We start from the raw sequence: 144,179 nt of genomic DNA on the forward strand, positions 1-144,179 counted from the left end.
GATTACCAGCGTCTGGGGAAATGAATTGCAGGTGACCAAAGTGGTGGCTTGATGACAGAAACTATAGAGAAAATTATCATTGGTAAGTAGAAAGCATAAACATGAAGCAATGAGGCCTGGTTACCACCATGAGGTAGCTGACGAACTGGTCTTAAATACAGCCTTGCTGACTGTTGTTGATGGATATTAGGTTAGTAGGGCAAGGTGAGGAAGCAGGGTTCTGTCCAGAAGGCGGACAAAGTTGAACATAGAAAGCCTGTGGAGAAACACCAGACACTCGCACTCACTCAGATCCTAACAGTTTTATGGTCAGCTCGAAAAACAGGACCTTATTCTCTGCCTTGGACCACATGACAATGTCTGGCTTGAGAGTAATTATCAAGACCTCTCTCTGGAAGGTCTGTTGTTTCCTGAGGTCTACCAACATCTGCCACTCTTTGAATGGTGTGAAAAGACTCATCTGTTTCAGAGGAGGTTGACTCGTGCTGCAAGGCTTCAAAAATCCTGCTTGCGTATGATTGGCTGCTTCTGGCATGCAGTTTGGTATTACCTTACAGCTCTCCAGGATCTCAGTTAGATTTGTCAGCATTTGATCATGGCACCACCTGAAACAGGTCTGGAGTGTGGTGTCCTCCACATATCTGCCTAGGTGATGTTAATAGTATCATCCCATCTTGTCCAGGCTCCTGGGTTGCCCTGAGATATAACCTTAACATGGAAGCAGGCCAGGTCCCGTCTGGTTATCCCATCCACCACCATAGCCTACTGCTTTCTCGTGGTGGTTTTAGACCAGAACGTTGGTCCTAAGTTGAGTGACTTATGTATGTATGTATGTATGTATATGTATATATTGTACTATTTGTTGTAAAGGCTCACCTTTCAGCACATTCACTTCACCAGATGCACCTTGTTTCTTTTCCTCACCTTTGATTGGGTGTGGTGCTTGGCCTTAATTGCACTCACCTGTCACTCGTTATATAAGGACTGCACTCACCTACCCCTCACTCTTTCTTCACTCCCACATGGGGCGGCAGCTGAGGTGAGTTTCTCTTTGAGTCTCCTGAGTTTATGTATCATTTTGAGTTACTTTAGAACTGGACAGGTCTTTCAGGAACTGTACTAAACTGGTTCAAGACATACTTAGAAAACAGGAAATACTTTGTATCAATAGGTAACTTCACATCTGAGCAGACTAGTATCACATGTGGAATTCCCCAAGGTTCCATCTTGGGACCCCTTCTGTTTAACATCTACATGCTCCCACTGGCACAGATTATAAACAACAACAAAATAAACTATCACAGCTATGCAGATGACACACAAATATATATCACAATGTCATCAGGAGACCGAGGCCCTGTACAGGCTCTTGGTAAATGCATTGAGGAAATCAATGACTGGTTGTGCCACAATTTTCTCCAGCTAAACAAAAACAAAACTGAGGTAATAGTCTTTGGCGCCAAAGAAAAACGATTACAGGTCACCAGAGAACTTCAATCTATACATCTAAAAACCACAAACCAGGCGAGAAATTTGGGTGTAGTGATGGATGCAGACCTAAACTTAGAAAAACACATTAAGACAATAACAAAGTCAGCTTACTATCACCTCAAGAATATATCAAGGATAAAAGATCTGATGTCTCAACAGGACCTGGAAAAACTAGTCCATGCATTCATCTTTAGTAGGCTTGATTACTGTAACAGCATCTTTACAGGTCTACCTAAAAAATCAGTCAGACAGCTACAGCTCATTCAGAACTCTGCTGCTCGAGTCCTCACTAAGACCAAAAAAGTGGACCACATCAGTCCAGCTCTGAGGTCTTTACACTGGCTGCCTGTCCGTCAGAGGATAGACTTTAAAGTTCTGATGCTGGCCTATAAAGCTCTGAATGGTTTAGGACCAAAATACATCAATGACCTCCTGAACCAGTATGAACCATCCAGATCCCTCAGGTCATCTGGATCCGGTCTTTTATCAGTTCCCAGAGTCAGAACCAGACACGGAGAAGCTGCATTCAGCTTTTATGCTCCTTATATCTGGAACAAACTCCCAGAAAGCCTCAGATCAGCTGAAACACTCAGTTTATTTAAATCCAGGTTGAAGACTCACCTGTTCTCAGCTGCATTTGAATAAAGCACCAAATCCACACTTGTAAGTTTTGAAATTTAAGCTTAAATTTAACTACTGATTTTATCTACTGTTCTGATTTTATCTGTTTTGATTTTATATACTGTTTTGTTTGTTTGTTTGTTTGTTTGTTAATTAGTTAGTTAGTTTATTTGCTTGTTTTAATCAATTTTAAATCATGCTTTTTATTTGTTCTTGTTTCTAATGTCTCTGTAAAGCACTTTGAATCACCTTGTTGTTGAATTGTGCTATACAAATAAACTTGCCTTGCCTTACTTAAATCATACTTTGTCCTTTTTAGAGAGAGCAGTCCATGTGTGTCTTTCTTTCCTTTACCCGTTATACAATAAAACGACAAAACCTGCAAATGATGACTGCTTATTCTCATTCTAATCCGATGAGCCCATGATGATGACTACTGAAACCCTGAACCTTCCTTCCTCCAAAACATGGTCCTCCGAGCCGGAGTAGCGTTAGCGTCATGGATTCAAAGCAGCCATTGACTGAAGGTTTGAGAAGATCCAGTCGTGATAGTCGACCTCCTGCCTACCTGCAGCAGTATGACGTTCAGTATCCTGGAGCTAGAAGAGCTACATGTGAGACAGAGAGCCAAACTGAATGCCAGCATAGTGACAAAGACACACATGGGCTGCAGGATCCTGTCGGAGAGTCAGAAAGGCAACCAGAGACATCCCCTGCTCCTTTACCCACCAATCAAGATGAGGTGATGAGGGAACTCCTGATGACAATGAGGGAGATTAGGCAACTCATGATTCAGTTATCTCCTCCCCATTCTCGCAGTTCCTCCAGATCTTCAATTCACACTGTCTCTGATGAAAGCAAATCCTCTGTTTGCGGTTTACAAGCCATTCCCCAAACACATCAGCAACATGAGCAGTTCCCAGTGATTGATCCAGCAACATGTCAATCACCCTCTCAGCCCCCCCAGGTTAACTGTCACTCTGGTGCAGTTCTGGCTGCTAGCCCTCCTTTCCCTAATTCAACAATATTAGATGCTGCGGTTCCTTCAAGTGGTTTGCCTAGACCAGTTTTTCCGACACCAGATGAGACTCCTTTTAATTTCTTGGCCACACCACTGCAAGGTCCCCACCAGATTTCATGTGTTCAACCTGCTGTTCCTCTAGATGAAGACCCCGCTCAACCTCTCGTTTGCATTCCAGAACCAAGGCAGCACCCTCCTGTAAAGCAGCAACCAGCTACATCTGATGGTTTGCATGCACAAAAACCTTCAGTACCCATTACTGCTAGTTCTAGTCACCCTGTTAGCACTAGAACACATGTGTATAAACTTGAGGGTCCTTCTTTCCCAGACCTTACCAGAGAAGATGAAATCCAGTATAGGCTGTTACGAATGGCCCTTACTAACCTGCTTGACCCTCATGAGACGGAGCACTTTAAATATCATGTCCTCCTCGATCATCTGAAAGTAGACCAAGCTAAACGGTTAGCTATTTCCTTTTCCTATGCTCCTGACCCATACACTCAAGCCATCAAAGCTCTTGATGAGCGTTATGGGCAACCAAGACAGCTGGCATTGAAAGAGCTACGGAATATACTGGAGCTTCCTCCTAACAGAGCAGGTGATGGTCGGACTCTGGATAACTTTGCTCTTCATGTGCAAGCTTTAGTTGGTTTGCTTAGCACTATGGGTGATCAAGGACAGACAGAACTAAATTGTGGCTCCCATGTCGATCGCCTACTTGAAAAGTTGCCCGCAGAGCATTCCAGTCACTTCAAACGGCACATTTACAGGGAACAAGGAGATATGATGTATGACTTACCTTTGTTCTCATCCTGGTTGCAAATAGAGTGCAAGTGTCAACCAAGAAAGGACAGTCCTGTTTCATCCTTTAACCAGCCACGACCTGCCCATAAGTACACCTCTCCACTCACAACAATATTACATGAAGCAAATACATCTGACGATCCTGTACAGGCAGCACAACCGATCATAATAACTAAGGCAAGATGTGCATATTGCTGCTCACCTGAACACCACATTAGCAAGTGCCCTGAGTTCATTAACAAGACAAAGGATGAGAAAATAAACTGGATAAAGAGAAACAATCGGTGTTGGCGTTGTGCTAGGACTCATCAGGCCGCAAAGTGTGACCTGAGGAAAGCATGTGCCACCTGTATGGGACTACATCTACAGATCCTATGTGAGGTGAATCAGAGACCTAAAACTGAAACTAATCCTGTAGTGAGGACACTACACTTTGATAGACCTAGTGATTGTCCCAGTGTCCTTTTAAAGGTTGTGAAAGTGCTCCTGCGAAATGGCAAAAGAACTCTTGAAACATATGCAGTACTTGACGATGGCTCCCAGCGTACCATTCTTCTAACATCAGCTGCACAGCATCTCAACCTAACTGGGGAAGCAGAGATTATCACTTAGAACGGTCCATCAAGAAGTTGAAACCATTCAAGGTTCTTGTGTAAGTTTCCAGATTTCTCCCATCGCACATCCAGAGAAAACTTACACAATTAATAATGCCTTCACTGCAAGTCGCTTAGCACTTTCAGACCACACCTACCCCGTATCCTAGGGCTGCTCAATTAATCGAATTTTAATCACGATTACGATCTGGGCTTTCAACGATCATTAAAAATGACTGAGCCGATTATTAGCCCCTCCCTCATTTATCCGCGACACCTTAAAGGCCGGTCCGTGAAAATATTGTCGGGCATAAACCGGTCCGTGGCGCAAAAAAGGTTGGAGACGCTGATTAAGAGGACCCGAGGGAAGCTCGGAAAGCTAAGCAGAAGTTATTTGGAGAGTGACTGCCGTTGGTTGAAAAGAGAGTTTAAAAAAAAAAAACTTCAGTGGTGTTGCACACTATTTTATATTATTTTTTTAAAGTCATTGTTAACCCTTTAAAGCCGGTCAGAGCAGCACGCTCCGTTTTGCGTAACTATTGTTAAATCCCTGTAGAACCTGAACCGTGGAAGCTAGCGCAATAATTTGTTTTGCATATGAAACCGGAGGAGTTGTACTTACATCTGATGCCATCAGCTTGTCCTCGGTCACGGTTTCGTTCCACATATAGCTTTGCAAAAATTGCATAAAAAGCGCTTGCAGGAACAAAAACATAATATTCCAGAAACACGTTTTGCCGTTCCTATCAGCTGTTCGTAACACTTCCCACAGTGAAATGATGCACATGCTGTTTTCTTTGCAAATTTGCATCATAGGATTGTTTTTTGTTTTTCCTGCAGTATATAAAAATTGCTGTATCTCCAAAATAAAACTATGAAGACACTCAAAATAAATTTCCTGTTGTTGTAAACTATTTTTTGCAACTTTATTGTATTTAAAGTTTTGAGGGATAAACCTCTTAAATTTCTCCAAGTAGAAATATATGTAAACAAAACAAAAGCGATTTTCAATTTTTTTTGTAGTTTATTGCACTTTTTTGCAATTTATGTAATTACTATGGACTTAATGCATACATATTATTAAAATATGGGCTATAACAGTTGTATTGATGTATAGCAACTTGAAATGCTCCCACAAATGGCACTACAGCATGTAAAAAAATAATATAAGCTCTGGTGGACTTGGTTCTATAGTAGGTCTTAAAGGGTTAAATAAATATCGTCAAATAATCGTGATCTCAATTTCAGTGAAAATAATCGTGATTATCATTTTTGCCATAATCGAGCAGCCCTACCGTATCCTCTCTTCAACGGAGATACAAGCATCTTCAAGGTATCCCATTAACCTTCATTAACAAAGCAGCTCCACTACTGCTCATAGGCTCTGATCATACCCACCTTATTACGCCTATTGCACCAGTTAGACATGGACCATTTGGATCTCCTGCAGCAGTCAAAACCCGCTTAGGATGGACACTCCAAGGTCCAATCACAGACTTCCAACCCCAGAGCAGTTCCACGCATGCCCAATGTTTATTCACATCTTCCAGTTCAGGTTCAGGAGAACCGCTCCAGCACATCCTTGTGTCCGCTGATGGCTCTGAATTCATTCAGCCACCTCATACTCTACCATCAGCAGTACCTACGTCGTCACTGGCAGTGCCACTATCACCAGTTCCACCGCCTGTGGCTGCCATTCCGCCAGTGGTCAGGGCGCTGCCTGCTCCTGCATCACCTGGTCCTGCCTCTGCCAAGCCCCGTACATTGCCCCCAGCACCTGCAAAACTGCCCAACGGTCTGCAGGTCTGGGCCTGCCGCTGCATCCCATGCGGTTGGCATTTGGACCTGCTTTGCCGCCACCGCTGGCTACATGGTCGGCCCCCTGAACTGTCTAGCCTGCATTGTCGACCTCTAGGTCGACCCCCTGAACCTATAGTAGACCTGTAGCATGTCTGACTCCTCTGCCCCCGCTTTGTGAAAAGGAGCATCTCTGATCCTTTGAACATATTTCTCAGTAGAAATATGGGGGCAGCTGTTGTAAAGGCTCACCTTTCAGCACATTCACTTCACCAGATGCACCTTGTTTCTTTTCCTCACCTTTGATTGGGTGTGGTGCTTGGCCTTAATTGCACTCACCTGTCACACATTATATGTCACACAGTATATAAGGACTGCACTCACCTACCCCTCACTCTTTCTTCACTCCCACATGGGGCGGCAGCTGAGGTGAGTTTCTCTTTGAGTCTCCTGAGTTTATGTATCATTTTGAGTTACTTAAATCATACTTTGTCCTTTTTAGAGAGAGCAGTCCATGTGTGTCTTTCTTTCCTTTATCCGTTATACAATAAAACGACAAAACCTGCAAATGATGACTGCTTATTCTCATTCTAATCCGATGAGCCCATGATGATGACTACTGAAACCCTGAACCTTCCTGTTAGGTTTGTAGCATAAACCTATTCGCTGGAACGTTAAGACAATATAATTACACTGCTAAGCAAGACACAAATAGGCAAAGTTCTTCATGTTACTCGTGCACGGGAGAGAACTGGACAACCGCTTGACCCCAGTAGCTCTCGTCCGTTCTCCCATACACTGTCCTTTTATTGAGGTTACATGAATATGCATAAGTTCATTAACATATGACGTCTACATACAAACAAAGAGTACCTTGCCTGTGTGTGTGTGTGTGTGTGTGTGTGTGGACTGCTGATCAAAGGGTCAAACATCCTTGGTCAGGAAGAGGGTAGCCTCCCCCTCACCCTAGATGGTTCATCCTAGATAACACGGTGAGGAAGTCCTGCAGTTCATCTAAACAAAGAGCACTTAGACTAGAACAGACGCAACTACGTTAATCCTACCATAAAATAATAAGACACGGTATGACCTCTCATGCTCCCAAAGTGCTGTCTAATACACACAAAGTTTGCAGACTATCAAGGATCAAAACCTCTACCAATCTACAACTAATTACAAAACTCTAAGCATATATAAGTAAATATTTCTAAGCATAAATGACAATCAACAATACAAATCTAACATTTCCCCCCTTTTTGACCTTTATGCCTGAAAAGTTCCCAGGTATGAATACCTCATGTCTGACAGTTTCAATGCAAACATTTTTATACTCAACATATGTCAAATCACCCTAAATTACTGAAAAGGTACACAGTTCAACAAATGTATTAGCAGTTATCCCATTCCTCATTGAGCTCATCTCATGGCAAACTGCATCTTACGAGCAAACAAAGAAATTGTTAATTTAATAGTGAAAATAAAAAAGTAACATTTTCAAAAACATCTCAGCTTGGTAATGCTTCCTCCAGGTGTGCACATCACATGTCTCTCTGCAGAGTGGTTTGAGTTCTGCAGGGCGTCATGAATGTCTCTTCCAGTTGTTTCCATCGTTGTCCATAGGACCAGAGTCCAAACGTATGTAGAATAAACATTCAAACATACCAGTTAGTTTTGTTGTTTGTCAACATGGTTCTCAGCTATTTCCAGAGCTGCAGACCTCTCAGCACTCTAGTTTTATGGCCTCCCATTACCTCACTTCAGGCCTTCATCCTGCGAGGGGGATATTTATGACTCCTTCATTGTCCACGCTCTGCAGAGAAACACCTCTGTGGAAAGGGTGCAGGGTTCTCTTGTCTTACTGCTGTTATGATCCCAGCAGCCTTCAGAGTGTCATCGTATGCACAGTATAGTGGCACAGCATTAGGTGATGTTCATAGGAAACTGCTGTCATCACCACCATAGCTTCTGGTTCCTGTGCTTTCACAGAATCATGATGTCATCCTCGAACTCCTTCTGCGCTGTCGATGGAGCTTGGCACGCTCCCCTCATCCCACGAGTTTTCATGTTCCAACGCTGCTGAAGGTTTAAGGCAGAGCACGTCGTACACCTTAGTTGTCTTCCTCAGCGTCAATATTGAATCTTTCATTTTATTTAAAATCTTGCTGTGGGAAGTCTCCTCTTGATTTCCTGGAAGCTTAGTAGCACAGCTCTCTGTGTGATGTCTGCTGTGCTGAAGATGATCTCTGATCCTCCTGAAGCCTCTCTCCCATCTTGTGGACGATCCTCTCCTCTATTTTGCAGGCAGTTTCATGGTCCTTGCTGTGGCTCCAAGGTCTGATTTCATGATGGGCCCCAACCAGCTTGATCTTTGACCTCAACCACTGCCTGGTCCTGTCAGCTATGCGCTTCTCACTGGGCCTCTGAAGATTTCTCAGGAGATTACTGCTGCACCTGTATTTCCTTGCTAGGAAGACAAACTATTTGGAGAGTATGTCAACAATCATCAAACCACATTCTTTAGTTCAGTGAACTTCACTTATAGGCCATCAAAGCCTCATCTGAACATGGGTGCACCACTTGCATAGGTTTAATATTTGTAAATAAAACGGCTAATCACACAAATCACTGCAACAATAATAAAAAACATTGTTTAATGTTAATCCTTGGACCCCTCCTCTTGACGCATGGACACACCCATGAGTCAACTCATCAAACCTGGATTCCTGTCTTAAAGAAAAAGATTAGCTAGATCATATCCCAGGCAACATCAGGGCATCTCCTCCCCTGGAGTAGCACCACCCTGGACCTATAATCCTGCAATGAAAATGTTAGTGTGCTTTGCATATTAAGTTTGCTTAACACCTGGCTCTCCCAGGAGCCTGCATACACACCATCATGGCCTGGAAAACAAAATCTGGAAGTAAAATCAAACTCCATACCTGTAAACAATTGTATCATAAGGACAAGAAGCATTCAACATCAGCAAGACAAGTGTCATGTGCAGGTTTTCTCAAATCAGCAAACTACAATTATTTTCATAAGTCACCTCAGACATGGATCATCCCATGTACTCAGGCAACATTAATGTAATCGGTGACTGCTCTTAAGCAAAGTCACTCCACTTATATATGACTATGGGCTCAAAAGTGGCCAGCTAATGAGCCCATATCAAACTACCCCAGAAACACTGTATCTCTTATTTGTTTTACTCATGTCACTTGTCCGTTTCAGCTGAATCTTCCACAGCATTCTCAAAGAAACTAACATTAGCAATACACATTGACTGTAGTCAGACAGAGGTCAGACACAGGTCAACAGGTTCCAGAGGTGCCATAAAAACACCATAAAGTCAACCCTAGCTGTGGAAAGAAGTAACACCAGTTCTCAACACAGGAAATTTCACACATGTTATTCACATTATCAAAGTAACCTTCACATTTTCCCATCAACACAATGCAACAGCATCACCACTCATAACCTGTAAACACAGTTTTCCTCACACATAAACCCAGAAATCCTGTAGTAGGAAAAAACATCAACCAGTTGTCCTGGTATAAATCGCATCATCAATTCACATGAAGAACTGGCATGCTGTAAGAAAAGAAAATGCAAATATTAACGCTTGCGCAGGCGTATGCATACTTTGTCACAGATATCTCTGTGAGCAACTCAAGCCTATGAATAACACACCTGATAAATGCACAGACACAGAAAATGGCATTTAAAAGGTTAAATCATCATGCAACCTCGAGTGTTGCTGTCATCTTTCTGCTCCTGTAAAGGGAAGCACACACAGACTCATCTGCACCCCTGCCAGGCGGGGGTCAACTTCACACAGTCGTGTTACATCAGTAAAGTCTTGTCAGCTTTTGTCAGCTTTTACCAGTCAGTCAGTTTGTTTTCCTTTCACTCACTCATTCATGCATTCATTCTTTCTTTCTTTGCTGATAGTGGAACCTATCGTCGCATTTAGTTTCCACTCTCAGCAAAATGACGTCATTTCAAAAAGAAAAAGAAGAACTTTAGTTTGGATTACATCGCTGAATCCTTTTGGACTGGGACTGTCATTTAATAATTGTCCCAAATAAGTGGCTTTCTCCAGAGTCCATTTAAATGTGGAGAACTCACTTGGCACAATTTTCTCGACGACGTGTAGCATTTTTAATTCCCGACGTGCAGATCTGCTTAAAGAAAAGAAAATAGACAAACAAAATCAGTGCCTGTTCAAAAGATAAAAATGAAAAATAACAGAGATTATCAAACAAAACTTTCAGTGCACTGTGAAAGTATCAAAATAAAAAGGCCTTGTTAAGTCATGACACAAACTCCTCATCTCAGGTAAATCATACCATTAGCATGGTTCATCATACCATCATACTAATCGGCAGGCTCAACTTCACAACAAAAGAAAAATCATCAGCTAGATTCACTCCAAATCAACCATCAGCTGCACAACACACAACATAATCCTAATGTCTTATTAGCTATGAGTTTAATTACCAGGTCTGTGCTCTTCACTCATTTAGGCCACAGATCTATTTTATTCAATTTTCCTTTTTTTCCCTTCATCATAAAACATGTGACATGCTGTCATGCACTTCACAAAACAGTCTGTTCTGACGTATTCAGAGTTGTGTATCTAAATACAGGATTCACTCGCACATCAAAGCAGGAAACTCAGTGTTTTAGAGTCTCCACTCAACACACAACAACTCCAACACATCTCATTCACTCGTGCTAGAATTCAATCACCTTTCATTAATCTAAAACCGATCACTAATTTGCATATCAACTATTAACCCACTAAGTTGACAGGACGACAGAAAAGCATGTTCAAAATAGTATCACAAAAGACAATTTCCCTCATACAGTAAATTACATGTGCTGCCTCAATCAAGCAGGAAGCTTCTCCCAATTTACCATTTTAACAACTAAATTTATTGTCTGATCACTGGTTGGTCAAACCAGGATCTTTTTTCCCACAAAAGTTAAACTGTTGTCCTGCAACCTGGAGAGTCAATTTTTTGCATTAGATAAATTCAGTATTTAATAACAAGTGTCTGCTAAATTGACACTATTTTAACACTGATGAAAGATAACAAGCTAATTTTCATTACATGTGTTTGTGTTATTAGGCAGGTCTAATGCATGTCTGTGGAGCTGCATCTCCAGCAGAGCATGTTCTTAAAGCTGCCTTTCCTACACACTTCTCTGCTATTATTTAATCATTTCTTAACTAATGTGCTATGAGTCTTCATGAGTCATTTTGTGTTTGGAATTGTTAGTAGGGTTAATGCATGTTCTGCTTGTGTGTGTGTGATTTTGTATATGTTTCTATTTTCGCAATGTTTCAGACTCCGTCTCAATTTTCCAACTTAAGCAGTCAGTTTTGTTTTTCCCCAGGTTTGCTAACCCAAATTTTGATTTCCCACATTAAATAATTCCTATGTGTTCTCACCTAGTCTTCTCACTCTATTGTCCTCTCCCACTTCAACAGTCCAACAGCCGGCAGTTCTCCTTCAGCTTTGTCCTGTGTCCCACTGTCTCTTCTTGCCATTTTACTCCACAGGTGGCAAATGTCAAACTCCAACTGTTCAGTTCTCCTCAAACGTTTTCTTCACATGCACAGTGAAGTCACAGCCACTCTCACTATTGTCCTCTGATGCGGTTGACTTCGTGCTAGTGGCTGAAGTGCTGCTGCTGCTGCCTTCCTGGGCGACTTCTTAGCAGCTGCTGCCGGTTTCTTGGCTTTGGCCGCGGCGGGCGTCTTAGCTTTGGTCTCAGTAACCCTGTTCATCTTGAAGGATCCGGAGGCCCCGGTGCCCTTGGTCTGCACCAGAGTGCCCTTCGCCACCAGACTCTTGATGGCGGTCTTGACACGGGCCTTGTTCTTGTCCACATCGTAGCCTCCGGCAGCCAGAGCCTTCTTGAGAGCGGCCACGGCTTTCACAATCAGCTCGCCCACGCTGAGGCCGACCTTCTTGGGCTTGGAAGTCATCGTCTTCTTCTTCTTGGCCTGAACCTCGGCGCAGGGCGTGTTTATGATGGAGCCTTTCCCACCACAGCGCTGGCACGTTGAACGCATCACGAAGGGTCCATTTCTTTCATGTCGCTAGCCAGCATGCTAGCTGCATGTGGCTTGCCCGAGTCACTCAGTCCTTTTTGAGCATTTCAACATGCTGCCACCGCCATCTTGCTCGCCCCTCCGTGGAATTCATCCAATCAGACAGGAAGATGGGTTTGCTTTCTTCTGCTGCTGTTTATCCACATTGCTGCTGCTTTGCTGGGACTTTTTGTGCTCAGGACTTGCTGCTGTCTCTTTATCATGGAGCTGCATTCCTTATCTTCAGGGAGGAGTGAGATCGCTTGTGAGGTTGAGAAACACATGGCACTGTAAATAAGTCAGCCAGAAACTTGGCCTGCATGTTTCCAATGATGTTAAACTATAACTTTCTTCCGACCGCTGCATGTGGAAAATTGATTCAGGTCTGCTTTTCACCTGAAAGTGACAAACTAAGACATTTCATTATTATCATCACTGCTTAATCAACACATATCTCTCTCTCTCTCTCGCTCTGTGTTTTTGTGAACAGTCCTTTCTTAAAAGCAGAAAATGAAATTATAGTTGTTTTTTTTGGTTGATCAACACAAAACCTTTTTCCTATGATTATTTTTTCCTATTATTTTTTCCTACAATATAAATTCTCCCTCTTATTCACTCTTTTTTTTTTTTTTTTTTTTTTATTTACAATAGCTGGTGACCTGCAAAATCACCGCTGTCACTCACAATCAAAGGCAATTACTCTTGCACAGTGCACAAAAACACTGTGATGTCAGACACATTCACACTCACTTTGTCATCTGCAAAAATAAATCACATGGCTGATGATATGTGCCATGGTGATCCGTAAATATGATCACCAGTTTATTTAACTATTTTTCAACCCAACAAAACAAATAATCAAAAACATGATGCTGATGTTATGAACACTCTACACACAAGTCAAGATGCAGGAAAACTGCTCATGGAAACGTTGCACACTCCAGTTATCACAGTTATCATAGCGCTGTTTCCCTCTCTTAGAGTAGTTCTCAGACAGCTCTCGATCTGATAATGTGTAGCCTGCTCATCAGCTCAGAAGAAAAAAAAAAACTGCAACGCAACATCACACAGTAGTTGCTCTGCCCACAGTGGCAAAGTCTTACACTTTCATATTCAACTCAGCTTCTCCATCATGTACTTTTAGATGTTTCATACAGGGTTCAGCATATTAGTTGTTTTCACAGGTGTGCTGTATATCTCAACAATGGTTCATAATAAGACGACAGTCTTCCACACAGGTCAAGTGCCTCTATGCACTTCAGTAGTTTAAATATTTATCTATATCACTTCACCTCACATGTCATCGTACTGAATTTAAGCAACCACAAGCGTAATGTAGATGACTTTTAACAACTATCCACCTCAATTACGTCTATGGTCTGGCACACAGGCTGAAGAGTTAACGTTTTGTGTCAGCAAGGGGTGGGGGGACAGCCACCCACCAGAGCATAGCTGCTGATGTGGGCTGGCCTTCTCCACACGCTCTTCAAGGCTGGTGTGTTTTCTGAAAACTTCTAACATTTTAATCTCTTCCATTTTTAAGCCTGCGATTAACCGCACGGCTCAGGTCCGCGTGAAACCCGCGTGACCGCGCTCGCGTGAACCCGCGCAGCTGTGGAGCCGTCGCTCCCTCTCTTTTTTACATAAATACTTTGTGCTGCCAGGAGCAAAGTCCAGCACAAACGTCTGTCTCCCTCCGACTCACTCTTGGTTGCTTAGAAACCCATGATAACAACAACAGTCGGTGTCACAGACCACATGTTCTGCTCCGCACACACTCACACAACAACAACAACAACAACAACAACAACACAAAATAGGCCTATCGTCCAGCACAATCTGGACCCCGCGGAACTTCTCAACGCCCCACAAAGCGGCGGAGAACTCACCTCTAGCCACACAAAGTAGCGAGGAACCTCTTGCTCCACAAAGTAGCAAGGAACCCGGGTATCGCTACACAAAGTAGCGAACTTCTCAACGCCTCACACAGTGGCGGAGACTGCACAACGACACGGTTATAGAGTCGGCCTCTTCTCAACGCCTCACACAGTGGCGGAGACTGCACAACGACACGGTTATAGAGTCGGCCTCTTCTCAACGCCTCACACAGTGGCGGAGACTGCACAACGACACGGTTATAGAGTCGGCCTCTTCTCAACGCCTCACACAGTGGCGGAGACTGCACAACGACACGGTTATAGAGTCGGCCTCTTTAAACTTACTTGGCGTTGCTTAGAGTGTAATATCAGCCCGAATCCCGCCGACCGTCATTCATCGAGGAGAAAAGACAGACCGCGAATCCACAGGAACTTCCCGGCTGACGTCAGGCTTTCAGCGTGCCTCTCCTCCCCTCGGTGAATGCGATTCCAGGGCTCCGGCATCGAAGGACCAATTAATGTTAGGTTTGTAGCATAAACCTATTCGCTGGAACGTTAAGACAATATAATTACACTGCTAAGCAAGACACAAATAGGCAAAGTTCTTCATGTTACTCGTGCACGGGAGAGAACTGGACAACCGCTTGACTCCAGTTGGTCTCGTCCGTTCTCCCATACACTGTCCTTTTATTGAGGTTACATGAATATGCATAAGTTCATTAACATATGACGTCTACATACAAACAAAGAGTACCTTGCCTGTGTGTGTGTGTGTGTGTGTGTGTGTGTGTGTGTGTGTGTGTGTGTGTGTGTGTGTGTGTGTGTGTGTGTGTGTGGACTGCTGATCAAAGGGTCAAACATCCTTGGTCAGGAAGAGGGTAGCCTCCCCCTCACCCTAGATGGTTCATCCTAGATAACACGGTGAGGAAGTCCTGCAGTTCATCTAAACAAAGAGCACTTAGACTAGAACAGACGCAACTACGTTAATCCTACCATAAAATAATAAGACACGGTATGACCTCTCATGCTCCCAAAGTGCTGTCTAATACACACAAAGTTTGCAGACTATCAAGGATCAAAACCTCTACCAATCTACAACTAATTACAAAACTCTAAGCATATATAAGTAAATATTTCTAAGCATAAATGACAATCAACAATACAAATCTAACACTTCCTTCCTCCAAAACACTATTCTTAGTTAGTGTCTTGTCTGTCTTGTCTTAATGTTGGTTTAAAATGGAGCACTGTAACAAAAAATAATTTCCCCCAGGGATCAATAAAGTATTCTGATTCTAAGCCCAGGGCAGTGGTTGTGACTGGTTTAAATGGCCCTAACAAGTCTTCATGCCGTAGATCGAAAATGGCATGACCTAACTCTTCCTGTGGCTTCCATTTATGACCTGTACAAATGGGAACTTTGGCACTCCCGATGAGCGGGTCTCCTGAATTCTTCAGTTCCAGCACCAGGTGGGCCTTTTCCTGCCTGTACCCTAAAGTGATGGATTTAAGAAGGAGCTGCAACAGCTTGGGGGTGATCGTGGCTCAAGAGTTGGGAGTTCGCCTTGTTATCAGAAGGTTGCCGGTTTGACCCCAGCTTGGACAGTCTCGGTCGTTGTGTCCTTGGGCAAGACACTTCACCTACTGGTGGTGGTAAGAGGGCCCGGTGGCGCCAGTGTCTGGCAGCCTCGCCTCTGTCAGTGCGCCCCAGGGCAGCTGTGGCTACAATGTAGCTTGCCATCACAAGTGTGTGAAAAGGTGTGTGAATGGGTGGATGACTGGATGTGTAAAGCTCTTTGGGCTAGCCCCCTGGCAAGTTGCTGTTTGGCTAGTCAGCCTGGGGAGACCAAAAGATACACAACAAGAGGAACATCAAAACAGCTAAGGGGACGAGACAGACATAACAAAAAAATCATACAGATAGAACAGAATACGACACATAAACAAGGGAGCTTGGACGAAACTTTAAACAAAACCTAACTAAGACATACTAATAATCAGAGGTGGGACCAAGTCATTGTTTTGCAAGTCTCAAGTAAGTCTCAAGTCTTTATCCTCAAGTCTCAAGTCAAGTCTCAAGTAATGTCAGGCAAGTCAGAGTCGAGTCTCAAGTCACTGGTGTAAAAGTCCGAGTCAAGTCACAAGTCTGAAACTTTGAATTTCAAGTCCTTTCGAGTCTTTAAAAAAAAAAATAATAATAATGTTGCAGTTATGCTAAATGTAAATATTAGACCATGTAATTTTAAAATCTGTGTTTTTCTCAACACATGACAAAATAGTGAACTTAGAAAATATACACAAATTGTGAAATTGCACCTCTTTAAAATGCAGCTCAATTAAACCTAGCTCCAAGAATAATTTTCACCGACAGTTCTGAGATAAGCTGCATGTTATTCTTGGATGTAGGACCAGCTTTAAAATCGCATGACAAAAATATCATACATATTAAAAAAAACTGCATCACCAACGTAGCCTGGACAACATTTGCTAGTTAGATGAAGTCAGCTATCTCATCTTAGCATATTTATATGCATATTTATAATCATACGGTTCTTGGAGTGAGTGCATACACTCATGAAGTTTAGTAACTTCAGGTCACTGCAACAAGCCCAGGTACAGTTTACCGACGGATGGGTGCAGGACCTTGAAATGCACCGTGTAGAACGAAAGACCATCGTACGTATCATAAGTTTACCAGTCTCACAAATTGTCTTCATAAATACACATTCCTTAACAGTTTATTAATAGGACCTTTGAGCTCAACGGTAATTAATTAGTAGTGGAAATAATTTCTGGTAGCATCACAGAAATGTAGCAGTGACAACAATATTGTATGCTGTAATCGCACAGGGCAATTAGTGATACAAAAAACCTGTTTTATCCTGTGAATAAAAGTATATGTTTTTGTCAATGTACCATAATAACAGAAGCGAAACGCAATATTGTGTCAGGACAATTCACTATTTATGCACAATAAACACAATAAATAAAGGAGCATAGCGCGACAATTTCTGTTCAGCGCCAGACTTGCTTGTAACCTATATCACCAATTATGTTAAGAAAAATGACGCATTAACTACTAAAAAACACTGACCTTCGTGTAAATGCTTGGAGCAGACTAACCTGTGAGCTGGAGTGTTCTGGGACGTTATATTTGGTCTTTGAATGGCTGCAATCCAGGCCATCCGTCGCGTCTTTGTTACTTCGGAAACATGGCTCAAAACAATTTCTCTTCAACGACGTAATCCGATAACAACCGATCTCTTTATCCGTCGGCTTCCCGTGGCTGTCATGCGACCGGCTGTTGCAGTTAATAATACAACAGCTTCTTGACATTTTTGTGTTTCTTTTTATCGCTGTATAACTGATTTTAATTGAAAGTCTGCGTGCGCTAGTACCGCTTGCCACGAGTTCCCAGAATCCTTTGCGGTTCTACCCGTGAATGATGTCACATTTTCAATCTCTATATAATATGCATGTTAAATTTTATATTTGGGGTAAAATATCAAGTCTTTTCAAGTAAACCGGTTCAAGTCCAATTCAAGTCCCAAGTCATTGGTGTAAAAGTCCAAGTCAAGTCACAAGTCTTAGAACATTTTTTCAAGTCAAGTCTAAAGTCATAAAATTAATGACTCGAGTCTGACTCGAGTCCAAGTCATGTGACTCGAGTCCACACCTCTGCTAATAATACACTTGAACTTAACATTACAAGGAATCAAAAAATACAAAATGCAGACCCAGCCCCCTGACATTCACAAAAACCCGAGGCGACTGTGAAATGCAGCAACAAACAAGAAACCTCGCCTACCACAGACCAAGCTCTTTCACTTGAGCGAAATTATTGTTGCCACCTCATGCACCACCTTATGCACCACCTTATGCATGCACTTTCTTATGAAGACAAGAGACCACTGAGTTGTCTAGTGGCACTGGTTTTAGAGATATGCATAATTCTATTCATTTTTATTTATATACACAATATATATAGTGTGTTGTTAGTTGCCTCAAGTACAACAGTACAAAGAAAACAGAGACTATCCCAACAGCCTTATGACCCCTTATGAGCAAGCAGTTTGGTAACAGTGGAAAAGAAAAACTCCCTTTTGACATGAAGAAACCTCCAGCAGAATCAGGTTCAGGGAGGGGCAGCCTGATTGGTTGTATATGAATTTATGAATAAAGAAGTACTGAATTATATTTATATTTTCTCTTAATTGTATTCTTTATAACTTTCCACAAAGAAAAGAAGTCAGTCCCACACCAGTGCCCCACAAATGAACCAATAAAGGAAGGTCCACTACATGGAAAGGAAATAGTTCTCACCTCTGTGTTTGAACCAATAGAAAGCTGGTGCTCAGAGGAAGAGGGCGGGCTTTACTTGGTGTCAGTGACAGAAATGAAAAAAAGCTCAAATGAGTGAGAAGGACGATGAAGGAAACATCTGTGCTGTGTCTGCTCTGTAAGTAGAATCTCTGTGTTTGTTTGAATTCTTGTACTTTGACTGTCTGCTCTCCTGATAACTGATGATGGAGGAGAAGACATGAAAAACAAATCAGGCTGAATTCAAGTTCAAACACCACGAGGACCAACTGCAGGTCTGAACTGACTCTTTATCTTTGCTCAGGAGTCGAGGAAACACAGCAGGCAGTGAAAAGATCAAATCATTCACTCATTATATCAACACAGCTGCACAGTGGACACATGACTTTATTGTGTTATTTAAATGTCGTGGAGAGTTTGTATATAATCACACTGTAATTTTTGCTCATAATTATAATAGTCACTTTAATAGCTGTTTTTTTATATAAAAAGCATGATGGGTTCAAACTATGGATACATTTATGTCACTAACAAATATAAAATAAAAGCTTGAATGCTATTAAATGATAATAAAAAGAAAAGGTTACTAAATTATATCTAACAGTACAGGTGTCAAAGAGATGTAGTGGTTAGCATCCGTGGAGGTTTCCTCTCACAGTTCAAAGACATGTTTGGTTAGCTGGTGATTGTAAATTGACTGTAGGTGTGAATGTTAGTCTTTTGTTGTCCAAACTCTACTTGAAAGCTGTTGCTGACATCTAATAGAAAATGAGCAGATATATAAGAGAGAGACGTGTTTGTGTGTTTGTCAGCGGTTTGTGTGGAGTTGTTCTTTATGTTCACCTCAAATCAACCTGAGTGTCATTTCTCTTTAGTTCTGATCTCACTGCTGAGCTGCACAACAAACCAAGGTCAGTAACCTTCTTCTGTCACAGTTTAAACCTGAGAAATGCTCACTGATATGACCTGATTGGGTTCATGTTTCACAATGTAAAGTATAACACATCATCAGTTTTTCATTTTAACCCTCACAGCTCGTCTGACTGTGAGTCCCAGCAGCTCTCAGTTCTTTGAAGGAGACTTTGTGTCTCTGAGCTGTGAGGAGGACGACAGCTCTGCTGGATGGACTCTGAGGAGAAACACAAGCACACGACAGAGGACTCAGTGTGGAGTTGAGTGGGGAACAACAGTTGGTTCAGCGAATTGTTCTTGTAACATCACCGATACCTACAAATCAGACAGTGGAGTTTACTGGTGTGAGTCCAGAGAGGGTCCCATCAGTAACATGGTTAACCTGACAGTCACTGGTAAGCTGAGTGTGTGGAGTTAGTGTTGATGAAGCTGTGTGTAAATGGATGAAATGCTGTAGTTTGTCTCTGTGTTGAGGTGGATCAGTGATCCTGCAGAGTCCTGTCCTCCCTGTGATGGAGGGAGATGACGTCACTCTGCTCTGTAAAACAAAGACCACTCCCTCCAACCTCCCAGCTGCTTTCTATAAAGATGGCTCCCTCATCAGGAAGCAGCCTACAGGTCACATGACCATCCAGCATGTTTCCAGGTCTGATGAAGGCCTCTACAAGTGTGACATCAGCGGTCATGGAGAGTCTCCATCCAGCTGGATCACTGTCACAGGTGACACACTCACCTGTCTGTGTTTCTGCAGCTTTCAACATTCACAATGTGACGACAACTTAATGACTGTGTTTGCTTTATTTTAGGGGAACACACCACCACACCTCCACCTGGATCCAACTCCCCTCCTGGTTTCACCTCCATCACTCTTCCTCTATCGCCTTCTCCTCCTGTTCTCTCTGTGTTGGCATCCGTTGGATCGGTGTGTATTGTGGTTCTACTGGTGTTACTGGTTTTGCTGGTGAGAAGATATGTTCACAGGAAACCTCAAGGTGAGACTCAGACCTGTCAGACTAATCTACACATTAATTATGATTTACATCATGTGTGTGTGTAATTGCAAGGAGATTTTCTGTGGGTGAATCACAGGTACCTGGTAACGTCCAAACAACATCGTAGAATTTCAGTCACCAAATCTAGAGCAGACTTCTTGGACAGTGTGATAGCACAATGAACTAAAGAGAAATCCAAAGTTATTGTGAGATAATAAATTTTAAATGCTTTAAAAATCTCCACAGCACAGAGTCTGTCTAGAGGTCCAGTTCAGCTACAGCTGCCTGTGTCACCATCAGTGTTAATACAATTTAAGATGGTGGAATATTTACTGTAGATCGAGTCATTCCTCTCTGTCCCATGGTTACAGTGTCTTTGTGTTCCTTTTTCATGTTTCTTAGGTAATAGTTTCTTATATAATAGTTCACCATGTTTGCATTGGCTAGTACACACGTACAGTAGTTAAGCTCTACTAAATATTGATGGAACAACTAAAAATGCACTCCTGAAGAGCTTTGGGGCCAGGGACTACTTCACAAGTCTACCACTAGAATGACCTGTAGTGCTGGTGCCCATCTAAAAATGAGAGTCTCTAAGTGGCGTGGGAAAAACTAGAAAACAATAAGCATGTAGACATGGAAATCAGGAGTCTGTCTTTAAAGTTTAACTCTGTGCTTACTGAGTCTACACTATGCTTGAGTGTCTGTTTGTGGTCTGTGGTCGATTTTACAGCTCTGCAGTCGTATAGTTTCCTGTTTGTCTTTTTAAAAAGTCACCTGTAGGTGTTGCTCCACAGAGCTCTTAGTATTAAAACAATATAAGAGAAACTGTAATTACTAATAATTTTTCTAACTGACATTTAATCACTGAACTAAACTATTAAAGTTTATCTTTAAACTTTCCATTAAATGCATTATATGGCTCCTTTAGAAACGTTTATAATTACTTGTATTCCATTAGTTGGGGCTACCGTGGCTCAGGAGGTTGGGAAGCGTATCTGTAACTGGAAGGTCACCGGTTCGATCCCCGTACTTTCTGTCCTGGTCGTTGTGTCATTGGGCAAGACACTTTACCCTACCGCCTACTGGTGTTGGCCAGAGGGGCCGATGGTGCGATATGGCAGCCTCGCTTCTGTCAGTCTGCCCCAGGGCAGCTGTGGCTACAACTGTAGCCTCCACCAGAGAGTGAATGAATAGTGACATTGTAAAGCGCTTTGGGTGCCTTGAAAAGCGCTATATAAATCCATTATTATTAGTCCCCTTCTGAATCTATATTTTATGTTTGTTATTTTCTAGTTTTGTGACTTTCTGAAATGTTGACTAAATGCAGTCCCCTGATGATAATCAATCATGTTTTCAGTGTAAACTTTATTCATCTAGACACTAAATGTAAATTAAAATTAAAATCAATGATCCACATGCTTTTGGTTTGAAGAGTTCTACAGTAGCAGAAGTGTACGACCAGTTGCGATTACGACTTCTGTGTGTGCTTTGTGTACAGGGAGGGTTTCAATTGCAGTGGATTCAACGGTGAGAACAGAAGATGTCAGTTATGAAGAAATCATCATCGTCAAAGAAACTGAAAAAAAGTCAAAGACGAGAGGTACAGCTGCTCTTTCTCGCCATCACGGTTCTTCACAGCTTTAACACAGGGTTTAGTTCAGGCTACACGCTAACATTAGAATGCTAACACGCTGTGATAGGCTCAAAAATAATCTTTTAAAGAAAAACATGGCTGAGTGTTTGATCGTTTCTATCAGAGGCAGCGGAAGTGTATTACTTGAAATTAAAGGACACAGCGATATTGAGAAATCACATGTTTAGTGTGATTCATAACTTTGCAATTTAAAATCTCAAGTTATAATCTATCAGTTTGTCCACTTTAATAATGGAGGTCAAATATTTAAAACCTCAGTTAAAAACAATCCTGTTGAGTCAGGAAGTGTATAGATTTAAACACAATAAAACAGCCAATCAACATCCGGCAATTCTGTGTTAGCAAACTCTCAGGTAAACTCTATAATTTAGCTAAGATCTCTCACAGCCTGAAACGTGAGGAATATTGATATATCCGTGACCTACAACGCACACTTCATTTGAATGGATACTTTTGATTTTCCATTGCCAGATGTCAGTGAGGAGTTTCTACTTGTAAACAGCTCATTTAGTAGTTGTGTCTATTTTGCCTTGTGCATACATTTATCAGGCAATTCTTTATGTTTTTCTAACTCTGGTGAAAAAATTATAAAAATGTACTCAAAGGTAAAGAAGTGAATTAATACAATATAGGCCAAATGTATTGAAAGACCAAACCCATATCTGAGCAGTCGCTACAGTCTTACATGCCTCTCTGCAGCTTTCACGCCCATAGTGCACACCGAAACCCCACCTCCACAAACACTGTCCCACACCACCTGAAATTAAGGAATAAAAAAGAGACACAAAATATTTCTGTTTTGTTTGGCTCAAATATGACACATTAGGAGTCATCTTTAGGGCCACACGTACACCTTAAATAGGTCAGCCCCCTGATGTGTTGTGACTTTTGGCAGTGTGATAGCTGAGCTACAAATCTAGAGGTAGTCCAGATAAGGCTCAGATGGGTGTTCTGTCTGGAGTTGATACACAAACAACTTTCAGGGTGAATAAATATGATATGTTTAAAGAGACAGACTAAAGACACCAAGCAGCCTTTTATACAACGCATTAATCTGGCTTCAAGTTGTTCATGTAAAACCACAGCTGCTACTTCCCGTTCCTGTTTAGTTCTAGTCTGAAGCTGATGAAACCCTTCACCACAGAAAGTTCTGGTTTGGCCGTTGACAGTGTTCATGTTGTGAAAATGAGTTGTGCGCTTATGTGAGGTGTGTCAGACGACACTGACAGAAACTGGCTGCTCTGTGGTCACTGCTTTCACACAGACGAGGTCTCTGTACTCACATATTTTTCATCAGAGACTTTAAGAAGTGAAAATAGAAAACAGTGAGAACCTGCCGCTAATTATAAATGTTGTAACTTCCGTATTAACAAAGCCCTCTGAAGGGCAAAGGCTATACTAACACTTTAATGTTTTCTGATTTTTTATAACAATATGCTGACATCAGCCTGTTTTTGTAACCACACATTGATTTTTGACCTTTGCATACTAGAGTTGTATAGTTTTTTTTCTTTACCCATATGATTGGAACAGAATTGGTTGAAACCTTTGGCTTCTATTATCTATTATCTATAAAAACTAAAGGAACTTGCAGTTGTTGTATTTAAAGAATAAACAATGTGTTGTGCAGCTCTATTAAGGTCCTTTCATATGATTTATTATTTAATATTTTTTCTTGAAATGTATTTTCAAAGTCAAGACACTAATAATGAAGGTTAAGGTCAAATACTTAGCCAACTCACAGCCTCATGTTCTCCAAGGCCTGGCATCGTTTTAAAGTTTGAAGAACTCTTCTCCTTTGTGTGAGAAAGAACAGGACGAGCACTGTCAGAACTACAAACGGACCTCCAGCAGGCAACTGGTTTGAATATCTCTGACCAAACAATCAGAAACAGACATTATAAGGGTGAGCCTTGGGCCTGACCTCCTCCAGTTTAGCAATACTGGTTTGGAGGTGTGTCAGTGATGGTCTGGGAAGGCGTATCCATGGGAACACACAGATGTTTACAGGCTAGGCAACAGCACTCTGATTGCCATTATGTATTGGTATTTGGTTGCATTTGTGGGTTTTAGGCCATTGTTATTGTAAATCCTTTCAAGGTGACTCAGGTTGGATGGTGATTATCTGGGGAAAACCATATTTAAATTGTTCCAAGTCTAGGCTCTGGCTAGAATGCCCTATAACATAGAGTTGACCTTTAGCCACCACAGTGTTGTCTTTGCAGCGTGCTTAGGGTCATTCTCGTGTTGGAATATTTTCTCTTACTGCACTGTTAGCCAGCAACCAGTTTATCTCAGACTTTAACTAAAATTAATTTGAAACTAAATAAAAAGATAATAAAACCAACTACTAACTATCAATCCTCCTATCCTTTTGAGCTAGAGGCAGGGTACACTCTGGACAGGTCGCCAGTCTGTCTGATTTAGAGCTTTCAATTAACCTATCCCCAACAAGTGCATGTTTTTAAACTTCCACACAGGAAGACCACAGTCGGACGGTGGAATTGAACTTAGAATCTGCCTGCTGTGAGGTAACAGTGCTAAACATCCTGCCACCAACCCTCAAATGCAGTGTGTATTATGGCAATTTAACAAACATAACTTGTTTAAATAAATCTGCTCCTGTTGCTGCTTTATTGGGGCATGGGTGCTTTCTTTTACACAAAACTGTAGCATTTCACGCAGCAGATCACAACAATTTTATTGATTATCTTAAAAATGGATGGGAAATGGAAAACACTGTGTATCCTTTGTATCATTTCATCAACTACAGCTTACACTAACTGTGATGTAACAGTTTAACTTTAGGTTTTTGTGTTCATTTTGCAAGGTGTGAAAAATGGTTAAGAGTTGGGCATGCTCAAAGACTGCAGAGTTGGTTTCAAGTCTGAGACAAACATTTCTGTGTGTCCTTCAGCCTTAGCTTTACCTTAAAAAAGCTCCGTGATATGTATCTGAGCTGGTTCCCAGTAAAGTCTGAACTGGGACTGTGTGTGATGCAGAGAGGTGGAGATTGGAGGTCTTGATTGAACTACAAAGCTTGTAATCATGTTTCCTGTTGTTTGAACTGTGTTTGTGTTCAGACTTTAAACCAGAGCCAGACGTCGTCTACTCTTCACTGAAGTAGTCCACCAGTCCAACCATTGACATCCAGCTGCTGGTCTCTAACTGGTCCCCCCAGCACCTCAGACCGGAGGACATCAACAGATTTTTATGTTTTATGTCTTTTGTCTCTATCTAAATATGTATTTTACAGTAAAATCAACAATAAGAAAATAAGTATGTTTATATATTTGCGGTCATCACCATTTCCACTTATATTTATTTTATCTTTTTTGTCTTTTTGTATAAACAAAGTTCTCGATTGTTTTCCTCGTGTGGTTCTGTGGGTTTCACCAAGGTGTCAGATGGAACATTTGAGTTGTTCCTGTCTGATTGTGGTTAACTGCTACACTCCTCTCTTCAGTGGGGAAAACAAACAGAAAACATTACACCACAACCGCAGACTTAAAGCAATAGGAGCATTGTTCAGTGGTTTAAAACTGCAGTGGGAATATCTGTAAAGTATCTGTGAGATGTAGATTCTTCTTTAACACTTTGTTTGCTGCTTAAAACACTGGAAAGTTTGGAGTCACTGTGTCTGACCTTGTTCTCAAAAGATTATTTAAGTGTTTTAGTACGGTTGAGTATTGGAACTCAATGATGCCTCTATGGAGACTAACTTTATGTATAGTGAATTAAAAAACAAAAACATCTGAATTTTTGTTACTCAGAAAAAACAAAACTGAAGAAATATCATTGCGAGGCATTTAAAGTCCAACATCTCCCTCTAGTGGTCACATATAAACATGTGTGAGGATGGTGTTAATGTAAAATGTGAATCATAGTGTTCCAGTCAGTCATCAGTGTGTCTCTGCACAGCTGTAATTAAAATGTGTTCAGAGGGCCTCAGTGTCTGAATGGTTCCAGTTCAGCTCCATAACAGCAGCGTCCCTGGTTTGATTCCTGTGTTTCAGCTCATATCTGCCTCTCTCACTGAGGGGGACGTAACTACATGGAAAATAAATAGTTCTCACCTCTGCGTTTGTCGGCTGTTTGTGTGGAGTTGTTCTTTATGTTCACCTCTAATCAACCTGAGTGTCATTTCTCTTTAGTTCTGATCTCACTGCTGAGCTGCACAACAAACCAAGGTCAGTAACCTTCTTCTGTCACAGTTTAAACCTGAGAAACGCTCACTGATATGACCTGGTTGGGTTCATGTTTCACAATGTAAAGCCTAACAGATTTTAACCCTCACAGCTCGTCTGACTGTGAGTCCCAGCAGCTCTCAGATCTTTGAAGGAGACTTTGTGTCTCTGAGCTGTGAGGAGGACGACAGCTCTGCTGGATGGACTCTGAGGAGAAACACAAGTACAAGACTCGTTGTGGAAGTACATGGGGAAAACCAGCTGGTTCTTCCTTTAACACCTCTATGATGCTTCATGACAGTGGAGTTTACTGGTGTGAGTCCAGAGAGGGTCCCATCAGTAACATGGTTAACCTGACAGTCACTGGTAAGCTGAGTGTGTGGAGTTAGTGTTGATGAAGCTGTGTGTAAATGGATGAAATGCTGTAGTTTGTCTCTGTGTTGAGGTGGATCAGTGATCAGCGGCAAATCTAGAGAAATTCTCTTAGAGGGGCATGGAAGCAATTTCTTTACACAGGTTTTATATAAAGCATATTACAAAAGGAATAAATAAAATGCAGTAAGTATACATGTTTCATATAAATATAGTCTATAACTTTATTTTCTTCAGCCCACATAATTTCAACATTTGGGTTACATAAAACATGTTTATTTTGATTTTATGTACTGTATAGTCTATATAAGAAATAAGTATGTAGGAAAGATACACAACATGAAGTGGTTCATATACAAACACGTTTTTTTTTTTGCCTACTTTTCATTTTACCTTTGTATTTCACCTTCAGATATTTTGCCGTGTTTGGTATCATTCTTTTCAGCTCAACCTCACATGTCTGAATTAACAGTTATTTTTTGTAGTAACATAACTGATCTAAAAATCACATAATATTAAAACCAAGTGGGGAAAAAACAAGCATTTTTACTGAAAAAACCACAGACATGCTTAGTGAATGATTTCCATAATGTGAAATGCAAATAGAAATTTTATATTTTAAAAAAAGAACTATGCACAAATTTTGTAAACAATAAAGTTATATACAACTATGATCCTAAAACTGCATCTGGAGTTTTTTGTATTTTGTTAAAAATACAAAAACTAAAATGAAAGAACAATCACGTGTCACAATAAGAAGGCACACAAATTGTTTGTGCCAGTGCAAAAAATAGCTTGTCTGCAGCAACACAGAGGAGAACACCGCAGTGATAGACCCTGCAGGCCTGACAGCAGGAGGTGTATCACTCCTCCCGTTTTCCACCTGGAGACAGTGTTGCACTGCAGTCTGCCTTTGGTGTACTCCCTGCCGCTGCAGTCAAAATCTGAGTGCAATCCAACAATGACAGTTTACTGTCATTTAAAGACAGACACAAAGATCAGGGATAATCAAGGATGATCAAGAATGATCGTTGTGTATAACAGTGGGGCTGTTAGAGCAGTTCAATCGGGAGCAATGACAGTGATCTGCACTTCTTCTCATTTCTGTGTCAGACACTGCTGGATGAAGCTCTCTTCTCCACTCAGTAGCATGCCCCAGTCACAGACTGCTCTGTTTAATCACTTAGTTTCCACCTGCAGAGAGGAAAAGACAGACGGGAGATAAATGTGTTTTCTCATCAGTTGTTAGTCAGATTCAGCATATCTAGTATAACAGTGGGGATTTCAATCCCATTCAGAGCAACAGCAGAGCAACTGTGCAGCACTGCTCCTCTTAGTTCTAGTCCTTTTCAGCTCTAGTGTTAATCTTTTGACGTGGACACCCTGTCCTGTATTTGAGTCCAACCAGTCTCGGTGGGATTGACACACTGAGCTTACATTTTGCACATTCCTAGACAGTTAGCATCAGCCCCATTTGCTCTATAGATTTCACTCAAGGTACAGTAGTAATACGATCATTAGACCTGCAATATTTGTATTTGTTTAGAGTAGTTAGTCTGCATATTAACTGTAACAATTACAGTACTGCTGAAAGCAGAATGGAGCGATTCCAACCCTCTGCTGACCTCAGAGTCTCCAGTCTAAAATCTGGGCTGTTCACAAGATCACACAGCTGCTTCATTCCTGAATCCATCAGGTTGTTGTCACAGAGATCCAGTAACCTCAAATGAGTGGGGCTGGACCTCAAAGCAGAGTCCAGAGAAGCACAACTCACAGCTGACAACCTGCACTCCCTCAATCTGGAAAACAAATAAAACATGCAAATTAAATCTCACCACCTGAAAACATTCAGCACTTCACAATATGTTAACATATGAAGAAGGTTCAGAATGTAGACGTTTAGGAAGAGTGAAGCACCAAATGGCTAAAGATAAAAGGTAAACATGATCTAAGGGGGGGGGTTGGGAAGCGCATCTGTAACCGGAAGGTCACCGGTTCGTTCTTTATTATTTGTCACATGCATAGTTATACAAGTATAACACACAGAGGAAGAACATATATATATATATATATATATATATATATATATATATATATATATACACACACACACAACTAATACATAGTGACTGACCTCAGAGTCTCCAGTTTACAGCGTGAGCTCTCCAGGAAACCACACAACTCCATCACTCCTGAATCCTGCAGGTTGTTCCCACTTAGGTCTAGATGCTTCAGATGAGAGGGGTTGGACTTCAGTGCTAAGCCCAAAGACACACAGTTGATCTTGGACAAGCTGCACCAACTCAGCCTGAAAAGGAGAATGAATTTTGCTTGACAAAAAATAGTTTTTAGTTCTTATGTGGGTCTTTGCGCACAAAGTTCAGGTGTTAAAGCTAAACCTCCCAAACATACTTTCAAAAGCACATTATTTCATACAAATTAATTTGAGCATTCACAGTAAACAGAACGTGCTGTATCTAGAAGCACTGATCAGGTTGAAACTAAAGTTAACCTCAAACACAGCTGTTTGCAACATATAGAAAAGTTGAATAATATACTGCATTAACCTCAGAGTCTTCAGTCTACAGTCTGGGTTCTCCAGGAAACCACACAGCTGCATCACTCCTGAATCCTGTAGCTTGTGATTGTAACTAAGGTCCAGCTCTATCAGATGTGATGGACGGGACTTCAGAGTAGAAATCAGGGAAGCACAGCTGATTTCTGATAACCTACAGAAAACTAACCTTAAAAAGAAAGAAAAAAAAAGAAATTCAGTCTTCACTTAAAGGAAATGTGTATTACACTAGAAACAGTGTCCAGTGTAATAGTGTTTACAATCTTGTCCTTTGATGATTAAATCACTGTAGAAAACAAACAATTTAAAAGTCTTTGTAAAGCATAGCAGTCACCTTTGTTAATTGTACACTGTGGTCAAAAGTTTACATGCACTTTATTACAATTACACTTAAACACCACCCTAATTTACAAATAAATTCTTTACAAATCCTACCATGTGAATTCATGGATTTTTTTTTCACATTCTGTCTCTCACAGTTGAAGTGTACCTCTGGTGCAAATTACTGACCTCTGTCATCATTTTAAGTGGGGGAACTTGCACAATCGGTGGCTGACTAAATACTTTTTTGCCCCACTGTAATTCCTCCTCACTGTAACACTTCCATGCTATTTTTCCTGGCTGCTCGAGACTATCTGCTGAGGGAGCGACACTACCTTTGGCTGTCACGGATCGGATCAATTTTTGGATCAGCAAAAAAAGAAAAAAAAAAAAAAAGAAGAAAAAATTTTAACATTTACTTATTTAAGTATTTTTTCCCTATTTAAAAACATTCAACTCAAGACTCAGTCCACGCAATTACATGAAAACAAATTAAGGAGTGTTTATGTCATTCGCTGAAATAACCGAAAAATATGGTTTGATAAGAGAAAATAATTTTTGGAAATATTTACAAATAAGGGATTGTATTACCAAAGGAAAATTACTCTAAGCTCAAATATGGTGGTGGAGTTTTTAGAATTGTCCAGTACAGCACATAGAGCAGCTGTTTTCTACAAACTGTTTAAGAATCCAAAAAAAGAGATATGTGAAAACTTGAGGATTATATGGCAGAGAGATTTGGGTTGTGCAACTTCTAAAGAAGACTGGTGTAGAATTTTGTCATTCTCTGATAAATATATAAAAGAGGCCAGGGGTAAATTTACTCAGTACAAATTAATACACAGATGGTACTTCACTCCGTCCAAACTAGAATGGGAATCAGTCCAGTAATATATGCTGGAAATGTAGTTCAGATCCAGGGACATTTATGCATGCTATTTGGGAATGTGGGAAAGTTTATCCCTTTTGGCAAAAGTATTGGACAAAATAGGAAGGTGGATTGGTTTGATAATACCCTTGTCACCAAGACTGTGCTATTAGGGGATCGGTCGGTGTTACCTGGGGTTTCAAAATATGACTTTGTGGGGGTGATTGCAGCGGCCCGAGTTATTCTCAGTGTATGGAAGGAACCATCTCCTCCAGAACATAATAGGTGGAAAGAAAAAAATGCTGAAAATGGTGTCGTATGAAAAATTCTTGGCTAGGATTAATGATAATAGGGAGGGTTTTGACAAATCATGGGGACGTGATTTTGGCTGGGATGGTTGGAATTTATTTGGTCAGGGGAATTATCTTTAGTTACATTTTATGCTTGCTGCGTTGTATGTTTGTGTAGGCACTCAGTAATGGAATAACTTAATAATGAGATTTTATTGTCCTTTTTTTGTGGGTGTACCGATAGTTAGTAAGTAGACCCAAAATACAAAGGTGAATTAACCATGGGATTGGAAGCTGTCTTTTCTTTTTTCTTTCTGTTGTTGTTTTGTTTTTTGTTTTCATGTGATTAAATGTTAAAAAACAAATAAAGACTTTAATTACAAAAAAAAAACAAAAAACAAATTAAGGTGCAATATATGACAGTATAGGGCTTCGTATCTACCACTCTGCTGTGATATAATGAGCGATCACGTCACGTAGCTTTCCATTGACCTGGAGGTCCACCCATTTGTAGTTGGGCAACAGAAGATGCCGGGAACAGCTCAGCCATAACTTTAAACTTTTCCTGCTCATACATGCCTGGGTACAATCTTGTCACTGAAGTGGACGCGTAACGGGATATCATAGCGTGGCTCAAGCACGTTCATCACAGTTTAAACCCCTTGTTTTGCACAAGGGAATACGGCCTCCGGTCTGCAGCAAAACACCCCAATAGCTTTTGTAACAGCTTTAGCCCGGTCGGATTGGCGAGCAAAGGGCTGCTTAAATGCCGCAAACTCCTCTGCTCCTCTACTTGGACCGCTAGCGCTTGCCATAACTATCGCTTGCCATAACTTGCCATAACTATCGCTTGCCATAACAGACAGACTGACCATGTGCACCATACACATACTTTTTTTCCCATCTTTTTCGAATCTTCGGATCACGTGCGTGCCGAACCGTGGAGTGGGATTGGTTCAGATTACGGATCAACCGTGATCCGTTGCACCACTGACCAATATTCTGAACAATGGAAAAGTCCAAGAAACTTGGAACTGTAGATTTACACAAGTTGGGAAGGTCTTTTGGAGACATTTTTAAACAACAGCCCATTCCAAGACCATCGGTTCAAACAATAATATGCAAGTTATTTGGATGTCTCACTACTTTGCAAAGGTATGGAAGAAGGCCCAAACTGTTACCCTCAGACAACAGTAGGAAATTGGTTAGAATATTCAGAAATAATAATCCAGGAACCACCAAGGCTCAAGCCTTTCCATTAACTGGAAACAACTGGAACACCCATGTCAATGTCCACAATCAAGCCAATTTTATTTTTGGTATGGACTGAGAGGGTACTGAAAAAGGAAGAAGCCCCTGGTCCAAAATTGACAGTTTCAACATCGACTGAAATTTGCATAGGACTACATGGAAAAACCAAATGGTCAGACAAGACAAAGATTGAACTATAGAGCTAAGAAGAGAAGATGATCCCAACACATTCAACTAGACTTTTGTTGGAATGGATAACGCGGGCTAACATTACGCTAATATTTCTGCCATGCAGAGTGGTCAAATATCCATTCAGAATTATACCATATACATGTTTTCAGCTACCAAAGCATCTGGTCAAAATGTACCTTGCTAATGGACATTTAACCAAATATTAGTGGGGTGTGTACCTATTTAAGCCTATAAAGTAGATACACTCTTGAACCTGTGTGGATTTGAGAAAATCCAAATCTCAAACTGCTACACTGAGTACTCAAGCCATTAAAGCCATGGTGGAGAGTGCCAGATATAAACCTAGTGGGAGGAACCCCCCACAGAGGGACAAAAGGACCCCCTGATGATCCTCTAAACGCCCAGTTTCACACCTTGGCTCAGGCGATTAGAGGATCATCAGGGGGTCCTTTTGTCCCTCTGTGGGGGGTTACTCCCACTAGGTTTATATCTGGCACTCTCCACCATTTGACCTTAGAACTGAAGAAGCTTCTCGGATGAGAGGTGAAACGTCTTCAAGCAACTTAAAGAAGTCCAGACGCTTTTCTTTGCAAGCTCCTTTGAAAATGGACAAAAGTAATTTATAAGAGCAAGTTCTATGGAGTCAATGACCTCACCTCAGAGTCTTCAGTCTACAGTTTGGACTGTCCAGACCAGTTGATAGTAACGTCACTCCTGAATCATTCAGATGGTTGTTGCTCAGGTCCAGTACTGTCAAATGTGAGGGTTCGGACTTGAGAGCTGAAGCCACAACTTCAAAATGAGGGTCTAAGAGTCCACAGTTATGAAGTCTGTGAATACATATTAATGTAGTTTAATATTAAATTTATTACAGTGGGCTTTCTAATACCCGAATTGAGATGTTGGGCTAATATCTTAATACAACAAATGTAAAAATGCAACAATATAGATTAACTGTCATCTGCTGCCATTTATGAAAAAAAAAGTAATGAAAAAAGTAATTAATAATGAATCTTTTTTTAAATTGAATTATCTCACATGTTTGATGCTTAGAAGATGACCTTAAGGTAATTGCAGAGGTGGGACCAAGTCATTGTTTTGCAAGTCTCAAGTAAGTCTCAAGTCTTTATCCTCAAGTCTCAAGTCAAGTCTCAAGTAATGTCAGGCAAGTCAGAGTCGAGTCTCAAGTCACTGGTGTAAAAGTCCGAGTCAAGTCACAAGTCTGAAATTTTGAATTTCAAGTTCTTTCGAGTCTTTAAAAAAAAAAATGAAAAAAGCATGTTGCAGTTATGCTAAATGTAAATATTAGACCATGTAATTTTAAAATCTGTGTTTTTCTCAACACATGACAAAATAGTGAACTTAGAAAATATACACAAATTGTGAAATTGCACCTCTTTAAAATGCAGCTCAATTAAACCTAGCTCCAAGAATAATTTTCACCGGCAGTTCTGAGATAAGCTGCATGTTATTCTTGGATGCGGTTGTAGGACCGGCTTTAAAATCGCATGACAAAAATATCATACACATTAAAAAAAACTGTATCACCAACGTAGCCTGGACAACATTTGCTAGTTAGATGAAGTCAGCTATCTCATCGTAGCATATTTATATGCATATTTATAATTATACGGTTCTTGGAGTGAGTGCATACACTCATGAAGTTTAGTAACTTCAGGTCACTGCAACAAGCCCAGGTACAGTTTACCGCCGGTGTTCCAGATCTACTGGCGTTTAGATCAACTGGCGTTGGTCGAACAGATGTGTGGCAGTCTTGCGTTTCAGGAGCTCCTACCGACAAACCAGCAAAAAAACGCCAAATGTGTCATCTGTGACACTTGTGAGGTTATCTCAAACACACTCCGTCAGTCTTGATGCTGTTGAACAACAAAATGTTTAAAAATGTGGCGAGTTTACCTGGTGATATCCTCATGCGCAACGCGATCGCGAAAACAGCAAACAAGTAACACCACGCCGATGTTGTTCACGGGATAGCAAGAGTAAACGATCGGGAGACTGTTGTCGTTGTTATCGTTCCCCTTGAACGGTTTGTTTCTCCGAATTCAGCGTTTTTGCTTCACAACTACAGCGAGCAGTTTACTTTGTGCACTAACATGGAGTCGAGTCAACCAGCGCCACCTCTGGCCAAGTGCCACAGCCTACAGCCAGATCAACCTGTGACACACATCTGCACCACGTTTGATTTCGTTTCATGCACATTTGTACCTTTCAATTGTGTCTGTTTGTGCGTCATGCAAATAAACCTTTGAAAAGAATGAAATGACACTAACATTTCACTAGTGTTGTAACATCACATGTCGTTAGCATAGTCTGCCTGTGTCTTCCCTCTGCAAACGAACATTTCAGAGTTGGTTGTTATATACAGTCTGTATAAGTGTGGTCAATCTAATAAACATTTGTAAGGAGATGGCAGTTACTGTGAATGTACAGCAGGTGATTAGTAACAAACAGTCAGACAATGACTCTGACAATCTCATTCAATCTTGCAGACTGAATGCACCTTCTGTGGAAAGTGGTACCACACAGTGTGTGTGGACTTCCCCTGTGCAGAAGGCGACTACAATTGTTGTGGGTGCTAAATAAACAGAAACAAATGATCCCTGTTGTCTTTGCTTACTGATTGTTTTTAGTGTTGACAATCCACATTGCTGCCATTGCATCTTTCAACATGTTTGTGGGTAGATTTGGATGTACCAGGGGTAAGTGCAGCCACTCAGCCTCTACTCACTGTGATCATAGCAGCAGGTGCAGATGTGTCACAAGTTAATCTAGTAGTAGGCTATGGCAGCAGTGGACTGACCTCCATTGGAGACTGCTCCAGCTGCTGTGTGATAGTGGATCTGCTACAAATTGAAGATCATATGGAAGTTTTGGAAATTAACCCTTGTATTATGTTGAAAAACAAAAAAGTGACATTGATTTTGTTGCGGGTCATTTAGATCCGTACTGTGTAAATCCACTCAGAATTATCAAAAAACTGCACTGAAACAATAGCAACTTTATTTCCCATCAGATAAACATGTAGAACACAAACATACAACAGTTAGACTTTCCATAACTATTTTAGGAACAATTTGGTTTTTCGTTCTTACAAACACATTTCTTTTGAACTTGCCCAACGTTCTCAGTTTTTCAATGCTCAACATTTTCAGTTTTGTCCACATGATGGACAGAATGTAACTGTGTGCTTTCTGTAGATGTGCTTCTTGCATTTCTCACAAAAAGTGCTTGTTTTCAAACAGGAATCTTCCTAACTAAGGTTTACAACAAAATATTTCTACTTCTCCTCCAGTCTCACAAACAGATGACAAACCAAGCGACACACCTGAATCACTGACTTTCTTAAATCCACTCACTCTCACTGGCTGTTTATTACTAATCACTGTGTAACTGCTGTGAATTCAAAGTAACTGCCATCTCCTTACAAATCTTCATTGGATTAACCACACTTATACAGACTGTATATAACTACCAACTCTCCAGCCATGTTGATGGATTGCCTATATTGGCTGGAAATATTAATTTCCAGAGAAAGGACACAGACAAACGATGCTTACAGGATGTGATGTGACAACACTAATGAAATATTGACGTGTCATATTTGTCCAAGGCGTATTTCATTGTTATGGAAAAAGAGAACATCAAAATCATGATGACCAATTGGAGTGGTGATTTCTATGACTTTGTGTATATAATTTGGGATTTTGAACAAATGTAGGCCAATAAGGAATATATGATATCATTTCATTCTTTTCAAAGGTTTATTTGCATGATGCACAAACAGACACAATTGAAAGGTACAAATGTGCATGTAACGAATTCAAACGTGCTGCAGATGTGTGTCACAGGTTGATCTGGCTGTAGGCTGTGGCACTTGGCCAGAGGTGGCGCTGGTTGACTCGAGTCCATGTTAGTGCACAAAGTAAACTGCTCGCTTTAGTTGTGAAGCAAAAACGCTGAATTCGGAGAAACAAACCGTGCGAGGGGAACGATAATGACGACAAGAGTCTCCCGATCGTTTACTCTTGCTGTCCTGTGAACAACATCGGCGTGGTATTACTTGTTTGCTGTTTTCGCGATCGCGTTGCGCATGAGGATATCACCAGGTAAACTCGCCACATTTTTAAACATTTTGTTGTTCAACAGCATCAAGACTGACGGAGTGTGTTTGAGATAACCTCACAAGTGTCACAGATGACACATTTGGCGTTTTTTTTGCTGGTTTGTCGGTAGCAGCTCCTGAAACGCAAGACTGCCACACATCTGTTCGACCAACGCCAGTTGATCTAAACGCCAGTAGATCTGGAACACCGGATGGGTACAGGACCTTGAAATGCACCGTGTAGAACGAAAGACCATCGTACGTATCATAAGTTTACCAGTCTCACAAATTGTCTTCATAAATACACATTCCTTAACCGTTTATTAATAGGACCTTTGAGCTCAACGGTAATTAATTAGTAGTGGAAATAATTTCTGGTTCGCGTTACAGAAATGTAGCAGTGACAATAACACTGTATGCTGTAATCGTACTGGGCAATTAGTGATACAAAAAACCTGTTTTATCCTGTGAATAAAAGTATGTTTTTGTCAATGTACCATAATAACAGAGGAGAAACGCAATATTGTGTCAGGACAATTCACTATTTATGCACAATAAACAAAGGAGCATAGCGCGACAATTTCTGTTCAGCGTCAGACTTGCTTGTAACCTATATCACCAATTATGTTAAGAAAAATGACGCATTAACTACTTAAAAACACTGACCTTCGTGTAAATGCTTGGAGCAGACTAACCTGTGAGCTGGAGTGTTCTGGGACGTTATATTTGATCTTTGAATGGCTGCAATCCAGGCCATCCGTCGCCTCTTTGTTACTTCGGAAACATGGCTTGAACAATTTCTCTTCAACGACGTAATCCGATAACAACCGATCTCTTTACCCGTCGGCTTCCCGTGGCTGTCATGCGACCGGCTATTGCAGTTAATAATACAACGGCTTCTTGACATTTTTGTGTTTCTTTTTATCGCTGTGTGACTGATTTCAATTGAAAGCCTGCGTGCGCTAGTACCTCTTGCCACGAGTTCCCAGAATCCTTTGCGGTTTACCCCTGAATGACGTCACATTTTCAATCTCTATATAATATGCATGTTAAATTTTATATTTGGGGTGAAATATCAAGTCTTTTCAAGTAAACCGGTTCAAGTCCAATTCAAGTCCCTGGTCACTGGTGTAAAAGTCCAAGTCAAGTCACAAGTCTTAGAACATTTTTTCAAGTCAAGTCTAAAGTCACGAGTCTGACTCGAGTCCAAGTCATGTGACTCGAGTCCACACCTCTGGGTAATTGGGTGCTAGTATAGAAAAGGGTATGGTACCAGCTAGATAAAGTTGGGCTTAATGAACAACTCAGATTCTGGAACCAGTCTACCGGAGAAGGGCTGGGCTCTGTTCCACTCTGAAGTTGCCCTGATTATAAGACAACTGGCTTATAATCAGTTAGCTACTTGGCTAACTGATGCAGTGAATGAAAGGGAGAACACCAATTAGTGTGTCTTGACGCATGCTTAATCATCCGAATGAACAAAATCATTTTCAGTAGGAGAACCATTTCATCCCTCAGCCAAGGGACTTCTTCAGACGTTTCTCCCACTGACAATGTTAAATCCAAATGAATGAAATAAACTTTTTGAGATGATTCACTGGATTATTGAACGGATTAGTGTGGCCCAGATAGAAAAACAAGAGGCGCAGAGCTGTATTTATACACTCTGGGGGTGGTAATCTGCTACACTGTTATCTAAACAGTTCACTCTTGGAGAAACAAGAAACTTATATGATGGCCTTCATTTATAGAAACATAGATACGTGCATAACCATCCACTTTCAGTAACTGGAGCATATGTAATCACTATGTATAATAACTGCACACTCACTTCTTTTGACAAAGATGGTGATCTAACTTACATAGCCTTTCTGCAGTTCCTCACTGCTGGGAACAGCCTCAGTCTTCCCTCCTCTGATGTGTTATACTTCCTCAAGTCTAACTCATCCAGAACCTGCTCTGACATCTGCAGCATGTAGGCCAGAGCAGAGCAGTGGATCTCAGATAGCTCCTTCTCTGATCTGTTATCTGACTTGAGGAACATTTGAATGTCCTGATGGACTGAGAGGTCATTAATTTCCATCAGACAGTGGAAAATGTTGATGCTTCTGTCAGGAGAGATTTCCTCACTACTCATTTTCTTCAGGTTGTCGATGATACTCTGGATGGATTTTGAACTGTTGTCCGTCTGACCCAGCAGGCCTCCTAAGAGTCTGTGATTGGAGTCCAGACAGAGGCCATGAAGGAAGCGAACAAACAGGTCCAGGTGGCCATTTTTACTTTGGAGGGATTTTTCCATAACTCTGCCTAGGAAAACTTTCAGTGAACTCTTATCTTCACTGCTGTCATCGTCCCTTTCTTTTTCGAAGTAATCATCATTTGTTAATTTATCTTCATCATCGCTATCATCATAAACATCTCCATAATCATCTATATTATAATCATCATGACGATCGTCATCATCATCATCATCTATATTAAAATCATCATGACTATCATCGTCATCATCATCATCTATATTAAAATCATCATGACTATCGTCGTCATCATCATCATCATCATCATCATCATCATCTATATTAAAATCATCATGACTATCGTCGTCATCATCATCATCATCTATATTAAAATCATCATGACTATCGTCGTCATCATCATCATCATCATCATCATGACGATCGTAATCATCATCTCTATCATCGTCATAATCGTCATAATCATCTCTATCATCGTCATAATCGTCATAATCATCATTATCATCGTCATCATAAGCATCATGACGATCTCGAACATCATCATAATCTGATTCTTCATGATTTTCATCTTCATCACTATCATATTTGTTATCACGTCCATTAGTATTTTTCTGCAAATTCTCACTGTTTTCTTTTCCTAGGAAGTCCTGCAGCACCTCTGTCTTCTTATTGGTGTAACAGTGGAACATGTAGACTGCAGCCAGAAACTCCTGGATGCTCAGATGAACAAAGCAGTAAACTGGTTTCTGGAAGATTCCAAACTCCTTTTTGAAGATCTCTGTACAAACTCCTGAGTACACCGAGGCCTCTGAAACATCCAGACCACACTGCTTCAAGTCTTCTTGGTAGAACATGATATTTCCTTTCTCCAGATGTTCAAATGCCAGCCTCCCCAGCTTCAGAAGAACTTCCCTGTCGGCCTCCGTCAGCACCTGTGGACTTGTCTCAACAAACAACTTCTCATGTCCCTCATGGTATTTGTTTTTCTTCCTCTTTGTCTGAACCAGCAGGAAGTGTGAGTACATGTCAGTCAGGGTCTTGGGCAGCTCTGCTTTCTCCTCTGTAGTCAACATGTGCTCCAGAACTGTAGCAGTGATCCAGCAGAACACTGGGATTCTACACATGATGTGGAGGCTCCTGGATGTCTTCATGTGGGAGATGATTCTGCTGGACAGATCTTCATCACTGAATCTCCTCCTGAAGTACTCCTCCTTCTGGGCATCAGTGAAGCCTCGTACTTCTGTTACCCTGTCAACACATTTAGGAGGAATCTGATTGGCTGCTGCAGGTCGGGAAGTTATCCAGATGAGAGCAGAGGGAAGCAGATTTCCCTCGATGAGATTTGTCAGCAGCTCACTGACTGATGACTTCTGTGTGACATCAGACACCAGCTTCATGTTGGTAAAATCCAACAAAAATCTGCTTTCATCCAGGCCATCAAAGATGAACAAAAGATTACACACAGTGAGCTGCTCTGCTGTGACGCTCTGCAATGTTGGATAGAAAACATGGATCAGCTCCAGAAGACTGTACTGCTCATCTCTGACCAAGTTCAGCTCCCTGAATGACAGCACAACCACCGCACTGATGTGTTGGTTCTCCAAGCCTTCTGCCCAGTCCAGACTGAACTTCTGCACTGAGAAGGTTTTTCCAACACCAGCGAAGCCGTTTGTCAGAACCACTCTGATGGGTCTCTGTTTATCAGGCAAGGCTTTAAAGATGTCTTGGCACCTGATTGGAGTGTCATGGTGAGCATCCATTTTGGAAGCCATCTCCAGCTGCCTCACCTCATGTTGGATAGGAACCTCTTCACTCTGTCCCTCTGTTATGTAGAGGTCAGTGTAGATCTTGTTGAGGAGAGTTTTAGTTCCCGTTTCATCAGTTCCTTCAATCACATGTTGACACCGTGTCTTCAGACTGATTTTATGTTCATCTGAAACCTCCTGTAAACCAACATTTGCTGAAAGATAGAAATGTGATACCGTCATCCTTTTCTGGAGCCATAACTCCTCTAAAATGACTTATTTTTTCTTTCCATAATTAAACAATTTTGTTAGAAAACATAAAATAAATACAATTTTCCTATCAGTCTCCAGGAGGTCTGCCAGTGTTTGTGTTACATGAAAACGCAGAAACAGCAGACTGAGCCTCAGCAGATAAGCTGTAGCTGCATGTCCAAACCGATCACTGCTTCAGTTCCTTCATCACTACATTTTTGAAGACTGCATTGTTTAAGAAGCAGAAAATAGCCATCTGTTGTCATGGATTTCTGCTTTTAAAAACTACCAAAATCCTTCAGGAAAATATTCAGAATCTTGGAGTTAAACAGTGTAATAAATATGAAGTTTGACCAGGTACCAAAGCAAATCATTCTTACTGTACAAATAATGTAAATATGATGGTGTATCACAAAAGATTGATGTCAAACTGATCACTTGGCCCATGTTACGCTACTTGTTCTTCAAGTGAATCAACAAATGGCGAAATGAAAAGCCGAACAACAACAATGCTGTTTCTTTAGATTGCTGTTTCTATTTTTTATCACTTTCATCAAATTTAGGAGTACATATACACTAAGTTTATTGTTAATTAATAAGAAAACTGCAGACAATTCTATTCTGAGCTAAAGAAGCTTCTGATAGGTTAGTAGAGTCCACGTGAGTAAATTGGTGGCAGACCTGTGGATGCATACAGTGGGGCAAAAAAGTATTTAGTCAGCCACCGATTGTGCAAGTTCCCCCACTTAAAATGATGACAGAGGTCAAGGTATGGACATTGAGGCTGTGGACAGCTACAGGTACCTTGCTGTTCATCTGAACAATAGACTGGACTGGACTCATAACTCAGACGCCCTCTACAGGAAAGGGCAGAGCAGGCTGTACCTGCTGCGGAGACTCAGGTCGTTTGGAGTGGAGGGCCCACTCCTGAAGACCTTCTATGACTCTGTTGTGGCTTCTGCTATCTTTTATGGCGTGGTCTGCTGGGGCGGCAGCATCTCTGCTGGGGACAGGAAGAGACTGAACAGGGTGATCCGAAGGGCCAGCTCTGTTCTAGGATGCCCTCTGGACCCAGTGGAGGTGGTGAGTGACAGGAGAACGGCGGCTAAGCTGTCATCCCTGATGGACAACATCTCCCACCCCATGCAGCAGACTGTGACAGCACTGAGCAGCTCCTTCAGTGGGAGACTGCGGCACCCACGGTGTGGGACGGAGAGATTTCGCAGGTCTTTCCTCCCCACTGCTGTGAGACTCCACAACAAAGACTTTAACTGATCAAGCACACACATCCATACATATGCAATAATACTAAGTGCAATAATCCTTTCTGTCATCGTTGTATTTTTACTCAGTTGTATATAGTATTTGTATTTGTATTCTATTTTTATCTTATTGTATATTTATTTTATTTTATTCTACTGTATATAGTATTTTATTTTATTCTATTCTGTACAGTTGTGTACTGTATTTATTCTTATTGTATTCTAATTTTTGCCTCATAACTTTTGCACTGTCCACTTCCTGCTGTGACAAAACAAATTTCCCACGTGTGGGACTAATAAAGGTTATCTTATCTTATCTTATCTTATCTTAATTTGCACCAGAGGTACACTTCAACTGTGAGAGACAGAATGTGAAAAAAAAAAATCCATGAATTCACATGGTAGGATTTGTAAAGAATTTATTCGTAAATTAGGGTGGACAATAAGTATTTGGTCACCTCAAACAAGGAAAGTCTCTGGCTTTCACAGACCTGTAACGTCTTCTGTAAGAAGCTTTTCTGTCCCCCACTCGTTACCTGTATGAATGGCACCTGTTTGAACTCATCATCTGTATAAAAGACACCTGTCCACAGCCTCAAACAGTCAGACTCCAAACTCCGCCATGGCCAAGACCAAAGAGCTTTCGAAGGACACCAGGAAAAGTATTGTAGACCTGCACCAGACTGGGAAGAGTGAATCTACAATAGGCAAGCAGCTTGGTGTGAAAAAAAGTCAACTGTGGGAGCAATCATCAGAAAATGGAAGACATACAAGACCACTGATAATCTCCCTGGATCTGGGGCTCCACGCAAGATCTCATCCCGTGGGGTCAAAATGATCATGAGAACGGTGAGCAAAGATCCCAGAACCACACGGGGGGACCTGGTGAATGACCTGCAGAGAGCTGGGACCAAAGTAACAAAGGTCACCATCAGTAACACACTACAACGGCAGGGAATCAAATCCCGCAGTGCCAGACGTGTTCCGCTGCTGAAGCCAGTGCATGTCCAGGCCCGTCTGAAGTTTGCCAGAGAGCACATGGATGATACAGCAGAGGATTGGGAGAATGTCATGTGGTCAGATGAAACCAAAGTAGAACTTTTTGGTATAAACTCAACTCGTCGTGTTTGGAGGAAGAAGAATACTGAGTTGCATCCCAAGAACACCATACCTACTGTGAAGCATGGGGGTGGAAACATCATGCTATGGGGCTGTTTTTCTGCCAAGGGGACAGGACAACTGACCCGTGTTAAGGACAGAATGAATGGGGCCATGTATCGTGAGATTTTGAGCCAAAACCTCCTTCCATCAGTGAGAACTTTGAAGATGAAACGAGGCTGGGTCTTCCAACATGACAATGATCCAAAACACACCGCCCGGGCAACAAAGGAGTGGCTCCGTAAGAAGCATTTGAAAGTCCTGGAGTGGCCTAGCCAGTCTCCAGACCTCAACCCCATAGAAAATCTGTGGCGGGAGTTGAAAGTCCGTGTTGCTCGGCGACAGCCCCAAAACATCACTGCTCTCGAGAAGATCTGCATGGAGGAATGGGCCAAAATACCAGCTACTGTGTGTGCAAACCTGGTAAAGACCTATAGTAAACGTTTGACCTCTGTTATTGCCAACAAAGGTTATGTTACAAAGTATTGAGTTGTATTTTTGTTATTGACCAAATACTTATTTTCCACCCTGATTTACGAATAAATTCTTTACAAATCCTACCATGTGGATTCATGGATTTTTTTTTTTTCACATTCTGTCTCTCACAGTTGAAGTGTACCTCTGGTGCATATTACTGACCTCTGTCATCATTTTAAGTGGGGGAACTTGCACAATCGGTGGCTGACTAAATACTTTTTTGCCCCACTGTATAAGGCAAAACACAGAGCCTGTTTCTTTGAAATGGGAAAATCAAGAGATGTCAACCAAAACACCAGGAAAAGAATTGTGGAGCTCCATAAGTGTGGCTCAATTTGAATAAAATTTGGTGCCATTTACAATTAAGAAATACAGATAGTTTCTCTCTTTACTCTTATGAGAGCCCTTCTCATAATATCAGGGGACTTCAATCATGCCTCATTGGACTCCACACTGCCCACCTTCACCCAGTATGTGACCTGCCCAACCAGAGACAATGAAACACTGGACTTACTGTATGCCAATGCAGAAGAGGCATACAGTTCATCACCTCTCCCTCCACTGGGCAGATCTGACCACAACCTGGTGCACCTTGTCCCTGTGTATGAGCCCTTAGTGCGCAGGGAGCCACCAGCCACCTGCACAGTACAGAGATGGTCGGAGGAGAGCGAGGAGGCTCTTAAGGATTGTTTTGAGTCGACTGTGTGGGAGGTGATCTGTGACGGCCTGTGGGGCCGTCAAATCAAAAGACAAAGAGGAGTTGAAAAGGGTGCAGAGAGAGTTGAGGGGACTGATAAGGAATGAGAAGGACAGCTACAGCAAAACAACGTTGGTGAAGTCTGGAGAGGCCTCAGAACCATCTCGGGCCACAAACATCAGAACTCTCTGCCTGGGAGGGATCTGAGGTGGGCAAATGAACTGAATCATTTCTTCAACAGATTTCATTCAGCCACGAGGCAGTCTCCAACATCGGCTGCAGACTCACCCATCCCCACTGCTGCTGTTCCACCTCTGACACCTCACACCTCCTCTATTCACCCTGCTCACTCCTCCCCACCCCCAACAACAGCATCCAATACACACTCAACACAAGGCTCCAGCCTGTCTCTCAACCACCCAGGTTAGGAGGGAACTGAGGAGGATTAATGGCAAGAAGGCAGCGGGCCCAGATGGCATCAGCTCGAGGGTCGTCAGGTCCTGCGTGGACCAACTGTGTGGGGTGATGGAGCACCTCTTCAACCTGAACCTGAGGCTGGGAAGAGTCCCACAGCTCTGGAAAACCTCCTGTGTTGTACCAGTGCCAAAGACTTCACGCCCCAAGGACCTCAACAGCTACAGGCCGGTGGCTCTGACATCCCACCTGATGAAGACCCTGGAGCGGTTGGTCCTGGCTCAGCTTCGGCGCCTAACAAGCTCATCACTGGACCCACTTCAGTTTGCCTACCAGCCTGGCATTGGAGCGGATGATGCCGTCATTCACCTCCTACATCGTTCCCTCGCTCACCTGGAGACCGCTGGAAGCACTGTGAGAATCATGTTCTTTGATTTCTCCAGTGCCTTCAACACTATTCTTCCCTCGGTTCTGAAGGACAAGCTGGTGAACTCTGGAGTGGACCATCACCTCACTACCTGGATTTTGGACTACCTCACCGACCGACCACAGTATGTGAGGACTCAGGGCTGTGTGTCGGACAGGGTCGTCTGCAGTACGGGGGCCCCACAGGGAACGGTTCTGGCTCCGTTCCTCTTCACCATCTACACTGCAGACTTCTCCCACAACTCCACCCAGTGCTTCCTGCAGAAGTTCTCTGATAACTCTGCAATAGTCGGCCTCATCACTGATGGGGACGACAAGAAGTACAGAGGACTGACTCAGGACTTTGTGGACTGGTGCCAGCTGAACTACCTCCAGATCAATGCCAGTAAAACCAAGGAGCTGGTGGTAGACTTCCACAGGCACAAACATCCTCCACTGCAACCACTGAACATCCAAGGTATGGACATTGAGGCTATGGACAGCTACAGGTACCTTGGTGTTCATCTGAACAACAGACTGGACTGGACTCATAACTCAGACGCCCTCTACAGGAAAGGGTAGAGCAGGCTGTACCTGCTGCAGAGACTCAGGTCGTTTGGACTGGAGGGCCCACTCCTGAGGACCTTCTATGACTCTGTGGTGGCTTCTTCTTTTATGGTGTGGTCTGCTGAGGCGGCAGCATCTCTGCCGGGGACAGGAAGAGACTGAACAGGCTGATCCGAAGGGCCAGCTCTGTTCTAGGATGCCCTCTGGACCTGGTGGAGGTGGTGGGTGACAGGAGAATGGCGGCTAAGCTGTCATCCCTGTTGGACAACATCTCCCACCCCATGCAGCAGACTGTGACAGCACTGAGCAGCTCCTTCAGTGGGAGACTGCGGCACCCACGGTGTGGGACGGAGAGATTTCACAGGTCTTTCCTCCCCACTGCTGTCAGACTCCACAACAAAGACTTTAACTGATCAAACACACACATCCACACATGTGCAATAACACTAAGTGCAATAATCTTTTCTGGCATCGTTGTATTTTTACTGAGTTGTATATAGCATTTGAATTCTATTTTTATCTTATTGTATATTTTATTCTATTTTATTCTACTGTATATAGTATTTTATTCTATTCTGTACAGTTGTGTACTGTATTTATTCTTATTGTATTCTAATTTTTGCTTCATAACTTTGCACTGTCCACTTCCTGCTGCTACAAAACAAATTACCCAAGTGTGGGACTAATAAAGGTTATCTTATCTTACTCTTAAAGTTAACAAATATGTTTTTTATATTTATCAATCTCAAAAAATTAGCATTTAGTCTGATTTGATGTTACAATTAAAAAAAAGTGTTTTGATCTGAAGAGTTTGTAAATATCTGGTTTCAACTGTATATTTGATGATTGTCAGCACAAAGAGGGAGAGAGAGGAACAGAGAGGGAACAAGAGCAGGTGAGACACACATGGTAGTCAAATGGTTGTTTACCAAAAGTATCACCGTATCATAGGTCCTCATGTATCTCGTACCTAGTGTTTCTTTTTAGGTTTGTTATTTTTCAAATTCTATATTTATTAAGTTTTGCAGGCTTGTTTGCACAACAAGGCTAAATAATTATATAAACCTTTCTGAATCTAAATATTGTACTTTGGTAGAATTAAAAAATAAGTGTAGTGCAGGTCTATGATGATTTTTAGTGCTACTATCATCTAGTTCTGATTCTGGTTGGGATTTGGTTTAGTCCTAAGTGGTCCTGACTTTGAACTGTTGTAGTCCTGTTTTAATTCCGGATCAGTTCTGGGTCTGGTTGAATTGGGGTTTAGTCCTCGTGTCTTGATACAGCCCTGATTTTGTTCTGCCTTGCTGCTTAATTAAAAAACTTTTTTTTTTAAAATTAAGCAGCAAGAGAACCCACGCAACCATGGGGAGAACATGCAAACTCCACACAGAAAGACCCTGGCCTGATGGTGGAATTGAACTCAGGACCTCCTTGCTGTGCGCTAACATTGCTAACCACCGTGCTACTGTGCTGCTGTGGAGAAATGTTAATATTTCCATCAGGTTTTTAGAAATGAGTCCATCAGCAGACAAATGTTCAGTCTTACTTTGTACACAGCTGCTCTGATTAGCTGTCTGTAGTCCAGCTCTGGTTCTGGATCTTTTTCCACACTGAGGACAAGAGGAGTCTTCTGATGAAGCCAACTGGTCCCAGTATGCGGAGATGCACTGTCTGCAGAACCAATGTCCACAACTGGTAGAGACTGGATCCTTCAGGACGTCCTGACACACAGCACAGCAGGACAGCTGCTCCTCCTCACATACACCACTCCTTTTACTCTTTCTGTGAACACATTTCTTTATTAGTAAAACTATTTGCTCACTGTTTTTGAAAAAACAAACCATCCAGATTTGACATTATAATGCATTTCTAACAGTCTTTAACTTTTACTTTAACTAACACTTGCCTTTATTCTCACAGCATGGTGAGCTTTAGATGTAAATAAAATTAAAGAATTTTCTCATGGAAACAATATTCAAAACTTCAGATATTCAGCCTGAATTTGTTTAATAAAACATAAAAACATTATCCTGGCTTCTCCCTCTGACACAATTTTCACACACAAACACAGTGGGAAGAAAATAAAATTGTATGTCTGGCATGAACAAATTACAAATCAAATTCTTGTGCAGGATAAGAACATCGTTATGATCCAGAATCATGTCTGCTGTTTTTTTTTGTCTCCTCCCATCAGAGGAGTAGACCAAGTTGTGTGGTTTGTATTGCAAGCCACCATTTTTTTTTGCAAATAGCTAATTGTGAATTTTACATTGTATATAATTGAGCGCCACAACAGTGAAAAGCTTTTTTTTGTTGAACTTTTTTCTCCTTATTGGTTAATGGCTTTGTTTAGAGATTTGTCTCCTGTTTGTTTTTATGTTTGTAACTAGGTAACACTAGGCAATATTAGAGACTTTTGTTACTTGTTTTTCTCACTACTGACCCTGATAAACTGCTGAATGGCCTTTTGATTTGCTGTGTTGCTGCCCTTTTCTTGGGTGTGGTTGGAGTTGGGAGTTGTGCATCATGTTATGTCCAGGTTACCCCTAGGATGGGAACTTAACATTAATGAGGCACATTCCCCGAAAAAGATGACTCATTCTAACACTCTTTCACTGAGGTTTCTTGTGGGAAAGAGAAAAGAGAAAGAGGCAAAGCTGTCAATTTACTGGTCAATCTACTGATCAATTTCCAACTCCAACCTGTGGCCACAAAGCTGAAGGTAGGGACAGAAAGAAGAAGCTTGCAGAAGCATCGCCCAAAAAAGATGAATGCCCTATGGTGTTTCACAGTCTACCCTTATGCCCCCTTTCCACTATCACCTACTTGGCTCAACTTCTCGACTCTACTCCACTGTGCTATGATCGTTTTCCATAACAACAACAACTGAGTAAAACATCAATGTGGGTGGGCTTATTATAGCAAGTCAAAGGAGCTTGCAAAGAAAAGCGTCTGGACTTCTTTTCCAAAGGAACGCTGGATGACTGAGAACCTTCACAGACTTATAGCAATGCAGTCCAAAAGTCCCATGATGTTCTTTGTATGTGACACAAACCTAAGACAACAATGGAGGACATCGAGGTGATGTATACCTGGTGTTAACTGATGCTAAATGTCTGCACCACGTCATTGCACTACCGTGTTGGTTTGTGTGTAACCATTTTCCTTGTTGCTGGGTTTAAAAAAAACTCAAAACAAAAAAAATTGTAGGTTTGCTTGTTGTAAAAGAATCACTCACATGACATCAGGTTCTTACTTTGTGTGTGAAGATCCAAGTTCATTACTGAAGTACGGAGCTTCTTCTTTGGACCAGTCACTCTTCATAGACAAACAGCTGGATACCTGATATGCTTTTCTCTGACCTCTGCAAACGAGATATTTTTATTCATTTCACTTCAAAAACCAATTCATTACCTATTATGGAAGGTGTTTCTGTGAGTAAATATCAATGACTATTAAGGGATGGCTGATTGTTTCACAAGGCTAAAAACATAAGATTTTTCCTCAAAGTTAGATGGACAGGCTAGAGTTCATGGAACAGAAGAGCAGCAGGTAGTGCTGGTACTGCAGTCAAGTTGTTTCTTTTCCTCTTAACTCTTTCTCTGGTGAATAAAAACAGAATTATCTTTGCAAATTTCATCTACTTAATAAAACTGTGAATCACAATGCAGTCAGACATCAGTGGAACACATCATAGATGTTAAGCAATCTAAGCAGTATAGACTGCATATTTCCTGGTGGTGGTGCTCTGACTTGGTGTTGCCTCTCTCTCTTCCTGTCCCAATACACAGCAGAGATGTGAGTAGCTTATCTGTATGTTTCATTTAATTAAAAACTCTTGGAAGACATCTTATTCCATAACGTAATCTTGTGCTTTATCCAAAGACCAAACTCAATTGAATCACCTTCTAATGATATCTTAGTCTTAGCTTAGGTCATAGTCAACTCACTAGCAGCATGGCCTCTTCACATTCCTGCTCTGTGTGTAAAATGCTTGGTTATTCCTCAGCTTCTTTTAGTTAATACTGGTAGTTCTAATAAATGTAGCCCTTTTTCCAGCTCCTGAGGCCAGGACCAATGACTTGGAGACCCAGCTCAGAACCTTTGAAAAACACATGGCCAGCCAGGCCCCTGGGTAAAGGTGAGAAGGGAACATAGGGGCCAGAGTAGGAGACACTAAGAAACCCTCAAAGTGCTAGTTAAGAGTAAATTGTAGATCAGGTAAAATGATTACATCAGGAGTAATGACATCCTGTTACTTCAATTGAAGGTCACTAAAATCAATATTGAATGGGTGTTTAACAATGCCGGACTAGTTTTCTCTGGTCCCCTTCCCAGTTGGATCAGGAGTGACACGTTTAGTTGCATGTTCTCCTTAAATTGCTGGTGGTCTGAGTAGTGTCCAAAAAAACAATGTGAGCTTTGTAGATAATTGGGAAACTTTCTAGGGAAAGCCTCATCTTGTTAGGAGAGACGGCATCCAGAGATAATTCGAAGCCAGCTGAGAGACAAACTCATGAAACGAAGAGGGAAGTCTGGGCTTGGTTATATCCTGCTATAACCAGGTTTCTGTGAGGTGGAATGTGGTGCCAGTGTGTGGGATAGTGCCGGTGTGTATGGCTTGCCATAAGTCACTGTTTGTTTGCCGTTTCTCAAACCTGTCACTCAAAATGTCAAATCTCTGGTTTACAATTGTTAAACTCTCTGTCATGGTCCTGGGTCGAGCGACCCAGTGTTTGAGTTTCATGTATCTTTTGTATTCATTTGTGCCCTAGCTTAGTTCACCTAGTTAATTTCTAGATTGCTGTTTAGTTTTGTTCCTTAGTTGTTTATGTCATCTCCCCCTGTACTAAGTCTCCCTGGTTCATGCGTCATGTCTGCATGGTTATGTTTAGTCCATGTCATGTCTAATCTCCATGTTTCCTGTTTTACTTTGAAAGTCTGTATTCAATGTCAGTGTATTCAGTTTCACCTCTCCTGTCCTGTCGTTAGGTTCATGTGTGTCAGCTGTGCTCCCATGTGTGGCCACTTCCCCTGATCATCCCTCATGTGTATTTACTCTCTGTGTTTCATGTAGTCTGTGTCGCATCGTCTGTGTTCCCACCCTCCATGTCCTCACGGCCAGTCTGTACAATCATCGTCATGGTTTTCTGAGTCTCCTTAGTTTATCAGTATCTGTTTCCCAGTTTAGTTTAGGTTCAGTTTAGTCACAGTGTTTCTGCTTTGTGTTGAGACCTGTCATCAACCACAATAAAGGCTCGCTTTCAGTTTAAGTTTACTCCGGTCTACTCTCTTGTGTTCGCACCTGGGTCCACCACACACACCACCGCACGGTCCGTCCCCTCAGATCGTGACACTCTCCTGTAGCTTCATCTTCCCGCCAGAGTGAAGTGCATTGAAGCCTTTGCCCCAATTTTATACAATTGTCAATAATAATAATAATAATAAAGTACTATCTGCTCAAATCCAGCTAAATGCAGTCAAACTGACTGGGGGGCAGAGCATTAAAAAAAAAGGGGAAACCCCAGCATCTGGTGATGTCCATGAGTTCAAGACTTCAGGCTGTCATTGTTGAAAACTATTTGCTGGCAAAGTATTAGAAATCAACATTTTATTTTCAGTTATTTAATTTGTCCAATTACTTTAGAGCCCCTGAAATGAAGGGATTATGTTAGAAAAATTCCTTCATTTCTCATATTTTCATGCAATCTTTTCGTTAAATCCAATCATATCTATATTCTCTCTTCGTCTCTGCTGCTTTTGACCAGTTTGAATCTTGATTCATTCAAATTAGGCCTATTTCCAGGCTTGCTTTTCTTTCTCCTGGAGAAATTTGTTTAAAGTCAAATGATGTCCTTGAGGTTTAAGTCTGGTTTTAAGTCTCTTCGTAGAACAGAATCTGCCCCACTGACAGTTCTTATGACAACCTCCTGGCTACAGATTCAGGGGTGGGATCTTAGTTCTCTTAGACTAAACAGCTGCTTTTGAATCAGCTGTTTCACAATCAATGAATCATAATATTCTAATATCACTATGTCGGGATTCATGCCACTACTTTGGAGGGGTTCAGATCATACCTGTCTCTGAGAACTTTTTGAGTTCATCTTTAAGATAAGGCCTCCTCCCAGTGGGACATGCCCAGAACACCTCACCCAGGAGGCGCCCAGGGGGCATCCTTGTCAGATGCCCGAACCACCTCAGCTGGCTCCTTTTGATGTGGAGCAGCAGCTGCTCTACTCTGAGCCCCTCCCGGATGGCCGAACTTCTCACCCTATCTCTAAGGGAGAGGCCAGCCACCCTTCGGAGGAAGCTCAATTCCGCTGCTTGTATCCGCGATCTACTTCCCAGTCACTCAGATCAGCTGACTAACTGCTCTTGGATGTGTCATGGCATTACCATACTGGGTTCAGGATTGTGGAATTCATTGCCATTTGAGATTGCCTCTTCACTGCCAATTTTTAAATCCCTCCTTAAAACCTACCTCTTCAGCTTGGTATTTGACTCAGTTTGACAAGCTAATGTTGTTCATTTATTTTACCTGTTTGTACTTTTGTTTTACTCATGTTTAACTGTATCTTGTATTGTATTACTGCATTTTGCATTTTTATTTTACTGATTGTATAGTTTATTTTACATTTGTTTTATTTATTTATTAAAAATATATTTTGATTTCTATTCTTTTTTCTTCCTTCACCACTTTGTTCAGTGGTTATTGCTTTTAAAGTGCTTTAAAATAATCTTGGCTTGGCTCTGCAGAAGATTATTACTCAGTTCTGAAATTAGTTCTTACCCTGTGTCTGAGGGTCCAAGTTCATCACTGAAGTATGGAGATTCTTCTTTAGACTTGTCACTGTTGATAGACACAGAGCTGGATACTTGAGGTGCTATTTCTTGATTTCTGCAAACACAACCATGTTTTCATTCATTTCATGCCAAAAACTCAACAATTACCATTGAAAGGTCTTTCTGTGAGTGAATATCTGATTGTTACTCAGGAAAAGATGGTACACCAAAAGTGACTTAGGGTCACTCTCTAGTAAATGGATTTATTACAAAAACAAAACAAAACCCACAGGCAACAGTTTTTCTGTCATTACAAACAATCAATTGTCCCAAAAGGCATGTCCTTTTCATTAAGACAAAGAAGAAACTGTAAGAAAGGTAATGATGGTGGAAAACTCCATGAGATTTTATAGTTTACTATGCTTCACAGCAACATAAGGACAATAAATGAGATTAATCAAGATCATTAGAAACTCTTGTAATAAAGTAAGTAACGGTGGGCGGTATAAACGGTATGAATTTGGCCAACGGTAGAGATTTTGACTATACCGCTCTACCGTGACAGCGCATGTTGATGGTGTCATCAAACTGCGCCTGTTTTGGACAAAAGCATCACAGCAGCTGCGAGCAATATCATCTGCAAATTATGTTGGGCGACAGTATCACAAAGAGACGAAGCATGTTGCGAAATATGAGGAAAGCCAAAAACTGCGCTTCCTCCACTTCCGTACCATTGATTCATTAATGTTGAATTGGAAATTAGACGACATCCGAAGACAGTAAGAAATAATTTCATAGAGCAGGTAAAATAGTCTTACTATTTCCATATCATTGTATATCACTACATATTCCAGTGCGTGATTTGAGCTATGAGCGTACGTGTTGCTAAATCTGATTGGTCATATGTGTTTATTTGGATATGAAAATTCTGGAAAAGAAATCTAGCTTTAACAAAAAAAAGCTTTGAAATTGAAGCTCTTGGGTTTTTTCGTAACACTGGGAAGTTGTGCTCACTAGTTACAATACAGCTAAAAGGAAAGAGGAATGCATTTCATGCTATTTGGATTGATCTTTCAAATGAAGGCGAGAATTCTGGTAGAAACAGTAAAGCTGTGTTCTTGTCTTTCCATCATTTACCTGTCTTGTGCAGTCAAATTATTGCTTAAATGCTAGGTTAATTCAAATTACATACAACAATAAAAATATTTGTAGGAAATATTTTAACATAAAGTTAACCATTAAGAACAAAAAAAATGAATAGAAATAATGAACATAAATCGTAAAGGAGTTAGCAGTAGTCTTACCTTTTCTCTCCGGATCCAGGTTCAAAACTGAAGATCAGTAAATTTCCTTTGGACTGTTCACTCTTTATGGGCAGACTGCTAGACCCTGCAGACTCTGCTTTGTCTTTCTCTTCATCTACAGGAACACTCATCATGAATCTGAGAAGCAAACCACAAAGACTGACGTGAACTCAGAACAAAGCGCCAGTACAAGCAAGTCTGTTAAGTCAAACAAACAGGAAGAAAATGAAGCGCCACACCCAAAATATATTGCTTTTATTTTGGTACATCTCACTTCTCTTCCTTTTTGTACCTGTATGGTTATGTAGGCTACGGTTCAATATGCGGTTGAGATTCATCATGCCTTTAAGTGAACCTCGTAAATTCAGTAAACTACACTACGCAGCAGCTGGATAGTGTAGTGAGAAGACCACACACCTTTGAAGCGGAAATCACAAATTCAATTCCCTCCCAGTATCCAGTAAGGCCAAACATCCACGCCCTGCAGGCTACGTCCGCAGTCTGCCCGCTTCCCTAACTTAGAGGCTGACAAGACACGCACCTTGATTCAGCTTCACGTTTGCTTCTGTTGTCATGCGTACTTGTGATACTGATCCGATTCAAAGTACGCTCGAAGCTTCGAAGCGTGTGTCGGGTAATCGCAAGGGCGTAGATTTGGCATGGACGGAAGGGACATGTCCCCACCAATATCCAGCGATTATTGAATTGTCCCCACCAATAATTTGATCTCTTCGAGTAAAGAAAAACTAACCCGATAGAAAAAACGATCTGTCAGCGTCTCATTCACCCAGCGGTGCAGAAAGAGTTAAATTACGTCCTCTACTGGAGTCCTACGTCATGTGACAAATATGGCCAACGTGATTGGCTGTGCCTTTCAGGGAGCTCTGTTTAGTTTTAGCAGCGGCAAATCTGCGCTGCAAGGAGGAGACGAGGATGGCAGCAAAGAGGAAGAACCTGGATATAAGAAAGTAATTTTCAAAGAAACCTGTAAGTCACTTAAAGTCAAGTTCACTCATAAAATGTGTCCGTCATAATAACGTTACAGGCTATGCTAGGCTTTGGCCCACATCAGTCTAAAACTATGTAACCATGAATAACGTGTTTTGCAAACTAACTGCACAGCAGGCAGCACTATTAGTTCTCTCAGTCTCAGAGCAGAAATTTCTCATTTTGATTGAAACTGTCAGAGAAAACAGCAGCTTTGAGCAAGCCAGGATATTAGTTTACGTGGTGCAGATGTGTGTCACAAGTTGATCTGGCTGTAGGCTGTGGCACTTGGCCAGAGGTGGCGCTGGTTGACTCGAGTCCATGTTAGTGCACAAAGTAAACTGCTCGCTGTAGTTGTGAAGCAAAAACGCTGAAACCGGAGAAACAAACCGTGCGAGGGGAACGAAGCACTTTTTGTGAGAAATGCAAGAAGTACATCTACAGAAAGCACACAGTTACATTCTGTCCATCATGTGGACAAAATTGAAAATGTTGAACACTGAAAAACTGAGAACGTTGAGCAAGTTCAAAAGAAATGTGTTTGTAAGAACGAAAAACCAAATTGTTCCTAAAATAGTCATGGAAAGTCTAACTGTTGTATGCCTGTGTTCTACATGTTTATCTAATGGAAAATAAAGTTGCTATTGTTTTATTGCAGTTTCTTGACAATTCTGAGTGGATTTACACAGTACGGGTCAAAATGACCTGCAACAAAATCAATGTCACTTTTTTGTTTTTCAACATAATACAAGGGTTCATTTCCAAAACTTGCATATGATCTTCAATTTGTAGCAGATCCACTATCACACAGCAGCTGGAGCAGTTTCAAATGGAGCTCAGTCCACTACTACCATAGCCTACTACTAGATTAACTTGTGACACATCTTCACCTGCTGCTATGATCACAGTGAGTAGAGGCTGAGTGGCTGCACTTACCCCTGGTACATCCAGATCTACCCACAAACATGTTGAAAGATGCAATGCCACCAATGTGGATTGTCAACACTAAAAACAATCAGTAAGCAAAGACAACAGGGATCATTTGTTTCTGTTTATTTAGCACCCACAACAATTGTAGTCGCCTTCTGCACAGGGGAAGTCCACACACATTGTGTGGTACCACTTTCCACAGAAGGTGCAATCTGCAAGATTGAATGAGATTGTCAGAGTCATTGTCTGACTGTTTATTACTAATCACCTGCTGTACATTCACAGTAACTGCCATCTCCTTACAAATGTTTATTAGATTAACCACACTTATACAGACTGTATATAACAACCAACTCTAAAATGTTTGTTCGCAGAGAAAAGACACAGACAGACTATGCTAACGACATGTGATGTTACAACACTAGTGAAATATTAGTGTCATTTCATTCATTTCAAAGGTTTATTTGCATGACGCACAAACAGACACAATTGAAAGGTACAAATGTGCATGAAACGAATTCAAACGTGGTGCAGATGTGTGTCACAGGTTGATCTGGCTGTAGGCTGTGGCACTTGGCCAGAGGTGGCGCTGGTTGACTCGACTCCATGTTAGTGCACAAAGTAAACTGCTCGCTTTAGCTGTGAAGCAAAAACGCTGAAACCGGAGAAATAACCACGATAACGACGACAAGAGTCTCCCGATCGTTTACTCCTGCTGTCCTGTGAACAACATCGGCGTGGTGTTTATTGTTTGCTGTTTTCGCGATCGCGTCGCGCATGAGGATATCACCAGGTAAACTCGCCACATTTTTATACATTTTGTTGTTCAACAGCATCAAGACTGACGGAGTGTGTTTGAGATAACCTCACAAGTGTCACAGATGACACATTTGCCGTTTTTTTGCTGGTTTGTCGGTAGCAGCTCCTGAAACGCAAGACTGCCACACATCTGTTCGACCAACGCCAGTTGATCTAAACGCCAGTAGATCTGGAACACCGGCAGCACTATTAGTTCTCTCAGTCTCAGAGCAGCGTTTCTAATTTTGATTGAAACTGTCAGAGAAAACTGCAGCCTCGAGCGAGCCAGGATATTAGTTTACAGAGGCTGTTAAAATTATATGTCTAACGTTAAAATGTTGGTGACACAATAATTTCATCCCAATGGCACTGACATATTCATAGGTCATAGTCATGAATAGTCATGATTTTGCAAATATCCACCTCCTAGTGCAGTTTGCACAACTTGTTTTAAAAATGCACTCAACCTACAAACATTACTGATGAGTCAAAATCTGCACAAAGTGACAGAAACACTGAAGCAGCTCCACATTTTATTCTTATTGTCATGTTTGTCCTATTTATCAGGTGACAGAAGAACCAACACAGAGCTCAGAGAGTAATGGTGACACAAGATCACAGGTGAAACTGGATGATGACTTGTTGGTTCATGACTGTATTTGAAGCACATGTGTGGCTGCATGTATGTGGAATGTCTCACTGTTATTTATCAGGTGACAGAGGCAGCTCTGCCATGTTGTAGCTCGGACAGAGGTGAAGAGGCGAGGTCACAGATGACTGACTGATGATTTGGTGCTATAGATTAACTAGTATTTATTATCACGACAATTGTTAAGCTGCTGATGTAAATTGATTCATTAGTGTATGTTTGACAAAGAATCTGAATCGACACGTCTCACTTTTATATGGCACGAATCAATGTGTCATTTTATCAGGTGGCAATATGTCCTAGTGCAGTCAGAGGGGAGGAGCCAGGGCCAAAGGTGAGGCACATCAAGCACATAATAATAATTTTAATCTGAGGATAAAACGCATGTACTGAGGCTGAAAGAAGCTTCAGTGCCCTCAGAAGACTAAAAACATGACTAAGGTCAACAATGACTCAAATGAGATTAAACAATGCTGCTGTATGTCCACCAGGAGAGACTGGACAGTATAGATGTAAAACAAATATGTCAGCAGTTTATCTCAGTTAACGAGAGGAGCAGGCATGTGTGTGGCTGCTTCACATTGAGTTGTTGTGTGGGACACCAGTGGTTCATGTCTGTTGCTGTAACAGTAGTTCATGTATAGAATATAAAATCCCAGCTCACTGAGTTGATCGGGGCAGTAGTGCCTAAAATGTTGCATAATTTTGCTGAGAGATCTTTTACTTTGTGGTCATCTTAGACGAGTAGTTTTATGGACATAAACCACCAGGTCATTCAGTGTTCCCTTAGTGCTAATGTGTCAGAGATGTTGGTGTAACTGAAGTAATGTTGTTAAGTCCTTAAAGTCGTTTTCTTTTATTGTCATGACTCTATTTTTATTTTTGTATGATACCTGATTTATATGGAATATGGCTGAAGTAAACTAAAGTTTAAAATACTTAAGTAATTTAACATTATACAATTCACATATAAAATTATGAATTGTAGTTTTAAATGGTTTTAAAGCATGTAGAATAGCACATGTAGGCAAGTATGTTTCTCCTGCAAAAACAAAAAGGGGAAAAAAAAGAAACGGGCAGGGTTTGGTGGTTGAATCATCCATCCCCACCAACGCCAAAACCAAATCTACACCCTTGGAAGCGCGTATCGAGTGCTACATAGTTGAGCATTTCTTCTTCGATACAACTGAATTTTAGTAGATTTTGTCCTTTTTTTTGTTGTATTTTATTTTGAAAACCCAGAAACCGGATCTCACTCTAGCGTTTAGAAGCTGCTAAGGCTTCCGCTCCTTACAGCGCGCGTTTGCACTGTGAGGGCAAGTTCTGTAATGAAAGGCTCTGGCATTTTTATGGTTTCTGGTGTGAATGTTGTTACATAAGTTGTACATGTTGATGTATACAGGTTCATATTGATATTAAAAAGTTTCTGTGTAACCGAAACAAAGGCGGGTTGCTGTTAAACAGTGTTTCTGCCGTATTTATGCTCTTTGGCAGTAAGCTTTTGTCAGCCCCCTAGTGGTTGCTGCGCATAGCAGGAAATGTGTTTGGATTTACTGTTTTTCTGTGCTTTTTCTGATGTTGTTTTACATTGTAGGAGCTACAATTGCTGGTACCATCAGAAGACACCTGTTGAGTGTGTTTTATGTCTTCTGCAGGAATAAACCGTGAAAAGCAAACCTTTCTGAGCGTCTGTGATTTATGAAGAGCTGGAAGCGTTACAGTAATTTAACGTCTCAAATCAAAAACAAAAACAGTTCTTATTTAATTCAGTGACAGCAACAGGGACAAAGCTGTTTTTATAACTCTTTGTATCTTGGAAACAGAAACCTCCGTCATGAGGAAAGAAGCTGAAATTCACCCCCGTAGAGCTGATTTGTTTTTCATGTCTCCTCCATCATCAGTTATCACAGACCTTCCAAAAGTGTGGGGCCCGCCCCCTAAGGGGGCACAGAGCCATTGCAGGGGGGCTGCGTTTTTTTATGTTTTTAAACCAGTTTCCACAGAGAGGCATTTTTTGAAAAATGTATTGATAGCAATGTTGAATATTATTACACAGGAAAAAAACAACTACACATAAAATAATTACACTGTGACTCCTCTGCCTTTCTAAATAGAGGGACAGTAACTGCGTGGCTATATATGGGTGTGTGTGGTTAAAAGACAAACGCACAAAACATTTATCTTGGAAAACAAATAGGGGCCTAGCAAAAAAAAGTTTGGGAACCACTGCCGTAGAGGATTTGTAAGGGTTGATAAAACCATTCTTTGTACCTGTTTAGAGTACAGGTAGGCTAAACAAGACTGTGGCTCACCTATCAGACGACTAGACCATTAAGGCGTCATTTTTGTGCCACTATTCTGAGCGCATGTAAAAAAAAAAATTGAGAGCACGTAAAAAGATTTTGCAGGTGCAAGTGTTGCATTTTGAGGAGAAATTTATTTTGAGCGAAGAAAAGCAAAATTTGAGTGAACAAAATTCATTGCTGCGTGCAAAAAATGTATTTCACTGTTTGCTATTATCCACACACACACAACAGCAGCCCCTCTCGCTCAAGTTTTTGCATTTGCACTCACTCGCAATGTGTTGCTCGCGCGCTCAACATTTCTGCCCGTGCGAGTTCAACTCTTTCTCTTCACTGTTATATTTGTGCCACAAAACCAGCCAATCACAGACTTGGATGCAAAAAAATCTGATTGGCTGTTTTGGTCTCCAATCAGCTCGAAATGACGAAATATGATATCCCAGAATCCATTTCGTCCAAAACTCAAACGAGGCAGTAGTGGAGGAGCACAGAGTGGCGGAGTTTGAATTATTACTCTTTCCGGGGCACATGCAGGAATGGTGCTGTGTAAACTCCAAATATCTGCTCGATTTACACCATCAGAGGTCACTAAAATCAATATTGAATCGGTGTGCAACTTTGCCAAAACAATGTCAGACTCTGTAGTTTTCTCTGGTCCCCTCCCCAATCAGACCAGGAGTGACATGTTTAGCCGCATGTTCTCCTTAAATTGCTGGCTGTCTGAGTGGTGTCCCAGAAACGATGTGGGCTTCATAGATAATTGGCAAACCTTCTGGAGGAAACCTGGTCTTGTTAGGAGAGACGGCATCCATCCCACTTTGGATGGAGCAGCTCTCATTTCTAGAAATATGGACAAATTTATTTAACCCCCCAAAATATGACTATCCAGAGTTGGGACCAGGAAGCAGAGTTGCAGTCTTACACGCTTCTCTGCAGCTTCTCGCAAACAAAACTGGTATCATTCGCATTCACAGCATTGTAAGATGGCAAAAGATGTACCCTTAGGCCCCCCTTCTCGATTCAGAGATAGTCAGCATCCTGACAGCCTGATGGACGAAGCTGTCTCTCAGTCTGTGGGTTCTGGCCCGGAGGCTCTTCAGTATCCTTCCTGATGGCAGCAAACTGAAGAAGCTGTTGAAGGGATGAGTGGAGTCACCTGTAATGGAGAGGACCTTCCGGATGAGGCAGGTGCAGTAGATCTCCTGGGGAGGGAGGCAAGAGAGGTACCCACAATCCTCTCTGCTGCTCTCACTACCCGTTTTCATTTTTTCCTGCAGGACCCAGTGCAGGAGTCATACCACACAGTGATGCAGCTGGTGAGGATACTCTCAATGGTGCTTCTGTAGAAGGTGTTCATAATGGGGGTTATATCTCTTGTCAGGGGTCAGCAGAGTGAAGACAATTATTATTTGATTGATGCAGTAAAGACTGAGAACAAAGCTGAAACCACCCGTACAACACCTGAACAGAATTCAGACTCTGTTGTTGAAAATGTAGTTTTGTGAGTGAAATTATGTGAAATTAATTATCCAAACATGGAACGATGATTTTCTACCATGACGCTTATTTTTCCATTCCTCTATGACAGGCTCCAGTTCGAGGGCTGCTGGGAGCACTGGTTTGATACCAAGCTGTTCTACAGCAGGACCACCTCCAGTCTTAGACTTCCTCTGAGACTATTGGACATCCTTATCATCACTCCCATTACAGCGGCTGACTCTCAGAGGTGTTTCTCCACCTTAACGAGAAGCAGACATTCCTGTGAGATGAAGGACCGGAACGTCTGAAAGCCCTCGCCATCCTTTCATGGAGAGGAACCACCTCCTTCCTACCTCCTTAAAGCCTTTATTTTCTCCTTTACTCAATTATCGTCTCCTCTGTCCTCCCTTTCTTTCTTTTTCTTTTTTTTTACTTCCTGTTCTCCCCTTTCCTTTTATCATTTATTTTCCTTACTCTCACCTCCTTCAATCCTGCTTCCTTCCATCAGTCCCCAGTCCTTCTCTCCTTCCTCATAGTTTTCTTCGATGAGGTTAGCCTATTTTTCATGTTTATTTGAACATAAAATATTAGATTTACGTGTGTTTAGTAAATAATTGTTTTTCACTGACACTTTTTCATCTCCCATTTTTACTACATTTTAAATAAGATCAGAAGAAGCAGCAGGAAGCAACAAAAATGGATCTTTTTCATTGCTTGCTGAACTGGACCTAACCTTATATAACCTATAAAATGCAACTTTTTTGGACATTGGACTTCTTTTGCCTGCATACAAAATATAACCACAGTTCAGCAGTGGCTGAACTTGTTTGATGTTTTGTTTGTCAAAAAAAAGTATAAAGAAGAAAAAAGTTAAAAGACTTTAAGTCATTTCATTCATTAAAATGTAAATTTGGTATTTCTTTGTTTTGACTTTCAAACTAAATTTGACTCTGTTAACATTTTGATTTGACAGATGAAAGGTGAAACAGCCTGAAGGAGGCTACAGAGAGCAGAGCTCACTGGCTGTGAGCTGTTTGTGACACCTCAGCAACTTTTCCAGTTTCCCTGCTCGTTTCAAACGTCTCACTGCCATCAAATTTCAAATGTGTGTTTAAAAACAGGAACGTTTCCAGTTTCAGAGTTTGATCTGTCTTCTCTGTAGGATTTTACCTTGAATGTGAACATAAGTGACTGCAAATCACTGCTTTGTCCGCTTTTTGTGGACATTTTACTAACATCACAGGAAGCCATGAAAGATCAGGGAACTGGCTCTCTGCTGGAGGACATCAGCTGACTGGGAGCAATGAGAAACACACTGAGGCCCCCTACAGGACATATAGGGAACAGCAGGGATGTTTGAAAAAAATGACCCGAGATCAGCTGCAAGTGCTAAACAAAATAAACATCCACGATATTTAACGTTCAGCTTCTTATAAGTTTTTTATTATTTTATTTTGATTTCATGCCAACTAGATGGACAACAGTGATAGACAACATATGCAGTGCTCTGTGCTACACACATATTTACATGTTTCTACGAGTTTTATATCCAAGCTGTTACCAACAGCCTGCACCATGTTGTTGTTCAACATGGGAAAAACATAAGACTAGGATTGAAGCGTTTGCTGCATATTAGATAAGACACAAGCACTTTGATCCCTCAATACAATCATATTCTGGTTATAACTGCAATAAAAAAAAAAACTAAAAAAACAATTGAGCCACTATTTTCAGCTTAAATGGCTGAAACATTTTCAAATGAGTGAAACAGTAAGAGCGCGTGGAGAGTTTGGAAAATCACATTAAGAAAGAAATCAAACATTTGGATTAATTTTAAAGAGCTCAGACTTGTTGAAAATGCAGAGGAGCTGGTTGTGAACAGAGATTCAGAGAAACAAAGAAACACATCTATCTGACTGGTGAAAACTGATGAGAATCATTGTTTTCACTTTATTCTCCCTTTGTTGGTACTTCAGGCTGGTCCCAGCCTCTCAGCACTCAGCTTCATCCAATCCAGGGGAGCAGCACCTACAAAGCGAAGTCTCCTACTCTACTACACATGTACTACATGATTTTTGCTATTCTCTTACCTCTCACCTAATAGCCGGTTGTCTTAATGACTGTTAAATGAAACCCTGATTAAGATGCCAGATATTGTTTTGTCTCAAGTGGTCCTAAGCGCCCATTTTATCATCAGACTTAGTGTTTCTTCACTTTGAAGCTTCTACACTGTCTACACATCTAAAATCTTAAGCTATCATTCACTATTATATATAACAATATTGATATTCACTGTGAAGTTTTAAATGGCAAAAATAGAAAAAAAAAAAAAGTGGATCCTGGAATAATCGTAGCTTCCATCTTTAAAGGACTGAAGAGGAAGTTTACAAGGAATCATTTAAAACATCATCTGACTGAATCCATGAATCTGAAAACACGTTTCTGGGTGAAAGAGACGTACACACTCAACTATCTGTTCAACAGTCAGAGCGTTTCTCTAACAAGAGGAAACTCTTTACACTCAACTCACCACAGACGCACTGAACCATATTGAACTTCTGATCCCTTTAAAGAAGCCTGGAGTGTAAATCCAGGATAAAGAGGTTCAGTGAATTTGGTTTTGAAGGTGTGGAGCTCAATCAGAATGTCAGAGGAGACTCTGTAGAAAGACAGAGTGCCAGCAGGACAGTCCACATACACTGCTACTCTGTTAGAGACGGAGGAGGAGGAGATGATGGAAGCTTCCATGAGATTGTGTTTGGCAATTGGAGGACCATCATCAGAGCAGCACAGACTCCAGGACTGATCATTAAATCCAAACATACAGTCAGTACTGTTTCCTTTCCTTCTGATTCCTCTGTAACTCACTGAAATATCAACCCTTCCTCTCCACTCGACCTCCCAGTAACAGTGGCCAGTCAGACCATTTGTACACAGCAGCTGAGGAAGAACATCAAATCTATCTGGATGATCAGGATATGACTGAACCTCCTCCACACGTGTCACCTTCCTGTTGTTGTCAGACAGTTGGAGGTTTGTGTGTACTGTGTTTGTGTCGATTGTGAGTTGACAGGAATCTGATGGAGAGAACAAACACAATCCAGCTGCAGTTATTGATCCATCACCTGTTCATTGATTGACACTTTGATGATGACTCCTGACACCAGAGATGTGAATGAGTGATGTGACAGTTTGAAGATGGTTGAATGTGTGCTGCTTTGTTTTAATGAATCACATTAAAAACACACTTACACGTCCTCAGACCTGGTCTCAACCATCGGACTCCAGCAGGCCCCTCCCTGAAAGGAGGAGGGGGGTCAGACCAGCACAGTCAGCATGCACACATGGACATTACATAACTCTCATACACATACTAGACTGTTGGAAAGGCTGTCAGCTGTGTGGGGTGGGGGCCCTTGTGGCGAGAGAGCACATTTGCACTATTGAGCACATGTTCCAGTGATCAGAGTTGGAGCTAACACATAGCAAGAGCCGCCTGGCAGACTGACTCTGCAGGGGATGTCTACACACGGTGTGAGTTGTGTGCGTCGCTAAAGAACTGTGAGTAGACGTGGAGCCATGCCTGAAAAGGACAGTTTTAGTCTTTTATGCCAATTAGACATTTAGTGGATGTAGAAGTGCAATGTGTATCGACCTGTTCGCTATGTGGCTAGTTCATGCTACTAATGCTACCTGTTATGCTACATACCTGCTAGCTGTAAGCTAAACGATTTGGTGTTTGTGATATATTGTTGTTGGGTGTATTGGCAATCAATGTCATGTACTGTAAGGGTTTGGGAGTAGTGTATGAAACTCGTGCATGTAGATGTTCATATAGGAATTCCCATTTGTAGTTCTGGTTAGATTCGAAGAACGCTAATGCATCATAATTCATGACTTAGATGTTTATTACATTCAGTATTCTGTATATGTTCTGTTCACAGACCACACACACCCACACCCCTCACCACTCTGTAAGCCTGCGGTTGCATTACTGTGTTGCTGTACTGTGCTGTTAAGCTGAGGAATCACAGTAAAGACGGTATAACCTTTATCTGTGCGTCCTGTGTGTTCTGACCGACACCCCAAGGTGAACACCACTGCTATTCAGCCAACGCCTATACAGTCCTGGGTTCAACCCAAATTAACATTGACACTGATGAGGAAACAGTCCAACATTTTCACAAATACACTTCAATTCATATGTGGATCAAATTGCTGATGATTTAGACTGATCCTGGATCTGTCAGCACACCACTGTATTGAATGAATTATGAGTGATTCAAACTAACCTTCATTATCTTTTTATTCCTCTTCTGTTTAGCTGGAAAGGACACCTCCCTGCCTTTGCTGCCAGCTGTTTTTCTCCAATTGGTGTCAGTTTAGTTACTGCGCATGACCTCTGACCTCTGAGTGAGTGCATTGTTGTTTTCATGTTTTAATGCCACCTGAAACCTGCTCATGTTCTGATTTAACAGCAGATTTCTCCACATGCACACAGAGAAATTTCTGCCTCTGTCACATATAGAGTGGACCATATGTTTGTTTTTGAATATATTTCATGTAGAAACTATTAAAGGATCAATGTATTTCCTCAGCAAACACTCTGATCATCGTGTTAGTGCAATGAAATGTTCTGCTGTCACCTGACTTCACTGAGTCACCTTTCAGTCTCGTTCTGTCCTCTGAAAGTCTGAACATGTATTTGTCATTAAGATTACGTCCATTCTGAGTTACTGTCACATTACTGACAACTCAAAGAGAAACAGGAAATCATTCATTTTACAATATTTATTCTATTCCATCAAAAGAGGACAATAAATATTAAATTGTGAGTGCTGTTGGCTTTCATACAATGTTCAAAAATAACTAGACAGCGAAACTTTCTGAAGAAATTTTAAGTGTGCCATCAGGATGTGGTTGTAGCATGAACTGCAGATGAACAGCTGTGAGGGCCGGTTGCTATAGCAACTCCTGTGAGTGGCAGGCACTCCTCTGCACTTACAGTAGCTCCTTGACCCAATACACGATCCTGCTGCTGTTTCCTGACTCCATTCATTTTCTTATCTGTACTCCACACAATTTGTAGCTCATAAGTTCATAAAGCGCTGCAGTATTCCTGCTAGTATGTCCCTTTAATTTTCTCACCACTGCTAAGCTTTTTTATATTGTGTCTTCTTTTAAGCTGCCCGAATGTTGTTTCTGTCCTTTACTGCTGTGTTGGATTCTTGATCCCACCTTTGTCCTCTGTACTCTTCCTCTAATCCACATCAAATTCTTTTGTACACTAAACCCTAGCAGCTGGAATTATGACTATCAGAACAGGAAAACGCACCAAAAAAAAAGTTCAGTTAATAAAAACCTTTCAGACTGTAATGTACAGGAGACATTAGGATTAAACAGGAGCTCTAAGTCCATGCAATGATAAAGACCCTGTATGCATAATTCTGACTTTGATGAACATAATAAAAACCAAAAAACAAGACAAAAAAAACATTATTTCTGAGTGATTATTTTGGTTTGTAAGTGTGGTACATGACTGGAAGGAGACCATTTATATAGCTGTAGACCACCAGTGTATGTCTGTGGTAGGGTCAAATACAGCAAGTCTTTTTGGACGTTTTTATGTTACATGTTAAATCTTACTAACATGTGTTTGTTTTATCCAGAAGTCTTTGTCGAGGACAAAGCCTGTGTCTCTATCATTATATAAATATGTGTGTCTAGTGTCGGCTTGGGTTGGATAAATCTTTTTACACATACAAATCTTTTTTACAAGTACAAAATATTTATGACCACATTTTGAGCCCATAGTAGTAACCAGACCAAAAAGCAGCGCACATTTCGGTGCTTTTTTTTTTTCCTGAGCTGTGATACACTTTAGATTCTAGCCAATCATTTTACGTTTCCAAGGATAGTAGGCGGGGCCAGGTACGTACGTTCTTTTAGAGCAGAGCTACAGATTAAAAATGCCCAAGGCAAAGCGGTCAAAAGTCTGGCTGTACTTCACAGCAAAATATGCAAACTCAGCAGCCTGCAACAAGTGCTTTAAGCTGATACTGTGATACTGTCAAAGGAGGTAACACCTCAAATCTGATGAAACACCTGGCGACGCATAGCGTTTTTTTTAAAAGCCCAGAAATGCGCTGTATTTGATAGCTTGTTTCGAGACCTCACACCGAGCACATCTACTGCGGGTGGGTTGCCTGTTATCGGACCCGGAGTTAGCAACATCCCCCAAAAACACGAAGAGGAGAGTCCTGGCCCCTAGCCCTGCCAGTGTAGCAGAAATGATGATGGATGATGATGCAGCAGCAGCCGTTCTTCTCTGCGTGAGTAGCTTAATGTTGTTCGTGTGTAATTTACGTTGAGTAGGCTAACCACGTTATTACATTAATGCATGTAAGGTGAACTAGCAAACATCATCATAGCTACATGCGGCTGTCTTCTTGTTTGATGGCAGATACTCCCTTCACCCTGGCCAAAAAGGCTAAAATGACCAAGGAAAAAGAGGGAAACAGTTAAACATGAAAGGTTTTTGGACAAAGTTTGTGTTTTTTTCCATTGTTTAAGCACTGCTTCCAGCCAAGAATGATACCATACATGCCCCATAGCTGCAGAAAAGGCTAACATTGTTATCTTTTTACAAAAAACCAGCTGAACATGAGAGGTTTTTGAACAAAGTTTGTGTTTTTTCCATTGTTTAAGCACTGCTTCCACCGAAGAGTGATACCATATATGTCCCATAGCTGCAGAAAAGGCTAACATTGTTATCTTTTTACAAAAAACCAGCTGAACATGAGAGGTTTTTGGACAAAGTTTGTGTTTTTTTTCCATTGTTTAAGCAGTGCTTCCAGCCAAGAGTGATACCATACACAGGGGCGGAGCGTGGGGGTGGCTTACTGGGCTTAAGCCCGGGTTGTTTTGTCAGAAGCCCGGGGTATTTTGGAGTGTAATTTTTTCATAGTTAGATGCCTGGCTGACAACTGTATAAAACAAAAAGTACACAAAATATTCGAAGCACATAGTGCACACTGTGGGAATTTACGACTGTGCGTGAATCCCCCCTAATATTGGTATGATCCGAGCTCAGGCACTAAGCAACTGAGCGAGGGGGCGGGGCAGCTGCTGCCAGAAGTAAGTGCGCTGTTGGAGAAACGGAGCCAGCCATATTAAGGAGAGCTTAAGTTTGAGCAGGTACCAAAGCAAATCATTCGTACCGTACAAATAATGTAAATATGACGGTGCATCACGAAAGATTGATATCAAACTGATCACTTGACCAATATTACGTTACTTGCTGTTCAAGTGAATCAACAAATGGCGAAATGAAAAGCCGAACAAATGCTATTTTTTTTAGAGAGTCTTAGCTTACGTGTGTTTATTTCATATTTTCAGTTCTTACCCTCCCCGACTAAATCGGTTTCAGTTATGTACTGAAATATAAGAATGGACATTAGAGGGTTCTTTCAAAGAAAAAACTCAGGTAAATGTTATTTTATATATTATGCTTTGTATGTTGTTCAGTATATTTCTATGCAAAACAAGAGGGATTTCAGTACACAGCAGGATGTTCACATTTGTAACCAGATATTTACATACACTTTATGGAGAAAACATAAAACATTTTTACTGTACAAGATCAATTTAGAGTAAACTTTTGTTTTAGATAAATATTGAAATATATTTTGAATTAGTTAAATGTCACAATAAAGAGAGACAGAGCTGTCTATTTTTTATCACTTTCATCAAATTTAGGAGTACATGTACACTAAGTTTATTGTTAATTAATAAGAAAACTCCAGACGATTCCATTCTGAGCTGAAGAAGCTTCTGATAGGTTAGTAGAGTCCATGTGAGTAAACAGGTGGCACAGCTGTGGATGCATATAAGGCAAAACACAGAGCCTGTTTCTGTGACATGGGAAAATCAAGAGATGTCAACCAAAACACCAGGAACAGAACTGTGGAGCTCCATAAGTGTGGCTCAATTTTGAATACAATTTGGTGCCATTTGCAATTAAGAAATACAGACAATTTCTCTCTTTACTCTTAAAGTTAACAAATATGTTTTTTATATTTATCAATCTAAAAAAACAAACATTTAGTCTGATTTGATGTTACAATTAAAAAGTGTTTGTGTTTTGATCTGAAGAGTTTGTAAATATCTGTATATTTGATGATTGTCAGCACAAAGAGAGAGAGAGGAACAGAGAGGGAGAGAGAGGAGAATGAGGACAGAAGAAAAAGAGCAGGTGAGACACACATGTTAGTCAAATGGTTGTTTACCAAAAGTATCACCGTATCATAGGTACTCATGTATCTCGTACCTAGTGTTTCTTTTTAGGTTTGTTATTTTTCAAATTCTATATTTATTAAGTTCTGCAGGCTTGTTTGCACAACAAGGCTAAATAATTATATAAACTTTTCTCAATCTAAATATTGTACTTTGGTAGAATTAAATAAATAAGTGTAGGTGCAGGTCTATGATGATTTTTAGTGCTACTATCATCTAGTTCTGATTCTGGTTCTGTCTTGGTTAAGTCCTCAGTAGTCCTGATTTTGAACTGTTGTAGTCCTGTTTTAATTCTGGATCAGTTCTGGGTCTGGTTGAATTGGGGTTCAGTCCTCGTGTCTTGATGCAACCCCGATTTTGTTCTGCCTTGCTGCTTAATTAAAAAACTAGTTTAAGGTGTCCTGCACATTTGATATATATTTTTCCCTATATGAAGTCATTCTTTTTTGAACAAACTCAAAACAGAGCCTATTAATCTTTCAGTCATTTCTAAACCCCCCCCCCAAAAAAAAAAAAAAAATCCCACATGCATACTACCCTTTAGGGCTAAGCCCCGGGTGTTTCAAATGTCTGGCTCCGCCTCTGGCCATACATGTCCCATAGCTGCAGAAAAGGCAAACATTGTTATCTCTGTGTCTCTGTGTGTGACGGAAGGACTGGTACACGAGGCCATTATAAAACCTGTAGCTGAGGCAAACCCACACCTCTCACCACATGGCAGCTGTGATAGACTCCAGTGTGACCAAGACTTGGATAAGTGGAAGAAGATGGATAGATACACTATATTAAAAAAGACTAGTTTGTTATATGTTCTTTAACTTAATTCTTAATGTTGTGAATTATCAGGTTGCATGTAATTTACATTTGGAAGCAGACTCTAGTTTTTATCTCGTTTTTAGCCAAATTCTTCTTCATAGCCAATGTTTTACTATGAGTAGAGATAACATGAGGACAGTAAAAAAAAGAAAAAGGGGGAAGGTACGTAAGTTATAAAAGTCATGCTTTTCATTCTACAGTCGAAAACATTTAATAAACACACTGTTTTTTTTCTGGTTACTTCCAGTTAACATCTTGCTAACATAAAGTCATTATAATAATATAAAAGCCATATTATTGTGGTTTCCAAACACTGAAAACTAAATAATCAGAGTGTAGTGCTGCTCTAAAATGAGATGATTAATCTCTTTGTTGAAGATGGGCACAGCTGCAAACCCACGTTTGCTGTAGGAACACTGAGCACGATGACTTACAAAGCTCTGCACTCTCTTTGTGCCTCTGGAGCGTGTGAGTGTTGTCTTCAGTGACACATTAGTGAAACGTGTAGCTGTTTATCACAGGAAGCTGTCTAATGTAAATGTTTTCCATTGTTTAAGCACTGCTTCCACCGAAGAGTGATACCATATATGTCCCATAGCTGCAGAAAAGGCTAACATTGTTATCTTTTTACAAAAAACCAGCTGAACATGAGAGGTTTTTGGACAAAGTTTGTGTTTTTTTTCCATTGTTTAAGCAGTGCTTCCAGCCAAGAGTGATACCATACACAGGGGCGGAGCGTGGGGGTGGCTTACTGGGCTTAAGCCCGGGTTGTTTTTTCAGAAGCCCGGGGTATTTTGGAGTGCAATTTTTTCATAGTTAGATGCCTGGCTGACAACTGTATAAAACAAAAAGTACACACAATATTCGAAGCACATAGTGCACACTGTGGGAATTTACGACTGTGCGTGAATCCCCCCTAATATTGGTATGATCCGAGCTCAGGCACTAAGCAACTGAGCGAGGGGGCGGGGCAGCTGCTGCCAGAAGTAAGTGCGCTGTTGGAGAAACGGAGCCAGCCATACTAAGGAGAGCTTAAGTTTGACCAGGTACCAAAGCAAATCATTCGTACCGTACAAATAATGTAAATATGACGGTGCATCACGAAAGATTGATATCAAACTGATCACTTGACCAATATTACGTTACTTGCTGTTCAAGTGAATCAACAAATGGCGAAATGAAAAGCCGAACAAATGCTATTTTTTTTTAGAGAGTCTTAGCTTGTGTGTTTATTTCATATTTTCAGTTCTTACCCTCCCCGACTAAATCGGTTTCAGTTATGTACTGAAATATAAGAATGGACATTAGAGGGTTCTTTCAAAGAAAAAACTCAGGTAAATGTTATTTTATATATTATGCTTTGTATGTTGTTCAGTATATTTCTATGCAAAACAAGAGGGATTTCAGTACACAGCAGGATATTCACATTTGTAACCAGATATTTACACTTTAGGGAGAAAACATAAAACATTTTTACTGTACAACATCAATTTAGAGTAAATTTTTGTTTTAGATAAATATTGAAATATATTTTGAATTAGTTAATGTCAGAATAAAGAGAGACAGAGCTATCTATTTTTATCACTTTCATCACATTTAGGAGTACATGTACACTAAGTTTATTGTTAATTAATAAGAAAACTCCAGACGATTCCATTCTGAGCTGAAGAAGCTTCTGATAGGTTAGTAGAGTCCATGTGAGTAAACAGGTGGCACAGCTGTGGATGCATATAAGGCAAAACACAGAGCCTGTTTCTGTGACATGGGAAAATCAAGAGATGTCAACCAAAACACCAGGAAAAGAACTGTGGAGCTCCATAAGTGTGGCTCAATTTTGAATACAATTTGGTGCCATTTGCAATTAAGAAATACAGATAGTTTCTCTCTTTACTCTTAAAGTTAACAAATATGTTTTTTATATTTATCAATCTAAAAAAAAAACAACCATTTAGTCTGATTTGATATTACAATTAAAAAGTGTTTGTGTTTTTATCTGAAGAGTTTGTAAATATCTGTATATTTGATGATTGTCAGCACAAAGAGAGAGAGAGGAACAGAGAGGGAGAGAGAGGAGAATGAGGACAGAAGAAAAAGAGCAGGTGAGACACACATGTTAGTCAAATGGTTGTTTACCAAAAGTATCACCGTATCATAGGTCCTCATGTATCTCGTACCTAGTGTTTCTTTTTAGGTTTGTTATTTTTCAAATTCTATATTTATTAAGTTCTGCAGGCTTGTTTACACAACAAGGCTAAATAATTATATAAACTTTTCTCAATCTAAATATTGTACTTTGGTAGAATTAAATAAATAAGTGTAGGTGCAGGTCTATGATGATTTTTAGTGCTACTATCATCTAGTTCTGATTCTGGTTCTGTCTTGGTTAAGTCCTCAGTAGTCCTGATTTTGAACTGTTGTAGTCCTGTTTTAATTCTGGATCAGTTCTGGGTCTGGTTGAATTGGGGTTCAGTCCTCGTGTCTTGATGCAACCCCGATTTTGTTCTGCCTTGCTGCTTAATTAAAAAACTAGTTTAAGGTGTCCTGCACATTTGATATATATTTTTCCCTATATGAAGTCATTCTTTTTTGAACAAACTCAAAACAGAGCCTATTAATCTTTCAGTCATTTCTAAACCCCCCCCCCCCCAAAAAAAAAAAAAAAAATCCCACATGCATACTACCCTTTAGGGCTAAGCCCCGGGTGTTTCAAATGTCTGGCTCCGCCTCTGGCCATACATGTCCCATAGCTGCAGAAAAGGCAAACATTGTTATCTCTGTGTCTCTGTGTGTGACGGAAGGACTGGTACACGAGGCCATTATAAAACCTGTAGCTGAGGCAAACCCACACCTCTCACCACATGGCAGCTGTGATAGACTCCAGTGTGACCAAGACTTGGATAAGTGGAAGAAGATGGATAGATACACTATATTAAAAAAGACTAGTTTGTTATATGTTCTTTAACTTAATTCTTAATGTTGTGAATTATCAGGTTGCATGTAATTTACATTTGGAAGCAGACTCTAGTTTTTATCTCGTTTTTAGCCAAATTCTTCTTCATAGCCAATGTTTTACTATGAGTAGAGATAACATGAGGACAGTAAAAAAAAGAAAAAGGGGGAAGGTACGTAAGTTATAAAAGTCATGCTTTTCATTCTACAGTCGAAAACATTTAATAAACACACTGTTTTTTTTCTGGTTACTTCCAGTTAACATCTTGCTAACATAAAGTCATTATAATAATATAAAAGCCATATTATTGTGGTTTCCAAACACTGAAAACTAAATAATCAGAGTGTAGTGCTGCTCTAAAATGAGATGATTAATCTCTTTGTTGAAGATGGGCACAGCTGCAAACCCACGTTTGCTGTAGGAACACTGAGCACGATGACTTACAAAGCTCTGCACTCTCTTTGTGCCTCTGGAGCGTGTGAGTGTTGTCTTCAGTGACACATTAGTGAAACGTGTAGCTGTTTATCACAGGAAGCTGTCTAATGTAAATGTTTTCCATTGTTTAAGCACTGCTTCCACCGAAGAGTGATACCATATATGTCCCATAGCTGCAGAAAAGGCTAACATTGTTATCTTTTTACAAAAAACCAGCTGAACATGAGAGGTTTTTGGACAAAGTTTGTGTTTTTTTTCCATTGTTTAAGCAGTGCTTCCAGCCAAGAGTGATACCATACACAGGGGCGGAGCGTGGGGGTGGCTTACTGGGCTTAAGCCCGGGTTGTTTTTTCAGAAGCCCGGGGTATTTTGGAGTGCAATTTTTTCATAGTTAGATGCCTGGCTGACAACTGTATAAAACAAAAAGTACACACAATATTCGAAGCACATAGTGCACACTGTGGGAATTTACGACTGTGCGTGAATCCCCCCTAATATTGGTATGATCCGAGCTCAGGCACTAAGCAACTGAGCGAGGGGGCGGGGCAGCTGCTGCCAGAAGTAAGTGCGCTGTTGGAGAAACGGAGCCAGCCATACTAAGGAGAGCTTAAGTTTGACCAGGTACCAAAGCAAATCATTCGTACCGTACAAATAATGTAAATATGACGGTGCATCACGAAAGATTGATATCAAACTGATCACTTGACCAATATTACGTTACTTGCTGTTCAAGTGAATCAACAAATGGCGAAATGAAAAGCCGAACAAATGCTATTTTTTTAGAGAGTCTTAGCTTACGTGTGTTTATTTCATATTTTCAGTTCTTACCCTCCCCGACTAAATCGGTTTCAGTTATGTACTGAAATATAAGAATGGACATTAGAGGGTTCTTTCAAAGAAAAAACTCAGGTAAATGTTATTTTATATATTATGCTTTGTATGTTGTTCAGTATATTTCTATGCAAAACAAGAGGGATTTCAGTACACAGCAGGATGTTCACATTTGTAACCAGATATTTACACTTTATGGAGAAAACATAAAACATTTTTACTGTACAACATCAATTTAGAGTAAATTTTTGTTTTAGATAAATATTGAAATATATTTTGAATTAGTTAATGTCAGAATAAAGAGAGACAGAGCTATCTATTTTTATCACTTTCATCACATTTAGGAGTACATGTACACTAAGTTTATTGTTAATTAATAAGAAAACTCCAGACGATTCCATTCTGAGCTGAAGAAGCTTCTGATAGGTTAGTAGAGTCCATGTGAGTAAACAGGTGGCACAGCTGTGGATGCATATAAGGCAAAACACAGAGCCTGTTTCTGTGACATGGGAAAATCAAGAGATGTCAACCAAAACACCAGGAAAAGAACTGTGGAGCTCCATAAGTGTGGCTCAAGTTTGAATACAATTTGGTGCCATTTGCAATTAAGAAATACAGATAGTTTCTCTCTTTACTCTTAAAGTTAACAAATATGTTTTTTATATTTATCAATCTAAAAAAAAAACAACCATTTAGTCTGATTTGATATTACAATTAAAAAGTGTTTGTGTTTTTATCTGAAGAGTTTGTAAATATCTGTATATTTGATGATTGTCAGCACAAAGAGAGAGAGAGGAACAGAGAGGGAGAGAGAGGAGAATGAGGACAGAAGAAAAAGAGCAGGTGAGACACACATGTTAGTCAAATGGTTGTTTACCAAAAGTATCACCGTATCATAGGTCCTCATGTATCTCGTACCTAGTGTTTCTTTTTAGGTTTGTTATTTTTCAAATTCTATATTTATTAAGTTCTGCAGGCTTGTTTACACAACAAGGCTAAATAATTATATAAACTTTTCTCAATCTAAATATTGTACTTTGGTAGAATTAAATAAATAAGTGTAGGTGCAGGTCTATGATGATTTTTAGTGCTACTATCATCTAGTTCTGATTCTGGTTCTGTCTTGGTTAAGTCCTCAGTAGTCCTGATTTTGAACTGTTGTAGTCCTGTTTTAATTCTGGATCAGTTCTGGGTCTGGTTGAATTGGGGTTCAGTCCTCGTGTCTTGATGCAACCCCGATTTTGTTCTGCCTTGCTGCTTAATTAAAAAACTAGTTTAAGGTGTCCTGCACATTTGATATATATTTTTCCCTATATGAAGTCATTCTTTTTTGAACAAACTCAAAACAGAGCCTATTAATCTTTCAGTCATTTCTAAACCCCCCCCCCCCCAAAAAAAAAAAAAAAAATCCCACATGCATACTACCCTTTAGGGCTAAGCCCCGGGTGTTTCAAATGTCTGGCTCCGCCTCTGGCCATACATGTCCCATAGCTGCAGAAAAGGCAAACATTGTTATCTCTGTGTCTCTGTGTGTGACGGAAGGACTGGTACACGAGGCCATTATAAAACCTGTAGCTGAGGCAAACCCACACCTCTCACCACATGGCAGCTGTGATAGACTCCAGTGTGACCAAGACTTGGATAAGTGGAAGAAGATGGATAGATACACTATATTAAAAAAGACTAGTTTGTTATATGTTCTTTAACTTAATTCTTAATGTTGTGAATTATCAGGTTGCATGTAATTTACATTTGGAAGCAGACTCTAGTTTTTATCTCGTTTTTAGCCAAATTCTTCTTCATAGCCAATGTTTTACTATGAGTAGAGATAACATGAGGACAGTAAAAAAAAGAAAAAGGGGGAAGGTACGTAAGTTATAAAAGTCATGCTTTTCATTCTACAGTCGAAAACATTTAATAAACACACTGTTTTTTTTCTGGTTACTTCCAGTTAACATCTTGCTAACATAAAGTCATTATAATAATATAAAAGCCATATTATTGTGGTTTCCAAACACTGAAAACTAAATAATCAGAGTGTAGTGCTGCTCTAAAATGAGATGATTAATCTCTTTGTTGAAGATGGGCACAGCTGCAAACCCACGTTTGCTGTAGGAACACTGAGCACGATGACTTACAAAGCTCTGCACTCTCTTTGTGCCTCTGGAGCGTGTGAGTGTTGTCTTCAGTGACACATTAGTGAAACGTGTAGCTGTTTATCACAGGAAGCTGTCTAATGTAAATGTTTGTGTGGGCAGCCATGTGGAAGAACACAAACTGGTGGGTTTATTACCAGTTAAAGGATTACAGTATCAGTATTATTTCTCGGATCACATTTTATATTCTTGAAATTCATGTTCCAATCATTTGGGGTTCCCTCTCTGCCAACAGGTTAAAACGAACAGACAAGGAAGTGAAGTATCTTCAGTATTTGGACCGTTGACCATGAGGCGATAAGTATAGCTAATATTTAACTCTTACTTTTCCTAATAAAACCAGGTCTACTTTAGGTACGGCACACATGCAGCCACCTGATATGGTACATTCTCATTTTTACAGCACAAACTGTCACAGATAGGAAAATAAAAAAAGAACAAAGAGAAGGTGATATGAGGTTACACATAAAAAGCAGCAGTTCTTGCGGAGAGCAACATGCAGCACAGGTGAGCTGAAACATGCAGCGACACATTATTATTTTACTATGCTGTTCAAAAAGCTAATTTCTTCTTGTGTTAGGTGTTACTCACATAGAGGATCTCAGACTTATCCAGCATGCAGAGCTCGGTGACCGTGTGCTTCCTCCTCCTCGTCTTTCCCGTCAACGCACACTTTGTGGAAAACTTTAAGGTTTGTGTGTCAGTGTGTTCATAAATATGATAAGATGGTTTCTGTGTGTGTTTAAACCTGGTTTCTGCTGCTCTGTTGTGTAGGACTGCATGAAATACTTTTACAAGGGGCATGTGCCAGAGTGGACTTCCAATCACGTCCACATCTGCCAGAACTTTAATAACTGGTAATGATCATATTAAATAAAAGTATTTATTTATTCTGTTAAACTGCAGAGCTGTTGCTATTGTGAACTTTACTTTTAAGATTCAATCTTTTTAATTGACTCTGTGAACCACCAGCTACTACTTTGCCACCCTGTACGACACCACCAACCGCATTCCCGTCTACTCGGCTTACATAGTTGAGGACGGCAAAAGCTCCGACCACAGATGGATGGTGGAGCCTCAGGTATACGACAGTTTTGTAAATGAGACCCACTCAGGTTTCTTCCACAGACAGCTGATCCCAGACTTCCTGACAGATGCTAAAGCTTCATCACACATTTACATTTCAATGAAGACTGTAAAAAGTGATGGCAGTACTTTCTGTGTTTAATATTCCAGTAATACACCAGAGTGGGTCGTTTTAATGTAAACAAAGTACTGTGTGTATGTAGATCAGCTGATCTATAACATGTTTACATCACTTCATGTCGATCTTCTACCTTTAGCTGGTAAAACAGGAGTTTGAAAAGGAGATGATGACACAGGATTCACTGATACACAAACATCCTACACTAAACCTTGATGAAATAGGAAAGATGCAGGCAACAGATGACGACTACAAACAACTTCCTAAAGGATACAATCACGGTCACCTGAATCCCAGCTCACATCATAAAGGTAAGAGAGGTCGAGCTGTTCTGAGGGGTTTGTCGTGTGTCTCATGCACAGTAAGATGTACACGCGTGTTCTCACATGTGGGAGACAGAACACGGTCCCAGGAACATGAACCAGAGAACACAGGAAAGAAGAAGACTTCAAACACAAGACCTTTAAAAATAATTACGTTCTGTTTATGAGGGAAATGTATTCTACACAGCACTTCATAACCTGCTACGCTCTCATCCACCCACCAATCACATCTTTCTTCTGTCTCTACATCATTTTCCACAGGTGATGCTTCCAAAGCCACTATGACCCTGACTAATATAGTTCCCCAACAACAAAACCTGAACCAAGGGAAGTGGAAAGATCATGAGGATAAACTCAAAGCTTTGGCCAAAGAGCACTCCGTCTACGTTCTGGTCGGTGCGATTCCATCAAAAGATAACTGGATCAAAAGAAATAACCAGCCAGGTGTCAACATCCCTGACTACATGTGGGTCGCCTACTGCTACTGTGACAAGACATCTTGTAAGAGTGGAGGTGCCACAGCTAAAAACACTGAGAACAAGATTGAGGACAAGTACACCCTGTCACAGCTTCAAGCCTTTCTTGAAAAACACAACCAAGTTAAAGGTCAGCTGTTTCACAACGACTGCTATGTGGAGCAGGCTGCAGGTGCGTCTGCAGCTGCAGGTGCGTCTGCAGCAGCAGGTGCGTCTGCAGCAGCAGGAAATCCTTGAGACATGTAATCCAGAAATACTGACGAGATCACTGATCTCTGCAGAGTCACGCAGCTCATTCTTTCCTCAGCACTGCACACATGAACTCATGTAAACAGTTACTATGATCTTAACTGTGTCACACAAATGTCAGCACGTTTATGGTGAACACATGCTGTCATGCTTACAGGCTGCTTTACTCTGAGAGCAGCTTCACTGCAGCTTGTTGCTTATTAAAATCTGATGAAATGCTCAGTGTCACGTGTTTGTGTGTTCAGTCAAAATCAGCAAGTGTGACAAACTTCACTGAGCCAATGGAGGCTCTGACCTCAGTGTTGATCACCGGTGCAGACGCCTGAGCCTGATGTTTCTCAGCTGGAACAAACACATTTAACCCCTGACAGAGAGCGAGCAGCGGCACTCCGTGCTCATCAGACCATCTGCTCTTCATCGCCATCGTGCTGTGAACGTCATTAAACGTACACATCGTGACTGCAGCTGCAGTTTCAGAGCAAACCCCTATTTAACTGTGAAAGGAGGAAGTGTCATTGGGTCAAAGGTCGGCCGTCTCGAAGCGTCTCTCTGAGAGTGGTTCAAATTCTTGTACACTTCGCAGGTACTAGGGTCATATTAAGGGTCAAAGGTGAAACTACTCCAGCACAGGTGAAACTGACAGAACAAGTGAAAGAGACCGGAAGTGACACAGATGGGTAGATCAGCTAAAATGAAACTAGCGGCTCGAGCCATCAGGAGCCGTTTCCATGGTTACACTCGGCGCCCTTTCTCACACCTGTGCTGCTTCCTGTTACCTGAACAGGGCCGTGCAGAGAGGTTTAAAGGGGCGGGTGCTCAAAGTTAAAAAAGGGGCACATTGAACCAGGTTGAATAACAACAACACACATTCATCAAGAATCTAATATGGGAAGGGCAGGGCTGTGTTGATCTGAGACTGTAGACATTAAAAAGCCCATAGGAGAGATGGTAGCTGATTAAACAAGTGTCATGAGATAATAACAAAATGCAAAGATTGGTGACAGCACTTGGAACCATAAGGACACAAAAGACTGTGAGAAATAATTTAGGCTCTGCCTGTGAATCACTCTTTGCTTCTCTTCTTCCTTCCATCCCATCATTTCATATATCACTCTCCACTTGCTGTCTATCTGAGATCAAGGCACAACTTGCTATTGCAATAAACTATAATCTAATTGTCCACACCTAACAACTCCTGCACTTAATCTATAATAAAATGATGACAGAAAAATGTTATAGCCCTGCCTTTAGTAGCCTCACACAGCTCTAATTCCTCCTCATGTCCTTACCAGGCATGTCTGGACAATGTTATATCATGAGTAATAATTAAAAAAAAATCTATATACATAAAACACACACATGCACGCGCACACAGTGACATTTTAGACCTTCTTCAGAATACTGTATATACTATGGGCATCACTGTGCTGATCCAGAATCCTTACATTATTATTTATTACTAGAGCTACAATAATAAAGCAATGAGGGGGAAGTAATAAATATGAAATAATGTATTTATGATGATTCCATTTGTTTCACTATCCACTCTGTGCAGGGCAAAGCTTATTACATGTTTAAACTGTAGAGATACAATCATTTTACTGCTGTAAAATCCAAATTTTGTCTTATTTAAAATATAAATCTAATATAATCTGCTTCTTAATGTATGTTCTTTAAAATACAGTGTGTGTTTTTTAATATATTATAATTATAATAATTATTATGTGGACATGAATATTAGATCGTTTTTTAGTGAAATATAATCCCCCCAGAAAGGCAGGAAAAGCCCGGAAACTTACTTTAAAACTAAATATGTTCTAAATACTTTAAAACTAAATATGTTCCGTAAAACGGTGACAGAGCTACAGACCCATGACAGCCTTACACAGGTAGCCAGCAGCTATGACCAGCACTACATGTGCAGTTAATAAAAGGACAGGTAATGTTTGTCGCGCTGTTGCACACACAGCACGCTCGTTTGTTTCAGTTCGTCAGTTGCAACAAGACAGCTTACCAACGTGTACGTAATAAGCTAATACTCCTGTGTGCTATACACTACAGTGTACGCTGTACACCTACTTACTGGTTTTGTCGCATCAGTCTGTGTCCCTGAGTTAACTTGTGTTTCTCCTACAGCTCCGGACCGCAACACATGCGCGTGCTCTTTGTGAGCTCGTTCCCGGTGTTCCAGATCTACTGGCGTTTAGATCAACTGGCGTTGGTTGAACAGATGTTTGGCAGTCTTGCGTTTCAGGAGCTGCTACCGACAAACCAGCAAAAAAACGCCAAATGTGTCATCTGTGACATGTGTGAGGTTGTCTCAAACACACTCCGTCAGTCTTGATGCTGTTGAACAACAAAATGTTTAAAAATGTGGCGAGTTTACCTGGTGATATCCTCATGCGCGACGCGATCGTGAAAACAGCAAACAAGTAACACCACGCCGATGTTGTTCACAGGACAGCAAGAGTAAACGATCGGGAGACTCTTGTCGTCGTTATCGTTCCACTCGCACGGTTTATTTCTCCGAATTCAGCGTTTTTGCTTCACAACTAAAGCGAGCTGTTTACTTTGTGCACTAACATGGAGTCGAGTCAACCAGCGCCACCTCTGGCCAAGTGCCACAGCCTACAGCCAGATCAACCTGTGACACACATCTGCACCACGTTTGAATTCGTGTCATGCACATTTGTACCTTTCAATTGTGTCTGTTTGTGCGTCATGCAAATAAACCTTTGAAATGAATGAAATGATATCATGTATTTATTATCAGCCTACATTTGTACAAAATGCCAAATGACATACACATAAGAATCACCATCCTGATATCAATACTTTTGCCCATACGAAAAATGTCGTGAACACACTAATATTTCACCAGTGTTGTAACATCACATGTCGTTAGCGTAGTCTGTCTGTGTCTGCCCTCTGCAAACAAACATGTTAGAGTTGGTTGTGATATACAGTCTGCATAAGTGTGGTCAATCTAATAAACATTTATAAGGAGATGGCAGTTACTGTGAATGTACAGCAGTTACACAGTGATTAGTAATAAACAGTCAGACAATGACTCTGACAATCTCATTCAATCTTGCAGATTGCACCTTCTGTGGAAAGTGGTACCACACGGTGTGTGTGGACTTCCCCTGTGCAGAAGGCAACTACAAATGTTGTGGGTGCTAAATAAACAGAAAGAATTGATCCCTGTTGTCTTTGCTTACTGATTGTTTTTAGTGTTGACAATCCACATTGCTGGGATTGCATCTTTCAACATGTTTGTGGGCAGATTTGGATGTACCAGGGGTAAGTGCAGCCACTCAGCCTCTACTCAATGTGATCATAGCAGCAGGTGCAGATGTGTCACAAGTTAATCTAGTAGTGGGCTATGGTCATGTGTTAGTGGTGGGAACAGTCATATCCACTCACTCTCACTGGCTGTTTATTACTAATCACTGTGTAACTGCTGTGAATTCACAGTAACTGCCGTCTCCTTACAAATGTTCATTAGATTAACCACACTTATACAGACTGTATATAACTCCAGCCATGTTGATGGATTGCCTATATTGGCTGGAAATATTCATTTTCAGGGAAAAGACACAGACAGACGATGCTTACAGGATGTGATGTGACAACACTAATGAAATATTGATGTGTCATATTTGTCCAAGGCGTATTTCATTGTTATGGAAAAAGAGAATATTAAAATCATGATGACCAATTGGAGTGGTGATTTCTATGACTTTGTGTATATAATTTGGAATTTTGTACAAATGTAGGCTGATAATAAATACATGATATCATTTCATTCATTTCAAAGGTTTATTTACATGACGCACAAACAGACACAATTGAAAGGTACAAATGTGCATGACACGAATTCAAACGTGGTGCAGATGTGTGTCACAGGTTGATCTGGCTGTAGGCTGTGGCACTTGGCCAGAGGTGGCGCTGGTTGACTCGAGTCCATGTTAGTGCACAAAGTAAACAGCTCGCTGTAGTTGTGAAGCAAAAACGCTGAATTCGGAGAAACAAACCGTGCGAGGGGAACGATAACGACGACAAGAGTCTCCCGATCGTTTACTCTTTGTGTCCTGTGAACAACATCGGCGTGGTATTACTTGTTTGCTGTTTTCGCGATCGCGTCGCGCATGAGGATATCACCAGGTAAACTCGCCACATTTTTAAACATTTTGTTGTTCAACAGCATCAAGACTGACGGAGTGTGTTTGAGACAACCTCACAAGTGTCACAGATGACACATTTGGCGTTTTTTTTGCTGGTTTGTCGGTAGCAGCTCCTGAAACGCAAGACTGCCACACATCTGTTCGACCAACGCCAGTTGATCTAAACGCCAGTAGATCTGGAACACCGGCTCGTAACCAGCGCGTTCTAGCTGACCCCCCACCCACTTGAAACGTAAAGGCAAATAGGCGGAGCGGTTAGTGCTACGTTTGTGCAGATTTGTGCAGGTAAAATTAGCGTTTGTGCTGCTACGGTTTTTGAGATATTAAACATTATTTTATAGGTCATTCAAAGGTCACCATCCCCCCAGACTGCTCCAAAACAAACCAAAATGGTCTACTTTTTTAGTGCTACGTTTGTGCTGATTTGTGCAGGTAAAATTAGCGTTTGTGCTGCTACAGTATCTGAGATATAATGATTTTAATTATTACGGCCTACACTGTATAACACCAGTGTCTGTGGCAGTGAGTTTCAGCAGCTGTGGAGTTTTGCACTTTTTCTAGGCTTGCTGCATATTAACTTTTATTAGTTTACACTTTAGTAACACAATTTATTCAGCGGAAAGGTCGATATTTCTTTTGTTACTAGTGCAGAAATGTACACAAGGTAGGCTAAAGTTTTTATTTTTTCTGTGGCAAAACTGAGTTTCATGTGAAGTGATTCACGTATACCTAAATTATTATTATTTTTTACATACCCAGTTGGCCTCTATGATTTTGTTTTGAATTATATATGTTCATTATTATTAATGTAGCTGTCTCAGAAAAAATGAAGTGTTTGCTTTGATAGGTTGTTACCTACGTGTAGAAAACTGAATATTCCACAGCACCTAGGCGAGGGATCTTCAACCTGCGGCTCTAAAGCAACATGTGGCTCTCCGGCCCCTCCACTGTGGCTCTTGTAAGACCAAGTAAGTCATTTTTTTATTATAAAGACAACAAGAAAGGGTTCTGTTAACAGTTTTAACAGAACCCTTTAACAGAAAAATTATTGACAGAAAAACGGAACGGGTACTTTCAAGGCTACGGGTGAAGGTGACTGGGTGTGTAAAAGCAAATATGCATCAGACTGACAAAGAAAAGAGTGTTAAAAGATTTTTAATTTAGAACTTTAACTTTATGTGCAAAACTGAACTTACTGATAACACACACTAGCCATTTGAACACATGTAACTGTAATGAACCAAATAAAACAGAAAAATGCAGGCAGCACTCATTATACTGTGTATAACACAGCATGGGGTTGTATTTTTTTCTTTTCAGATGCTCCTGTCACTCCATTTCCCAGGTCATCATAGCACTCCCACACACATGGAGCTCTCCTGCAGTATGCAGTGTAATGCCCCAAACCATCAGTGGTCATCTTTCCGTGGAAAGCAATTAATGCCCTCAAAGTGAACGACTTTCCTTGGAGAACCAGGTTGGAGGGAAATTCATTCAGTGGAAATTCTGTTTGGTTTGCAAGGTCAGTATCAATCCACACGATATCTCCAATGTTGTAGCTGTGAGTAACTGTCCCTGCACAGAGCTCATTTCCTGTGGTGCTGTCTTCTGTTTTGAAATTCTGATGGACACAGAGATGGATTGGACAGTGGCCTGAGGCAGGTAGACTCAGGTAGGCCAAGTCCTGCTTCCACAGCCGTGCCAAGATGAGCCATACCAGACTCTTTGAGGACAGAGATGGCAGGAGAAACAAATGGCACTTCCCTTGTCATCCCTTTGCTGAGGTAGCAGTGCTGTGAGGAGCAGTGTTTGGTAAAATAAACACTTGAGATGTTCCTCATTGTCTTAGCAATTACAGCGGAGATATTGCACTGAGCATCGATTTGGATCGCAGCAGACCTCAACGAGACAGCTTCAAACATTACACTAAGCAGCTCTGCTCTCCTCCTGTAGGTTTGTTGGGTCACACCATCTGTGGCAATGGCTTTCACCAGCTGCAGGACTGGGTTTTCACTGTCTTTCAGAACAGCATTTTGAAATGTGGAGCTGTCACAGAAGGCATAACATAAGCACTGAAAAAATGCATCAAATGCACAGGTATTGAGCACAGAGATTGTCGATTCCCCCTAATCTAATAGGCTGATGGAGGTTTCCATTTTTTAATAATCCCACTTTCACTCTTTTGGCCCCAAAGGTTTCATCTGCATGGAGCCATTCGGTACATGAAGAGAGGTAGGAAGTCCTCTTCCTTTTTTTGGGTGGAACAGCTAGGCCCCTCCAGTTCTCAACTGCATCCCCATCAGCCGGAAGAATGTTTGTGGCAGCATCAGATCCCACAAACGGGTGAGCATCCATTTTTATTTTGTCTTCTGCATTGTGAGTTGTCATGGATCCAGAATTGGCATCTGTGACTTTCAGTGGTCCCACTGTTGCCTCATCTTTGACCTTTTCTTTTGCAGAACAAATCCGCATATTTCCCTCGATGAATGAAAGATGACGAGCAATGAAGCGATCGACTCGAAGAGGCAAGTTGTCATGTTTGAAAAGGCCATGTTTTATGTTTTTGAACTCAGCTTCAACAGTGGCTAAACTTGCTGTGATGCTGGTGCTTTGGAAGAGAGGGACCATTATTCCTGTCCAGAGTGGCAAGTAACTTGCCAGTATTATTATATGAGGAATAATCTCAGGGAGAAAGTGAATATTATCTCTATCCCCGTTTGCTGCAGCAAGTGACCTGCTCTCCTCACATATTTCTGTTACCCACTGTCGTAGGTCAGTCTGGATCTCATCCACTGAATCCACTCTCTCACTTTCCTCCGTCTGTTCATCTGGAATGATGATGGAGTCTTGAGCAATTTGGGCTTTCAAGTATTTCTTGCACCTTTCTGAAGGAAGTGGGGCTCCAGAACTGTCATCACCTTCTGCCTCACTGAGGGCCACAACAGTGATAGCATGTAGGAGCTGTTTTGCATGGTCCAAACATTGAGACTGAAGAAGTTTTGCTAATGACCTGACAAAGAAATCTTTAACACGATGTGTTTTCTTCTTCAGGCAGTCCCACTGGCATATCATCTTGATGCAGTGCGCAACATCAACCCTGATATAACAAGGGGGGAGTTTGGCAGACTGGGTTCCAAGAAGGACATGAAAGCATTCATTAAGGTAGGACTTCAGATCAGGATGAGGAGTGAAAGCCTTGACCAGAGCTCCCAGAATTGCCAGAGAAAAGTCACTCACAGCTTCCTTTGGCACAGGTGCACCTGCACGAATCCATTCTGTCAACCAGTTTGCGATGGCATTAACATCATGTTTCTCTGACAGCATTTGCACCACTGGGACACTGGGGCAATTGTTTTCTTTCAGAATACCTTGATAAAGGAAGATATGGCCAGATTTGCCATTTGGTCTCAGCAGTTTTTTCACAACTGAACTGGTTGCATCAAAACACACAGTTGGGGGAGATTTTTTTGACAATGTCTTATAAACATGCATCTGTGTTTGACTCCAGTAGTGACAGAAAAACCTGTCCAGTCCAATATCTCGGATGCTACCACTGTGAGGAACACTATATTTTAACAATTGCAGAGATGCAATGGGGTCCTTATCTCCTAATTCCAAGTCCTTTCTCTCTTGTTTGGCTTTTCGCAGAGTGGCCAAATTTGGAAGGTGGCTTGGCTCAGGATCTCCAACATCCATCAGATCTGCTGCCCTCGCTGACCTCCATACAGCTGGTTCCATTCTGCCCTCACACAGCTCTTTAGCGATCTGTTCACGCAGGTTTCCAGACATGAACCGCTTGGAGTGGCCAGTGTGCAGGGAGAAATCTGTATTTCTCATGAAACACTGGAGCACCATTGGACTATTAATTGCTGGCTGTCTGTCACATGACATTTCTAACTGGCCATGACACTCCTTACAGTCGCCTCTGATGTCCAGATAATTATTGTTGACAGTTGGATGGACCTTTGCTCTACGGAACACAAGTGTACATGTATTTTTGATCTTCTTCCATATAAGATCGTTGATGATATGAGTCCAAGTGCCAGGTTTCAAAATTGTGTATTCCCTTTTTTGGGTAGGAGAAAACTTGTCATTGTATTCAACCTTTTCAGGAATAAATTTAACCCAGTCCTCAAAAGGGACTTCTAGTTCAAAAGCTTGACAGTTTTCTTGTCCAGGAGAAATGCAATGTGAATCTAACTCTCCTTCACTATTACTTTCCTGATCACTGATTTCCAAAGCTGACCAGATGTTGTGTCTATTTAGCTTCACAAAAGTGTACAGGGCCTTTGCTGACATCTTGTCTTCTAGCTGCTGACTCAGCTCTTTCCAGACTGATGCAGCTGGAGTGGCTATTTTGCCATTTTGGACTATGGCCTCTTTTGAATTGCAAAGAACTGCAAAAATGGAAACCTTGTCTACAGATGGCTTTCGAGGCATCTAAAAAAAACAACACACTGATTATGATGGAGCAAAATGTGATTTCTGAACTATATATACAGCCAGGAGCAACCCCTCCCCCAAGTTCTCCACCAATCTACACTTTCATATTTTGTGGAATTATTGTTTTTAAGATGGAGCTATTGAATTTGTGAGTTTATTCAATTGAGTCTGAGTATTTAACCCATGTACTGTACACCACTTTAGTCCAGTGTGCTACATGTTTTAAAGTGCATTAGAAACTTTTTTCTTGGACATTTTTGAAAATGTTTAACATTGAAAAAAAATCCTTTTGATCCAGACAGTTAGCTATATCATGTATTAACTCAGTAACTAAAACCTCAGTATTTTAAATGTAAGCTTACCTTGTTCAGAAATCAGATGAACGCTGTTCTAAGAATCCTTCAGACACAGTAATGCCAAAAAATAGTTTTTTCTGCCAGAAAATGTGTATTTGATGCAAAAGACTGCTAGCTTGTTCGTTTCTCAAAAAGTGTTCATGGGAGTGTAAAATGTTCAAATGTAGTTTTCAATAAAGTTTTTTTAATCCACTCTAAAAAAAATAAATACTCAAGCATTTGCATCGTGGTTTTATGAACAAAAAGTGATTGAAGTAAAGAAATTGAAGTTTAAAACAAAATACACTCATTACAAATTTAGCTGATTAAATACAACAAGCGGGTTTTTTTAACAGAACTTTATTGAACAAGTGAACACACAAAGTGAAAGGTCATTTGAAAAAGACATTTTTCAGCAGTAAACCATAACAGAATATCTCAAATCATAGCAGCACAAACGCTAATTTTACCTGCACAAATCAGCACAAACGTAGCACTAAAAAAGTAGACCATTTTGGTTTGTTTTGGAGCAGTCTGGGGGGATGGTGACCTTTGAATGACCTATAAAATAATGTTTAATATCTCAAAAACCGTAGCAGCACAAACGCTAATTTTACCTGCACAAATCTGCACAAACGTAGCACTAACCGCTCCGCCTATTTGCCTTTACGTTTCAAGTGGGTGGGGGGTCAGCTTCACTCTGCTAGTGAAGCGGCAATCTCAAATGGCAATGAATTCCACAATCCTGAACCCAGTATGGCAATGCCATGACACATCCAAGAGCAGTTAGTCAGCTGATCTGAGTGACTGGGTAGTAGATCGTGGATACAAGCAGCGGAATTGAGCTTCCTCCGAAGGGTGGCTGGCCTCTCCCTTAGAGATAGGGTGAGAGGTTCGGCCATTGGGGAGGGGCTCAGAGTAGAGCTGCTGCTGCTCCACATCGAAAGGAGCCAGCTGAGGTGGTTCGGGCATCTGACAAGGATGCTCCCTGGGCGCCTCCTGGGTGAGGTGTTCCAGGCATGTCCCACCGGGAGGAGGCCTTATCTTAAAGATGAACTCAAAAAGTTCTCAGAGACAGGTATGATCTGAACCCCTCCAAAGTAGTGGCATGAATCCCGACATAGTGATATTAGAATATTATGATTCATTGATTGTGAAACAGCTGATTCAAAAGCAGCTGTTTAGTCTAAGAGAACTAAGATCCCACCCCTGAATCTGTAGCCAGGAGGTTGTCATAAGAACTGTCAGTGGGGCAGATTCTGTTCTACGAAGAGACTTAAAACCAGACTTAAACCTCAAGGACATCATTTGACTTTAAACAAATTTCTCCAGGAGAAAGAAAAGCAAGCCTGGAAATAGGCCTAATTTGAATGAATCAAGATTCAAACTGGTCAAACGCAGCAGAGACGAAGAGAGAATATAGATATGATTGGATTTAACGAAAAGATTGCATGAAAATATGAGAAATGAAGGAATTTTTCTAACATAATCCCTTCATTTCAGGGGCTCTAAAGTAATTGGACAAATTAAATAACTGAAAATAAAATGTTGATTTCTAATACTTTGCCAGCAAATAGTTTTCAACAATGACAGCCTGAAGTCTTGAACTCATGGACATCACCAGATGCTGGGGTTTCCCCCTTTTTTATTAATGCTCTGCCCCCCAGTCAGTTTGACTGCATTTAGCTGGATTTGAGCAGATAGTACTTTATTATTATTATTATTATTGACCACTGTATAAAATTGGGGCAAAGGCTTCAATGCACTTCACTCTGGCGGGAAGACGAAGCTACAGGAGAGTGTCACGATCTGAGGGGACAGACCGTGCGGTGGTGTGTGTGGTGGACCCAGGTGCGAACACAAGAGAGTAGACCGGAATAAACTGAAAGCGAGCCTTTATTGTGGTTGATGACAGGTCTCAACACAAAGCAGAAACACTGTGACTAAACTGAACCTAAACTAAACTGGGAAACAGATACTGATAAACTAAGGAGACTCAGAAAACCATGACGATGATTGTACAGACTGGCCGTGAGGACATGGAGGGTGGGAACACAGACGATGCGACACAGACTACATGAAACACAGAGACTAAATACACATGAGGGATGATCAGGGGAAGTGGCCACACATGGGAGCACAGCTGACAGACATGAACCTAACGACAGGACAGGAGAGGTGAAACTGAATACACTGACATTGAATACAGACTTTCAAAGTAAAACAGGAAACATGGAGATTAGACATGACATGGACTAAACATAACCACGCAGACATGACGCATGAACCAGGGAGACTTAGTACAGGGGGAGATGACATAAACAACTAAGGAACAAAACTAAACAGCAATCTAGAAATTAACTAGGTGAACTAAGCTAGGGCACAAATGAATACAAAAGATACATAAAACTCAAACACTGGGTCGCTCGACCCAGGACCATGACAGAGAGTTTAACAATTGTAAACCAGAGGTTTGACATTTTGAGTGACAGGTTTGAGAAACGGCAAACAAACAGTGACTTCTGGCAAGCCATACACACCGGCACTATCCCACACACTGGCACCACATTCCACCTCACAGAAACCTGGTTATAGCAGGATATAACCAAGCCCAGACTTCCCTCTTCGTTTCATGAGTTTGTCTCTCAGCTGGCTTCGAATTATCTCTGGATGCCGTCTCTCCTAACAAGACGAGGCTTTCCCTAGAAAGTTTCCCAATTATCTACAAAGCTCACATTGTTTTTTTGGACACCACTTAGACCACCAGCAATTTAAGGAGAGCATGCGACTAAATGTGTCACACCTGATCCAACTGGGAAGGGGACCAGAGAAAACTAGTCCGGCATTGTTAAACACCCATTCAATATTGATTTTAGTGACCTTCAGTTGAAGTAACAGGATGTCATTACTCCTGATGTAATCATTTTACCTGATCTACAATTTACTCTTAACTAGCACTTTGAGGGTTTCTTAGTGTCTCCTACTCTGGCCCCTATGTTCCCTTCTCACCTTTACCCAGGTTTTTCAAAGGTTCTGAGCTGGGTCTCCAAGTCATTGGTCCTGGCCTCAGGAGCTGGAAAAAGGGCTACATTTATTAGAACTACCAGTATTAACTAAAAGAAGCTGAGGAATAACCAAGCATTTTACACACAGAGCAGGAATGTGAAGAGGCCATGCTGCTAGTGAGTTGACTATGAGCTAAGCTAAGACTAAGATATCATTAGAAGTGATTCAATTGAGTTTGGTCTTTGAATAAAGCACAAGATTACGTTATGGAATAAGATGTCTTCCAAGAGTTTTTAATTAAATGAAACATACAGATAAGCTACTCACATCTCTGCTGTGTATTGGCAACACCAAGTCAGAGCACCACCACCAGGAAATATGCAGTCTATACTGCTTAGATTGCTTAACATCTATGATGTGTTCCACTGATGTCTGACTGCATTGTGATTCACAGTTTTATTAAGTAGATGAAATTTGCAAAGATAATTCTGTTTTTATTCACCAGAGAAAGAGTTCAGAGGAAAAGAAACAACTTGACTGCAGTACCAGCACTACCTGCTGCTCTTCTGTTCCATGAACTCTAGCCTGTCCATCTAACTTTGAGGAAAAATCTTATGTTTTTAGCCTTGTGAAACATCCAGCCATCCCTAAATAGTCATTGATATTTACTCACAGAGACACCTTCCATAATAGGTAATGAATTGGTTTTTGAAGTGAAATGAATAAAAATATCTCGTTTGCAGAGGTCAGAGAAAAGCATATCAGGTTTCCAGCTGTTTGTCTATGAAGAGTGACTGGTCCAAAGAAGAAGCTCCATACTTCAGTAATGAACTTGGATCTTCAGACACAAAGTAAGAACCTGATGTCATGTGAGTGATTCTTTTACAACAAGCAAACCTACAAATTTTTTTTTGTTTTGAGTTTTTTTTTTAAACCCAGCAACAAGGAAAATGGTTACACACAAACCAACACTGTAGTGCAATGACGTGGTGCAGACATTTACCATCAGTTAACACCAGGTATACCATCACCTCAATGTCCTCCATTGTTGTCTTAGGTTTGTGTCACATACAAAGAACATCATGGGACTTTTGGGCTGCATTGCTATAATAAGCCCACCCACATGTTGTTGTTATGGAAAACGATCATAGCACAGTGGAGTAGAGTCAAGAAGTTGAGCCAAGTAGGTGATAGTGGAAAGGGGGCATAAGGCTAGACTGTGAAACACCATAGGGCATTCATCTTTTTTGGGCGATGCTTCTGCAAGCTTCTTCTTTCTGTCCCTACCTTCAGCTTTGTGGCCACAGGTTGGCGTTGGAAATTGATCAGTAGATTGACCAATAAATTGACAGCTTTGCCTCTTTCTCTTTTCTCTTTCCCACAAAAAACCTCAGTGAAAGAGTGTTAGAATGAGTCATCTTTTTCGGGGAATGTGCCTCATTAATGTTAAGTTCCCATCCTAGGGGTAACCTGGACATAACATGATGCACAACTCCCAACTCCAACCACACCCAAGAAAAGGGCAGCAACACAGCAAATCAAAAGGCCATTCAGCAGTTTATCAGGGTCAGTAGTGAGAAAAACAAGTAACAAAAGTCTCTAATATTGCCTAGTGTTACCTAACCAGACATAAAAACAAACAGGAGACAAATCTCTAAACAAAGCCATTAACCAATAAGGAGAAAAAAGTTCAACAAAAAAAAGCTTTTCACTGTTGTGGCGCTCAATTATATACAATGTAATATTCACAATTAGCTATTTGCAAAAAAAAAATGGTGGCTTGCAATACAAACCACACAACTTGGTCTACTCCTCTGATGGGAGGAGACCAAAAAAAAAAACAGCAGACATGATTCTGGATCATAACGATGTTCTTATCCTGCACAAGAATTTGATTTGTAATTTGTTTATGCCAGACATACAATTTTATTTTCTTCCCACTGTGTTTGTGTGTGAAAATTGTGTCAGAGGGAGAAGCCAGGATAATGTTTTTATGTTTTATTAAACCAATTCAGGCTGAATATCTGAAGTTTTGAATATTGTTTCCATGAGAAAATTCTTTAATTTTATTTACATCTAAAGCTCACCATGCTGTGAGAATAAAGGCAAGTGTTAGTTAAAGTAAAAGTTAAAGACTGTTAGAAATGCATTATAATATCAAATCTGGATGGTTTGTTTTTTCAAAAACAGTGAGCAAATAGTTTTACTAATAAAAAAATGTGTTCACAGAAAGAGTAAAAGGAGTGGTGTATGTGAGGAGGAGCAGCTGTCCTGCTGTGCTGTGTGTCAGGACGTCCTGAAGGATCCAGTCTCTACCAGTTGTGGACATTGGTTCTGCAGACAGTGCATCTCCGCATACTGGGACCAGTTGGCTTCATCAGAAGACTCCTCTTGTCCTCAGTGTGGAAAAAGATCCAGAACCAGAGCTGGACTACAGACAGCTAATCAGAGCAGCTGTGTACAAAGTAAGACTGAACATTTGTCTGCTGATGGACTCATTTCTAAAAACCTGATGGAAATATTAACATTTCTCCACAGCAGCACAGTGATATGGTGGTTAGCAATGTTAGCGCACAGCAAGGAGGTCCCGAGTTCAATTCCACCATCAGGCCAGGGTCTTTCTATGTGGAGTTTGCATGTTCTCCCCGTGTTTGCTGCTTAATTAAAAAAAATAGTTTTTTAATTAAGCAGCAAGGCAGAACAAAATCAGGGCTGTATCAAGACACGAGGACTAAACCCCAATTCAACCAGACCCAGAACTGATCCGGAATTAAAACAAAACTACAACAGTTCAAAGTCAGGACTACTTAGGACTAAACCAAATCCCAACCAGAATCAGAACTAGATGATAGTAGCACTAAAAATCATCATAGACCTGCACTACACTTATTGTTTAATTCTACCAAAGTCCACTATTTAGATTCTGAAAAGTTTATATAATTATTTAGCCTTGTTGTGCAAACAAGCCTGCAGAACTTAATAAATATAGAATTTGAAAAGTAAAAAACCTAAAAAGAAACACTTGGTACGAGATACATGAGTACCTATGATACGGTGATACTTTTGGTAAACAACCATTTGACTAACATGTGTGTCTCACCTGCTCTTGTTCCCTCTCTGTTCCTCTCGCTCCCTCTTTGTGCTGACAATCATCAAATATACAGTTGAAACCAGATATTTACAAACTCTTCAGATCAAAAGACTTTTTTTAACTGTAACATCAAATCAGACTAAATGTTTATTTTTTTTAGATTGATAAATATAAAAAACATATTTGTTAACTTTAAGAGTAAGATAAGATAAGATAACCTTTATTAGTCCCACACGTGGGAAATTTGTTTTGTCACAGCAGGAAGTGGACAGTGCAAAAGTTATGAGGCAAAAATTAGAATACAATAAGAATATATACAGTACACAACCGTACAGAATAGAATAAAATAAAATACTATATACAGTAGAATAAAATATACAATAAGATAAAAATAGAATACAAATGCTGTATACAACTGAGTAAAAATACGATGCCAGAAAAGATTATTGCACTTAGTGTTATTGCACATGTGTGGATGTGTGTGTTTGATCAGTTAAAGTCTTTGTTGTGGAGTCTGACAGCAGTGGGGAGGAAAGACCTGCGAAATCTCTCCGTCCCACACCGTGGGTGCCGCAGTCTCCCACTGAAGGAGCTGCTCAGTGCTGTCACAGTCTGCTGCATGGGGTGGGAGATGTTGTCCAACAGGAATGACAGCTTAGCCACCATTCTCCTGTCACTCACCACCTCCACTGGGTCCAGAGGGCATCCTAGAACAGAGCTGGCCCTTCAGATCAGCCTGTTCAGTCTCTTCCTGGAGGTAGTTCAGCTGGCACCAGTCCACAAAGTCCTGAGTCAGTCCTCTGTACTCCTTGTCGTCCCCATCAGTGATGAGGCTGACCATTGCAGAGTCATCAGAGAACTTCTGCAGGAAGCACTGGGTGGAGTTGTGGGAGAAGTCTGCAGTGTAGATGGTGAAGAGGAACGGAGCCAGAACCGTTCCCTGTGGGGCCCCCGTACTGCAGACGACCCTGTCCGACACACAGCCCTGAGTCCTCACATACTGTGGTCGGTTGGTGAGGTAGTCCAAAATCCAGGTAGTGAGGTGATGGTCCACTCCAGAGTTCTCCAGCTTGTCCTTCAGAACCGAGGGAAGAATGGTGTTGAAGGCACTGGAGAAATCAAAGAATATGATTCTCACAGTGCTTCCAGCGGTCTCCAGGTGAGCGAGGGAACGATGTAGGAGGTGAATGACGGCATCATCCGCTCCAATGCCAGGCTGGTAGGCAAACTGAAGTGGGTCCATTGATGAGCTTGTTAGGCGCCGAAGCTGAGCCAGGACCAGCTGCTCCAGGGTCTTCATCAGGTGGGATGTCAGAGCCACCGGCCTGTAGCTGTTGAGGTCCTTGGGGCGTGAAGTCTTTGGCACTGGTACAACACAGGAGGTTTTCCAGAGCTGTGGGACTCTTCCCAACCTCAGGCTCAGGTTGAAGAGGTGCTCCATCACCCCACACAGTTGGTCCGCGCAGGACCTGACGACCCTCGAGCTGATGCCATCTGGGCCCGCTGCCTTCTTGCCATTAATCCTCCTCAGTTCCCTCCTAACCTGGGTGGTTGAGAGAGACAGGCTGGAGCCTTGTGTTGAGTGTGTATTGGATGCTGTTGTTGGGGGTGGGGAGGAGTGAGCAGGGTGAATAGAGGAGGTGTGAAGTGTCTGAGGTGGAACAGCAGCAGTGGGGATGGGTGAGTCTGCAGCCGATGTTGCAGACTGCCTCGTGGCTGAAAGAAATCTGTTGAAGAAATGATTCAGTTCATTTGCCCGCCTCACATCCCTCCCAGGCAGAGAGTTCTGATGTTTGTGGCCTGAGATGGTTCTGAGGCCTCTCCAGACTTCACCAACGTTGTTTTGCTGAAGCTGGTTCTCCATCTTTTGCCTGTAGCTGTCCTTCCCATTCCTTATCAGTTCTCTCAACTCTCTCTGCACCCTTTTAAACTCCTCTTTGTCTTTTGATTTGACGGCCCCACAGGCCGTCACAGATCACCTCCCACACAGTCGACTCAAAACAATCCTTAAGAGCCTCCTCGCTCTCCTCCGACCATCTCTGTACTGTGCGGGTGGCTGGTGGCTCCCTGCGCACTAAGGGCTCATACACAGGGACAAGGTGCACCAGGTTGTGGTCAGATCTGCCCAGTGGAGGGAGAGGTGATGAACTGTATGCCTCTTCTGCATTGGCATACAGTAAGTCCAGTGTTTCATTGTCTCTGGTTGGGCAGGTCACATACTGGGTGAAGGTGGGCAGTGTGGAGTCCAATGAGGCATGATTGAAGTCCCCTGATATTATGAGAAGGGCTCTCATAAGAGTAAAGAGAGAAACTATCTGTATTTCTTAATTGCAAATGGCACCAAATTTTATTCAAATTGAGCCACACTTATGGAGCTCCACAATTCTTTTCCTGGTCTTGATTTTCCCATTTCAAAGAAACAGGCTCTGTGTTTTGCCTTATATGCATCCACAGGTCTGCCACCAATTTACTCACATGGACTCTACAAACCTATCAGAAGCTTCTTCAGCTCAGAATAGAATTGTCTGCAGTTTTCTTATTAATTAACAATAAACTTAGTGTATATGTACTCCTAAATTTGATGAAAGTGATAAAAAATAGAAACAGCATTGTTGTTGTTCGGCTTTTCATTTCGCCATTTGTTGATTCACTTGAAGAACAAGTAACGTAATATGGGCCAAGTGATCAGTTTGACATCAATCTTTCGTGATACACCATCATATTTACATTATTTGTACAGTAAGAATGATTTGCTTTGGTACCTGGTCAAACTTCATATTTATTACACTGTTTAACTCCAAGATTCTGAATATTTTCCTGAAGGATTTTGGTAGTTTTTAAAAGCAGAAATCCGTGACCACAGATGGCTATTTTCTGCTTCTTAAACAATGCAGTCTTCAAAAATGTAGTGATGAAGGAACTGAGGCACTGATTGGTTTGGACATGCAGCTACAGCTTATCTGCTGAGGCTCAGTCTGCTGTTTCTGCGTTTTCATGTAACACAAACACTGGCAGACCTCCTGGAGACTGATAGGAAAATTGTATTTATTTTATGTTTTCTAACAAAATTGTTTAATTATGGAAAGAAAAAATAAGTCATTTTAGAGGAGTTATGGCTCCAGAAAAGGATGACGGTATCACATTTCTATCTTTCAGCAAATGTTGGTTTACAGGAGGTTTCAGATGAACATAAAATCAGTCTGAAGAGACGGTGTCAACATGTGATTGAAGGAACTGATGAAACGGGAACTAAAACTCTCCTCAACAAGATATACACTGACCTCTACATAACAGAGGGACAGAGTGAAGAGGTTCATATCCAACATGAGGTGAGGCAGCTGGAGACGGCTTCCAAAATGGATGCTCACCATGACACTCCAATCAGGTGCCAAGACATCTTTAAAGCCTTGCCTGATAAACAGAGACCCATCAGAGTGGTTCTGACAAACGGCTTCGCTGGTGTTGGAAAAACCTTCTCAGTGCAGAAGTTCAGTCTGGACTGGGCAGAAGGCTTGGAGAACCAACACATCAGTGCGGTGGTTGTGCTTTCATTCAGGGAGCTGAACTTGGTCAGAGATGAGCAGTACAGTCTTCTGGAGCTGATCCATGTTTTCTATCCAACATTACAGAGCGTCACAGCAGAGAAGCTCACTGTGTTTAATCTTTTGTTCATCTTTGATGGCCTGGATGAAAGCAGATTTTTGTTGGATTTCACCAACATGAAGCTTGTGTCTGATGTCACACAGAAGTCATCAGTCAGTGAGCTGCTGACAAATCTCATCGAGGGAAATCTGCTTCCCTCTGCTCTTATCTGGATAACTTCCCGACCTGCAGCAGCCAATCAGATTCCTCCTAAATGTGTTGACAGGGTAACAGAAGTACGAGGCTTCACTGATGCCCAGAAGGAGGAGTACTTCAGGAGGAGATTCAGTGATGAAGATCTGTCCAGCAGAATCATCTCCCACATGAAGACATCCAGGAGCCTCCACATCATGTGTAGAATCCCAGTCTTCTGCTGGATCACTGCTACAGTTCTGGAGCACATGTTGACTACAGAGGAGAGAGCAGAGCTGCCCAAGACCCTGACTGACATGTACTCACACTTCCTGCTGGTTCAGACAAAGAGGAAGAAAAACAAATACCATGAGGGACATGAGAAGTTGTTTGTTGAGACAAGTCCACAGGTGCTGACAGAGGCCGACAGGGAAGTTCTTCTGAAGCTGGGGAGGCTGGCATTTGAACATCTGGAGAAAGGAAATATCATGTTCTACCAAGAAGACTTGAAGCAGTGTGGTCTGGATGTTTCAGAGGCCTCAGTGTACTCAGGAGTTTGTACAGAGATCTTCAAAAAGGAGTTTGGAATCTTCCAGAAACCAGTTTACTGCTTTGTTCATCTGAGCATCCAGGAGTTTCTGGCTGCAGTCTACATGTTCCACTGTTACACCAATAAGAAGACAGAGGTGCTGCAGGACTTCCTAGGAAAAGAAAACAGTGAGAATTTGCAGAAAAATACTAATGGACGTGATAACAAATATGATAGTGATGAAGATGAAAATCACGAAGAATCAGATTATGATGATGACGATGATGTTCGAGATCGTCATGATGATTATGACGATGATGATGATGACGATGATTATGATGACGATGATTATGACGATGATAGAGATGATGATTACGATCGTCATGATGATGATGATGATGACGATGACGACGATCGTCATGATTATAATATGGATGATGATGACGACGACGACGACGACGATCATCATGATTATAATATAGATGATGATGACGATGACGACGATCGTCATGATGATTATAATATAGATGATTATGGAGATGTTTATGATGATACGGATGATGAAGATAAATTAACAAATGATGATTACTTCGAAAAAGAAAGGGACGATGACAGCAGTGAAGATAAGAGTTCACTGAAAGTTTTCCTAGGCAGAGTTTTGGAGAAATCCCTCCAAATTAAAAATGGCCACCTGGACCTGTTTGTTCGCTTCCTTCATGGCCTCTGTCTGGACTCCAATCACAGACTCTTAGGAGGCCTGCTGGGTCAGACGGACAACAGTTCAAAATCCATCCAGAGTATCATCGACAACCTGAAGAAAATGAGTAGTGAGGAAATCTCTCCTGACAGAAGCATCAACATTTTCCACTGTCTGATGGAAATTAATGACCTCTCAGTCCATCAGGACATTCAAATGTTCCTCAAGTCAGATAACAGATCAGAGAAGGAGCTATCTGAGATCCACTGCTCCGCTCTGGCCTACATGCTGCAGATGTCAGAGCAGGTTCTGGATGAGTTAGACTTGAGGAAGTATAACACATCAGAGGAGGGAAGACTGAGGCTGTTCCCAGCAGTGAGGAACTGCAGAAAGGCTATGTAAGTTAGATCACCATCTTTGTCAAAAGAAGTGACTGTGCAGTTATTATACATAGTGATTACATATGCTCCAGTTACTGAAAGTGGATGGTTATGCACGTATCTATGTTTCTATAAATGAAGGCCATCATATAAGTTTCTTGTTTCTCCAAGAGTGAACTGTTTAGATAACAGTGTAGCAGATTACCACCCCCAGAGTGTATAAATACAGCTCTGCGCCTCTTGTTTTTCTATCTGGGCCACACTAATCCGTTGAATAATCCAGTGAATCATCTCAAAAAGTTTATTTCATTCATTTGAATTTAACATTGTCAGTGGGAGAAACGTCTGAAGAAGTCCCTTGGCTGAGGGATGAAATGGTTCTCCTACTGAAAATGATTTTGTTCATTCGGATGATTAAGCATGCGTCAAGACACACTAATTGGTGTTCTCCCTTTCATTCACTGCATCAGTTAGCCAAGTTGCTAAATGATTATAAGCCAGTTGTCTTATAATCAGGGCAACTTCAGAGTGGAACAGAGCCCAGCCCTTCTCCGGTAGACTGGTTCCAGAATCTGAGTTGTTCATTAAGCCCAACTTTATCTAGCTGGTACCATACCCTTTTCTATACTAGCACCCAATTACCTTCAGGTCATCTTCTAAGCATCAAACATGTGAGATAATTCAATTTAAAAAAAGATTCATTATTAATTACTTTTTTCATTACTTTTTTTTTTTCATAAATGGCAGCAGATGACAGTTAATCTATATTGTTGCATTTTTACATTTGTTGTATTAAGATATTAGCCCAACATCTCAATTCGGGTATTAGAAAGCCCACTGTAATAAATTTAATATTAAACTACATTAATATGTATTCACAGACTTCATAACTGTGGACTCTTAGACCCTCATTTTGAAGTTGTGGCTTCAGCTCTCAAGTCCGAACCCTCACATTTGACAGTACTGGACCTGAGCAACAACCATCTGAATGATTCAGGAGTGACGTTACTATCAACTGGTCTGGACAGTCCAAACTGTAGACTGAAGACTCTGAGGTGAGGTCATTGACTCCATAGAACTTGCTCTTATAAATTACTTTTGTCCATTGAAATGTATTTTGAGACTGGATTTTAATCTTAACTGTGATTAAGTATCAGTTACCATTTTACCTTTTAAAATATAAGTATGCAAGCGTGTAGCTTTGTTATTAATTAACCATTCCTTACTGATCATGCTATAATGTTGGGGAAATAATTTTTGCTCTTTTAAAATAGAGTAGATGAAACATACCCACATTCATGCTTATGAATAATGACACCACATACAGTTGTTGTCGAAAGTATGCATAAACTAAAAAAGACTCAAGTCATAGTTGGGCTTTTAATTATTTATTTGAACTGTTCTTTTACTTGGGTGGAATGATACAGCGTACATCTTTAATGGCTTGAGTACTCAGTGTAGCAGTTTGAGATTTGGATTTTCTCAAATCCACACAGGTTCAAGAGTGTATCTACTTTATAGGCTTAAATAGGTACACACCCCACTAATATTTGGTTAAATGTCCATTAGCAAGGTACATTTTGACCAGATGCTTTGGTAGCTGAAAACACGTATATGGTATAATTCTGAATGGATATTTGACCACTCTGCATGGCAGAAATATTACAGTGCATCTGCTGGCATGGACCTAGTTTTAAATCCTAGTGCAAAAGTCTTCAGTAGGGTTAAGGCTGGAGCTTTAGAAAGGCCATTCCAGAAGCGTAATGTTAGCCCGCTTTATCCATTCCAACAAAAGTCTAGTTGAATGTGTTGGGATCATCTTCTCTTCTTAGCTCTATAGTTCAATCTTTGTCTTGTCTGACCATTTGGTTTTTCCATATAGTCCTATGCAAATTTCAGTCGATGTTGAAACTGTCAATTTTGGACCAGGGGCTTCTTCCTTTTTCCAGTACCCTCTCAGTCCATACCAAAATAAAATTGGCTTAATTGTGGACATTGACATGGGTGTTCCAGATGTTTCCAGTTAATGGAAAGGCTTGAGCCTTGGTGGTTCCTGGATTATTATTTCTGAATATTCTAACCAATTTCCTACCGTTGTCTGAGGGTAACAGTTTGGGCCTTCTTCCATACCTTTGCAAAGTACTGAGACATCCAAATAACTTGCATATTATTGTTTGAACCGATGGTCTTGGAATGGGCTGTTGTTTAAAAATGTCTCCAAAAGACCTTCCCAACTTGTATAAATCTACAGTTCCAAGTTTCTTGGACTTTTCCATTGTTCAGAATATTGGTCAGTGGTGCAACGGATCACGGTTGATCCGTAATCTGAACCAATCCCACTCCACGGTTCGGCACGCACGTGATCCGAAGATTCGAAAAAGAAGGGAAAAAAAGTATGTGTATGGTGCACATGGTCAGTCTGTCAAGCGATAGTTATGGCAAGCGCTAGCGGTCCAAGTAGAGGAGCAGAGGAGTTTGCGGCATTTAAAACTCATGTTTGATTTTATGCTTTTCTGAGTCATTTCTGGGATGCTTAGAACTCTGCTGGAAATAGTTTATTTTGATGCACATGCTGTTTTTTTTTGCAAATGTGCATTTTAATATTTATTTTCATTTTCCTGCAATATATAAAAATTGGTGTATCTCAAAAATAAAACTATGACGACACTCAGAATAAATTTCCTGTGGTGGGAAACTATTTTGTGCAACTTTTTTGTATTTATAGGTTTGAGGGATAAACCTCATAAATTTCTCTAACTAGAAATATATGTAAAAAAACAAAAACAATTTTCACTTTTTTGCAATTTGTGTAGTTAGGCACTAAATGCATACATATTGTTAAAGTTTGGGCTATAATGGTTGTATTGATGTATAGCAACTTGAAATGCTCCCAAAAATGGCACTACAACATGTAGAAATATAAAGATGAGCTCTGGCGGAGTTGGTTCTACGGTAGGTCTTAAAGGGTTAAAGATGAAAGAATTTGGACAGTTTTTTAACTCTCAGTGATGCTGCAGTTATAGTTTGACTCTGGCACCTGCAGCAGAGTTTGGGCCCAGACATGACTAATGACATTAGACTTAAAGACCAGATAGGGTAACAGAAGTAATGTAACTAGTAATAATGACTCCAATACTTGTGTGATGGCAGCATGGGCCTGGGAGGGTTTAAATGAACTGCAGCACAGAGACAAAGAAGTGTAATGTGTGTGTCAGTGTGATGTGTTGTAGTTTCAGGAGTCAGTACGCAGCTACAAAGCTTTTTGTTCAGTGTATACAAACAGCTGTAGCTCCATAAAGGCAGCATGCAGAGACTCACAGTGTCTTATAATGAGAGGCTGCTTTCTCTCACACATTATGTTCACTTATTGTCAGCATGTCTGTGTATGTGTACTCACTCTGATTGGCTGATATTGAAGTGAACAGTTGCACTTTGACTTTTAACCTCTCTGCTCTCACTTGTTTCCTCTTTCAGACCAGAAAATCATTACAGCTGAGTCTGGACAGGACGTCATTCTGACATGTCGAGCTCCAAATTAAAACCCCATCAGTGTTGTAAAGTGGAGCAGAGCTGACCTTGGAGATGAAAATGTTCTTTTGTACCGAGACAAGCAGTTTATTCGAGATGACCAGCATCCATCTTTTAAGAACCGGGTGGATCTGCAGGACAGACAGATGAAGGATGGAGACGTGTCTTTGATTCTGAACAATGTGACGATTAATGATACTGGAACATACGAGTGTCGACTCATCCAGACAGGAACAAGTGGTCAGACGATCATCAGCATCATCCACCTACATGTTGATCCTCCAGGTGAGTGAGTAGAGTTGAGTGTGTGTGTGATCAGAGGTGAAGCTGCTTCCTGGTTGTTGATGTTTGTTTCTAAAGATGTTGTTGACGAGACTTTGTAGAAAGCAGCTGGTCTGAGTGATTGGCAGGAATTATGTTTAAGGAAATAATAATAGTAACAGCGATGTCAGTAATATTCAGTCAGGCATGTCTTCATCAGGTTTGTACATGTGGTCTGAGCCAGTTTAAACTTGTTTGTATAGCATGAGCAAATTTGAGATCAAGTGTGTCAAATACTCCTGACAACCAAGAGAAAAAAGAATTTTTCCATTGAACTTTTTCTGACTTCATGCCTCAATGAAATGCCCACATTGGCCCTTGTTTAGTACATCGGGACTTAGTACGGTAGCTCAAATAAGCCAAAAGATATAGACCAAAAACAAATGTCCATTATAGGGGACATAAATGAATAGGGTGGTTCTCAGGAGGATATTTTACACGTGCCTATTTTAATGGAGTTTGGCCACAAACAGGATTCTGGCAGGCACATGCAGGCAACCACGAGCGCTATATGAGCAAATTGTAGTTATTTGTTATATGTGTTTATTTTTGTAATTTTTTGTGATCCATTTATTTCCTCTCAATATTTTTATGGGGGCAGTGATATTGCGCCCTCTAATGACGAGCAGGCTGAGAGATGCTGAGTACTTCTTGGCCCTTTTGCCTTCACTCTGGAGTACATCTCATCCCAAACCATCTTGATTGGAAATCAGACCCAAGTACAGATTTTCACTGGTCTAACGTCCATTCCTTGAGTTTCTTGGCCCAAACAAATCTCTTCTGCTTGTTGCTTTTCGTTAGTTGTGGTTTCTTAGCAGCTATTTAAACATAAAGGCCTTATTCACCAGTCTTCTCTGAAGAAGTGACGCAGAGATGTGTCTGCTACTGGAGCTCTATGTGACATTTATCTGGGCTCTGATCTGAGGTGCTGTTAACTTGTGATTTTTGAGGCTGGTGACTCAGATGAATTTATCCTCAGCAGCAGAGGTGACTCTTGGTCTTCTTTCCTGGTGCCGTCCTCATGTGAGCCAGTTTCATCGTAGCACTTGATGTTTTTTGTAACTGCACTTGGGGAAACATTCAAACTTTTAGCAATTTTCCAGACTGACTGTCCTTCAGTTCTTAAAGTAATGATGGAGGTGACTACAGGTGACTACATCATGAAGCTCGCTGACTGAGAGAAGACCAATGGTTTATGGTGCTGTCAGTAAAGCAAAAGGTGGCTACTCTGTGTAATATAAAATATAAAACATATTTAGAGTTTTTATTCTCTCTTGTTCTTTGCCACATAATTCCATGTCTCTTGCTCCATATATTTGATGTCTGTTTGTATCTACAATGCAGAAAGTAGTAAAGATAAAGAAAATATAATAAATGAAATGGTGTGGTCAAACCTCTTGGTGGGACTGGTAGTTTTATATTTCAGTTGTTTTTATATAATTCTGTTTCGTTTTGGTTTTTTTACCGTACAATTTTCCTCCTGCTATTCTCCAGTCAGTCCAGTAGGTAACGCTAAAGTACCATTGGTACTGTAAGCTGATTGGCCAAAAACCATTACGAATTAGACGAAGAAGAAATGGATCTCAGATCTCAGTCGGAATTTTCAGATTGATCACGTCCTCAGTCTGTATTTCAAACGGGGAAAGTCAGAGCAGCTTCATGAAGCTCAAGTTAACAATCCAAGATGGAGGCGGGGAATGTACCTGTAATAAAACTAAATCTTTTGAATCTGTTCCCCACTGTGGTGTATTTTAGACTTGCTAAATAATCCGTGCACAGACCACTGACCAAACTCTAACATGAACAACCTGCAGTCATGGTTTTACCTGCAACAAGGCTAGCATTGCACCGCTCTGCTACTCATCAATGAATGGCTCTAGCTTGCAAAGTAGTAAAACCTTCACAGTGCGAGTGAGTGGCAAGGGTCTTACTCAGCCTTCCGAGTGCAATGAAACGCATCACAACACATAATGCGGAAGCGTTTGATCAAACCTTGTTTCCCGTTACCCCAACTGTGATGGCTGACAAAATATATATTGCGTTTTGGACTTGTCTGGTTGCCTTCGTCTGTGCAGGTTAAATTTAGTTATTATAAAGTCAAACATGCTGTAAAGCTGCTGTTTAAACTGGCCGGTACTTTATTCTGAGATAAATATGATGAAAGACTGACTCGGTTACTGGCATCCCCGGTGGCATCTGAAGGTGCCTTCAGATGCCACAACTTAGAGCATCTTTTTCAATAATGGCTTAACGAGTTATGTTGAATTTAACTCCAGTGTTTTCATGAAGGTGTCTGTCTCTAGATCAGCTCGTTAACAGATGCTGGACACGTTACCTGGTTCAGAGTTTCGGTTTAAAAACAGCAGGAAGCGCCAGTGTTCACTGATTCTTTTACACGCAGCACATTAAAGTGAAATATAAACTATCTGCTGGGAGAAACCATCTTATATGTGCAGCGTGTTAAGTTGTAGCCACTAAAATTGCTCTATGACGCATTCTGACGGGAATGTCCGTGAACTAATTTAGCGATACAGGAAGTGTACGAATGATTTGCTGCCGCATTAATCTCTTCTTTTTGAAACGCTTTTGCATTTTACTTTGAGACGCTGCAATTCCTGAGTTACCACAGGAAAACAACCTCTGCTTGGCCTTCTCTTTAATAGCCTATTAGCCTTTTTTTCCATTTCTACCTACCGTAGTCGGCTCAGCGTGGTTTTTAGTTTTCCATTGGGTGGTAGTCCCTGATAACGGGCACTTTTTAGTACCTGGTTAATGACTTTTACCATGAATTAATGTTTCAATCTTAAACACGATCAACCTGTCTGTAATAATCAGCTACGTGCCACAGGCCTTCAAACTGGTAGTTGGTAAACCTTTACTTCAAAAACGCAACTTCCTGACCCAGCTGTCTTGGCTCATTGTAGGCCAAGTGCCAACCGTCCATATATCTCAATTATTCCTGTCTTCCACCCCTTGGTCAGCACATGCGTTCCCCTCCCTGAGCCTGGCTCTGCTGGATGTTTCTTTGTGTTAAAATGGAGTTTTTCCTTCCCACTGTCACCACAGTGCTTGCTCATAGGATCATATGATTGTTTATTAAGCTGTTCTCAATTGTAATGGAAAAAGAGTCGAGCTGAGTCATACAGTGTTGAGCTGATCCAACTAGGTACTAATGAAAAATGGTTTATATGTGTAAGGACTAGTTCCTCTGAAAAGGTGGATCCTGGTAATCTGAAGTGATTCACAGTTGTTGAAAGGCTGGAAGGTGGAGCGTTGACAGTCTTTGACTGGAAGAAACTGGTCCACCTACTGTTTTTAGGATAACTCGATTGTTCCCAGTCAGACCAGTGACAGTGGTGTCATCTGCAAACTTCAGGAGTTTCACAGATGCTTCTCCTGAGGTGCAGTCATTAGTGTAGAGAGAGAAGACCAGTGGCAAGAGAACACACCTCTGGTGAAGCCCACTGTTGATGGTCTGTGTGCCTGATGTGAATCTTGAATCTTGAGGAAGCTGGTAGTCCTCTGACAGGTGGAGGTGGGCACAGTAAGTTGGGTGAGCTTCTGCTGGAGGATGTCTGGGATGACTTTGTTGGATACAGGATACTGGCGCATGTCCCAGGTTGGTCGAGGTGATGCAGGATTTACTGCAGTCCCATACTGATGCATCCTCAGCTGACCTGTTTGCCCAGTAGGGAAACTACAGGGTGTCCAGCTGAGGCTTTGATGCCCTTCAGGTGTCTCAACACGAGTCTCTCAAAGGACTTCATGACCACAGATGTCAGGGAGACAGGCCTGTAGTCATTTAATCCTGTAATGGATGACTTCTTTGAGACTAATAGATTACATTTTATTACATTTTTACTACTGTTGACATTCACTGCAACCATCTCAGAGCTCTTTCTCTTTTCTGTGGGTGGTGCATGGCCATTCCTAATTCGTAGCTCACGAGATAGAGGATCATTTATCCGTTTGAAGGTCAGTGGATCGATCACTGGCTCCTGTAGCCTGCATGTTAAAGTCTCCTTGGACAAGAACTTTCTCCTCAGGATACTGAACCCTGAGTTGTTGCTGGTCAGAGTGCAAATCTGAGAAAGCACTGAGGCAGAGATAACAGTGGTGTGTGTGTGTGTGTGTGTGTGTGTGTGTGTGTGTGTGTGTGTGTGTGTGGGTGTGGGTGTGTGTGTGTGAATGATCAGCTGAGGAGAAGGTTGTTATATGAGTAACAGTCCCTTTGCTGTATGAAGCTGAGAGTGGGAGGGCTTCTTTCAAATCTGACCTGCAGTCAGTTCCAGCATCTCACTTCAATCTGCTCTGTGTTGTTTCCTCTTTCAGACCAGAAAAACATCACAGCTGAGTCTGGACAGGACGTCACTCTGATATGTCGAGCTCCAAATAATAACCCCATCAGTGTTGTAAAATGGAGCAGAGCTGACCTGGGAGATGAATATGTGCTTTTGTACAAGGATAAGCGAATTGAACCAGATGGTCAGCATCCATCTTTTAAGAACCGGGTGGGTCTGCAGGACAGACAGATGAAGGATGGAGACGTGTCTTTGATTCTGAAGAATGTGACGATTAATGACACTGGAACATATGAGTGTGTTGTCATTCCCAGTGGTGGAGGCAGTTCAAAGCCCATCAACACCACCTACCTTCATGTTGATCCTCCAGGTAAGTGAGTAGAGTTGAGTGTGTGTGTGATCAGAGGTGAAGCTGCTTCCTGGTTGTTGATGTTTGTTTCTAAAGATGTTGTTGATGAGACTTTGTAGAAAGCAGCTGGTCTGAGTGATGTGATCAGAGTGCAGTAGATAATGTCTGACAGCAGTTTGAAGAGGAAATGGATTCTGTTCTGTTCTTCACTCATCACCTACCTGACAGCTGACACCTCACACCTGTTTCTCACCTGCAGGTCACACAGGAGGAGACACAGAGGATGGAGGGAAGGAGGATGGAGGGAAGGAGGCTGGATCTGTTGGACTGAAAGTTGGTCTGCCAGTTTCTGCTGTTCTTCTTCTTGTTGCTGCTGTTGGTGGATTTTTGATCTACAGAAAACATGAAAAAACAAAGAGTCAGGATCCGTACCATCAACCTGCTGAATTGCAGTCTGTTTGAAATGTGAGTTTTTTACAGCTGAATTTCTGGAGTCTGAGTCTCCTGCTGAGCCAGACTTCATTTAGTGTTATTAAACATTCAGAGGACATCAGTCAGCTCTCAGAGATTTGAAGTTCCTGTTTTTGTTTGCTTGCGTAAATAAGTTTGTTCACAGTGATGGATTCAGCGTCGTCTCTGTCACAATATCAGAATCAGTGAGTTTGTCTCATCTTCAGGTTCAGCTGTTTGTGAGGTCAGACTCACAGACTGATCCTCGTGTTTAGATGTTACACAATAATTACAGACACTGACTGACAACACAAACACAACACAAAGTGCTCAGGGTCCATTTATCAGCTAGAACTGAGTGACTGAATAATCTGATATTATTATGAAACCAAAGAGAAATGTGTTACATGGAGCTGCAGAGTCACATGTTTCCTCTGATCTATGAAGCCTTAACTTGTTCTTCCATGAAGGAGACTCTTCAGTTTAAACATGTCAAGATTATTTATTATTTTATCTTTATACCAGTTTGTTTACTGATAAAGTTTTACACGTGTTACTCTTCAATGTTTGTTTTTGTTTCCTGTCGCTGTAAAAGTTTCCTGACCTGCTGTTTGAATGTGTGCAGATTTGATCTCACCTTGAATGTAACGGTGTGAACATTTATACATTTAACCTGATATTATTACAACCTGTGATCTGTGGAAGCTCAGTAGCGCCTCTCAGAGGTAGAAGATAAATAACAGAGCTGAATATCTGGCAGTTCATGGGATATCAGTATGATGTGGGTTACAGTTTTGTGTATTAACATCTTTGTGCCTGCTATATGAAACAAGCATGTTAAATTACTGCCTATTTAATGAGAAGAGTTACAAGTTGATTTGTTCTTTTGAATTTTGAAATGACATTCAGCTTCTGTGCTACTAAAACCTGCTGTTCTTGTATAATGTGTCTGCCAGACCAGAACATTCTGTTCATATCCACATAATAAACATAATCTCTAAAAGATAAATAATTCGTTGTCTATGATTGTCTGCACACCACAGAGTTGAGGCATTAACTAAACATAGTTACAACATCACCACTAAACTGAGGCCACTTCCACTGTGTGAAACAGATGGAAACAGGCATGAACGTAGACTCAAAATGAACAGACAGTTTCGTAAAGAACTCATGAATACTGTTCAGATGAAATCATTTGAAGTGTCTCAATGTTATGCTTTATATGAACTAAAATGCCATATAACCATACAGTGTAGTATTAAGTGGACACAAACCCGTGCGTGCTAACATTTTCAAAACGAACATCTTAGACAATGGTCGTCCAAGTCACTTCCTTCCATGCAAAAATGCCATTCAGGTAAAGGAAAGTTTCAACTCGCAAGGCTACAACAAGGTCAACACCCCAATGCGAAGAAAGCACTCTTCGATTGGGGAAACAGTTTTCAAACAAACAAGTTTGGACGAGAGCCTCGGCTACTCACAGGAGGAAAGGGCCTTTTTACAGATAATGGATAAGGAAGTCTACCAGGACAGTGCTAACAGTTGGGTCGCTCCACTACCTTTTGGTTCACCCAGGCCACTGCCTGCCGAACAATAAGCGGCAGGCTATGCAACGCCTTACATCGGTATGCCACATGCTGAACAAACGCCCTCAGGTAAAAGGTCAGTTTACAGACTTTATGCAAACTTTGTTTGACAATGGCCACGCTGAGATAGCGCCACCACTCACTAAAGAAGAAGAGTGCTGGTACCTCCCCTTCTTCGGAGTGTACCACCCGCGCAAACCGGAACAAATACGCATTGTCTTCGACTCAAGTGCACAACACAATGGAGTATCCCTCAACGACGTTCTTCTTACTGGGCCCAACCTCAACAATAGCTTGTTGGGTGTGTTGATGCGACTCCGTGAAGAAAAGGTGGCAGTCACAGCCGATATCAAACAAATGTTCCATTGCTTCGTGGTAAGGGAGGACCACCGGAACCTTTTGAGATTCCTCTGGCACCAAAACAATGACATGGATCAACCGATCGTGGAATACAGAATGACTGTTCATGTCTTTGGCAACAGCCCGTCGCCCGCGGTTGCAACTTATGGACTCAGAAGGGCATCAGAGGACCGAGACAAGCAAGACATCACCACACAACATCTGGTGGAACGACATTTTTACGTAGATGATTGTCTTGCCTCCTTCTAATCAAGTACTGATGCCATTGCTGTTATGCAAAACGCTCAAGACACTATGGCTTCATCTAATCTGAGGCTACACAAGATTGCATCCAATGACGTGGACGTAATAAAGGCATTCCACAAAAACGATCTAGCCAAAGGTCTAAAAGACCTCGACCTAGGAGCTGATATTCCACCTATGCAAAGAAGCCTCGGAATAAGCTGGGACATTGCAACAGACACATTGACGTTTCAAGTGTCCACTGCTGAGAAGCCCTATACCCGCAGAGGGGTACTTTCAGTTGTCAAGTCTGTTTGACCCTCTCGGGTTTGCAGCTCCGGTCAGCATCAAAGTCAGAGCTCTCCTTAGAGAACTTTCCACAGACATATGTCAATGGGATGATCCACTCCCAGAAAAGTTGCTCCAAGAGTGGAGTGCATGGAAAGAGTCCCTGAAACTTCTCAAAGAAGTCAGAATACCGAGAATGTACACTTCTATATCCTTCAGTGGTGCAGAAAAAAGGGAGCTCTGTATATTCTGTGACGCGTCTACAAAAGCTATCGCTGCAGTAGCCTATGTCAAGCTAACAGACTCAGAAGGCAACAATGAACTGGGATTCCTGTTTGGCAAAGCAAAACTCGCACCGCAGCAAGAAATAACAATCCCCAGGCTTGAGCTATGTGCAGCTGTTCTTGCTGTCGAGGTTGCTGACATTATCACAGAGGAAATAGATGTTCCTTTCCATTCTACAAGATTTTTCACAGACAGCAGAATGGTACTTGGATACATACAGAATGAATCCAGATGATTCTACATCTATGTATGCAATCGCGTACAGAGGATTCAAAAATCGTCCAACCCAGAGCAGTGGAACTACGTTCCAATAGAGCTTAACCCGGCCGACATAGCTTCAAGATCAATCCCAGCTAGTGCACTCTCATCAAGTACATGGCTCAAAGGACCAGATTACCTACTGAGATCAACCCCTGAAGTAACTAAACACCCCTTTGAACTAGTCAATCCTGAATCAGATCCTGAGATCCGTCCAACAGTGACATCACTTTCAACCAATGTCGCGGCTTCTTTCCTCGAAACGAGACGATTTGCGTCTTTCTCTACTTGGGGGTCACTGTTGAGAGCAATAGCAAGGCTCATTCATATTGCAAGGTGTTACAGGAACAGCACTCCCCCAAAAAAGTGTCATGGCTGGCATATCTGCAAAAGTCTTAGTCCAGAAGATTACAGTAAGGCAAAGAGTGTTGTTCTGAGTGGTCTTCAACACGAGGTTTACCCACACATCTTCACGTCTTCAAGCCCAAAAAGACATTCCAAAACAGAGCCTTCTCAGAAAACTCTCTCCTTTCAAAGACAATGCAGACTGTCTAAGGGTTGGTGTTCGCCTTTCACAAGCCAGCATGGAAAGCGACGAAGCACACCCCATTATCATCCCAGGCAACCACCATTTAACTACTTTACTAATCCGACACTACCACCAACAGGTGCAGCACCAGGGGCGCCATTTCACAGAGGGAGCCATGAGATCCGCTGGCTTCTGGATTGTTGGTGGGAAACGGAGCATCAGTTCAGTCATCCACCACTGTGTAATTTGCCGCAAGCTCAGGTGGAACACAGAAACGCAAAAAATGTCAGACTTACCCATCGATCGTGTGACAGTCTGCCCCCCGTTCACTTAAGTCGGAGTTGACGTCTTTGGACCATGGACAATAAGCTCTCGGAGAACAAGAGGAGGCCTTGCTAGCAGCAAACGCTGGGCTGTCATCTTCACCTGCCTGGGCATCAGGGCCATTCATGTTGAGGTCATCGAGACGATGGAGTCGTCTAGTTTTATTAATGCTCTGAGACGATTTATCTCTAGCCGAGGACCAGTAAAGCAGCTGAGGTCCGACTGTGGGACCAACTTTCTGGGAGCGTGCAAGGAGCTCGGAATAACTTCAAAACACTGCGACAACCAGGAAATTCAAGTCTTTTTATCCAAGAATGAATGCACATGGATCTTCAACCCTCCTCATAGTTCTCATATGGGAGGAAGTTAGGAGCGCATGATCGGCATCGTGAGGCACATACTGGACTCTATGCTAACTGTCAACTCAGTTCGCCTGTTGACCCATGAGGTTCTCGTTACCCTTCTAGCAGAGGTAACCGCTATTGTCAACTCTCGACCGCTACTACCAGTCTCGTCAGATCCAGATTGTCCCTTTCTTCTTACGCCTGCTACCCTCCTTACGCAGAAAACTGGATTACCACCAACACCTCCCGGACACTTTGACAATAAAGATTTGTTTGGACACCAATGGAGACAAGTGCAACATCTTTCAAATGTCTTCTGGCACCGTTGGAAAACACAGTACCTGCCGACACTCCAAGAGCGAAGAAAATGGCAATCTGTGAGTCAAAATCTTCAAAAGGGAGATCTAGTTCTTCTAAAGGACAGTCGAGCGAAAAGAAACCACTGGCCCATGGGGGTGGTTGTTGAGACCTTTCCTAGCCAAGACGGACATGTCAGAAAGATTGAGGTAAAGGTCACTTCTGGAGGAATATCTAAAACCTTCTTAAGACCAGTGACAGAGACTGTACTCCTGCTGCGAAATACTAATAGAGACATTGATCCTTAAAGATGGTGATGACATCCAATAGATATCAGACGGGGAGTGTGCTGGTGTAGTTCTCCTTCCCACCAGCAAGAGTCGCTACAGTTCTTTCATGCCAAGATTTGTTTGTTATTAGCTGTAGAGTTAGTAATGCAGCACACTTTGAGAAAAGACTGACTCAGCATGTTGTTCAGATAAACATCTGCATCCATCCTCTTCGTTGTTTTACAGAAAGCATCGCTTGTGAGTATTTAAGTTGAACAAGAGTTAATGCAACTATATTTGCTATTATTTATGCATTTTTATGGTTAAAGGTGTACTGTATTCAGGTTTACTTTCTTTCCAATGTTAGCTAGTTTAGTCAACTGATTTGCATTATCGTGTGAATATATAGACTGAATATTGCTTATTTCTTCTGTTTGTAGTTTCACTCTGTTGATAATTGAAGGCAGCGTCAATAAAAGGGACGATACAACTGTCAGTTGTCGAGGAGTTTATCTATCTGCATAACTGTATCCAGTGTAGCAGTGAGGGCAGAATACAGAGCAATACGTTAAAAGAATAAAAGGACACTGAGCGTCAGGATCGCTACAGATGATAAAAAACTAAAACCAACTTTAATAACTTTAATAAAAAAAAATCACGCGCGCGCGCACACACACACACACACACACACACACACACAACACTGAAGGCTTACGCCCCACGAGTCAACTAAAACTCGTTCTGGTAATCACGTTCACTTTTTGGCACCTGGAGCTAAGGGGGCAAAACAATCGCACGAGTGCTGCTGTTTGACTAAGAAAGAATAAAGTAGTCGTAGTAAGCCAATCACATGACCACTTAAAGACAAAGCAACAAGGTGATTTATAGCCTACCAGTTTAAAATTGTGTTGATACTGTAGGCCACGTAAAACCAGAGTCATGATAAACAATATATACACAGCGTTTTTTTCCTGAATAGTTTCGTCATGTTTAACATCTAAGGACTGCGCTAGCAAGACCTCTCTGCTCACGAGCAAAAAAATAAAAAAACAAAAAACAGCCCTTTCATGTTGGTGGAAAAACGCACCACGTGGACCAAACAAAAAATTATATGGCAACTTGACATTTGGTTGTTTAGGAAGAGTGACGCCGAGAGAGAGACAGACAGACAGCAGAAAAGAGAGAGAGAGAGCGAGTTTTGAGATGTGAGAGATTTGTGACATTTAGCGTGTTTGGAGTGTGTAGTTAATGTGTTGTCTTGTGTAGTTAGTGTTGTGGATAGTTTTGTGTTGTGTGTCAGAACAATGAGGCGACTGCTGTTTCCAGGTAGAAACAGGAGTGATACACCCACTGCTGTCAGACGTGCAGGTATCAGGCTGTGATGTTCTCCTTTATAGAGGACAGAAATTATATTTTGGAGTGGCACAAATAATTTGTGGCATCTTATTGAATGCAAAACAGCTGATTGTTCTGTAAATACTTTGAAATGGTTATTTAAAAAATCAAGGTAAAAGGTAAATGGATGCAAATAACTTTGTTGTTTGCAAAACTTGTACATATGATTTTAAAATTGACAATTTATATTTGCATTTAAAGTTATGAAATCTGATTCATTAAATGTTTGTGGTTGTTACAGTAAATAATGTAACTTTTTCTACTCTGATTTTATTTTTTGTCTGATTTTAGATCAATTGTGTTAATACAGTATGTCAAAATGAATATCTTATTCAGATATTTATTAGTAATTGACATATATATATATATATATATATGTATATGTGTATATATATATATATGTATATATATATGTATATGTATATACACTCAACAAAAATATAAACCCAACACCTTTGTTACTGCTCCCATTCCCCATGGGATGGACATAGAGACCGAAAATTCATTCCAGATACACAATATAACCATCCCTCCCAAACAGTGGTCACAAATCAGTCCAAATGTGTGGTAGTGGACACATCTGCCATATTGAGATAATCCATCCCACCTCACAGGTGTGCCACATCAGGATGCTGATCTGACATCATGAGTAGTGCACAGGTGTACCTCAGACTGCCCACAACAAAAGGCCACCCTGGAATGTGCAGTTTTGTCTCACAGCAAAATGCCACAGATGCCACAAGCAATGAGGGAGCGTGCAATTGGCATGCTGACAGCAGGAATGTCAACCAGATCTGTCGCCCGTGCATTGAATGTTCATTTCTCAACCATAAGCCGTCTCCACAGGCGTTTCAGAGAATATGGCAGCACATCCAACCGGCCTCACAACCGCAGACCTCGTGTAACCACACCAGCCCAGGACCTCCACATCCAGCAGGTTCACCTCCAAGATCGTCTGAGACCAGCCACCCAGACAGCTGCTGGAACAATTGGTTTGCACAACCAAACAATTTCTGCACAAACTGTCAGAAACCGTCTCAGGGACGCTCAACTGCATGCCCGTCGTCCTCATCGGGGTCTTGACCTGACTCCAGCTCGTCGCCGTAACAGACTTGTGTGGGCAAATGCTCACATTCGATGGCGTCTGGCACGTTGGAGAGGTGTAGACCTCTCTGCATTGAATCATATCTGTTATTAACCTCTGTCTCTCTTCCACAGCATGTCTTTATCCTGTCTTCCTTCTCTCACCCCAACCGGTCGCAGCAGATGGCCCCGCCCCTCCCTGAGCCTGGTTCTGCCGGAGGTTTCTTCCTGTTAAAAGGGAGTTTTTCCTTCCCACTGTCGCCAAAGTGCTGCTCATAGGGGGTCATATGATTGTTGGGTTTTTCTCTGTATCTATGAAGCGCCTTGAGGCGACTTTTGTTGTGATTTGGCGCTATATAAATAAAATTGAATTGAATTGAAATACCATTGTGAGGCATTTAAAGTCCAACAGCTCCCTCTAGTGGCCATATATAAACATGTGTGAGGATGGTGTTAATGTAAAATATGTGACTGGGAGAAACAGTTTGCCAGCTCTAAACTCAAGTGGTATTCAGATGGCAGGGAGGATGCCAGACAGACCTTGTATTCCTAAACATATGGTGAGGGTGAGCTGAGAATACCTGGCAGAGGTCCTAGTCTGTGGGATTTTCAACTCCCAACTGCAGCAGAACTTCAGTAGCAATAGGCTTGGGGCATTGAGTCTGATCCATGATCTGGACCATGCTCTGCACCTTCATTGCTGTGGCTGCAAAGTGGTTGGTGAGTGTTGTGGTGTTATCCCCTGAACCGGATGACGGACTCCTACAATGAAGAGAGCCATCGAGCTAAAGAAGGTTTTTGGGCCCTTATTATGCAGTTGCATAAATTTCAGTGCACTATTACTCAACTGTAACCACTGTTGCTACAATGATATTACATGAATACTAACTGGTTATTACAGTAATTGACTAGTAATAACCTATTATTAGCATCATTACGTTCTATTTCAACCTTGGTACTATTGCCACTTTATTACAGAGCTGTAATAGAAAGTGCTACTGTTTTTTATTTTTGTTGTTTGAGCTTTTGTTCATAACTGCTTTGATTCATGACATCTGTTTTTTTACTTCTTGAATGTAACATATATTTTAAATCTCTGCTCTCAGCATGTTGTACAGGAATTAGAATTAAATTTTATTTTCAATCATGATACCAAGTTTATCTGGATCCATAGGCTGTTACTTTGTTACTTTGCCCCTGCAGGTGTGCATTAGTTCCATATATGGAACAAACAGCAACCACACCTTAGCAATGTGGTTGCTAAGGTGTTGCAATGGCACTGATGTCACACAGGTGCAGGGTATGTTGTGTAAAACAGGCTGATACACGGGAATACAGGTTAATACAGGTCTGTGGCTGCTTGGTACAGAGGTAGCTTTACCCACAGAGATTTAACTTTTTTATTTTATCTTTAGATTAATGAACAATTGACTTTTGTAAAACCTTTTGAGTGTAATTAAACAGCATGTTTCTTTTTACCACTGAAAAAACAGACCTCACACCTTTTTTTTAAAATCTTTTAATGGATAAACGTTCAATCCTGATGATCAGAGGAGTCTTCAAGTGATCCCTGCAAAACAGTAAGTCTTAAAAACACTTTTGTTTCTAAGTAATCTGATCTGTGACTTACAACAAGTCTGCAGCAGACAGACGAGCTCTCTGCAGATTATTTGCTGCTGCCTGTCTGTACATGTTTACTATGTGTGTGTTTCTGCTGCTTCTTCGTCCTCACTGTAAACATATGTACTGAGAGACTCCTGCACTGATGTTTCATAGGAAAGTCCAAACAGCCTCACTGGTTCTCCATGAAGAACAAAGATTTGCTCTCTGTGGCTCCAACACAACTTAAAGACAATCAAAGGTGGACAAAGTTCTTCAGAACAGCTGTGGTTTTATGTTTTATGGAGGCTACAGCTAAATGCTGCCTCCTCTATAGTACAAGATATACATTTTTATACAGTGACGCCATTTTGACCTTTGTGTTTTCACCTCTTTTCTCATGATGAACATGTTTCTGATAATCCTCCAGTGAGATTATGATTCTTGTTTTGTGTTTATGGTCTCTTTAAGAGTGAGTTTCTGTGTTTTAGTTTAGTTTATTAGAGTTGGTTCAGTTTTTGTCTTGTCAAGAATCACTTTACTGACTTGTGAATCATGATTCACTGTTACTGTTAGCAAACTAATTTCATTAGTAGAAATATATCAAGTTTATAATTAAAATTGTGAGAAAACAACAACAGCCAGTTTATTAACTAAAACATTTCTGCTCTGGACTGGAAGAAAAAACCCTGAGTAGAAAGCTCACATCAAGACAAGCGTGTTACCGTGGAAGAGACGCTTCTTCATCTGAGATGAAGTCTTATAGTCTGACTGACGCAGTATAACATTCAGGCTACACTTTGTTTGTTTTGCAAAGATAATAAGCAGACTAAAGAAAACAAAAAAAATTAACTCAGTTCCACCACTATTAAAAAAAATACAGGGTCTGACTCGCATTTCTCGCATGAGAAAATATATATATTTGAAACATTTGTGGAAAATACTAATACAATAAAATAAATGTTCCCTTTAGAAATCTTGATTTTCTTGCTCTATAAAATAGTTATTTTTCTTTTTCAATCACTCATCTTAGCAGTAGGATTTACAGGTGCTAAATGTGGCAGAATAAATCGTGATAACACTCGGAAAAAAGAAAAAAAAAGGTGATGTCATGTGGGGAATTGCATCTCCCGAAATATTAATCTAATAAACCTTGTTTATCACCTGATAATAAAAGCACACAGACTCAATAATGGTGAAATTGTTCGACTTATTTTAAGTTTCAGTAAAATTATTTGTTTCACACATTTCAGTGTCTGAATATATAATTTGTAATAAAGTGTATTATAAAGTAACAACTATCATCACTGATAACAAATGACTGAAACATTACATCTACCACTATATGAGCATCCTGGTTGTGCTGCATTCCCAAATACGTATACGTAAATATAAGTTCCCACTTTGAACTTAAATGAAACACTCCCTCAACTTGGATTTTGGACTTGAATGTCAGAGCACCTGCAGCCAACCAGAGTTCACAGTCCAGGATAGGAGTGGTGACATAAACATCAGTGATCTCTACTGTGATGCTTGTGTATTTGTGACTCACTAAATGAGACAAACACAGAGCACTGACCAGGAGCAAATGTGTCACAGATCAAACAGAGTGAAGCATCTTACAGATCAGGAAAAACTATAAAATTAACACAAACACTTTAAAATTTCTTAAACTGCAAAGAGCTCGGTAATGAATGAGTACCTGTTCTACTTCAAGATGAGTGTGTAGATTATAAACTGTTGCATTTGCAGGAGTTACTGACAATAACCTTCAGTCAGCAATAAATTTCACTTTAATCAGTCCACAAACTAAAGTGATATTTGTTCCACCTTTGTTAGGCTGCAGGACAGAGTCAGACTTGTAGTGATGTGTCATGAGCAAAACCATCGTCTCTAAGAGCCGATGGTTTGTAGTGAATCAGAAGAGCCGACTCCCCACTTTTTTTTAACAAGGTTTGATGTTTAACTGTCGTCCCACATACATCACACACAGCATAATTTCTATGCTGAACGCAAATATAGTTATGATCTGTGAACAAAGTCAAGATTGTGTGTTTCGTGGTCTGATGTTTTGTGCTTCATTGGCTCACACTCTTGTGGAGCCGTAGCACGCACATGAAGGAGAGGCGGAAGGTGATTGTAGTTCCTGTTAACAGGGTATTACCGACTATCCCTCTAATTGCCGATCTTACTCAGAGTTTACCTAAATTAGATATTGATATTTTCATATGGAAACTGATACTGCAAACTTTGGTAATGGAAGTACCGTATTTCCCGGACTACAAAGCGCACCTGAATATTAGCCGCACAAGCTAAAATCAGGAGAAAATCCTGTTTTGTACATACATTAGCCGCACCTGACTAAAAGCCGCAGGTGTTTCAATGTTGACTTATCATATGTAAGAGAATATGCACAAAGCGAATTGTCAGGAAAGAGATGGCTGTTTGGAGACACACCCCTTTTATTAATATTTTGAAAAACAAGTTATGGGTACATATTTGCACAACTTTTTAGGTATATGTACAAGTAGCGGTAATTACAAGTACGAAACATGTGCTGTGCTTCATAAACGAGTAACAAATGTAGTACATAACAATAACCTACAGCACACCAGAAAAATAGATTCAGACTACCTTTTCGGCTCAGGTGGATGGATGGATGTTTTCACACTTTTCCACGCTGTCAGATTCCACCGGTGGAGTTGAGCATAACTTGCTTTTCGCAAGTTTATTGCCGCACACAATCCACGACTCCCACTGAACGCGTAGCGCTACTTTGAAGTTTGTTTTTCGCGCTACTTGTACGGCACTATGTTGCCTGGCGGATGGACATGTGACCAACATACCACTCTTGAACCCCGATACTGTGTGTCTGATCACATGCCCTTCCGCCAGGCAACGTAGTGCCGTACAACAGCGGAACAAACAAAACAAATAGTCTTACGATATGATAAAAATCATGGACAATCCATAGAAAAGCCGCACCTGACTAAAAGCCGCAGGGTTCAAAGCTTGTGGAAAAAGTAGCGGCTTATAGCCCGACAATTACGGTATTAATATTTCAGGATCACTGTGCACATCACTACCCCTCAGCCCGTGAGTGAGACGGCAAACAGCGGTGAGGAGAGTGCAAATGCGTCACAAAAACACATAAATATGACTGATACCCATAAACGAAGCAGGAATTTGATTTTTCTGAGTGTCAATCTGCATTGAGGACATACTGTTTGGCTGCTGAGTTTGGTTCTGTTTCTGCTTTATTGATTTGTTTACAGTGTTTTGTTTTTGTGTTAAATTAAAAGTAAAAGTTTGATTAAAATAGTAAACTTAAGTAAGAATGCCTGCTTTTGTAACAAAACAAATTAGGCAATTATAAGGCTTCTCATAAAAAAAACTGAATGCAAAAGTGGTTATCAACTCGCAAAGCATTCATATTTGCCATGTAAAGCTAAAATATGAGGCTACAGAAGATAATAAATTAAGAGCCATTTGGGAGCCAAAAGAACCAGCTCTCTGAAAAGAGCCGAACTTCCCATCACTACAGACTTGAACACACTGACTGAGTAGTATCTTAAGTGTTCTTAGAACTGCGCTCTTGTGGACAGAGATCTCCGATGTTGCTCCTGGGATCCTCTGGAATCACTCACTCTGCAGTATAGGAGTTACTCCTCTGAGCACACCGATCACCACTGGGACCTTCACCCTCCACATCTTATAAAGCTCTTCTCTGGGCCCGTGGTATGTCTCGAGCTTCTTGCGTTCCCTCTTCCTGATGTTGCCCTCACTCATATTAGCTACATCTACCACTACGACTGTCTTCCTCTGTTTGTCAACCACCACTATGTCCAGGTGGTTAGCTATCACCAGTTTGTCTGTCTTTATCTGGAAATTCCCCAGGATTCTCAACCACGGGGTATGTCCCAATTTGACCTCGGGATTTTCAGGCCATACTTAGGACAGATGTTTGTTTATGTGGGAGTTGTGCCAAGTTAAGTTTCCCCGACAGAATATGTTTCCCTTGTGTCGCAAGCACGCACTGGGCTTTCCAAATCACGGACAAAGTATCCCATATTCTTAATTATTAGTTTACAAATACTTCTTATAATGAATAACTGTTCCTGAAATTTTGGAGATGTTAATTCTTTATACAGTAAAGTTACAGTGGGATACAAATAATTTCAGACAAAATGTCCTTGGTTCATTAAAATAATCCCATCCAATAACACGTTAGAATAATAAATAAATCATTTGCTATTGTAACCCGTAAACTGAACGGTAATGGAACAATACTTTCACTAATGTGAAACATCACTACTTCCGTGTCTAGTTGTTGGAAAGGAGGTGGAGTCAACTGGGTCCGCTCTTATTGGCCAGATCCTGCTCCTGACTCAGGGGAAACAGATTCTGTCGGGGATGCTTACCTTGGCATGACACCGGCCACTTGGTTATGGTGTTCCACGTATGCCATCCTGCTAGCATCTTACACCCTGCTGTTTATGTTCTCCGATCACACTCCCGTCCAGTAGGCAGCAATGTACAAGACAAAGACAACGTAGATGACGAAGAAAAAAAGAAGGTCAATACGCATCACAACAGCTATTGCGGAAGTGTTTTTATCAAACTTGATTTCCCGTTACCTGTGATGGCTGCTGAAATATATCTACCATTTTACTGGACTTTGCTGGTTCTAATTGTGCAGGTTAGATTTAGTTGTTATAAAGTCAAACATGTTTTAAATGTGCTACTTTTCATCCTGTTTGTAACAGAGGAAAGTATCGGTTGGTTTAAGACTGACTCAGTTACTGGCATCCCCGGCGGCATCTTCAGATCCCACAACTTACAGCAGGTTTTTCAATAATGGGTTAAAGAGCTATGTTAAACGCAACTTGTAATAATAACCCCAAAACTTGTGTGATGACACCATGAGCCTGGGAGGGCTCTAATTAGGGCTGGGCATATCATACCATTCACGGTAATACCGGTATAAGGTTGGGCAACGATAAGAAAATAAAATATTGCGATAGAATATGGGTAAAATGCGCATGCGCAGTTGCCTTTGTTTTCATACACACATGGCGGAAAAAGCATGGCGGCAACAGAGAATGAGAAGGGTGAAAGCGGATGGTTGAATGAAACAGATGAACCAGAATTGGTTTGTAAAAATGCTACAACTTCAGTGATGTGGAACTAGTTTGGCTTTCGTCCTTCAGATACACACCAAAGCACTATTTTTGGTAGCGCATGCTAGCGGGCCGTTGTTATTACCGTATTTTTCAGAAAATACGGCACACTTAAAATCTTTTCTGAAAATCGACAGTGCCCCTTATAATCCCGTGTGCCTTATGTTTGAATTCTGGTTGTGTTTACTGACCTCGAAGCGATTTTGTGTGGTACACGGCGCTCAAAAATCTGTCAAAAATGTTTTAGTACGACTTTGCTAAGCTGCGAAGCCGCACCGCTTGATGGATTGTTAGAGCATTACGGCTATCGTAGGCAGGAGCCTCGCGGAGTGATACGTACTGTGCTTCAACATAATGTTACCGTATTGTGTGTGTATAACCTCTTTTTAAGTTTTGTGGATATTATACATGGTTATGCTGAGGATATGTCGGCCAATTTCCACTGGAAATGGCTTTTGGTTAAACTGTCAGCGAGGAATTTGCATTTGCACTGTTAAATTTTTATATAACTTTAATGCAGATAAAAAAAACAGCTGCTTGTTTAAGTGAAAATACATTGATGGGGGTTTATTTTGCACTAATACAATTGTGGAGTTGTAAAGTATTTTGTCTAGTGTCAATTATATCGTTATCGCAAATTTTCAAATGTAGATCGTGATAAATATTTTTGGTCATATCGCCCTGCTTTAGCTCTAATCAACTATTTGACAAAGATGTGTAATGTGTGTGTCAGTGTGTTGTGTTATAGTTTCAGGAGTCAGTGTGCAGCTACAAAGCTTTTTGTTCACTGTATACAAACAGCTGTAGCTCCATAAAGGCAGCATGCAGAGACTCACAGTGTCTTATAATGAGAGGCTGCTTTCTCTCACACATTATGTTCACTTATTATCAGCACATGTTGTTGTTTGTGGAAGCTGCAGGAACTCAATTCATTTATGTGAACAAAACTTGAACGTCCTCATAAACACTGGATCACAGACCAAGAACCATGACAGTGGTATGGAACGTGATGGTCTGGCGCAGCACCACACTTCCTGTTTCCATAAAAATATCTGCAAAAACAAAAAGGAAGAGGTTTTCCAATCAGTATTAAGCAAAGTTTGAAGAAAAACTGTAAGATATAACAGAACATATAATTTGTAAATATGTAATGTAACTGACATATAAACTGTCAAAATCCAATAACTAGTGAAGACAGTATCAGTCAAAAGTTTGTGCACACAGAGTCATAGTAGAGTTATTTGTCCTTCATCATTTTCCACATATAATAATAACAACAGTAAACAATCACAGCAAGAAAACATCAGTGTTCTTCAGTGACTTGCAGAAAACTGAGCTTTCTTCTCCACACTGAACCAGTGCATGTGCATTTTGGTCAAAGCCAGAGGTGGCAAAAGTACATATACCTGTGTTTAAAAAAATCCAATAAAAGCTGAAGTACTGAAGCAACCTTTTTACTCAAGTAAAAGTGAAAAAGTACAGGCTCTGAAATGTACTCACAGTAAAAAGTATGTCCTTAAAGGCCAAATCTAACCATTTTTGTACAAAGGTAACTGAACCTTGTGTTACATTAATGTAATAATAAAACAACATTAGTACATGAGAATAAAATATTATTTATCAAACATTTCCCATAAAGGTTTATCTTATCTTATTACATTTTGAATTCCAATTCTAAATAAAGTGAAAGGGGTGAAAGAGAATAAAATAATTATTTTCTGTTGCCTACACTGTAGAAGGTGACTTTGTCTCCACACCTAAACAGTAAAATGAGCACAATCAGGGGTTACACTGGGTTTCGGTCATGGGGAAACCTGAGATCTGTACAGTGGCTCAGCATGGGGGGAAAATACTCTCACTCACAATAATTTCTAATATGAGCTTCAGTAGATTTTCTTGGTGTACAGGCTGTGATCAGATGACCTGCTGTTCTCTGTGGATGTACACAACTGAATTCAACCAGATGTCAGCAGATGTTTCACAACCCACCCTGGCTGATTTCCATTTCCTACACTGACAGTACACTGTTTATGCTGTCTTTATTCTAGACTGTATACAGTATGTATGGAGGTGGAATTCAGTGAATGAATCTCAGCATCATTATCTTAGCTTTAAATTCATCTTGCTACATTTGATGTAACCTAACTGGCCATGAGCAGCAGAGTCACTGCGCCCCAGTCACACACAGCGCTTTACTTTAAATCCATCATATTTTTTTAATCTTGTACTAAGGTTGCATTGCTTTAATGTAACCTTTCAATAACACTGTCTACCTTTTGCATAGCATGTCATAATATGAAAAGAAACATAGCGTCACATGTGCAGAACCAATATCTGATTTAGAAACAGGACTGACATGTGAGCAGTCCTTACCTTTACATCTAATCTCTCTTCCACTCCTGCCCTGTCTTTTCTTTCAACCAACTTCATCACAGATGGAAAAATCTCACACTCTTTTCTCTCCCTGTGAAATACAGCAGCTGGACCCTTAGCTAGCACCACACTGGGATAGGCTTAAGCTGACCTGCAACCCTGAATTTGTTTTGGTAGAAGACAACAGATAGAGCAGTGGATGCTCTGACAGTTCAGGCTGCACTGAAGAGTAAAAACTAATCACACAAACTCAGTTTCCGCCTTATAAATGTCCATCCCAATTTCCCAGCAAAATATAATAGATGAGTGTTGATTCAAGATTCACTGCACAGCATTTCACTTTAAGAAAGACAAGTACAGCTGACTAGATGTATTGGGCGTACCTATAAAAGCTGACTTCCCTCATTTGTGCTAGTTCTACAATGAGGTAATGTCAGATATGATCTATTGTTTCAACAAATCATACACAAACAACTGCCATCTCAACATTCAGCTATCTATTTGTGCATTTCATCAGCTTACCGTTGTTAGTTTACATTTCATGATCATCAGTGTGAGAGACGAGGAGAACGTTAATTCCGGAAGTACGTAGAAGTTTAAAATGTTGCGAGCTACTCCTGATTGGTCAGATAAAAACGTCACTATCAGGGTCATAGCCGGGTTTTTGCTTATTGGCTGCAGAAAGTCAATGTGGTGACGTCACAGAGCGGCATGAAGTAGAACCATTTAGAACATCGACTGGTTACCGCCTTGATGCTGCGTTCCGGTTACCTTGGAAACTGTGGTAGTCAGGCAGTAAAAACAGTTTGTTTCTTTTTTGGTTCCCCAGCGAGGGAACAAAACAGAACCATCGCTAGCATCAGAGCGAGTGTTTTACTAGAGGATAAAAAGTAACTGAAGTGCATTTAAAGATCGAGGCTGGCTAATAATAGGAGTATGGGTTATTCATTGAGTAACAAGTGCGGAACAGTTGTAGCACATATGTTACAGTTTCCAGTATTACTACTGTTCATGTGCACTAAAGTTTGGCTTGGTATGGCTTCTCCAACTTTGCGAGAGTGAGAGCTTGATGAAGCGGTCCAGCTGAACTCTGGGTTTCTTATTTCCCATTCGAGCAGAATGCAACATACCGTTAAACGGAAGTATCAAGCGATGCGGTAGTTGTCACAGTCGGAGACTTTCAGCTTTCTTAAAAATTAATTGTTAACTAATTACCTAACGTATTGAGACTTTAAACTCTGGTTCTATATATATATATATACACTGAAAGTACCGACATCCTCAGACATTTAGAACAAACTAACATCATTAGAACCTGAGAACACGGAAATGGCTGCTGGAACATCTGCGTCACTCTGCTGTTTGGTCTTTGTCGGCATCTTCGTGTTTGTCTCAGCAGGTGAGGCTCAGCTGTTAGAAAACAGTGTTTTACTACAGGATAAAGACATTATCAACATTATCGGCCTGGTGTATATAAATTTCCCACTAAAATATTTTCTTTGTAATTCTGTATGTCCATCTCTGTGAAGGTGGCACGAGGCTGGGTGGAGTAGAATTCAGCTCATGAGTCTGAGATATGGTAGAAATGGTAGAGATCAGCTGTTAACCAAAGCCAGGTGGCAAAAGTACAGACATTCTGTACTTAACTTAAGTAGAAGTACAGATACTAGAGTTAAAAAATACTCCAGTAAAAGTTGATTCTACTTCTTTACTCAGGTAAAAGTGAAAAAGTACAGACTCTGAAATGTTCCTTAAACCAAGAAAGTGAAAACTAGCTCTTTGAAGGTTGTTTTTGCAGTGCAAAGCTAACTGATAATAAAATAATATTATTAAATGGGAATACAAAGATTTACTTTAAATTTTAATTCTGATAAATACAGTTGTATACGAGCAGAGAAAAAGAAGGGAAATAAAACAATTGGCTCTCTGTTGCCTACACTTTAGAGGGTGACTTTGCCTCTAAACAGGAAAATGAGTAGGGAAGAGGTTGAAGTGGGATTCAACAGGTAGGGGAACCCTAAAATTAGCGGTTGTGGTTCAGCCTAGGAAAAACAATCACAACAGGCTGTTATCAGATGCTCTGCGGTTTACTGCTCTTTGTGGATACACATAACTGAATTAAACTAGATGTAAGCAGATGTTTCATGAGTTGCCCATTCTCTAAACTGACAGTATACAATTTGTTAATACTAAACGATATAAAGAACTGAGTTAATGAATCTGAGCATAATCATGTTAACTTCAAATTAATCTCTGCTACACTTCTAAAAGTAGAATGGGAGGCAGAGCCTTCAGTTTTCAGGCCCCTCTTCTGTGGAACCAGCTTCCAGTTTGGATTCGGGAAACAGACACTATCTCTACTTTTAAGATTAGGCTTAAAACTTTATTTTTGGATAAAGCATATAGTTAGGGCTGGATCAGGTGACCCTGAATCCTCCCTTAGTTATCCTGCAATAGATGTAGGCTGCCGGGGATTCCCATGATGCACTGAGTATTTCTTCTTCATTCACCTTTCTCACTCACTATGTGTTAATAGACCTCTCTGCATTGAATCATCTCTGTTATTAACCTCTGTCTCTCTTCCACAACATGTCTTTTATCCTGCTTTCCTTCTCTCACCTCCTACCGGTAACAGCAGATGGCCCCGCCCCTCTGTTAGCTCAGTTCAGCTGGAGGTTTCTTCCTGTTAAAAGGGATTTTTTTCCTTGCCACTGTCACCAGAGTGCTTGCTCATAGGAGGTCATGGGATTGTTGGAGTTTATTTATTTTTTCTTTGTATTATGGTAGGCTAGTCAGTAGATTGGCTAGTCAGGGAGATCTAGCTGGAAAGGATGTGCCTCAGGTTAGGGTGATAAAAGATGGAAATGTACTGAGTGAAGAAAGTGTGCAGATAGGGTGGAAGCGGTACTTTAAGAAGCTGATGATTGAGTGGGTGGGTATGCGTGATTCAGTGAATGGCCCAGGTGTGTAAGTGTGTCTGTGCGCGTGTGAATGGCTGAACCTAAGTTTGAGCCTTTGGGACATAGTCATGAAGAGTAGGGTATTTCTGGGACAGTTGGGGCTCCGGGACCCTGTTCTAGGCTCATGCACACACAGACCCCAAATTGTTGATTTGTGTATCTGTACTCATTTATATTTTTCTCCTCTAGATGTTTTTTTTATTTGTTTTTTTTTCTTGTATGTTTTCCTTAAGTGCAGCAATTGGTGATACTTTGCACTTCCAACTTGTGCTCTGTTCTTTTATTATATTTCCCCCGCCTTTCTTTTTTTTATTTCTGTCTTATCTTTTGTTGTCATGTTACACATGCACTGTAATAAACGAAATAATAATTATAGAAATTAATAATTAAACAGACAAAAGAAGCACAAACAAGAAGAGCCTATAGAGAATTTATAGAGCTCATCTTGGAAAAGTAAAACATTCTTTTTGCAAATGCTGCCAGAAAGGACCGGGTTTAAAGTTTGACCTGAACAACTGCTATGACCCATATCCCACAAGCCATGGTCTGCTGTCACTGATTGTCTGGCATGGGAGGATCATCAGTCTGTCTTCCACTCCACCTGTTTGTGACGTTTGTTTCTTTGCTAGCTTATGTTTAATAAATTGTTTTGTATTTAAATAAATTAAAATTATTTAAGTTTTTTTCCACTTTTCATGAATGCTGTTTGCGTCTTGGCAAAAAACACACCCTTAACATCATTGAAATGAGAAATGCATCTTACTCAAATATCAAAGAAAATGCATTTAAAAAGTGCCAATGTAATCCCTCCATGGATTTGTACACTTTGTACAGACCATATGCTATAGAAGTGAACAGTTGTACTTTGACCTTTTACCTTTCTGCTCTGTCTTGTTTCCTCTTTCAGACCAGAAAAACATCACAGTTGAACTGGGAAAGAATGTCACTCTGACATGTCGAGCTCCAAACAACAACATCAGGGTTGTCAAGTGGAGCAGAGCTGACCTTGGAGATAAAAGTGTGTTTTTGTACCGGGATGGTCGCTTTGTTCAAAATGAACAGCATCCATCTTTTAAGAACCGGGTGGATCTGCATGACAAAGACATGAAGAATGGAGACGTGTCTCTGATTCTGAAGGATGTGACGATTAATGACACTGGAACATACGAGTGTCAAGTCTTCTTGGAAGAAAAGCTTTCATGGCAGCTCTTCAGCATCATCTACCTGAGAGTTGTTCCTCCAGGTGAGTTCAGTGTGTGTGATCAGAGGTGAAGCTGCTTCCTGGTTGTTGTTTCATTTTTTCTAAGCATCTCACACCTGTTTCTCACTTCTAGAAAACAAAGGAGGACGCACAGAGGATGGAGGGAAGCAAAATGGATCTGTTGGACTGATAGTCGGTCTGATAGTTTTTGTACTGATTCTTGTTGGTGCTGTTGTTGTTTTTCTCATCTACAGAAAACATAAAAAACAACAGAGTCGGGATTCGTTGCAGCCTCCTGTTGAACTGTAGCATGTTTGAAGTGTCTCAGAGTTTTTTCCAGATGAACTCTGAGACACTTCTCCTGCTGCTGTTCAGACTCAGTGTTGTCAGTGAACATTCAGATACAGACAGATGATCTGATCATCCAGCAGACAGACATCCAACACGTCCAGATTTGGTTTGATTTTAAATGTCTCTGATTACACAGGTCTGCAAAAAAAGAAAAAAGAAATTCCAGCTGGGATATTTTTGGTAAATGTTTTGCTCTTTAGGGTACTGAATCCAAAAATTATCTCCATTTCCCTTTACATTACAAAAGCACAACAATGATGAGAAAATCTATATTTTATTGCAATTTACTATTCATAATTGTTCTGAGATTCCTTACCTTTTGCTATGAACAAAATAAACCTGTTGGGACACGATCATCTGAGCTCCTCACACATCCACCCCAACCCCACTGACACCCCTCAATGCCTTGCATTTTCTACTTGTGTTTCTCTTGAGTCTCACATTAATTTAATATTTGTAAGACATAATTGTTGGACTAGATTTTTTGACTCAAGTGTACTAGATTTCAGTTTAAAAAAGGAAATTGTTCGCTTAATTAAACTAAAAGGTTTTGCAAGAAAACCTGATGAGGTGGAATTTTTAAGATATTTTTCCCAGTTTCAGTCAGTAAAAATGTATAAGACACAAAAGAAAATCTATGTATGTATGTAGTTTTTTGGTTGCAGACCTGTGTTATCATCAAACCATATTCAGACTGCATTAGTGTGTCTCTGTGCTGTCTGTCAGAGACTCTATGATCTACAGTGTTTGTTCATCTTCATTTTTGTTTACAAGAAGGAAAAAAAATGTTTTTTTCAAGTCACCGCTTCGGTGTCCTGTATGTTACAGTATTGGAAATACTTCAGGTTCTGCTTATAAGATCAAACATGTTCTTTGAGGTTTGAATCACACAAACTGATCCTCATGTTCAACTGTTACAGTATAAATATTGATTGTTACTGACAGCACAAACAGTTTTTTGTGTATAACAGTCTGAGTCTAAATGAAGTTCTGTGGATTATAGACAATAATGTGTCTGGTGATGTTCAGGATCCACTAATCAGCTCTGACTGAAAAACATAAGACACGTTTTGCTAAGGGCTATTACAGTGTTATGAAAGCAAAGAGATAAAATATTTTCAGTTACCTGCAGAGTCAGATGTTTCTTCTTCTGATCTGCTGTGAAGTTTTTGTTTTTTGGTTTGTTTTTATTTATCAATTTTTACATTTTGTTGGAAGTTTTCATCGTTCTAAATGAAATAAAAAAAAAAAAGAAAGTACATGAAGGAAACTCTTCAGTCTGTTATCATCTATCTGTTACTGCCGTTTAAACCTTTCAAGAGTTATTCATTTATGTTATTTTCTTTTTTTATGATTTATTTATTCATTGCTAAGAAAAAGCTATTATACGTGTAACATATAATCACAAGTTGCCATGGCGGGGTGCGCCAGTGTGTTCATTTATAAGACCCAGAAGCAGATGCAGGGGGTTGCAGGTGTTAACAAAAGGCGAGCCTTTATTTGGCTGTAAGTGATAACAAAACATGAAACTAAGATGTTAGGTTTTGTATTGTTGATTGTCATTTATGCTTAGAAATATTTAACCATGTATGCTTAGAGGTGTATAATCAATTGTGTAGTGGCGTGTGATCTTTAACAGGCTACAAAGCCTTGGTGTGTATTCCACACTAGAATGCACACCCACAGCCTAGGAGCATCAGAGAGGTCCTATCTTCTCTTTGTTGATATATGGTATAGCAAACACACGTATATCTCTTTAAGTATAAGAGCCTTTTGTTTAGATGGACCCGCTAGACTCCTGGCACCAGCGTTGGGGAGTCTTCACAGGGTCACATCTTGACCTCACACAAATCACTCCACACACACACACACACACACACACACACACACACACACACAGGCAAGGTACTCTTTGTGTGTATGTAGACGTCATATGTTAATGAACCTATGCATATTCATGTAACCTCAATAAAAGAACAGTGGTACGGGAGAACGGAGAGAGCAACTGGGGTCAAGTGAAGGAACGGCGTTTGTCCGGTTATCTCCCGTGCATGAGAAACATGAAGAACTTTGCCTACTTCGTGTCTTGCTTTGCCGTGTAATTATATTGTCTTCAACGTTCCAGCGGATGGGTTCAAGCTACAAACCTATCATAAGAAAACAAAGAAGACTAAATATACTGAGTAAACTAAAAGACTACGACACTCAGTGAAAACACCATGAAGAAACTATGAACACTGAGTAAACTATGAAACACAACTGTAAAAATGGTGATGAAAACAGACGACCTGGCACTGACTGAACGGAAACACGCAGACTAAATACACATAAGGAATGACCAAGGGAAGTGGAATCACATGGGGAAACAGGTAACAACAATGAACATAATGACAGGATAGGGGAAGTGAAACTAAATATGACAAATAAAAAAAGACTGGAATATATAGTGCAAAATTCTTCTTATAACTTACAAGGGACCAAATGGCAATTAACAAACATACCAATCACCTTACACTTCATTGTCATTATGCTCTCAAAGACAACCAAGACTGAGGGAAGGCAAAATCAGTCGGAAAATAACTTCACTACAAAAACATTCATTATGGTAAAGAGTTTATCAGATGAATGAGCAGCACTGCAAAGGTGACTGTGAAGAAAGGATGTATGCACATCATGTATTATTTTGAATTTACCCCCTATGTAGGCACTTGTGTCTTGCGGGGTTATTGACTCAGGATGTCCCCACAGAGATGCCTTCGGCCACAGGGCGCCCACTGTTTTGGCTGAGGGCCAACTGCTCAGCCTCTGTGAGTGGTGGTGGTGGAGGACCCCCACCTGTTTTTCGGGCCTCCGCTTTTTTTCTGTTGGCTATAACGGGCCACATTTGAGCATACAGAGTAAGCAAATATGTACTTGTAATGTGCTCAGATGATTTCAATAAGTGCTTACAGAAAGAAAATTAATGTAGCCTCTAACTGCAATTGATTTACATGGGACAAACAGACCAAGCACTATGGCTCATAATACAATTACACCTTACCTGTTTGGACTATATTTTTATATTTCGTTTTTACTTGCTGCCAGGAACGTTTGGGGCCTGTTGGGTTGCACCTGCGCTCACATCACATCACAAAATAAAATGTATAAAATAACAAATAAAATAACATATGATAAAATAACGTGTTAAATGGGTGGAAATCCCTAGATCAATGTTTAAATTAACACTCACGCATTGACTCTGTCGGCTATGTTTTGCCATGCATGCTCCCTTTGTTTGGCAGCTGTGGCTGTGTTACTTTTTTTCTGCAAAATTTGCATGTTATCGGCATATGCTGCCATCAGAATTTCGGCGTCAAGCGCTGTAAAATACATTGACCGCACCTTCTTTCCCTCCGTCTCCATGGTGACTCGCTTAATCTGTGCTCCACTAATCAGGGCTTTATGTATCCTCGTGCGCGCGCTTAACTTGGGGTTAAAGCAACTCCGCGTTGATTGAACTATTTGTTATCAGCCTTTCTGAAACCGAATATTCTGAGTTGGACAGTTCGGGGTTACTCAACCCTGAGTGTCGTTTTTCACTCTGAGTTTTCTAAACCGGCTTCCTGAAATAGGGCCCTGGCCTAAACACTATGTTTTTAAAGGAGTTCAGTGACTTTTTATCCTCGACTTTGAAGCTGTCCAGACTGGTTATAGTCGGGGATTTTAATATACGTTGATGATGACTCTGACCTCTTTGCCAGAGGTTTCCTTAGCGTCATGGATTCTTTTCATTTTACTCAGCATGTGTCTGGTCCCACACACACCAAAGGACACACACTGGACCTTGTTTTTACTTTAGGTTTAAACATTGATTTTATTTGTACTGAGGACATTTTTATTTCGGATCATCATTGTATTCTTTTTAATCTGTCTTTCCATTTGTCCCTCTCTCCTATTCGACATGTGGTTAGCTCTCGCATCTTAACTTCCTCTAGTGCTGTTAAATTTTCCGATGCTTTTAATTTAGTTTTATCTTCTTATAATGATGTTCATTTTTTAACAAATCTTTTTAATAATCATTGTCTTTGTATTTTAGACAATGTTTGTCCTGTCAAAGTTAGACTAGCTCCGGTTTCAAAGTCGTCTCCCTGGTTAAATGACAGCATTCGCTTCTTAAAGCGTTGCTGCCATAAGGTTGAGCGTTTATGGAGGAAAACGCGTTTGCATGTCCATCTCCTTTATCTAAAGGACCTTTTAGTCTCTTTTAACACTTCAGTTTGAGATGCGAGGGCGGCCTATTTCTCAGACTTAGTGCCTAAGAGCAGAGGTAACCCTAAGGTACTATTCGACACCATTAGTGATATTGTTGCTCCTGCTCCACCTGCTGTCCCAATTTCACCAAATGAAGATTGTGAAAAATTTCTTTCTTTCTTCGTTGAAAAAGTCAGTAACGTGAGGAACAGTATCTCTCCTTCTGTGTCTCTCTTGTCTGCTCCAACTCAAGCTAGGCCTGTAATTTTAGAAAGATTTTTACCTGTGTCCTTACCTGAGCTGGTCAAGTTGGTTAATTCAATGAAAGCATCCTCCTGCTCTCTTGATATTTTACCTGGATCTTTGTTTAAAAATGTCTTTCAGTCTATTGGTCCCTGTGTGCTGACAATTATCAATACCTCACTGGTTTCTGGTCAGGTCCCTGTTTATTGTAAGAATGCTGTTATTCACCCACTGTTAAAAAAACCTAAGCTTGATGCTTCTCTTCTCAGTAGCTACAGACCGATTTCAAAATTACCGTTCATTTCTAAGATTTTAGAAAAGGTTGTGGCTAAGCAGCTTATAGCTGTTCTAGATGAATACAGCATTCTGGATAAATTCCAATCTGGCTTTCGTAGAGCTCATTCTACTGAAACTACACTTCTTAGAGTCTCCAATGACATTTTAATGAGATGTGATGCAGGAGAATGCTCCGTTCTGTTGATGTTGGACCTGACCTCCGCCTTTGATACTGTGGACCATCATATTCTGCTAGATAGGCTAAGAGACTGGGTGGGTATATCAGGGGCTGCTTTGGACTGGTTTGAATCCTATTTGCATGAACGATCCTTTTCTGTGGCTACCTCTAAGTACAGTTCCTCTTCTACTTTTCTTGCCTATGGTGTGCCACAAGGTTCAGTTTTGGGGCCTTTATTGTTCTTACTGTATTTACTTCCTCTTCAACACTTATTAACTCATTCACTGCCAGGGTTTTTGAGCATTTTTACTCATTTTTGAAGAGCCACAGAAAACTGTGTGTTATGATCATATAAACGCTGAACCTACCAAAATGAAGAACAGACTCTCTTCTTTCATCCAAAAAAAAAGCTTGTTTCTACCATTTTCCATTCTTTAGTAATCAGCTGTAGAAGAGAGGTGGGTTCCACCAATAATGCCTGTTTTGACCAAAAAAGGGAGAAAACGAGCTTTTTGTGAAAAATACATTTCAAGCAGAAAAGTGCCTTTGACACTAATATTTCTTGCTTTGTGACACACGAAACGTAATTGACGTCTATAGACGTCAATGGCAGTCAACGTAAGTTTTTCAATTGACGTCTATAGACGTCAATGGCAGTGAATGAGTTAAGCACTTTTAAGGACATTTCGTATCACTGCTATGCAGATGATATTCAGGTATATATCTCCTTTAAGCCCCATGATGTTTCCAAGCTACAGATTTTGCACAAGTGCATAGACTCCATTAGATGTTGGATGGCTGGAAACTTTCTTCAACTAAATGAGGAGAAGACTGAAGTTCTTGTTTGTGCTCCTAAAAATTTTGTACCTAGTGTTATGGAAAACTTGGGTCCACTTGCTACATTTGCAAAACCGTCTATCAGGAGCCTTGGTGTTAGTATTGACTCAGCTCTGACTTTGGATGCCCATGTAAAATCTTTGGTTCGCTCCTGTTTTTATCATTTGAGAAACATTGCTAAGCTGAGTCCCATTGTATCGCGCTCCGAATTAGAAATTGTCATTCATGCATTTCTCGTCTGGACTACTGTAATTCTTTGTTTACTTGTTTATGTAAAGCCTCTTTGGAGCGTCTGCAAGTTGTTCAGAACGCTGCTGCAAAGCTTCTGACCAAGTCCTCCAAATTTTGTCACACCCCTGCTGATTCAGCTGCACTGGCTCCCCATTAAATTCAGGATCCAGTTTAAGGTTTTGACCTTGACTTTCAGGGCCCTGCATGGACAAGCACCAACATATATAAGTGAACTTTTACATCCATACATTCCCAGCAGGTCCCTGAGGTCATGTGACCAGGGCTTGCTTGCTGTCCAACACACGAGGCTGAAAACAAAAGGCGACAAAGCTTTTGGAACTGTGGCCCCCAGATTGTGGAACTCTCTCCCTTTGAGCCTGAGATCTGTGGACTCAGTGGTCGCTTTTAAAAAACAGCTAAAAACCCATCTTTTTAAACTTGCTTTTAGTTGATTTTTATTTTTAGGTTTTAGCTTCTGAAGCACTTTGTGATTTTTATCTTGAAAGGTGCTATATAAATAAAGTTTTACTTACTTACTTACAAAAATAAAACGGGAAACATGGAGCCGTAGACATGACACAAACTTAACAATGAGAATCACACAGGCCCAAAACATGACAGATGAGACACGTAACAACCACGGGAACTTTGACAGGGGTGATCACACAAGGGGAACCTCATAAACCATAAACTGAAACTGTAAACTAGGCATTTACAGGATAACATGGAACTCAGAAATACTGGGTCACATGAGCCAAGACCATAACACAGTCATTGTGATCACTGTAAGATCTGCTTTTAGATTAAAAAAAATAATCTTGGGTCAGAGCATCATAAGTCCAAACTGTGTGAATACTTTTGTATGTGTACAGCCTTTCCAGAAATGTTTGGACAGCTTGAAATGAAGATGTTGATTACACACATGTCACATGGAATCAAAAAGTTTTTTTTGAAGGTTTGTGATTGGCTAAATTAAGAAGCTGTTAGGTGTGGCTGTGTGCAGACAGGAATAGGACCCAAGGTGCAGACTCTGGAGACAGAACTTAAACCAAAAACAGCTTTAATGCTGAACGCTAACATGACATAAATGGAAAATGTCAAAAAATAAGCAAACACCAGTGGACAGGCAGAACACACAGCAAAATAAACGGTAGATCACGACCCAGACACAGAGAAACACTGGGCTTAAATACACAGAGGGAGCAATCAGGGAATGGGTAACAGGAGGGAAACACAGCTGGGACAAATCAGAACTGACGAGACCAAAGAAGCGTAAACTGAACACACTGAGATAAGACACAGACCTTCAAAGTAAAACAGGAAACGCATAACACAGACTGAACAAAGACACAGACTCACATGCAGGCACTGCAAAGGGAACAGAGACGTGGGACCAGGGCAGACACAAACACTGACTGAACACGGGGATATAGGAACTTAAGATACACATAGACGCGAACTAGACAAGGGGATGCAGGTGATAGGGGAGACAGAGCAACTAAAGAAGACAGAGACCTAAGCCATAAGATAGAACTCAAAGAAACCAAAAACTAGACAGTATAAATAATATCATAAACTCAAAAACCCTGGGTCGACGACCCAGGCATCCTAACAGAAGTATTCTACATCTTCTGTCATTTAAGGTGTAAAGGAAAAGTTAATCACATTTAAGTTCCTTGTCAATATTACTTCTACTCACTGATGCCTCAATGCTGCTGTCATCTGAGCTTGAACCCAAAGTGCTGACCAATCACAAGCCTCATCCAAACTGAGGCTTGTGACCAATCACAAGCACTCTGTTCTTCTCTCATTTATTCTCTGCTGTACTGAAGTAACATGATTTTGTTAACTAGCTGTTAGGAGATAACAGACCCCAAAATAAATTGTTTAAATCAGTTTCAGTTTTTTTTTCTTAACTGCAAACATTTCACAATAAAAGCCCTGCTAAGAATTGGTTTTCTATCCAGTGAAATGTTAGATGGCTTTTACCGTATTTCCTGGACTACAGAGCGCACCTGAATATTAGCCGCACAAGCTAAAATCAGGGGAAAATCCTGTTTTGTACATACATTAGCTGCACCTGACTAAAAGCCGCAGGTGTTTCAATGTTGACTTATCATATGTAAGAGAATATGCACAAAGGGAATTGTCAGGAAAGAGATGGCTGTTTGGAGACACACCCCTTTTATTAATATTTTGAAAAACAAGTTATGGGTACATATTTGCACACCTTTTTAGGTATATGTACAAGTAGCGGTAATTACAAGTACGAAACATGTGCTGTGCCTCATAAACGAGTAACAAATTTAGTACATAACAATAACCTACAGCACACCAGAAAAATAGATTCAGACTACCTTTTAGGCTCAGGTGGATGGATGTTTTCACACTTTTCCACGCTGTCAGATTCCACCGGTGGAGTTGAGCATAACTTGCTTTTCACAAGTTTATTGCCGCACACCATCCACGACTCCCGCTGAACGCGTAGCGCTACTTTGAAGTTTGTTTTTCGTGCTACTTGTACGGCACTATGTTGCCTGGCGGATGGACATGTGACCAACATACCACTCTTGAACCCCGATACTGTGTGTCTGATCACATGCCCTTCCGCCAGGCAACGTAGTGCCGTACAACAGCGGAACAAACAAAACAAATTGTCTTACGATATGATAAAAATCAGGGACAATCCATAGAAAAGCCGCACCTGACTAAAAGCCGCAGGGTTCAAAGCTTGTGGAAAAAGTAGCGGCTTATAGCCCGACAATTACGGTAATTGTAAATCAGTAAAAAATGTTTTGCACATTGTGCTCAGTATCATATACAGCAATTCATATGTCATTTGACACTATTATGACTATCCAGAGGTGGGTAGTAACGAGTTGCATTTACTCCGTTACATTTACTTGAGTAGGTTTTGGAAAAAAATTTACTTTTTTGCATGATACTTTTTACTTTTACTTGAGTACATTTGTGAAGAAGAAAAAGTACTTTTACTCCACTACATTTGGCAATATTCGACTTGTTACTTTTTAAAAAAAATAATTAATTTCACACACTGGATAATACTACTAATAATGTCTCTGCTAAAACTGAAGAGGACAAACACCCTTGGCCGCATATGCAAAGCATGTTTCGCTTTAAAGGAGTACAAAAGGACATCTATATAATACGATGTCTTCTGTGTGAGCCAAAGCAAACCGACATTTCAGTGAACAAAAACTAACTAACATCTAACCTGAGGAAACATGTCGCGGCAAGTTTGCTCTAAATTTCATTTTTAGCTGTGGTTGTAAAATCTGTGGCCTTTGTGGTAATTGGCTCCTCTTTTTGAAAAATCTCCCTTATATCCATTATGAACCTGGCTGTCTCTCTGTACACACACACACACACACACACACACACACACACACACACACACACACACACACACACACACACACACACACACACACACACCAGGAGTTATAACGTTAATGGGCATTCAGTCAGTTAGCTAGTTAGTACCTTGGGTTTTATATTGGCACATATGACAAAATGAGCAGCCTCTCTCATTCCATTTCTAACAGGACAGTGGTAACAGCAGCAGGCTACGGACAATTTTAAGTTTCAGATTTTAAATAGACTATAAAAATTTCAATGGGAGCAACAGGACGGTCAAATGTCTCTGATTTTACTACAGAGCAGGACGGATTGTAAGGTAGCAAACATCATCGGAAAACACATTTTCAACACTGCAGGTTACCTGGTGTAATGTTTTTCTTCTAAAAAGAAACATGGTCTGACTCCTGCCAACTATATGAAGAGTAACTGAAAGTTAAATGCAGCCAACATGTCCTTCTTTTAAGCCAGGCACTCACACCGCAGCTCCGCTGCCTCTCAGCCACCATCGCTCTGGCAGAGAGGGCGCTAGAGCCAGAGCAGGGGAGAGGTGAGCTTGGGATGTCTGTACTTTTGTTGTTAAAATATTACGTCTCAACCAAGTACTGTATGTTTTTTATATTTTTAGTAGTGTGTCACACAAACAGCAAATATTGTTAAAAAAAAGTATGAAATCTTTGGGGGTTTGATTCCATTGTCCAAAAATTACAGAACCATTAACATGAAATCTAAAAAGGAAGATCATCAGTAAGCAACCACTTTAAAATGCGAGAGCAGCCAGCAATAGCAACTTCAAAGTGGAATTTGTCTGTGTGTTGCTCAATGTGAAAATCAATGAACATTCATTAAAACTCAGTTACTGCAAATTAACTTCACTGGTGCTGTACTGACCAGTAGAGTATGGAATACAAAAAAAATCAGCTTTTTCCTGAAGACTGTGCTTATTAATTATATTTACTGTACTCTGGTTAATTGTATTTGAAGTATTTCAGTATTTCAGTCTGATCACGAAGTACACAGTCTGTTTCATTACCTTTTGGAACATTTGTACAAATGAAGCTACTATAAACACGCGCTTATGTTCAGCGTAATTATATTAGATAAAAAGTTTAATTGAAGCATCACTGATGATCTGCTTGTATCCATGTTAGTATGTAAAGTCCAACATCTCCCTCTAGTGGCCATATATAAACCATCTATCTCACACGCTGACAACAACATCAACAATTATGCCGAGTACGTAACAGACTTTATTCACAAATGCATCAATGACGTCGTATCGCGGGCTATTGTACGAACCTATCCCAACCAGAAGGACAGCTTCCCTCTTCAGATATCTCAGGCAGTCTGTGTGAATACTTCAGAAAGGTAAACACTCGGAAAGCTCCTGGACCAGACAACATTCCAGCTCGTATTTTCAAAGCATGTGCTCACAAACTGGTCTTCACAGACATTTTTAACCTTTCTCTGCTCCAGTCTGCTGTCCCAAAAATGTTTTAAGAGGACCACCATCATTCCTGTCCCTAAGAAAATTAATGTTAGCTGCCTAAATGACTATCGCCCAGTAGCACTCACCTCCATTGCCATGAACTGCTTTGAGCGCATAGTCAAAGCTCAAATGACATCTTCACTCCCTGCTTCACTTGATCTGCTCCAGTTTGTCTACAGACCAACAGATCTACAGATGATGCAATAGCACTTCACACTGCCCTCTCTCACCTGGACCAGAAAAACACATATGTACGGATGCTGTTCATAGACTACAGCTCTGCTTTCAACACCATCATACCATGCAGACTTGTCATGAAACTCCGTGACATGAAAATCAGCTCCTCCCTGTGCAGCTGGATCCTGGACTTCCTGACAGACAGACCTCAGGTGGTTCGGATCAGCAACATCACCTCATTCACACTCACACTCAGCACAGGTGCCCCCCAGGGGTGTGTGCTCAACCCCCTGCTGTACTCCCTGTTCACCCACGACTGTACAGCAACACAAAGTTCCAACACCATCATCAAATTTGCAGATGACACCACCATCATCAGCTGCATTTCTGATGGAGATGAGAGGGCATACAGTGCAGAGGTGAGAGCCCTGACATCATGGTGCCGCAACAACAACCTGGTGCTTAGCGTCAGGAAAACCAAGGAGCTCATTGTGGATCACAGGAGACTGCCGAAAGGAGGCCACATCCCCATCCACATCGAAGGAGAGGAGGTGGAGAGAGTCAGCTGCTTCGGATTCCAGGCACCAACATCAGCGAGGATCTGAGTTGGTCAGCAAGACAGCAGCTCTTCTTCCTGAGGCACCTGAGAAGATTCGGCATGAACTCCAGAATACTCACAAACTTCTACAGATGCACCATTGAAAGTATTTTGACTGGCTGCATCACCACCTGGCACGGCAGCTGTAATGCTCTGGATCACAAAGCTCTGCAGAGGGTGGTGAGATCAGCACAGCGCATCACCAGGACTGAACTGCCAGCCATGCAGGATCTTTACAGACAGCGCTGCATGAGGAAGACACAGCGGCTCCTCTCTGATCCCAGCCACAGACTCTTCACACTCCTGCTGTCCGGCAGGCGCTTCAGGAGCATCCAGACCCACACTAGCAGACACAGGGACAGTTTTTACCCACAAGCCATCAGGCTTTTGAATTGCTGACATTCTATACACACCATTACACATCACTACAATTATAGGACTCTGCACACTGTCACTTCAACTAATGCCACTTAAATGCTCATTCCACTAGTTTTGCACAAACTGTAAATACTACTTGTCTTAAATTCTCTAAATATTTAAAAAGTGAATCTTTTTTTTCACTTTATCATTATTATTACTGCTATTTTCTGTTATTATCTTCTTAATTTAACTGCACACTTCATGTAAAGTTGAGGAGTACGAGCCAAAGAATTTTCAGTATGGGTAAATGTGGCAACACTGTTTATCGGTACATGACAATAAAACTTGAAACTTGAACCACTTGTATCTTTACAAAGAGAAAAATAATAGTCCCCCACCTCTGTGTTTGAACCAATAGAAAGCTGGAGCTCAGAGGAAGAGGGCGGGCTTTACTTGGTGTCAGTGACAGAAATGAAAAAAAGCTCAAATGAGTGAGAAGGACGATGAAGGAAACATCTGTGCTGTGTCTGCTCTGTAAGTAGAATCTCTGTGTTTGTTTGAATTCTTGTACTTTGACTGTCTGCTCTCCTGATAACTGATGATGGAGGAGAAGACATGAAAAACAAATCAGGCTGAATTCAAGTTCAAACACCACGAGGACCAACTGCAGGTCTGAACTGACTCTTTATCTTTGCTCAGGAGTCGAGGAAACACAGCAGGCAGTGAAAAGATCAAATCATTCACTCATTATATCAACACAGCTGCACAGTGGACACATGACTGTACTGGGTTATCTAAATGTAATGGATATTTTGTATATACTCACAATGTGCTCATTGCTCATAATTATAATGATCACTTTAAGAGTTGTTTTTTATATTAAAAAACAACATGATGGGTTTGAAATGTCTGAACTCCACTCAGTCAGTCAGTAACAAACATAAAATAAGAAAGAAATCTAGAAAGGTTTGGATGCTGTGAAATGATAATAAAAAGCAAAGGTCAGTAAATTATGTCTAACAGTACAGATGTCACAGAGGTGAGGTGGTTAGTGTCTGTAAGTTTCCTTCACAGTTCAAAGACATGTTTGGTTAACTGGTGATTCTAAACTGGCTGTAGGTGTGAATGTTAGTCTGTGATGGACTGGTGATCTGTACTCACCTTATAAGAGCTGGGATAGACTTCAGCTCTCCCTCAACAATAAATTAGATACATTATTAGGAAACATGGATCTTCAACCAAATTATTTTAAACATGTTGCTGTCATCATGTATAAAATGAGCAAATATATCAGAGAGAGACGAGTCTTTGTCTTTGTGTGGAGTTGTTCTTTATGTTCACCTCGAATCAACCTGAGTGTCATTTCTCTTTAGTTCTGATCTCACTGCTGAGCTGCACAACAAACCAAGGTCAGTAACCTTCTTCTGTCACAGTTTAAACCTGAGAAATGCTCACTGATATGACCTGATTGGGTTTATGTTTCACAATGTGAACTCTAACAGATCATCAGTTTTTCATTTTAACCCTCACAGCTCGTCTGACTGTGAGTCCCAGCAGCTCTCAGATCTTTAAAGAAGATTTTGTGTCTCTGAGCTGTGAGGAGGACGACAGCTCTGCTGGATGGACTCTGAGGAGAAACACAAGCACCGAAAACAGGACGAAGTGTGATCAGTGGGGAAAATCAGCTAATTCTTCATGTACCATCATTGTTTACCCGTCTGACAGTGGAGTTTACTGGTGTGAGTCCAGAGAGGGTCCCATCAGTAACATGGTTAACCTGACAGTCACTGGTAAGCTGAGTGTGTGGAGTTAGTGTTGATGAAGCTGTGTGTAAATGGATGAAATGCTGTAGTTTGTCTCTGTGTTGAGGTGGATCAGTGATCCTGCAGAGTCCTGTCCTCCCTGTGATGGAGGGAGATGACGTCACTCTGCTCTGTAAAGCAAAGACCACTCCCTCCAACCTCCCAGCTGCTTTCTATAAAGATGGCTCCCTCATCAGGAAGCAGCCTACAGGTCACATGACCATCCAGCATGTTTCCAGGTCTGATGAAGGCCTCTACAAGTGTGACATCAGCGGTCATGGAGAGTCTCCATCCAGCTGGATCACTGTCACAGGTGACACACTCACCTGTCTGTGTTTCTGCAGCTTTCAACATTCACAATGTGACGACAACTTAATGACTGTGTTTGCTTTGTTTTAGACAAACACACCACCACACCTCCACCTACATCCACTTCTCCTCCTGCCTCCATCGCTAGCCCTGGTTCCCCTCTCATACCTGTGTTGTCATCTGTTGGATCAGTCTGTTTTCTGATCCTACTGGTGTTACTGGTTTTGTTGATTAGACAACATGTTCACAGGAAACCTAAAGGTGAGAGTCAGATTTAATGAGTTTGAGTTGTTCAATAATCTAGTTATCTATTGTGATTACTCCTTGTTGTTACACATTATAAAACTAAAATACCCTTTTTTCAGTGCTTTTAAATGAAAGATTATTTTATATTGTTTTTCTCTCTTATCTGACTTTTTATTTATTTAAACAGATCAAGCTGTGAAAGAAGAGATCACATACAGTGACATTAGAATAAAACATCATCAACAACAACAACAACCAATAAAACAAAACAAAGGTAATACTGAGTGCTTTGATCGGTGCTGGCGGTTGGGTGGTTGCAAGATTGTGTTTTGCAAGACAACGTTGTTTTTCTGAAATTTGAATACTGTAGAGGAACATTGACATTTTCATATTGTATTTGTAAATATATAAGGACATCATGGGCGACCGTGGCATAGGGGGTTGGGAAGCGTATGTGTAACCGGAAGGTCGCCGGTTCGATCCCCGGGCTCTTTGTCCTGGTCGTTGTGTCCTTGGGCAAGACACTTCACTTCCCAGATGTTGGCCAGATATGCGATATGGCAGCCTCGCTTCTGTCAGTCTGCCCCAGGGCAGCTGTGGCTACAACTGTAGCTGCCTCCACCAGTGTGTGAATGTGAGAGTGAATGAATAGTGGCATTGTAAAGCGCTTTGGATGCCTTGAAAAGCGCTATATAAATCCACTCCATTATTATCGAAAGAAAGAATTAAAAAACCTCAAAAGCTAAGCATATTAGCCAATTATGTTGTTGTTGCATTGATCCATGGTGACACCTTTCAGACCTGTACTATCACTGTAAACATGTTTGTCATCTTATTTATTAAACTGGGATTTCGGGTATTCATAACTAGCATGGTGTTTATTTAATCACAGATAGAAAGATGCTTTGTGATGTCCATAGTAGAAAAGTGTGGAAAAATTAGATGAGAGGATGGGGTGCTACG

The 144,179-nt window shown here is 40.9% G+C and overlaps 8 protein-coding genes and 1 long non-coding RNA gene across 21 annotated transcripts; 5 read left to right on the forward strand and 4 right to left on the reverse strand.

Annotated features, from left to right (window-relative positions):
- Positions 1 to 10,374: 10,374 nt before the first annotated feature.
- LOC308411663 (histone H1-like) lies at positions 10,375 to 13,005 on the reverse strand. The gene has a single exon (XM_080905633.1). It carries the CDS (start codon positions 12,410 to 12,412, stop codon positions 11,945 to 11,947), a length of 468 nt encoding a protein of 155 aa, XP_080761759.1. The 5' UTR covers positions 12,413 to 13,005; the 3' UTR covers positions 10,375 to 11,944.
- A 6,118-nt stretch (positions 13,006 to 19,123) lies between these two features.
- On the forward strand, positions 19,124 to 25,315 carry LOC308409429 (cell adhesion molecule CEACAM20-like; the record flags this gene model as incomplete). The annotated part of the gene is made up of 5 exons (XM_080902180.1): positions 19,124 to 19,127; positions 19,662 to 19,934; positions 20,014 to 20,259; positions 22,033 to 22,134; positions 25,272 to 25,315. The coding sequence occupies 5 exons, from the start codon at positions 19,124 to 19,126 to the stop codon at positions 25,313 to 25,315; spliced, it is 669 nt and encodes a 222-aa protein (XP_080758306.1).
- Positions 25,316 to 26,971: 1,656 nt separating this feature from the next.
- LOC308409436 (protein NLRC3-like) lies at positions 26,972 to 47,522 on the reverse strand (the record flags this gene model as incomplete). The annotated part of the gene is made up of 9 exons (XM_080902191.1): positions 26,972 to 27,941; positions 28,373 to 28,546; positions 28,882 to 29,055; positions 29,315 to 29,491; positions 32,901 to 33,074; positions 38,230 to 38,701; positions 39,248 to 40,565; positions 47,153 to 47,381; positions 47,518 to 47,522. 9 exons carry the CDS (start codon positions 47,520 to 47,522, stop codon positions 27,923 to 27,925), a joined length of 2,742 nt encoding a protein of 913 aa, XP_080758317.1. The 3' UTR covers positions 26,972 to 27,922.
- Positions 47,523 to 48,572: 1,050 nt separating this feature from the next.
- Positions 48,573 to 54,482, reverse strand: LOC308411738 (uncharacterized protein). 3 transcript variants are annotated; one of them, XM_080905749.1, is made up of 5 exons: positions 54,228 to 54,482; positions 53,687 to 53,824; positions 52,390 to 52,497; positions 48,856 to 48,963; positions 48,573 to 48,654 (listed from the first exon to the last, which is right to left on the reverse strand). In XM_080905749.1, the coding sequence occupies exons 2-5, from the start codon at positions 53,818 to 53,820 to the stop codon at positions 48,594 to 48,596; spliced, it is 411 nt and encodes a 136-aa protein (XP_080761875.1). In that variant the 5' UTR covers positions 53,821 to 53,824; positions 54,228 to 54,482; the 3' UTR covers positions 48,573 to 48,593. The 3 variants fall into 3 exon arrangements, with proteins under 3 accessions (XP_080761875.1, XP_080761874.1, XP_080761876.1); XM_080905748.1 differs by having other exon boundaries at positions 54,104 to 54,482; XM_080905750.1 differs by lacking the exon at positions 54,228 to 54,482 and adding an exon at positions 53,979 to 54,097.
- A 7,764-nt stretch (positions 54,483 to 62,246) lies between these two features.
- Positions 62,247 to 81,388, reverse strand: LOC308409439 (stonustoxin subunit alpha-like; the record flags this gene model as incomplete). The annotated part of the gene is made up of 4 exons (XM_080902211.1): positions 62,247 to 63,909; positions 64,085 to 64,131; positions 80,954 to 81,091; positions 81,354 to 81,388. 4 exons carry the CDS (start codon positions 81,386 to 81,388, stop codon positions 63,359 to 63,361), a joined length of 771 nt encoding a protein of 256 aa, XP_080758337.1. The 3' UTR covers positions 62,247 to 63,358.
- Positions 64,151 to 78,768, forward strand: LOC308409596 (endonuclease domain-containing 1 protein-like). 8 transcript variants are annotated; one of them, XM_080902462.1, is made up of 9 exons: positions 64,151 to 64,922; positions 65,157 to 65,245; positions 76,551 to 76,616; positions 76,719 to 76,822; positions 76,896 to 77,006; positions 77,090 to 77,172; positions 77,288 to 77,396; positions 77,659 to 77,830; positions 78,104 to 78,768. In XM_080902462.1, exons 5-9 carry the CDS (start codon positions 76,932 to 76,934, stop codon positions 78,553 to 78,555), a joined length of 891 nt encoding a protein of 296 aa, XP_080758588.1. In that variant the 5' UTR covers positions 64,151 to 64,922; positions 65,157 to 65,245; positions 76,551 to 76,616; positions 76,719 to 76,822; positions 76,896 to 76,931; the 3' UTR covers positions 78,556 to 78,768. The 8 variants fall into 8 exon arrangements, with proteins under 8 accessions (XP_080758588.1, XP_080758587.1, XP_080758591.1 ...); XM_080902461.1 differs by having other exon boundaries at positions 64,151 to 64,393; positions 64,777 to 65,245; XM_080902465.1 differs by having other exon boundaries at positions 64,151 to 64,393.
- Positions 81,389 to 82,415: 1,027 nt separating the features above from the next.
- Positions 82,416 to 87,758, forward strand: LOC308412554. Of its 4 annotated transcripts, none has more exons than XR_013974597.1 (10): positions 82,416 to 83,039; positions 83,602 to 83,722; positions 84,075 to 84,276; positions 84,389 to 84,538; positions 84,708 to 84,851; positions 84,949 to 85,097; positions 85,214 to 85,279; positions 85,527 to 85,708; positions 85,806 to 85,916; positions 86,403 to 87,758. It is a non-coding gene; the product is annotated as an uncharacterized lncRNA (long non-coding RNA). The 4 variants fall into 4 exon arrangements; XR_013974598.1 differs by having other exon boundaries at positions 82,416 to 82,734; XR_013974599.1 differs by lacking the exon at positions 82,416 to 83,039 and having other exon boundaries at positions 83,066 to 83,722; positions 84,389 to 84,566.
- A 5,015-nt stretch (positions 87,759 to 92,773) lies between these two features.
- LOC308409445 (protein NLRC3-like) lies at positions 92,774 to 98,570 on the forward strand (the record flags this gene model as incomplete). Its single annotated transcript, XM_080902218.1, has 3 exons — positions 92,774 to 93,003; positions 96,786 to 98,473; positions 98,532 to 98,570. The coding sequence occupies exons 2-3, from the start codon at positions 96,986 to 96,988 to the stop codon at positions 98,568 to 98,570; spliced, it is 1,527 nt and encodes a 508-aa protein (XP_080758344.1). The 5' UTR covers positions 92,774 to 93,003; positions 96,786 to 96,985.
- A 2,874-nt stretch (positions 98,571 to 101,444) lies between these two features.
- Positions 101,445 to 107,791, forward strand: LOC308409452 (neural cell adhesion molecule 2-like; the record flags this gene model as incomplete). Its single annotated transcript, XM_080902230.1, is given in 4 exon segments — positions 101,445 to 101,466; positions 102,484 to 102,545; positions 102,549 to 102,822; positions 107,191 to 107,791. Coding segments are annotated over 4 exon segments (705 nt in total). The 3' UTR covers positions 107,538 to 107,791.
- Positions 107,792 to 144,179: the final 36,388 nt, after the last annotated feature.

The sequence above is a fragment of the Rhamphochromis sp. 'chilingali' genome, assembly GCF_963969265.1.
Source record: "Rhamphochromis sp. 'chilingali' genome assembly, chromosome: 1".
NCBI classification, from domain to species: Eukaryota; Metazoa; Chordata; class Actinopteri; order Cichliformes; family Cichlidae; genus Rhamphochromis; species Rhamphochromis sp. 'chilingali'.

Bases quoted from the DNA above. Each gene is read 5' to 3' on its own strand.
- LOC308411663 (XM_080905633.1), bottom strand. From the start codon at position 12,412: ATGCGTTCAACGTGCCAGCGCTGTGGTGGGAAAGGCTCCATCATAAAC.
- LOC308411738 (XM_080905749.1), bottom strand. From the start codon at position 53,820: ATGATGAGTGTTCCTGTAGATGAAGAGAAAGACAAAGCAGAGTCTGCA. The intron at 48,964-52,389 runs GTAAGAACTAAT...TCTCGTTTGCAG, and splicing joins CTTGGACCCTCAGACACAGG to AGGTCAGAGAAAAGCATATC. The intron at 48,655-48,855 runs GTAAGAACCTGA...TTGTTGTCTTAG, and splicing joins CTTGGATCTTCACACACAAA to GTTTGTGTCACATACAAAGA.
- LOC308409596 (XM_080902460.1), top strand. From the start codon at position 76,932: ATGCAGAGCTCGGTGACCGTGTGCTTCCTCCTCCTCGTCTTTCCCGTC. The intron at 77,007-77,089 runs GTTTGTGTGTCA...TCTGTTGTGTAG, and splicing joins ACTTTGTGGAAAACTTTAAG to GACTGCATGAAATACTTTTA. The intron at 77,173-77,287 runs GTAATGATCATA...GTGAACCACCAG, and splicing joins TGCCAGAACTTTAATAACTG to CTACTACTTTGCCACCCTGT.